The 141142-nt window shown below is 45.5% G+C and overlaps 3 protein-coding genes across 6 annotated transcripts; 2 read left to right on the forward strand and 1 right to left on the reverse strand.

Moving 5' to 3' along the window:
* Positions 1–2943: 2943 nt before the first annotated feature.
* On the forward strand, positions 2944–4839 carry LOC147646460 (uncharacterized). The gene has a single exon (XM_086873442.1). It carries the CDS (start codon positions 2944–2946, stop codon positions 4837–4839), a length of 1896 nt encoding a protein of 631 aa, XP_086729568.1.
* A 9393-nt stretch (positions 4840–14232) lies between these two features.
* Positions 14233–31765, reverse strand: LOC111945454 (uncharacterized). Of its 3 annotated transcripts, none has more exons than XM_086873450.1 (3): positions 31641–31765; positions 16594–16729; positions 14233–16368 (listed from the first exon to the last, which is right to left on the reverse strand). In XM_086873450.1, exon 3 carries the CDS (start codon positions 16252–16254, stop codon positions 15529–15531), a length of 726 nt encoding a protein of 241 aa, XP_086729576.1. In that variant the 5' UTR covers positions 16255–16368; positions 16594–16729; positions 31641–31765; the 3' UTR covers positions 14233–15528. The 3 variants fall into 3 exon arrangements, with proteins under 3 accessions (XP_086729576.1, XP_086729578.1, XP_086729577.1); XM_086873452.1 differs by having other exon boundaries at positions 14233–16275; positions 31641–31746; XM_086873451.1 differs by lacking the exon at positions 16594–16729 and having other exon boundaries at positions 31641–31749.
* A 21048-nt stretch (positions 31766–52813) lies between these two features.
* LOC147646461 (serine/threonine-protein kinase PAK 3-like) lies at positions 52814–66249 on the forward strand. 2 transcript variants are annotated; one of them, XM_086873448.1, is made up of 15 exons: positions 52814–53107; positions 54771–54808; positions 55252–55383; positions 56867–57001; positions 57274–57615; positions 58062–58151; positions 58551–58725; positions 60196–60259; positions 60957–61005; positions 61384–61496; positions 62089–62206; positions 62630–62729; positions 63188–63384; positions 64730–64937; positions 65984–66249. In XM_086873448.1, exons 1-14 carry the CDS (start codon positions 52831–52833, stop codon positions 64892–64894), a joined length of 1995 nt encoding a protein of 664 aa, XP_086729574.1. In that variant the 5' UTR covers positions 52814–52830; the 3' UTR covers positions 64895–64937; positions 65984–66249. The 2 variants fall into 2 exon arrangements, with proteins under 2 accessions (XP_086729574.1, XP_086729573.1); XM_086873447.1 differs by having other exon boundaries at positions 64730–64867.
* Positions 66250–141142: the final 74893 nt, after the last annotated feature.

The raw sequence follows: 141142 nt of genomic DNA on the forward strand, positions 1-141142 counted from the left end.
TATTGGAATTTGGTGGGGTTTTCAGAAGTTTAAGGGAATTTTGTTGGATTTTTTTGGAATGTTGTGGCAGTTTTCTTGAATTTTGTGGGAATTTGAGGAGCCTTGAAGAATTGTGTGGGATTTTTCTTAGATTGTGTGGAAATTTGTGGAGATTTTGTGGGAGATTTTCTGGAATTTGGTAGGCTTATGAGAAGATCTGGGTAATTTTGCTTTTCTTTCTGGAATTTTGTGAGATGTTTCTGGAATTTGGTGGGATTTCTTTGGAATGTTGTGGAATTGTCTGGAATTTTTTGGGATTTTGAGGAGACTTGAAGGAATTTGTGGGATGTTTCTGGAATTTTTAGGGGTTTTTTTTTAATGTTGTGGAGTTTCTGTGGAATTTTGTGGGATATTGAGGAGACTTGAAGAACTTTGAGGGATCTTTCTTAGGTTTAGTGGAAATTTGTAAAGATTGTGTGGGATGTATCTGGAAGTTGGTGGGCTTATGAGAAGATTTTGGGAACTTCGTGGGGGTTTTTTTTGTAAGTTTGTGAGGTGTTTCTGGAATTTGGTGGGATTGTTTTGGAATGTTGTGGTAATTTTCTGGAATTTGGTGGGATTTTGAGGAGCCTTGAAGAATTGTGTGGGATTTTCCTTACATTTTGTGGAAATTTGTGGAGATTTTTGTGGTGATTTTCTGGAATTTGGTGGGGTTTTCAGAAGCTTTAGGGAATTTTGTTGGATTTTTTTGGAATGTTGTGGCAGTTTTCTTGGATTTTGTGGGATTTTGAGGAGCATTGAAGAATTGTGTGGGATTTTTGTTAGAATGTGTGGAAATTAGTGGAGATTTTGTGGGATGTTTCTGGAATTTGGTAGGGTTATGAGAAGATTTTTGGAATTTGGTGGGATTGTTTTGGAATGTTGTGGTAATTTTCTGGAATTTTGTGGGATTTTGAGGAGCCTTGAAGAATTGTGTGGAATTTTTCTTCGATTTTGTGGACGTTTCTGGAGATTTTTGTGGTGATTTTATGGAATTTGGTGGGGTTTTCAGAAGCTTTAGGGAATTTTGTTGGATTTTTTTGGAATGTTGTGGCAGTTTTCTTGGATTTTGTGGGATTTTGAGGGGCCTTGAAGAATTGTGTGGGATTTTTGTTAGAATGTGTGGAAACTTGTGGAGATTTTGTGGGATGTTTCTGGAATTTGGTAGGCTTATGAGAAGATCTGGGTAATTTTGCTTTTCTTTCTGGAATTTTGTGAGATGTTTCTGGAATTTGGTGGGATTTCTTTGGAATGTTTTGGAATTGTCTGGAATTTTGTGGGATTTTGAGGAGACTTGAAGGAATTTGTGGGATGTTTCTGGAATTTTTAGGATTTTTTTTGAATGTTGTGGAGTTTCTGTGGAATTTTGTGGGATATTGAGGAGACTTGAAGAACTTGGAGGGATCTTTCTTAGGTTTAGTGGAAATTTGTAAAGATTGTGTGGGATGTATCTGGAAGTTGGTGGCCTTATGAGAAGATTTTGGGGACTTCGTGGGGGTTTTTTTTGTAAGTTTGTGAGGTGTTTCTGGAATTTGGTGGGATTGTTTTGGAATGTTGTGGTAATTTTCTGGAATTTGGTGGGATTTTGAGGAGCCTTGAAGAATTGTGTGGGATTTTTCTTAGATTGTGTGGAAATTTGTGGAGATTTTGTGGGATGTTTCTGGAATTTGGTGGGGTTTTCAGAAGATTTAGGGAATTTTGTGGATTTTTGTCTGGAATTTTGTGGGATGTTTCTGGAATTTGGTGGGATTTCTTTGGAATGTTTTGGAATTGTCTGGAATTTTGTGGGATTTTGAGGAGACCTGAGAGATTTTGTGGGTTGTTTCTAGAATTTTTGGGATTTTTTTTGAATGTTGTGGGGTTTTTGAGGAATTTTGCAGGATATTGAGGAGCCTTGAAGAATTTTGAAGGATTTTTCTAAGGTTTTGTGGAAATTTTTAAAGATTATGTGGGATGATTCTGGAATGTCGTAAGGTTTTGAGAAGATTTAGGAAATTTTGTGGGTGTTTTCTGCCATTTTTTGGGATTTTTCTGGAATTTTGAGGGATGTTTCTGGAATGTTGTGATGTTTTTGTGTAATTTGGGTGATTTTGAGGAGTCTTGAAGAATTTTGATGGCCTTTTTCTTAGATTTTGTGGAAATTAGTGGAAATTTTGTAGGGTGTTTTTGGAATTTGGTGGGTGTCCTGGGTTGACTTTATGATACTGGTATCCCCAGTCGTCCGGTTTATGTTATATATTAAGTCCTGCACCTTTAAGACTGTCTTTGAAAGCAAGAGAGGGGAAAGAAGAAGCGCGCAGTGTGTTAAGGAAAACATCACTCCCACGCACCCCGCTCCTGGACTGTGGTGTCTGCAGCACGGACAGACAGCGGGACAGAGCTTCTCTCTGACTTTTAGTTAGTTTTAGCTAGCTGAGGCAGAGGAGTTCCCTGGACCTTTGTTTTTCAATTTTCTTGGATCTGTGCAAGCCTGCTCTGGACTGAACACCCAGCCAAACCCCGGGAGCTCACGCCTGTGGCCCACCGGGGCCTGGGCCTCGGCACTTTCCAGCGCCAGAGGGACTGATAAGAACCTGAGTGAGCCGAGCTGCACCACATGAAAAAAGACTTTTCTTCCTAGACTTACCATCCCATCGAACAGCAAGAGGTTTTATTATTTAATATTACTCAATTTCTGTTAAATAAACAGCTTTTTCCACTTCTCTCCACGGAATTTTTTTTTTTTTTTTTTCCCTTTTCCCGGACCCGTTGGTGGGGAGGGGCATTTCCCTGTGGAGATCCCCATTTGGAGTTTTCCTTCCTGATTTGCCCTAAACTAGGACAAATACAGTTTTTGGCACCGAACGTGGGGCAAGAGAAAGTGTAAAAACCTGTACTGATTGTTGGTTGTATTTATTCTGTATTGGGATAAAGCAGTCTGTAGTCATGTTGTTTGGATACATAATGTCTCTTGGGGTGGAGGCCTTCATGTGGACCTGGTCCCTAAAAGTTTTTGAGGTTTTAATACCTGTCTTTGCCCTCTTTCACAGTAGAGGGGCACGGATTAGAATGGTTATTGTGCTGGGCTCGGTGATACTGATTTATAGGAAGTTTATAGAACTACTGAAGTTTCTGTCAGGTATGTTTGGCTCATGGTTTCTTCGCCCGACCCTGCCTCCCAGTCCTAGTAGCACATTTTGGGAGTTTATTGGTAATTGCACCCAGTTTGTTAGAGGAAGACCAGGGGATGAGGCGTTTCAGCCTTTTCTTTCCTTCTTCTCCTTTGAATCTGTTATGTCCCTCTTTGAGAATACCCAGTTTCCCCTGAGTGTTAAGGATACCACTTTCCTGGTAGTACAGCTGGCTCAGCTGTTAAGCTTCCTCTATATAGTCTGCAGCTTCTATAGGATGAGGGCTGAGATATCCAGAAGAGCCAACGAGACCCCTGCCCCAGAAGTAGACTCAGGTGTGGGAAATCCTGAGTGGTGTAGAGAGTGGGAGAGAATTGGCCAAACTCTGAAGGAATTTTCTGATCCCCCAGCCTGGGAATTTTCACGTGAACAAATTCAGAACCCAGATGAAGTAGGGAAATATCTGGAAGAGAATTGCTGTGATGATTCTAAAAAGAAAAATATCATTGCAATAAGCTGGGCCCTAGCGTATGCTTATCGCACGGTGCTAGATACTGTAGGGCAGGCAGATAAATCAGCAGCTACCCCAGTGACTCAGGCTAAACCAGACAGTGAGCCTAAGACAGCAGCCAAACCAGACAGTGAGCCTAAGCCAGCAGCCAAACCAGACAGTGAGCCTAAGCCAGTGTCTGTTGCTCCTGCCACGAGAGGCATGAAATTCAAAACCAAAACTGATCGGCCAGTAGATGATGATAATGGTGATGCGGGGGAAGGACCCTCAAGACCAGCAACTGACACAAAATCAGAAGGCACTGGTGAACCTTTCTCCCTGAAGGACCTTCGTGGCCTGAGAAAAGATTACACTCGACGACCTGATGAATCTATAATTAGTTGGTTAGTCCGTCTGTGGGATGCTGCAGGAGAGGCTACAGTTCTGGATGGCACTGAAGCGAGGCATCTGGGATCCCTGTCACACGACCCAGTTATTGACCAGGAGATGATGAGGGGGGCTGACCCTTATAGTCTCTGGGAACGGGTCCTAAGAAGTGTGGCACAAAGATATCTGTGTGCAGACGATCTCTATATACAGCAAACTCGTTGGAAAACCATAGAACAAGGGATTCAGCGCTTGAGAGAAATGGCAATAGTAGAGATTGTCTTTGTGAGTGACTTAGGTACTAGAAATCCAGACTTTGTGCCATGCACATCTGTGATGTGGCGAAAACTTGTTCGACTTGGGCCACAAGAATACGCTTCTGCTTTAGCAACAATGAAGCAGGATGACCGGGAAGAGACTGTGCTGGATACGGCGAAGAAGCTTCGAGCATATGCAGATACCGTGCATGGCCCCATACAGACAAAAATTGCAGCTGTGAGAGCAGATATGCAAAACTTCCACGACAAAATAGAGGAGAATCTCAAGAAACTCAGGGAAGACCTTCTTCCAGTCTCAGCAGTACAGACCAGGAGCCCTGGTACTCAACGCAGAAGTTCCCCAGATAGAGAGAAAAAGCTACGAGCTGAGCTGTGGTTTTTCCTACGTGACTGTGGAGAAAACATGAAAAGATGGGATGGAAAATCTACTGCTGCTCTGGCAAAACGGATGCTTGAACTGAAAGACAGCAAGACTCAGGGGGAATACTCCACCAAAAAGAAAGCCGCTCCAGTAGCCTGTAGTCAAACTGACAAGTATGATGATAACCAAGCTTAGAGGGGCCCTGCCTCCAGCCCGGCAGAGGCTACGGAAAACCGTGTCTTTTGGACTGTGTGGATTCCTTGGCCTGGCACATCAGAACCACGAAAATATGAGGCCTTGGTTGACACTGGTGCACAGTGTACCCTAATCCCATCAAGATATGTAGGGGCAGAATCTGTTTCTATTGCTGGTGTGACAGGGGGATCACAGGACTTTACTTTAGTGGAAGCTGATGTGAGCCTGACTGAAAATGAGTAGAAGAAGCACCCCCTTGTGACTGGCCCAGAAGCCCCCTGCATTTTAGGCATAGACTACCTCCGAAGCGGGTATTTTAAGGACCCAAAGGGGCTTAGGTGGGCATTTGGGATAGCAGCTATAGAGACAGAGAGCATCAAGCAATTGAACACTTTGCTTGGACTGTCAGAGAACCCATCTGTAGTAGGACTCCTGAAGGTGGAAGAACAGCGAGTACCAATTGCCACCTCGACGGTGCACCGCCGGCAGTATAGGACAAATCGAGATGCTGTGATCCCCATCCACAAGATGATCCGAGAACTGGAGAGCCAAGGGGTGGTCAGCAAAACTCACTCACCCTTCAACAGCCCCATCTGGCCTGTGCATAAATCTGCAGGAGAATGGAGATTGACTGTGGACTATCATGCATTGAATGAAGTGACTCCACCTCTGAGCGCTGCTGTGCCGGATATGTTGGAGCTCCAGTACGAGCTGGAGTCCAAGGCAGCGAAGTGGTACGCCACTATTGACATTGCCAATGCATTTTTCTCCATTCCCCTGGCAGCAGAATGCAGGCCTCAGTTTGCCTTCACGTGGAGGGGAGTGCAGTACACCTGGAACCGACTGCCCCAGGGGTGGAAGCACAGCCCCACCATCTGCCATGGACTGATCCAGGCTGCCCTAGAAAAGGGTGAGGCTCCAGAACATCTGCAGTACATTGATGACATCATTGTTTGGGGAAAGACGGCTGAAGAGGTCTTTGAGAAAGGAGAGAAAATCATCCAGGTTCTCCTGAAAGCCGGTTTTGCCATCAAGAAGAGCAAAGTTAAGGGACCAGCTCGTGAGATTCAGTTCCTGGGGGTAAAGTGGCAAGATGGACGGCGTCAGATTCCCACTGAGGTCATCAATAAGATCACAGCAATGTCTCCACCCACTAGCAAGAAGGAAACGCAAGCTTTCCTAGGTGCCATAGGTTTTTGGAGGATGCACATTCCTGAGTACAGCCAGATTGTGAGCCCTCTTTACCTGGTCACCCGCAAAAAGAACACTTTCCAGTGGGGCCCTGAACAACAACAAGCCTTTACTCAGATCAAACAGGAGATCGCTCATGCAGTAGCCCTTGGCCCAGTCAGAACAGAACCAGATGTGAAGAACGTGCTCTACTCTGCAGCCGGGAGCCACGGTCTGTCCTGGAGCCTTTGGCAGAAAGTGCCTGGGGAGACTCGAAGCCGACCACTGGGATTCTGGAGCCGAAGTTACAGAGGGTCTGAAGCCAACTACACTCCCACAGAGAAGGAAATTTTAGCCGCCTATGAAGGAGTTCAAGCCGCCTCAGAAGTGATTGGCACAGAAGCACAACTCCTCCTGGCACCCCGACTGCCAGTGCTGGAGTGGATGTTTAAAGGAAAGGTTCCTGCTACCCACCATGCCACTGACGCTACATAGAGCAAGTAGATCGCCCTCATCACACAGCGCGCCCGTATTGGAAACCCGAATCGCCCTGGGATTTTAGAGATAATTACAAACTGGCCAGAAAGTGAAAACTTTAGTCTCACTGATGAAGAAGAGCAGGAACAAGTGACACGGGCTGAAGAAGCTCCACCGTACAACCAACTGCCAGCAGAAGAAACACGCTACGCTTTGTTTACTGATGGTTCCTGTCGCGTCGTAGAGATGAACCGGAAGTGGAAAGCAGCCGTATGGAGCCCCACACGACAGGTCGCAGAGGCCACTGAAGGAGAAGGTGGATCAAGCCAACTTGCTGAACTCAAAGCTGTTCAACTGGCCCTGGACATTGCTGAAAGAGAAAAGTGGCCAAAGCTCTACCTCTACACGGATTCATGGATGGTAGCCAATGCTCTGTGGGGATGGCTGGAAAGGTGGAAAAGGGCCAACTGGCAACACAGAGGAAAGCCAATCTGGGCTGCTGATGAATGGAAAGACATCGCCACCAGGGTAGAGAAACTGTCTGTGAGGGTCCGTCATGTAGATGCCCATGTCCCCAAGAGCAGGGCTAATGAAGAGCACCTAAACAATGAGCAGGTAGATCAGGCTGCAAAGATAGAGGTGTCAAAGATAGACTTAGATTGGCAACACAAGGGAGAGTTGTTCCTAGCTCGATGGGCCCATGACACCTCAGGCCATCAGGGTAGAGATGCCACCTATAAGTGGGCACGAGACCGGGGGGTGGATCTAACCATGGACAGTATTTCTCAGGTTATCCATGACTGTGAGACGTGTGCCACAATCAAACAGGCCAAGCGGTTGAATCCGCTATGGTACGGTGGGCGTTGGTCCAAATATAGATATGGGGAAGCCTGGCAGATTGACTACATCACACTGCCCCAAACCCGCCAAGGCAAGCGCTACGTGCTCACAATGGTAGAAGCCACCACTGGATGGTTGGAAACCTACCCTGTGCCTCATGCTACAGCCCGTAACACCATCCTGGGACTTGAAAAGCAGGTCCTTTGGAAGCATGGTACCCCTGAGAGGATTGAGTCAGACAATGAGACTCATTTCAAGAACAGCCTTATAAACAGCTGGGCTAAGGAACATGACATTGAGTGGGTGTACCATATCCCTTACCATGCACCTGCTGCGGGAAAAGTGGAGAGGTACAATGGACTGTTAAAGACTACCTTGAAAGCGTTGGGTGGAAGATCTTTCAAAAATTGGGAGCAGCATCTAGCAAAGGCCACCTGGATAGTTATCACCCGAGGTTCCACCAATCGAGCAGGCCCAGCCCAATCCGAGCCCCTGCATAAAGTAGATGGAGACAAGGTCCCAGCAGTACATCTCAGAAGTTTGTTAAGAAAGACAGTTTAGATCAATTCTACTTCGAGTACAGACAAACCCATTCGTGGAGTTGTTTTTGCTCAAGGACCGGGTTGCACATGGTGGATAATGAGGAAAGATGGAACAACACAATGTGTACCTCAGGGAGATCTGATAGTTGGGTGAAGATTATGAATAAATGCCCTTGTCTGTATATAATGTATGTGTTGTAGGGTTAAAATATATATATATATATTAATTTTGATAATAAGTTGACAATATGGGGATAAGGGGTAGAATGTCCTGGGGTGACTTTATGATACTGGTATCCCCAGTCGTCTGGTTTATGTTATATATTAAGTCCTGCACCTTTAAGACTGTCTTTGAGAGCAAGAGAGGGGAAAGAAGAAGCGCGCAGTGTGTTAAGGAAAACATCACTCCCACGCACCCCGCTCCTGGACTGTGTTGTCTGCAGCACGGACAGACAGCGGGGCAGAGCTTCTCTCTGACTTTTAGTTAGTTTTAGCTAGCTGAGGCAGAGGAGTTCCCTGGACCTTTGTTTTTCAATTTTCTTGGATCTGTGCAAGCCTGCTCTGGACTGAACACCCAGCCAAACCCCGGGAGCTCACGCCTGTGGCCCACCGGGGCCTGGGCCTCGGCACTTTCCAGCGCCAGAGGGACTGATAAGAACCTGAACGAGCCGAGCTGCACCACATGAAAAAAGACTTTTCTTCCTAGACTTACCATCCCATCGAACAGCAAGAGGTTTTATTATTTAATATTACTCAATTTCTGTTAAATAAACAGCTTTTTCCACTTCTCTCCACAGAATTTTTTTATTTTTTTTTTCCCTTTTCCCGGACCCGTTGGTGGGGAGGGGCATTTCCCTGTGGAGATCCCCATTTGGAGTTTTCCTTCCTGATTTGCACTAAACTAGGACAGTGGGCTTATGAGAAGATTAAGGTAATTTCATGGTTTTTTCTGGAATTTTGTGGACTATTTCTGGAATTTTGTGTTATTTTGAGGAGACTTGCAGAATTTTGAGGGGTTTTTCTTAGATTGTGTGGAAATTTGTGGAGATTTTGTGGGATATTTCTGGAATTTGGTGGGCTTATGAGAAGATTCAGGAACTTTTCTGGAATTTTGAGGGAATGTATCTGGAATTTGGTGGGATTTCTTTGGAATGTTGTGGAATTGTATGGAATTTTGTGGGATTTTGAGGAGACTTGAAGGATTTTGTGGGTTGTTTCTAAAAGTGTTAGGATTTTTTTGGAATGTTTTGTGGTTTCTGTGGAATTTTGTGGGATATTGAGGAGACTTGAAGAATTTTTAAGGATCTTTCTTAGGTTTAGTGGAAATTTGTAAAGATTATGAGGGATGTTTCTAGAATTTGGTAGGGTTTTGAGAAGATTTAGGAACTTTTGTGGGTGTTTTCTGCCAGTTTTTGGAATTTTTCTGGAATTTGGTGGGATGTTTCTGGAATTTTGTGGGTTCTTTTGTAATTTGGGTGATTTTGGAGAGACTTGAAGAATTTTGAGTATATTTTTCTTAGATTGTGTGGAAATTAGTGGAGATTTTGTGGGGTGTTTCTGGAATTTGGTAGGGTTATGAAAAGATTTTTGGAATTTGGGGGGATTTTTTTGGAATTTTGTGGTAATTTTCTGGAATTTCGTGGGATTTTAAGCAGCCTTGATGAATTGTTTGGGATATTTCTTAGATTGCATGGAAATTTGGGGAGATTTTTGTGGGATATTTCTGGAATGTGGTAAGCTTATGAGAAGATTTTGGGAATTTTGTGGGGTTTTTCAGGAATTTTGTGTAATGTTTATGGAATTTTGTGGGATTTTGAGGAGACTTGAAGAATTCTGAAAGGTTTTTCTTAGATTGCGTGGAAATTTGTGGAGATTTTATGGGATATTTCTGGAATTTGTTGGGCTTATAAGAAGATCTGGGGAATTTTGTGGATTTTTTTCAGGAATTTTGTGAGGTATTTCTGGATTTCGGTGGGATTTCTTTGGAATGTTATGGAATGGTCTGGAATTTTGTGGGATTTTGAGGAGACTTGAAGGATTTTGTTGGTTGTTTCTAGAATTTTTTGGATTTTTTCGGAATGTTTGGGGTTTCTGTGGAATTTTCTGGAATATTGAGGAGCCTTGAAGAATTTTGAGGGATTTTTCTTAGGTTTAGTGGGAATTTGTAAAGATTATGAGGGATGTTTCTAGAATTTGGTAGGGTTTTGAGAAGATTTAGGGAATTTTGTGGGATTTTTTTGGAATGTTGTGGCAGTTTTCTTGGATTTTGTGTGATTTTGAGGAGCCTTGAAGAATTGTGTGGGATTTTTGTTAGAATGTGTGGAAACTTGTGGAGATTTTTTGTGATATTTCTGGAATTTGGTAGGCTTATGAGAAGATCTGGGTAATTTTGCTTTTTTTTTCTGTAATTTTGTGAGATGTTTCTGGAATTTGGTGGGATTTCTTTGGAATGTTGAGGAATTGTCTGGAATTTTGTGGGATTTTGAGGAGACTTGAAGGAATTTGTGGGATGTTTCTGGAATTTTTAGGATTTTTTTTGAATGTTGTGGAGTTTCTGTGGAATTTTGTGGGATATTGAGGAGACTTGAAGAACTTTGAGGGATCTTTCTTAGGTTTAGTGGAAATTTGTAAAGATTGTGTGGGATGTATCTGGAAGTTGGTGGGCTTATGAGAAGATTTTGGGGACTTCGTGGGGTTTTTTTTTTTTGTAAGTTTGTGAGGTGTTTCTGGAATTTGGTGGGATTGTTTTGGAATGTTGTGGTAATTTTCTGGAATTTGGTGGGATTTTGAGGAGCCTTGAAGAATTGTGTGGGATTTTTCTTAGATTGTGTGGAAATTTGTGGAGATTTTGTGGGATGTTTCAGGAATTTGGTAGGCTTATGAGAAGATTTAGGGAATTTTGTGGATTTTTGTCTGGAATTTTGTGGGATGTTTCTGGAATTTGGTGGGATTTCTTTGGAATGTTGTGGAATTGTCTGGAATTTTGTGGGATTTTGAGGAGACCTGAGAGATTTTGTGGGTTGTTTCTAGAATTGTTAGGATTTTTTTTGAATGTTGTGGGGTTTTTGAGGAATTTTGTAGGATATTGAGGAGCCTTGAAGAATTTTGAGGGATTTTTCTAAGGTTTTGTGGAAATTTTTAAAGATTATGTGGGATGATTCTGGAATGTCGTAAGGTTTTGAGAAGATTTAGGAACTTTTGTGGGTGTTTTCTGCCATTTTTTGGGATTTTTCTGGAATTTTGAGGGATGTTTCTGGAATTTTGTGATGTTTTTGTGTAATTTGGGTGATTTTGAGGAGTCTTGATTAAGGTAATTTCATGTTTTTTTTCTGGAATTTTGTGGACTATTTCTGGAATTTTGTGTTATTTTGAGGAGACTTGAAGAATTTTGAGGGGTTTTTCTTAGATTGTGTGGAAACTTGTGGAGATTTTGTGGGATATTTCTGGAATTTGGTGGGCTTATGAGAAGATTCAGGAACTTTTCTGGAATTTTGAGGGAATGTATCTGGAATTTTGTGGGATTTTGACGAGCCTATAAGAATTGTGTGGGATTTTTCTTTGTGTGGAAATTTGTGGAGATTTTTGTGGGATATTTTTTGAATTTGTTGGGCTTACGAGAAGATTTTGGGGATTTTGTGGATTTTTTACTGGAATTTTGTGAGGTTTTTCTGGAATTTTGTGAGATTTTGAGGAGTCTTGAAGAGTTTTGAGAGGTTTTTCTTAGATTGTGCAGAACATTGTGCAGATTATGTGGGATATTTCTGGAATTTGGTAGTTTTTAGAAGATTTAGGAAATTTTGTGGGTGTTTTCTGCCATTTTTTGTCATTTTTTCTAGAATTTGGAGGGATGTTTCTGAAATTTTGTGATGTGTTTGTGTAATTTGGGTGATTGTCCTGGTTTAGGGTAAATTTGGGAGAAAACCTCCAGTGGGTTCCCCCCGGGAAGCAAACCCACGTGGCCCCTTTCTCCCACCCCCCATCCAGTTCGGGAAGAGATTTCTCTGAGAGGAGTGGAAAAAACCTGTTTATTTCCCAGGCACAGCACTACCCAGCACAAAAATGAACGATATCAAATTACAAAACCTCTCGCCCTTCAGCAGAGATGAGGAACTTCAGAGGGTCTCTTTCCTGGGGGTGTTGGCTCTGTTATCAGTCCCTCTGGCGCTGGAAAATGCCGCTGCCCAGGCCGGGCTCCCGGTAGTCCAGGGGTGCTCCCGGTGCTCCCCCGAGTCCCCAGTCCAGAGCAGCTTCGATTCGTTTCAGGAAAAGGGAAAGAAAACAGTCCAGGAAGACCTCTCTGCTCCGGCTAGCTGGAAAGCCAAGGCGATCTGTGTCTTGTTGTCTGTCTGTGCTGTAGTCAAAACTCCCGATGCGGGGGGAGCAAGTGCAGTCTGATAACAGACTTGGTGCTTCTTTTCCACTCACTTTCACTCTCAGATGGAATTTTAAGAATACAGAACCTGTGTCTGGGTTAGGTGGAAGAATGGGGATACAATTTAACATCATAATCAACCCAGGACACACGCCCACTGTGCTTTCCAGCTGCTTTGCTCCAGCTCCTCCCAAATCACCACGAATTCCACTGAACTGAAACAAATCCAAATCCTCGTGGGTCGGGACAAGGGCAGGGAGAGGTCACTCAGGGATCACCATCAGGGCCACAACAGCCCGACACGGGGAAATGAACTGAATTTAGGACTGAGCAAATCAGACCAGGAGAATGAGGATTAAAATCAATCTTGAGAAACACCTCCTCCCGCTCCTGAACTTTTCTGTCCGGGCCGCTGCTCTCGGGGCACAGAGAGGGGCCCGGCCTTGTCCCTCCAAACCTCCCTGGGAATCACCCCAGAGCCCTCAGCCTTCCTTGTGCCCATCCCCGGGGCCCCTTGTCCCTCCCAGTGGCTCCCGTGGCTCTCCCAGTCCATCCCAGCCTCTCCCAGTCCATCCCAGTCACTCCCAGTGACCCCGCCTGTCCATCTCGCCCCTCCGTGTATCTCTCGCCCCTCAGCCAATCAGAGCGCGTCTCTCTGATGACTCACCTGTTGCCGGGCAGATCCACAGAGCCGAGAGCCCCGCGCTGGACTCGGCCTCTCAGTGCCGCGCACTTCATTCCCAGTCCCTCCCAGTGCCACCACAGTCCCTCCCAGTGCCACCACAGTCCCGCCCAGTGCCACCACAGTCCCTCCCAGTGCCACCACAGTCCCGCCCAGTGCCACCACAGTCCCGCCCAGTGCCACCACAGTCCCTCCCAGTGCCACCACAGTCCCTCCCATTGCCAACACAGTCCCTCCCAGTGCCACCACAGTCCCGCCCAATGCCATCACAGTCCCTCCCACTCCTTTTTAGCCATTCCCAGTCTATTCCTAATTCATTCTCACTTCACTCCCAGACCTCCACGCCCTCATCCAGTGTCCCAGTATCCACTCTCATCTCTTCCAGTGCCATCCCAGTCCCTGCCAGTCCATTCCCAGTCCCTCCCATTTCCACACCACTCCTCTCCCATCTCTCCCAGTGCCCATCCCAGCGTGTCCATCTCGCTGGTGCCCTCCAGCTCCCAGCCCGGCCCCGGCCGCCTGCTCTGCTCCCTGATGGGTTTCTCCCCTGCCCACATCCAGCTGAGCTGCTCCCAGGGCCAGCAGCAGCTCTCGGGCCACGCGCTGGCCACTGCCGTGCTCCCCAGCGGGGACTGGAGCCAGCAGCTCCTGGTGCTGCTGGAAACCGCCCCCGGCAATGCGGGCTCAGCTCCAGCTGCCAGGTGGAGCACGGCAGCCTGGAGCACCCCCTGAGCCGGCACTGGGGCACGGCCCGGCCCCCACAGCGCCGGGGGCAGCGGGGGAGGCACTGGGGGGGCCCAGAGGGGGATTGGGGTGTGCTGGGAGGAACTGGGAGGGAGTTTGAGATGGCCTGGTTTAAACTGGGGAAGGGATTGAGGTGCTTAGGATGGCTGGGAAGGGGTTTGAAGAATGTTGGGGAGGGTGGGATGGGGTTCTGGGGGTGCTGGTGGACACTGGGAGGGAGTTTGGGGGTGCTGGGTGTCACTGGGAGGGATTTGAGTGAGCTTGGAGGAGCTGGAAGGAGATTGGGGATTGGAAAGCAGGGATTGGGATGAGGTTGGTTGTGCTGGGAAGAGACTGGGAGGAGTCTTGATGAGTCCTGGTGGGGCTGGAAGGGACTGGGAGAGGGTCTGGGGGTCCAGGGGCAGAGGGGGGAAATTGGGAGGGGGCTGTGGGATCCTGAGAGGAACAGGAGGGGCTCTGCTGGGTCCTGGGGAGGCTGGGAAGAGACTGGCAGTGATTTACCAAAATAGCAATATTGATCCAGTATCAACATCAATCTGTTAATGGACAAAAAACCTCTCCAACAGTTTAAAGTTACAAAGTGGATGTTTAAATCACAGCACTGGGTAAGTGCAGGAGTCACCCCTTAATACGCACTGCAGGCTGACAAAAGATTCCAGTGTCTATTTATGTACAAAAGTCTTAAATATCCAAAATACTAATACATATTAATACCAATACATATGCATAATGCTAACACTTCCCATTCCCCACTTTGGATTAAAATGTACGGTAATGAGTTTAAAAAGTCATTCTGCCTGCGTGATGGGCGCCCCAATTTGAGGAGGAGGTCGTTTTGGCAAGGAGGAATCATCAAGTGATGAAGGAAAACCGCTCTTCCTCACTCTCACCGTTCTACCTTTACAATGGTTGACATTACAAATGACATTTGGTACAACTCCAGTTTCCTCCCTTGTGACTTGGAAATGGGTTTCCAGATGTAAGGTCTGTGATCTTCCTGAACCCGTTTATCAGTTTCTCTTTTCTCATTATAAGCACAGAAAAACAAACACACAATGAAAAGGAATTTTTTACCTAAGTCTGAGATTCATTATCTCAAATCCTGCTTCTCACTTAATCATTAACTCTTAACTACTTCCAGCAAGGCCTGTCTCTAGCTGAGATCTCCAAATTTTCTAAAATACCTAATTTTTTGAAATTAATTAGTCCAAAGGAGGTTTCAGAGGGTCCTGGGTGGGCTGTGGGAGACTGGGAGGGTCCTTGGAGGGGCTTTGGGTGTCTGTAAGAGGTTTTGGAGGGCCTTAACCCTGCAGACACCCAGGGATGCTGTGAAATGCTGCCTTCAGCAAGATGCTGACAGGGATTGGAGCCTCCGTGCTTTGTCTCTCCGTTGGGCTTTGTCTTCCTGGCACTGGGGCTCGGCTTCTGCCTGCGCAGGAAGGTGAGGGGGGATCCCGGGGGTCATGTCCTCCCTCCCCACAGAGCGTGTGTGCTCCCCTTGGGCCCCTCAAGCTTGGTATCACCTTCTTTTCTCTGCCCACAGAGCTCCTGAGGCAGCAGGAAAAGGTTCTCTAGGATTAAAAGTCAACGAATCCGTTCTCCCCAAGGAATTCCCATTGTTGTTCTGTGTCCCAATGGATGTTCCTGTCCCGGTGTTCATCCAGGTGCCCACAGGGAGCCAGGAAGATGTGGAGCCTCCCAGCCAGGTGTCTTCCCAACATGGATCACCAGGACCACGGATCACCAGGGCTCTGCCCAACGGGGGTCACTGGGGATCATCCAACGCCCATCCTCCCATGGGGGATGGAGCTGGAGCAGCGCACGAAGCTCTTCCCGCACTCGGGGCACTCGCAGGGCTTCCCTTACTGGTGCCTCCGTTGGTGTTGGGTCAAGTTAGAGCTGGTGGAGAAGCTCTTCCCACACTGGGGACACTCGTAGGGCCTCTCCCCAGTGTGGATGCGCCAGTGGACGGTGAGGGTGGAGTTGTGCTTGAAGCCCTTCCCGCAGTCGGGGCAGCGGAAGGGCCTCTCGTCTGTGTGAATCCGCTCATGTAGGAGGACATGGGAGCTGCGCTGAAACCTCTTCCCACACTGGGGACACTCGTAGGGCCTCTCCCCAGTGTGGATGAGCTGGTGTTTTCTCAGGTAGGAGCTCCACCCAAAGCTCTTCCCACATTCCAAGCAGGTGTAGGGCCGTTCCCCCGTGTGGATCACCTGGTGTATCATCAGGTTAGAGATATCTCTGAAGCTCTTCCCACATTTTCCACACTCATAGGGCTTTTCCCCAGTGTGGATCACCTGGTGCCGGATCAGGTGGCAGCTGTGGCTGAAGCTCTTCCCACATTCCCCACACTCGTAGGGCTTTTCCCCAGTGTGGATCCTCTGGTGCTGGATGAGGTGGGATCTCTTTCTGAAGCCCTTCCCACATTCCAAGCACTTGTGGGGCTTCTCCCCCAGCTCTGAGCTCCGGCTGGATCTCTGGCCGTGTTCCTGGCACTGGCGGGATCTTTCCTCCTCGCAGCTCCCTGGGCTGGGTTTGCAGCCCTTCCTTGTGTGGCACCTCCAGGACTTTTCCTCCTCCTCTTCCATTTAGACACGGTATGAAAATTCCTGATGAGGAGGAAAAAAAGACAGGAGAGAGCCTTGGACTGGGGGTTCCTCCATGCCCAAGTTCATCTCAGAAAGTCATTTGGCATCTTGTGTCTGTAACAAACCAAAACACCAAGATTCAGCCCAGACATCCTCCAAACATCAAAACTAGATCAAAAAGATCAAAAACTAATCAAACACCAAATTCAGGCAAAACCCCCTCCAGCATAGAAAGATTCAGCCCCTGCAAAAAGACAAAGCACCAACATTTAGCCCAATAAAGCTCAGAAACAACAGGATTCAGCCCAGTGAAAATCATGGATCCCCCTCTCCAGTCACCTGCTGACTGTGGGCTGGGAAACACTCCTGGGACTGCACATACAGGGAGGGAGGAACCTTGTGCTGCTTCCTCTTCCTGCTCCTCCTCCTCCTCCTCCTGTGGCCCAACTCTTGCTCACACCTCTTCCTCCTTCTTCTGTAAAACCCGAGATAGATATTTTGACCATTTTGTTCCTCAACCCTGCTTCTCCCTCCCTTCTCCTGCTGCCCCCAGGCCCAGCACCCACTGCCGCCTCCCTCTTCCCCCCCAGTCCCACAGCATCCCACCGCAGGGGCACGGATGCAGCTGGGCCAGCTCGGCCTGGGGCAGCGCTGGGCTCTCGGCCGCTTCCGCCTGCACTCGTTCCCCACTGCAGCCGCTCCCGCCACCACAGCGCGGGGGGGCCCGGCCTTGGCGCTCCCCCCTCCCACCTCCCCAAATTCCCCTCCAGGGGGGCGCCAAGGCCCGGGGGGGAGGGGCGCAGCTGGGATCCAGGTAGAACCATTGAGGGGACAATATGGAATGCTAGAAGGGCATCCTGGACAACGGGATGATGACCCCAAAATATCTCTCAAGGGTCCCTTGGGAGCATGTGGAGGTCGTTTGCACATTCTCCCAGAGCTAACTAGGGACATGGACACCCATAGGGGCAAGAAGGGAAGTCCAGAAGGGATTTAGACAACAGGGGATGCAGGGTGTTGGTGTGCTGGGAAGGGATTGGCTGAAGGGGAGTGTGCAGGAATGTGCTTAAGGCAAGAAGCAGCAGGAGTGTAATAAAGAATTGGGTAAATAAAAATTCGGAATAAGAAGTTTAAATAAAGTATGTATAATTATAACTAAATGTAAGTATGGAATAAGGAATTCTCCTCCCGGTCGAGATAGAATTCCTTTTCCAAAAACCACGAATTGCAAAAGAACCCCCCCAGATAACAGGTTTCAGCAGACTCATCAACTCGGAGGAAAAGACAGGACACAGGCCATCACAGAAACAAAAGAACCAGCCTAAAAGTCTACCTCCAGAGAAAGGCAACGCCCGGCCGATTTCGGCCGGAGACCATCAAGCAAGACAAAAGGGACGAGCCCCAGGAAGATGGTCGTTGCCAGAACCGAACACCACACCTGCCAAACCCATACTACTGAAACTCAATCAAGAAAGACAAAGAAGAGACTATTCCTCTGAGATATCCATCGGCACCAGCCCGGATCTCTCAATCCTGCTGTGATGAAATATGTTAAAATACATACAGACTCACTTTACATTTGAGGAGACTCTGCCCGGATACTTACTGACTCAATGTTCTAGGCCAGGAAATCCATTCACCCGACAATCAGGGACATTTGGTGAATGGAAACTGGTTGGAATTCTAGCCTGGGGACATAAAATCCCTATAAAAACCCAGGCCAGAGGACCCTCAGACGTGGATTTGGGAACACCTATACCTTGCGTATAGACCCTGTCCACCCAGCGCTGCGCTGTCCATTTATTGTGGTTTTTTCTCCTCACTGTTTGTTGCTTTATTAATTTATAATAAATTAATCTTTGTTAATCTTTAATTTGCCTCTGCATTTATAACAGATTGGTGCCGTGACTCGGATCGGAAGAAACTGTGGGAGAATCTCGCTGTCCAGGGGGGTACCCCCGCTGAGTTCAGCGGCCTGGGGAGCAGAGACCCTCCGCAGTTCGCTCCGATTGCCGAACCAAATTTAGGCTGAGGAAAAACCATAATAAAGAGGAACGGATCCAGAGAGCTCGGGAAGGCAGGAGCCTTCGGGAAAGCCGCGGCTTGGTAGCTCATAAAAAGTCATACGTGCACGAAGACGCCCTCGCAGGAAAATTGCTGTAAGTACTGTGAGGTTGAGCGGGTGATCGGGCGAGTTTGTGAGAGACGTGACCTGGTCACGAAGCGAGTGTGGACTTCAAGGCCGCGTTTCCATCCTCCCGCGAGGGAATTGGCCGGCCGCGAAGGAAGCGATTCTGTGTGAAAGTGTCTCTCTTTCCTTACTCGTAAAGCCTGAGGCTAAAGGGAGTCTCAGGGGACCGATCAAAGGGGGCTGAGAGAGGAAGGGACGTCCAGTCGAGCTCTGGAACTGGTAAACTCTCTCAGCCAAAAGATTTAGAAAGTCGGAACATCGAGAAAACCCCGGTACAGCTAACCGAGAGGTAAGTATTGGTGCGATCTAGGACTTTCAGACGAAGAAAAAGACGAACACAACGCAGAGCAGGTAAGAATCGTAAGAAAATGGGACAGAGAAAAAGTAAAACGCAGAAACTAGATAACGAGAAAAGCGCATCAGAGGAATCAAAGCAAATGCTAGACATCCCACCAGAGAGTCCTTTAGGGTGGATGTTGAGAAATTGGGAAATTTGTCCCGAGAGACGAGAAAAATCAAAGGCAAAAATGATTTATTACTGTGCCGAGATCTGGGGAGGACAAGAACTGAGAAAATGTCTCACTTGGCCAGTATTGGGAACATTTGATAAATGGACGTGCAGGGAATTACTCGCACACGTAGAGAAAAAGGTCTCGCCAGACGGCGAGGAGAAAGAGTATGCCAAACTCTGGTTAAATACCAGAGTGCGGCTGTTTCCAGTGAAACAGAAAAACGAACATAAGACAGAGACCTGGGAACCCCTGGATCACTTACCCCCTCCGTACCGCGGGCCAGTAGAGCCTCCGGTGATGGATCAAGTAGTACCATCAGCACCCGAGGGTTCCATGGGGCAACTAGCAGAGGCACGCTCCCCTCAACCACCGGGAGTAGTGCCAGAAACCCTCACTACCCCCCCACCTGCAGAAAACCCAGCCACCGCACCCTCTTTGGAGTCGGTGTTGACGCAAGGATGGGGCTTACCCCCTCCACAAATCCCGGTCCGGCCACCACAGCTGGGACCACCGAAAGTATCCGAAGGGAACCCTCTGAGTCACTTAGCTGCGGCAGACATCCCGCCAGCAATGAGGGAAAACCCTCCCGCAAACTCCAGTTCCCCTCCTGCAAGCAGGACTCGGTGGAAATCAAAAATAGGGAATGGAGAATGGGGAGAGACAGAAAGTGGGCACCGAATGTTCCCTCTCAGGGAAGTGCCAACCGCCCCCGGAGTAATTGGATTTGTAAACGTGCCCCTTAACTCAGGGGATGTACGAGCATTCAAAAAAGAAATGGGGCGACTGCTAGATGACCCATTTGGAGTGGCCGAAAGATTAGACGATTTTCTAGGGAGTAGTATTTACACCTACGAAGATCTCATGGCCATCCTGAGATCCCTGTTTAGCCAAGAGGAGAGAGAGATGATTAAACAGGCGGGCATCAGGGATTGGGAAAGGCGGCACCCGCAGGGAACACCCGGTGACCAAAAGTGGCCGAGCGTAAGCCCGAGTTGGAGCGCCCAGACCGAAGAAGGGAGAAGGAGCATGATGGATTTGAGGAATATCATCGTGCAAGGAATAAGAGAGGCGGTCCCCAGAGGACAGAACATTAGCAAAGTATTTGGGGAATGTCAGGGAAAAGAGGAATCCCCTACCGAATGGGTAGAAAGGCTGCGGAGAAGTCTGCAAATTTATTCCGGGACTGATCCCAGTTCTCCGGTGGGGGAGGTCCTGCTGAAAACGCAGTTTGTGGCTAAATCATGGGAGGACATTAGGAAAAAACTGGAGAGAATTGATGGATGGCAGGAGAAGAGTCTCCAAGAGCTTCTAAGGGAAGCTCAGAAGGTTTATATGAGGAGAGAAGACGAAAAACAGAAACTTCAAGCCAAAATATTAGTGGCTGCAGTAAAAGAAGTTCAAAAACACGAACAGAAACAGGGAAAGCCGATACCTAAAAAACAAAAAGGATCCCAAAAGGAGGAAACTCCTCCTCGAAAGGATCCTCCTGAGTGCTTCTACTGTAAGAAAGTAGGACACATAAAAAAGGATTGCAGGAAACGAATAAAAGATGAACAAATATTTAAAGAAGATTAGGGGGGTCTTGGGCTCTTCCAAATGGGGACAGTAACAGCAAAGGAGCCCTTGATAAAATTGAAGGTAGGTCCCCACCGCCAGGAAATGAGTTTCCTGGTTGATACCGGGGCTGAGAGAAGCACCCTGCAGAAATTGCCTATAGGGTGTGAAACGAGTAAAGAAAAAGTAATTGTAATTGGCGCAAAAGGAGATCCATTTAAAGTCTCGGTAATCAAGGAGGTGGAAATCGAATCAGAAAATAAGATATGTTTAGGAAATTTGTTGCTTGTAGAAGAAGCCGACTACAACCTATTGGGAAGAGATATGATCATAGCTTTAGGAATAAATATCATTGTGAAAAATTCAGAATTAGTAGTGAAGGTGTTGCATTTAACTTCAAAAGATGAAAAGGAAATTGACCCCCGAGTATGGCACTCAAAGGGGGAAGTGGGAAAATTAGATATTGCTCCCATCAAAATTGAAATTGAGAATCCAGAGAATCCGATAAGGATCCGACAATACCCCATCCCCGCCGAAGGGAGGAAGGGTTTGAAATTAATAATTGACGAGCTGCTTAAAGGAGGCACGCTCGAGCCCTGCATGTCCCCACATAACACCCCCATCCTGGCAGTAAAGAAAGCCGATGGGAACTTCCGATTGGTTCAGGACTTGAGAGCTGTAAATGCTAGAACCCGAACCAGGTTTCCGGTAGTAGCAAATCCTTACACTTTACTAAACAGACTCTCACCAGAGGATGTATGGTATAGTGTAATTGATTTAAAAGATGCTTTCTGGACATGTCCTCTAGATGAAGAGAGTAGGGATTTTTTCGCTTTCCAGTGGGAGGACCCAGATACCAATCGAAATCAGCAATTGCGGTGGACGGTCCTTCCACAAGGATTCGTTGAATCTCCGAACTTGTTCGGACAAGCCTTAGAGCAGCTACTCACCCAATTCACTCCAGAGGAAGGGACAAAACTATTACAATATGTAGACGATTTGCTAATCGCCGGGATCACGGAAGAGCAGGTGAAGAAATGTACCATTTCCCTGCTGAATTTTCTGGGACAAAAGGGGTTGAAAGTGTCTAAATCCAAGCTGCAATTCACCGAGCCCGAAGTAAAATATCTTGGACATTGGATATCACAAGGGAAAAAGAAATTAGATCCCGAAAGGGTGATGGGAATCCTTGAACTTCCGGCCCCACAAACCAAGAGACAAATTAGGCAATTTTTAGGGCTCATGGGATATTGCAGACAGTGGATTGAGGGATACAGTGAAAAGGTGAAATTTCTGTATGAAAGGCTAAATACAGATCGATTAAAATGGACAGGGCAAGACGAAATTAAATTTCAAGAACTAAAGAATGCCCTTGTCACTGCTCCAGTTTTAACATTACCAGACATCAGAAAAGAGTTTCAACTGTTTGTCGACATAAGTGGACAAACAGCACAAGGAGTTTTAACCCAGGAATGGGCAGAAAAGAAGAAACCTATAGGGTTTTTGTCCAAAATCCTAGATCCAGTCAGTCGGGGCTGGCCCACGTGTCTGCAAGCAATTGTGGCAGTAGCACTGTTGGTTGGGGAAGCCAAAAAGGTAACGTTTGGAGCTCCCCTGATAGTTTATACTCCACATGATGTAAGAAATATCTTACAACAAAAAGCGGAGAAATGGTTGACCGATTCAAGGCTTCTGAAATATGAAGCCATGTTAATCAGTTCGCCAGGATTGGAATTAAGGACAACCTCTGCACAAAACCCTGCGCAATTTTTGTACGGGGAGCCAACGGGAAAGCTACTGCATAATTGTATTGAAACAGTGGAATTACAAACTAAAGTAAGACCCGATCTGGAGGATCAGGAATTGGAAGGAGGAGAAAAATGGTTTATCGATGGTTCCTCGAGAATGATGGAGGGAAAACGTAAATCGGGTTATGCCATCATAAATGGTATAACAGGACAGACTGTAGAATCGGGTCCCCTAAAAGCAAATTGGTCAGCACAGGCTTGTGAACTTTTTGCTCTCCTAAAAGCCCTAAAAGGCTTGAAGGGAAAAAGGGGAACCATCTATACCGATTCAAGATATGCATTTGGGATAGTGCATACCTTCGGGAAAATTTGGGAAGAAAGGGGTCTGATCAACACTAAAGGAAAAGGATTAGTACATGAGGAAATAATTAGACAAATTTTAGAAGCGGTCAGGGAGCCACTGGAGATATCTGTGGTTCATGTAAAAGGACACCAGACCGGACGACAATTCCATACAAGGGGAAACAATTTAGCGGATAAAGAGGCGAAAAGAGCGGCATTGTTAACCGTAAGTATTTCTGAGCTAGTCCCAAGGGAACCCCCAGAGGTTTCAGTGCTTCCTTCAGAAAAGGAGCAGGAAGACTTCAAAAAGGTAGGGGGACATTTCAAAGAGGGTAAATGGTGGTTACCTGACGGGAGGGAATTGGTCCCGAAGGGAATAGCAAAAGGGATACTCAAAAGACTACATGCACAAACCCATTGGGGAACCAGGGCATTGGCTGAACAATTTTTAAAATTCTTCGGGTGTAAAGGAATCTTCGAGCTTGCAAAACAAGAGGTACAGGGATGTGTGATATGCCAAAAGGTAAACAGAGCGAATTTTCGGCAAACCAATTGGGGAGGTCGGCCCATCTCATATCGACCATTCGAAAGAATCCAAGTGGATTTCACGGAATTACCGAAAATTGGCAGAAATAAATATTTATTGGTTATAGTAGATAAATTGACACATTGGGTAGAGGCCTTTCCCAGAGCTAAGGCCACGGCTCAAACAGTGTCTAAAATTCTACTGGAGGAAATAATTCCTAGGTATGGTATTGTAGACCATATTGATTCGGATCAGGGTACACATTTCACCTCGAAAATTATCAAACAGTTGTCCGATGCGTTAGGGATCAGATGGCAATATCATACTCCTTGGCACCCTCAGAGCTCGGGGCAAGTGGAAAGAATGAATCAGACATTGAAGTCACAAATATCCAAATTGACAATTGAAACAAAAATGTCCTGGGTCAAATGTCTCCCCTTGGCATTGTTGAATATAAGAACCATGCCGAACTCAGAAACAGGACTATCCCCCTTTGAAATTTTGTATGGAATGCCATACAAGCATGGTATGCCGGTTGAACATCCTCAAACAGAGGATGTTCAACTCCAACCTTATCTCATTTCTATAAATAAAAACTTACAGGAGTTAAGGAGAAGAGGATTGATTCCTCAAAGCAGCACGTTGGGATTTCCGATCCACCAAATTCAACCAGGGGACAAGGTACTGATCAAAGTGTGGAAAGAGCAACCCCTCAGTCCCCACTGGGAAGGACCATTCCTCGTCCTCCTGACTACAGACACCGCAGTTCGCACAGCTGAAAAGGGCTGGACACACTCTTCCCGAGTGAAGAAAGTTTCGGTTCGCGACTCCCCCGAGTGGAAAATTGTAACCCCTCCGGGAGATTTGAAAATCAGGCTTCAGCGGAACAACAAATGAGCAACGAGGACAGGATAAGTTGCACCAATTTTGAATGTTATTGTTTTCCTTTTGTACATTTTAAGTGTGCATATTGTAAACAAACGTGGGTGACTCATTGTTTGGGAGGGCAAAAACCGAAAGGGTTGTGTGCCGCGTGTTACAAAGAGGAATTAGAACAGACCAACCTTTTTCTAGCACTTGCTACCCGGGTGGGTATCTTGGAACTCGACTCTCCTGAGTGGTTCCGATTTTTTCAAAAAGGATTACGAGGCCATTTGGACTGTAAGGCGGAACCTCTAATAATAGAGTGCCGCCGGAACGTAAAGGTACCGTGCAGGAGCGGCACGATCAAGGCATCTCGGTGGGCAACCTTTAAAAGGAGGTTTGCCATCAGAACGTCAAGGGCCCCTGAAGACAGTCCTTGCTGCCGAGAAGATGGTTATCCCCGCCGTATGTTCTTGTACGGGCGGAGGGAATGGCAGAGGGATGCGATTGTGGGGAATCCTGACGATCCTGAACCTAGCCATGTGCTGGACCGAGAGAACGGGCCCCGAGGCGTCTCCGGGGACGACCTCCCTGGGGAAGTGTGAGCAGTGCCCAACTGTCTCGCGAACCGAGCCATGGATTGCCTGCCCTCCGGAATTGCACGCAGGAGAATGTTGGGCAAACGGTACCCAAATGGACCTGTGTAAGCTGGAAGGAAAAATTTGGTGCTCCATCCCGGGGATAGGTACTGGAAAAAGGCAACCCCATAACACAGGGGAAAAAGAGGTCCAAGCGACCCACCTACGAAATAAGAGAGATATAGGAGGGGTTTCCCCAATCTCGGTCTGCGGGCAGTGTAATAAAACTGTCTGGATTGGAGGAAAGAAACAGTCAACGTTCATTGCGTACCACAGAGTCAACCCCTTGTGTTACAATAAAGCAAACTTAAAATATTGTGCCATGGGGGGGAAATTGTACTGGGAAGGGAAGAACCTGAAACATGAAACAAAAGTGTCATTCAGTAATGAACCGATAGTTTTAGATTTACTGAAAAATGACGATGATAGAGTGTGTCTGCAGTTTGATCAGGTGATCTGTTTCGCAAAAGACGAGGATGGTTCAGACCCCGAAAATAAAATAAAACAATTAACTCTTGAACTAAAAAGGCGGGAAATGGAAAATAAGAAAAAAAGACTCGAACAGGAGAGGTTAAACTCTCTCAGTGAACAATACGAACAACTGGAAAAACAATACGATAATTGGAAGCTACCTAGCCCTAATCAGAATCTATTCATAGATCTGATGCAGGAAATAGCTACCGAATTGGGATTGACTAACTGTTGGATATGTGGTGGCCTGAAATCAGCCGAAAGATGGCCATGGAAGGGAGAAGGATTAACCCCAGAACAATTACTTAAGTGGACAGGATTAAAATTATCCAAAACAACCCGGCGACCAGAGGGGTGGGTAATTGACAAGAGGATCATTGGAACTTTTTGTGTCAGTCGGGAAGGAAGGGAATTCACCGAGCTAGTTGGTTACACCCCGTGTGTAAAAACTCTCTCGGTAAATTCAGATAAAAAGACAAAAATTTGGCAGCCGGAATCACCCGAGGGCTATTGGAGCCAATCTCGGGAAAATAATTGCGAATGGATAGATCTAATTGGTCTATGTTGGAACAAACAGGACGGGGCAAATCCCTTCCATGCCTTTCTTGGCCTGAGGGAATATTGGGAGGACCCGGCAAAACTTAACAGAGATTGGAAGGCACCGGATGGGATTTACTGGATATGCGGGAAAAAAGCATACAGTGAATTGCCCAGAAATTGGAAAGGGTCATGCACACTCGGAATAATTCGGCCTTTCTTCTTTACACTACCTAAAGATGAAAGCAGGTCTTTAGGTGCTCCCCTCTTTGAAACCCTAGCCCGACAAAAGAGGGAATTGAAACGAGAACTACCAATAGCCGGAGGTAACCACCAGTGGAAGGGGGAGGAATGGCCCGCCGAAAGAATCATACAATATTATGGACCGGCAACATGGGCAAATGATGGCAGCTGGGGATACAGGACCCCAATCTACCTCCTTAATCGGCTCATTCGGTTACAGGCTGTGGTAGAAGTTGTTTCAAATCACACTTCAGAAGCCCTGGAACTCCTAGCAAAACAACATTCTCAGATGAGAGCTTTTGTCTACCAAAACAGACTCGCTCTCGACTATTTGCTAGCTGAGGAGGGAGGAGTGTGTGGCAGATATAACGAGTCAGAGTGTTGCATGGAGATAGATGACTTCGGAGAAACTATAAAGGGTCTAGCTGCTGAAATAAAGAAAGTAGCCCATGTACCCGTCCAGAAGTGGAATTCGATTCTCCAAGCCTCTTGGTGGGATCAAATTTTTGGGCAAGGGGCATGGTGGAAAAAGCTAGTATTCTTTATAGGATGTTCTATTGCCGGAGTCATCTTCCTACCCTGCCTGATTCCTTGTCTGATCAGACTGATACATTCTGTCGTTCAAGGAATGCAGATTGCCTCTCTCCCAATAGACCCAGAAAAGGCACAGGGAAACACTACCCTTCTTTCAAAAATCATGAAGTTAGAGGAAGAAAAAGAGAATAGAAATGCGGTTAAGGCATTGAGGGAATTTGAAAATAAACATATGTTGTCCACAGAAAATATAGAAGAATTAGACCAAGAGGAAAACGACATTATTTAACCTGATATTCCTCTGAAAAAGTATGAAAAACACAAATTTTTAATGTGTTCAAATTATTAGGTGGGGGACTGTAATAAAGAATTGGGTAAATAAAAATTCGGAATAAGAAGTTTAAATAAAGTATGTATAATTATAACTAAATGTAAGTATGGAATAAGGAATTCTCCTCCCGGTCGAGATAGAATTCCTTTTCCAAAAACCACGAATTGCAAAAGAACCCCCCCAGATAACAGGTTTCAGCAGACTCATCAACTCGGAGGAAAAGACAGGACACAGGCCATCACAGAAACAAAAGAACCAGCCTAAAAGTCTACCTCCAGAGAAAGGCAACGCCCGGCCGATTTCGGCCGGAGACCATCAAGCAAGACAAAAGGGACGAGCCCCAGGAAGATGGTCGTTGCCAGAACCGAACACCACACCTGCCAAACCCATACTACTGAAACTCAATCAAGAAAGACAAAGAAGAGACTATTCCTCTGAGATATCCATCGGCACCAGCCCGGATCTCTCAATCCTGCTGTGATGAAATATGTTAAAATACATACAGACTCACTTTACATTTGAGGAGACTCTGCCCGGATACTTACTGACTCAATGTTCTAGGCCAGGAAATCCATTCACCCGACAATCAGGGACATTTGGTGAATGGAAACTGGTTGGAATTCTAGCCTGGGGACATAAAATCCCTATAAAAACCCAGGCCAGAGGACCCTCAGACGTGGATTTGGGAACACCTATACCTTGCGTATAGACCCTGTCCACCCAGCGCTGCGCTGTCCATTTATTGTGGTTTTTTCTCCTCACTGTTTGTTGCTTTATTAATTTATAATAAATTAATCTTTGTTAATCTTTAATTTGCCTCTGCATTTATAACAGGAGGAATCCATGGGGTAAGAAAAATGATTATATAAAAGAGGAAAAAGAGAAAAATACTGAGGATTGGAAGGATTTTCAGAAGGGTCTTATCCTCAGAATTTGCCAGCTGACTCAGATCCTTTGTATCCCAGTTTTGGAGGACAGGAAAACAAGGAGGTGAGGATTTCAGGGGGTTTCTCTGAGCTGGGAGCGGCAGGAGCGGGCGCAGAGCTGCGGCACCGGGAGCACGGGCTGGGGGCCTGTGGGGAGCTGTGGGGCCGGGCCGGGGCTGTGGGGCAGCCGGGGCTCAGCGCCGGGCGCTGCCTGAGCCCAGCACCCCCCGGGCAGGGCCGGCAGTGGCCCCCGGCCCCCAGGAGGCTGCGGGACGCCCCGGCCGCTGCCCGGCCCCGTGGAGCTGCCGGCCCTGCCCGCCGGGGGGGCCGCCTTTGGACACTGCGGCAGGACAGGGACCGGCTCTGGGATACGGGCTGGGGAGGGGAGCCTCAGCACAGCCAGCACGAGGAAGGAACAGCTCACAAATGGCGATTAGACCTGCAAGGATCAAGATCAAATATCTGGCAGAGCCATGGCTGAAGTGAACCCACAAGTGTGGGCAGACCCAGAGAAATTGGCAAAATTAGATATGGAGCCTCTCCACATTTCCCTGAAGCAACCAGGACAAGAGGTGTGGAAAAGCAATCCCCTGTTCCAAGGGAGGGAAGGAAGGGCTCACAGCCTGTCTGGGAGTCCTGCTCAAGGCACGGCTTGGGGAGCCAGGGATGGCTCCCTAGAATGCTCCTATCCTGCCTGTAATAAAGAATTAGATGAATAAAAATTCGAAAGAAAAAGTTTAAATAAAGTATATGTAATTGTAAATGATGAAAATATGGAATGAGAAATCCTCCTCCAGGTCGAGGCAGGATTTCTCTTCCAAAGCAACAGATTGCAGCCAAGCACCCAGATAACAATCGCAAGCAGGCACATCAGCCCCGAAAGAATGGGCAGGACACGGGCCATCGAACGAACAAAAGAACGGGCCCGGACGAGATATCGCCGAGCCTGAGCATCTCCGCCCTGACCACCTGTGCTGGAGAAATGGAGAAACTAGACAAAAGAAGAAGAGACAGCCGAGATAGCCATCGGCTCCAGGATGGGTCCCACCACTCCACCCTAATGGCCCGGACCAAAATGATATCAAAAAGACATCCTGGACCTCTTTACATATGAGGAGCCTCTGCCCAACGTCTATTGACTCTATTCTCCAGTGCCAGGAAATCTATTCTTCGGACAATCAAGAACCTCTTAGCAAAGGGTGCCTGCTTGGAATTTGGCCTCGAGACACAAACTTCCTATAAAAACCCAGGCCAAAGGACTCTCAGGCGTGGATTTGGGAGCACCTATACCTTGCGTATAGACCCTGTCCACCCAGCGCTGCGCTGCTTATTTTATTGTGGTTTTTTCTCTTTGTTCGAATTTATTATTGTTTGATAATAAATTTTCTCTTTTATATAACCCGAAATTGCCTTTGCATTTATAACACTGCCAAACAAGAAATCCAATGGAATCCACAGAATGCTGCAGGACCCAAGAAGAAGAAATGAGATGATGAAACCGAGGCACCCCACACTCTCAGATCCTTACACCAGCCTCAACCAGGTGCCCTCCTCACACTGCTGCCATTCACAACTTGATGCAAAAGATGCTTTCTGGGGATCTGCCCACTTCCAGAGGATGCAAACACAATTCTGCCTTGGGCTGGCAACAAGAGGTAGAAGGGAAAATGCTCAAGACATGAATTTCAGAAATAACATGTCCCAGGACTAAAAAGGAGCTGGAACTATTCTTATAATTAACAGGGAATTGCAGGAGCTGGATTGAGGATTCTCTCTTCTAGCCAGAACATTGTGTGAATTTTTTACTCCCAGATAGCCTCAATGTTATGGGGTGGACATAAGAAAGAGAATAAAACTTGACAAAATGGAAAAAATAAAATGATTGATGCCCCAGCCATGGCTCTTCCACACTCAGAAATCTGAATTGCAAGGGAATATTAAACAGGCCACCCCTGAGCCTGCACTGAAGGCAACGCAGCAGCAGCCAGGGCTCCCCAGCGGGGGAAGCCCCTGCGCCTGCCCACAGATCCTCTGCTCAAATCCTCGGCCTGGCCACCCTCCTTTGCCATCTCCAGCCACTGCGGGACAATCCTTGCTCTCACTCTTGCACCTTCAGGCCTTTCTGTGCCTGCCCTCGCCACAGCTGCTGGGGAAGGCACCGGGACAATTCCACTCTGCCTCTCAATTACACTCACACTCCGCCCTGCCTGGGATGAGCTGCTGGCAAAATAGACCAACTTGAAAACGGCTTCAAATCTTATTTCTCTGCTCACACTTGGTTTGCCTTTGCCTTGGGGAAAGGAATTTTAATGTTTCTTTTCCTCCACTCAGCACAGATGAAATTAACATCTCAACAGACTGGGAATAGCCCAAAAGATTCTCCCCAAGATAACGACCATCAACAAAACATCAACACCCAGCAGCAAACATCAACCAACACCTGCCCCAGACCCTGCCCCAGGCACAGCTGGAGACACCTGGTCTGGAAAAGGCTGAGCAGGAAATCCAAGAGTGCCCACCTAATTCACATCACAGGCACAGAAATCCGGCTGCAACAGGAAACCAAATCCTAACAACTCCACACCTTCAAACCAATGAACATTAAACCAATGGATTTCTATGGGGTCAGAGTGTATGAATTTAGAAAAATCTAGTCAAACTCATGTGTCATGGAATGATTTTCTCTGCACACCCAGCCTAAGTGTGCATGAAATTATTCCTGTTGCACATTCTGGCCAGAATCAAGTAATGCCTTATTTCTCTAAAGACATTGTGGTGAGTTTTTGCTTTTCACAGTTTCAGTGAAAAGATTACACCATTAGAATACATTTTCATAATAATTTTACTTCTATATTGTGGGTTCTGTTTGGGCCAGTGGTGTGAGAATCAGTTTTTAGTCCTAGGAGAATGAAAAGAAAACACCTGATTGCTTTCTCATTTTTGTTTTATATTTGTACGTGACTCTAAGTGATGACAAAATGATGCTATGAGTTTTTTGATGTTCCCCTTTAAGCTGCACTTTGAAAACTAGAAGAGCTTTAAAGTTGGTGCTTTAACACATAAACAGTTATTAGAATATTGTTTAAAAAAAAAACCAGCAGATCTGTGGGGGGCCACGTGTGAGTCACGGGATGTCTGCCCTGGAAGAGAAGCTTTGCTCCAGGCAGCCGGAGAGGAGCTTTAGAAATGCAAATTAACACTGATGGGACAAAGCCTGCACAATGGCCCAGGGGCTTCCTGCCTGCAGGAGGAATTGGGCTGATTCCAGGAAGGAAAAAACAGATGCAATGAGTGAATCTGCTTGGAGATAGGGCCAGGGACTTGTACATAAGGCAACAAAGGGAGAAACCATCATTTTCAGAAAATGTTACTAATTGACAAGGACTGCTGCTCAGACCAAGTCCCGATACATTCCTGAACTTCCAGAAGAACAAACACTTCACAGAGCCAGGAATATCGGGTGTTATACAAAAAGGACATGCAGCAGGCGGATCGGGAAGGCTGAACCTTCCAAGCACCTCGGCCAGTGTTGGGCAAAGGGACAGGGACATGCGGCCGGGAAAATCAGGACAAAAACGAGGCCGCGTCCTCCAACACCTGGAGAGAGCGCACGGCAAATGCCCCATGGCCTCTCCCTTTGGGCAGCAATAAAGTCACTTGCACACCGCTCCTCTGGCTCCTTGGGCCACACAAACCTCTGGCGCCGGGAATTTTCCCGCCCGGCCCCGGGCCCAGCGCAGCCACCTCCGGCCTCCCGACACGAAGCGGGACGAGCCAGCGCTGCTCCGCCACCGCCTCCTGCCGAGGCCCCAGCGGCAAGGAGACCGCGGGCAGCCGCTCCCGCAGCGCCCTCAGCCCAGGGCCAACACGGGCCGGCCACGGCACAAGCCACCCGCCACAGCCCCCTGCCGCCCCCTCCCGGGCCCGCAGCGAGCCCCGAGCCCCCGCAGAACCGAGCGCGGCTCCCACCTGCGATGGCTGGGGCCACCTCCGAGCTCCGCCGCCGCCTCACCGGGCTCCGGCCGCTGCTGCCGCCGCTGCCGGGCCCGCACAGACGCTCCGGCAATGGCGGCTCTCCTGCCCCACGGCCGCCCTGGGGGCGCCAGCGGGGCCGGGCTTGTCCCCGCTCTGCCCAATCAGCGCGCGCCAGAACCACGAGTGACGGCAGAAGCAGCCAATCGCAGCCAGCGGCGGGCTCTGCACACGGCACGGCCTCGCCTGCCTTGGGCTGATCTCGGCCATTTCTCGGCCCCCTGGGCTGAGGAGCGGCCCCGGCGCTGGGCCCGGCCCGGGCAGGAGGCCAAGGAAGCGCCGCTGCGCTGAAGCGCCGGGAGCTCGGGGTGCCCGGGAGCTGAGGGCGCTGCGAGCTGGGGGCGCTGCGAGCTGGGGGTGAGTCCGGGATGGAGCAGGGCATGCCGGAGCGAGGCCAAAACTCTGTGACTCTCCTTCCTGTCCCGGGCGGGGAGCAGAACACACAAGGAAAGGCTCGGGGGTCTGGATGAGGGTGGGGACAGTTCAATCCTTGGTCACGGGCACAGCACACCTGACTTGGGGAAATTAATTGAATTTATTATTCCGACGTGTCAGAGGAAGAAAACGAGAAGCAAAGTAATTTCTAGGGAAATCCATCTTCCCCCCCAGCTGTCCCTCCTTCCCGGGCTTAACTTTGTGCCCCTCTCCGTCCCCCTCCCCGCCCAGAGGCACAGGGATGGGGGTCACAGTCAGGTCATGTCACTGCCTCCCCCTGAGGGCCAGGAATCCTTGTCCTGCTGCAGCCTGGGGTCCCTCGCAGGGGCCAGAGTCCCTCAGGACCAGGCTGCTCCAGCGGGGATGGCCAGGGGGATCCCCGAGTGCGGCCAGGAGCCACTTGCATGGCTGTGCAGGGGCTTCTGCCGGGCTCGGGGCCTCTCTCAGGCACCCCCTGCTCCGGCCCGGCCTCATTGCCCCCCTCACCCCCCATGCAGCGAGTGCCCGGGCAGGGAGATGCACGATTTTCCCGGGGCTGAATCTTGGTGTTTCTGAGCTTTATTGGGGTGAATGTTGCTGATTTTTTTTTTTTTGTGAGGGCAGAATCTTTGTATTTTGGGGGGATATCAGATTTTTGATGTTTTGGAAGTTTTTGATCCGTCTTTGTTAGCGTTCAGGAACACACATAATCACAGACTGATTGTATGCAGGTGCTTTATTTCTAGCGTGCAGGAACTGGGGGTATCAGCAACCCAAATCTAGCTCCATCGTCTTTGTCCAAAGTGCACATATTTCTACAATTTCAGCTGTAGCAGTAATCACTGTAACAACCTTACAGAATTTGCTTCATTAATATTGCTTCATTAACTTTATCTATATTGCTTCATGAGAGTTAACTCATCCTTGTATGAACATGTCCGAATCTTATCTCTGGGTGGGTATCTTGGAGACCCCAAGTACCAGTTCCCGTTACCATAAACATTTCAGTTTGCTAGTCCATCCCTTATACCCAGCATTCATGTGGCCTACCTCTGCATGATTTTAAGAAACATTTTCAGAAACATTTAACTCCATAGTGACGTAGTTCCCCTCTTTGGAAGTATTTCACTTTACTATAATAAGTGTAATGCTTTCACTATATACAGTCATTTTTTCTGTGTTTATACTTGATGTTCATCTTCGAATCCACAGTTGTCGTAAGCGTTGTTACACTCTGGAGGACTTGGAGATGACAAATGCAGATGTGGATCTCTGTCTCATGTCAGTGCCTTTATTATCTTCTGGTTCCAGGATACTCTTTTCTTTCTCTCTCCTTTCAGAACTGCACAGATTAACCAGATTGCTAAGAACACAATCAGTAGGATTATCAGTCTCTCAAGAATAGATTTGATCCCGGAGCTCACATTCCATCCTAACCCTTCAAAAATTTTATCTACCCAACTTGTGGTCAGATCTTCCCTCTCTTTCTGTGCTTCATGTTCTATTTGTTTTAATTGATTAATGTTGTGTTCTACATCTGCAGTTCCATTTGGACTGTGGATGCAGCAGTGATCAATTTGTCCTTTTAGGTACCCGCATACTCTGTGTTCTTTCAACAATAACAGATCTAAAGCCAATCTGTTTTGCAGGGTCATTTTAGTTGTGGCTTGTAATTGTACATTTAGCTCTCTAAATCCCTCTTTGGTAACTCTTGCCAATCTTTCTATCTGGCCTGTAAGTTTGTACAACATCTTTCTATTATCATAATTTGCTATTGGACCAAACAAGGATTCCAGAACCCACTCAAATTTTACACTACTGGAGGGTTCCTGCCATCTTTCTTCATCTTCAGCTTTGTTTTCCTGAACGTCTCGTCCTTATTTGCAGAAGTTCATGCTCTCCCTTGAATGGGGACCTTTTCCAAATTGGGCATAAGGTGGGGAGGCCTAAAGTAATCTCTTTTACTTTTTCACCCACAGGCAAATGTGTTGTCCAGGTGCCATCGCTTGCTGCCCATCCAAATTGGCCTGGACTCTGTATTGTACTTGTGCTCCATATTACCTTTTGGATCACTTGTCCTATCTTGTCATTTATTTCACCTTGTTTATGTTTGATTCCTCTGCAGGCACATCCAATTTGCAGAGCTACCACAAGTGGTGGCATTTGTTTTATTTCTTCATCATCAGAAGTACAGTCCTAAGTTTTGTTCCATACCCACCAATTCACTTTGTCTGCCTCCATTCTACTACTGGTTGCAGTGTACCATACCCCTGGATCTGTTTCATTTTCAGAGCCTTCCCACTTAATGCACCAAGGGCTATCTGCCATAGATTGAAATTTCTGAAGCCCACTCATTGCCCATGCACTGTCCCAAGCTTCAGCCCGATCTTTTCCTTCCTGTTCTTCACACTTCCACTTCGATACTGGAATCTTTTCTTTAATGACCTTTGCTATCTTTTCAGAACACCATCCATAATTCCCTAATCCCCCATACCAGCCTAGTTTTGGTTCATACTTTCCTCCATTTTCATGGAAATCCCTTGTAGATGAATACTTTGGCTTCACAGCATTTTCAAACACTGTCTTATTTGGGTACTCGTAATCTATATGCAGTACAAAGCTCACATTTTCATTTTTATTCTTTTGTATTTCAGGTAATTTTGATGTTATAATTCCCCAATTTATTGTGTCTCCTGCTGCCTTTGGTATTGTCAGACAGGCAGTTATTTTGCTGATGTTTTGCATGTTGGCCAAATCTTGAATTAATCCAATCATCCCATTTTCTGCCTGAATAGTATTAGAGACTTTTATCACTTGTGTTTCTGGCTGCACCCCCACATCCCTCTTCATTCTCAAATGAAGAGTTGTCAGCTGATCCTTTTGCATTTCACATCCCAAGGTAACATTGATTCCTACTGATGGCACTAAAGGCCATGAAATAATCACCATTACAGTCACTAGCAACCTAGGCATTTGAAACAATCAAACCCACTTTATCTGCAGCTTTGTTGGCCCTACAGTTTGTGCAGTCCACAGTGCAGGGGAAACCTTCTTCACCCTGGTGTAATGTATGCAGGGATCCAGTCCAGCTCCTTTGACTGCTGTCAAGGTAGTTAACAGTACCTGATAGGGTCCATTCCACCTTTCTTTTAATGGTTCTTCCTTCCAGCTTTTACCGTACACTTCATCTCCCGGGGGGATGTCATGAACTGGATTCTCAAGAGTCAGCGGCCTGTTCCACACAAGGGTGCTCCGAAGCCGAGCTCGAGCTTTTCCAAGAGACAGAACATAATTCTACACCTCTTGCTTCCCTGTAACATGTACATTTGGATTAGGTTCAGGGCATTCATATGGTTTCCCATCCAATATCTCATAAGGACTGACTGACATCCCGCTTCTAGGCTTTATCTGAATCCTCAGCAGTGCTATTGGTAAAGCTTGTGGCTACTGCAATTTAGCCTCTTGGCATCTTTTGCTGATTTGCCTCTTCAATGTCTGATTCATCCTCTCTACCTGTCCACTGGATTGGGGTCTCCATGGTGTATGGAGATGCCAAGCTATTCCCAGCAACCTACTCGCCTCCCTCACTACTGTGGCTGTGAATTGTGGGCCCCTATCTGATGATATTCCTAGAGGCACCCCAAATCTTGGAATGATTTCTTGCAGTAACCACTTGACTGTCTCCTTTGCTTGATTTGTGTGACAGGGAAGAGCTACTGGCCATCCTGAAAATGTGTCAAGCCCTACCAATAGATATTTGTATCCTCGAGTTCTTGGTAATTCTACAAAATCTACTTGCCAATAATCTCCTGGTTCTACTCCTACCCGAATTTTCCCTAATTGTGCCTGTCATCTAGCCACTGGATTGTTCTTTAAGCAAATTTCACATTTTGACATTACTGATTTTGCCATTGTTAACATCCGTACTGAAATTAAATTTTGTTTTAACAATTTCACCAATGTCTCTGTACTCCAATGACATTTGTTATGTTTAATTTGTAGAAGTTCTCTCATTATCAAGTGGGGTACCACTACTTGTCCCTGTGTAGTCACATACCACCCTTCTGAATTCTTCTGTGCATTCTGTGAGCATCCCAATTTCTCATCCTCTATTGAATATTTTGGTTCTGGGGGTAAATTGAATTGAGATACATTAGTTTTTAAAGGTATCAATGCCATTGCAGTTTGCACTTCTCGAGCAGCTTGTCGGGCTGTCCAGTCTGCTTTCCGATTTCCCTCATGAATTTTGGAGCTTCCTGATTGATGAGCTTTGCAGTGCATGATTGCTACTTGCTCGGGGTTTTGTACTGCTTTTATTAATTGCAGGACTGCATCTTGATGTTTAATGTGTGTGCCTTGAGAAGACAGCTGTCCTCTTTCTTTCCCCAGTGCTCTGTGTACATGCAGTACTCCAAAAGCATACTTTGAGCCAGTCCATATGTTTACCCTTTTCCCTTCACTTAATTCTAGTGTTCTGGTTAAGGCAACCAGTTCTGCCCTCTGGGCAGATGGATTTGGTGATAATGCTTTTGCCTCCACTGTTGTACTGACTGTTGTTGCCTGGGGGTCCCAGAGCATCTTCCTCTCTGCCTTCTTCTCCTCCATTCGTCTAATGCTTGGGCATGAGAAGTCTGGTTTGGGGGGAAAAACAAGGGGTGACCACCTAGGATTCAGGGTTCCTCCTGCCCAAGTCCATCTCTAGAAGTCTTCAGGTGTCTTGTGTCCATGAAAATCTGCAAAGCATCAGGACTGAGAGGAAAAAATCCCTCCCTGAGGTTTCCCTTTCCTGGGGTCCCCACTTTGGTGTCCCAGGGCTTCCCCCTCTGCAGGCTCATCCCTTCTCCGGGCTGCCCCTTCTCCAGGCTCCCCTCACTCCCGGCTCTCGGGGTCCCCCCTCTCCAGGCCCCCATTTCAGGCTCCGGGACTCCCGGGGCTCCCCCCTTTTCGCTGCTCCCCTCCCCCTGCCGGTACCGGGCATCTCAGCTCAGCTTTGGAGTCCTGCAAGATCCAGACATCGCTCTGCCCGGCCCGGCCCCAGAAAAAGGAACAGGGGTCCCCTAAGCTACTTCGAGTGAGCTCCAAATATCCCTTCCCCTGTAAACAAATCCTGCCAGGACGGCCCAAGAGCTTCGGGGCGAGGTTCCCGTCCCCGGTGAGCTGCGGGCTGCGGGGCCCGATGCTCCCGGCGCGAAGGGGCTGCAGATCCAGAGAGCGATGGACGCACCTGGGTGATTTGCGGAATAAAAGGAGCTCTATAACTCACAGAGTAGTTATAAGAGCAGGTATGAATTTATTCAGCGCTGAGGTGCATGGGGGATATCTCCTCCAAAAAGCATGCACACCTTTTTGATTGGGTTTTCCCTTTTTATCCTTTACAGAGCAGGTTTACACGATACGGCTAATACATATTAATTTCCTAACCCCGCCTGTCTTCACTTCATATTAAAATTAGCCCTGTGCCCCTTTCAGTCCTTTGGCCGCTTTTTTTTGGGGAAGGGGACTTCAAATCCGTTTCCTCCGGCTTAGGGTCCAGGAATCTCCTTTATCCTGTGGTGCCTTTGTCTTTGCATCTTGTTTGTGTATTCCAGCTCCTTATCTTATCTTGCAGTCTGACTCTTTTTCCTGTTCTTGTGGATTAGGGTGTCAGGGTCTGGTTTTTGTCAGACACCCCTTTTAAACGTTTCTTCTTAATTCTTAATTTCTTTGTTTCATGGGGCCTCCTCTGCTGCTCCTCTTGCAGTTCCTGCTCCTCCTCTACCCCTCCTCTTCCTCCCGCTCCTCCGCTTTCCCCTCCTTCCCCTCCTCCTCCTCCATCTCTGGGCTGCTGGCGAGGAGCTCTGGGGTGAGCGGAGCGGGGCCGGGAGCCGGTGGGAAAGGGCTGGGAGAGGGGGATGAGGGGAGCTGGGCCAGGGGGAGAGGGGTTCTCAAGGAGGGGCTGCCAGTTAAGCCCAGGAGCCCCAAATCCCCTCCGTGTCCTGCCAGCCCCTGCCCCCGGCGCTGTGGGGGCCGGGCCGTGCCCCAGTGCCGGCTCAGGGGGTGCTCCAGGCTGCCGTGCTCCACCTGGCAGCTGCAGCTGAGCCCGCATTGCCGGGGGCGGTTTCCAGCAGCACCAGGAGCTGCTGGCTCCAGTCCCCGCTGGGGAGCACGGCAGTGGCCAGCACGTGGCCCGAGAGCTGCTGCTGGCCCTGGGAGCAGCTCAGCTGGATGTGGGCAGGGGAGAAATCCACCAGGGAGCAGAGCAGGCGGCCGGGGCCGGGATGGGAGCTGGAGGGCACCAGCGAGATGGACACGCTGGGATGGGCAGGGGGCTTGGGGACCCCCCAGTGCAGATCTTCCTCCCCACAAGCCGCAGAGAATCGCTCCAGGGATCGAGTGCTGCGGGGACGGGGAACCAGGTTTCTTTCATCCCAGCCCCACCTTTTCCTCTCCTCTCCCCCTTTCTCCTCCTTCCCCCAATCCATTGCCCCCTCACACTGCAATTTGGGTTTCCCAGCACCCTCCCCCATGCTTTGGGGGGGTCCCAGCCCTCTCTTTTTCCCACTCTTTCCCCTTCCCAATCATCCCTCCAATCTTCAACCCTCTCCTCCGTGTTGGATTTGGGGGTTCCAGGCCCCTCCTGCTCCGTCTGGGGGTCCCATCCCCCCTTTCACTCAATTTGGGGAGATCCTAGCAGATTTTTTTCTGGGAGGAATCCCTGAGTTACAGGATATTTGGGGTGTGGGTTTGAAGGGGGACAGCTCTGTCTGGCATTTGTTTAACCCATGGTCTGCCAGGGAAGCACAAAAACGTTTCCCATTCCCATCCTTTCCTCATTTGGTCTGGTTCATGAGCTGCTTTCTTGTTTCCTTTGGTATCTGTTCTCATCTATTTGTCAACAGCAGTTTGAGTCATTTACTTTTCCAGAAATTCTGTCTCCTTCTGCTAAAAGGTAATCTGATCCCATCCCATAGTGAAATGTTGTGTTCCTCAATGAGTGGATTGGTTGGGGGGAAGGTCAGGAGCTGGAGCTGTGTGGTTGGTTATTATTTCAATGACATCCTGTAATCTGATTATCCCATTGAAATGAGAAATGGTTTCTCTGGTACCTGATATGAATTCATCAGAGTTCCCGGCTCTGGTCCATGGTGTTGCAGGATTTGTTCTGGTGGTCGTTCATCTTTTCCCCATTTCTGGGTGCTCCCTCCAGCCAGGGCTGCATCAATTGTCAGCTTTTCTCTCATTAAATCATCACATATTTGGATTCCCAACTGATTTCCCTGAACTTGTGGTAGCAAATAAACCCCAGTGGTCTGATACACCCTATATAACATAGACAGAGACAGCACATGTTGGAGTGGGGACAGGGATGATTCTCCCCCACTTGTTTTAGTGAAGTTTTCACAACATTCTTCCTTTTCTGTTTTCCTTTGCAGCTTAACCAATTTCTGCTGCAGAGTCAGATATCCTCACAATGGGCTGTGCCTTTAGCTGTGCAAATTCCATCTGTGCAAGCAGGCAGAGCTTGGGCTGAGGGGCAGAGGGAATCAGTCCAATTCCTCCTGCAGGCAGGAAGCCCCTGGGCCATTGTGCAGGCTTTGGGCCATCGGTGTTAATTTGCATTTCTAAAGCTCCTCTCCTGGCTGCCTGGAACAAAGCTTCTCTTCCAGGGCAGACATCCCGTGACTCACATGTGGCCCCCACAGAATCTGTTGGTTTTTTTTTTTAAACAATATTTTATTAACTGTTTATATGTTAAAGCGCCAACTTTTAAGCTCTTCTAGTTTTCAAAGTGCAGCTTAAAGGTGAACATTGAAAAACTCATACCATCATTTTGTCATCACTAAGAGTCACGTTCAAATATAAAACAAAAATGAGAAAGCAATCAAGTGTTTTCCTTCTCCTAGGACTGAAAACTGATTCTCACACCACTGGCCCAAACAGAACCAACAGTGTAGAAGTAAAATTATTATGAAAATGTATTCTAATGGTGTAATCTTTTCACTGAAACTGTGAGAAGCAAAAACTCTTCAACAATGTCTTTAGAGAAATAAGGCATTACTTGATTCTGGCCAGAATGTGCAACAGGAATAATTTCATGCACACTTAGGCTGGGTGTGCAGAGAAAATCATTCCATGACACATGAGTTTGACTAGATTTTTCTAAATTTATACATTCTGACCCCATAGAAATCCCTTGGTTTAATGTTCATTGGTTTAAAGGTGTGGAGTTGTTAGGATTTGGTTTCCTGTTGCAGCCGGATTTCTGTGCCTGTGATGGGAATTAGGTGGGCACTCCTGGATTTCCTCCTCAGCCTTTTCCAGACCAGGTGTCTCCAGCTGTGCCTGGGGCAGTGTCTGGGGCAGGTGTTGGTTGATGTTAGCTGATGGAATCTTTTGGGCTATTCCCAGTCTGTTGAGATGTTAATTTCATCTCTGCTGAGTGGTGGAAAAGAAACATTAAAATTCCTTTCCCCAAGGCAAAGGCAAACCAAGTCCATTTAGACAAATAGGATTTGAAGCCATTTTCAAGTTGGTCTATTTTGCCAGCAGCTAATCCCAGGCAGGGCAGAGTGTGAGTGGAATTGAGAGGCAGAGTGGAATTGTCCCGGTGCCTTCCCCAGCAGCTGTGGCGAGGGCAGGCACAGAAAGGCCTGAAGCTGCAAGAGTGAGAGCAAGGATTGTCCTGCAGTGGCTGGAGATGGGAAAGGAGGGTGCCCAGGCCGAGGATTTGAGCAGAGGATCTGTGGGCAGGCGCAGGGGCTTCCCCCGCTGGGGAGCCCTGGCTGCTGCTGCGTTGCCTTCAGTGCAGGCTCAGGGGTGGCCTGTTTAATATTCCCTTGCAGTTCAGATTTCTGAGTGTGGAAGAGCCATGGCTGGGGCATCAATCATTTTATTTTTTCCATTTTGTTAAGTTTTGTTCTCTTTCTTATATCTACACCATAACATTGAGACTATCTGGGGGTAAAAAATTCATGCAATGTTCTGGCTAGAAGAGAGAATCCTCAATCCAGCTCCCGCAATTCCCTGTTAATTGTAAGAATTTTTTCAGCTCCCTTTTAGTCCTGGGTAACATTATTTCTTAGATTCCTTGAACCCTCTCAGGGTCAATACAAGACAAAGCTTCAGTCAAAACAGGTCTCGAATACTTGACTATTTTCTCTACCATTTGCCCTTCCTTTTTCTTCAGATACTCAAAGCTGCTTTTTAGCCTGAAAATGAAGCCATTTCACAGAGGCTTCCACTACCACTTCTCCTTGTTTTTCTGACTGGATCAAGTCATCCACATCCTGCATTAAGCCAGTCCCTGGGGGTGAGGTCAATTCCTTTGATATTTCCTGCAAGGCTTGCCCCAATCAGGCCGGTGCTTCCGTGCATCCCTGCAGAAGGACCGTCCATGTCTTGAGCATTTTCCCTTCTACCTCTTGTTGCCAGCCCAAGGCAGAATTGTGTTTGCATCCTCTGTGAGTGGGCAGATCCCCAGAAAGCATCTTTTGCATCAAGTTGTGAATGGCAGCAGTGTGAGGAGGGCACCTGGTTCAGGCTGGTGTAAGGATCTGAGAGTGTGGGGTGCCTCGGTTTCATCATCTCATTTCTTCTTCTTGGGTCCTGCAGCATTCTGTGGATTCCATTGGATTTCTTGTTTGGCAGGATAGGAGCATTCTAGGGAGCCATCCCTGGCTCCCCAAGCCGTGCCTTGAGCAGGACTCCCAGACAGGCTGTGAGCCCTTCCTTCCCTCCCTTGGAACAGGGGATTGCTTTTGGACACCTCTTGTCCTGGTTGCTTCAGGGAAATTTGGAGAGGCTCCATATCTAATTTTGCCAATTTCCCTGGGGCTGCCCACACTTGTGGGTTCACTTCAGCCTTGGCTCTGCCAGACATTTGACACAGAGGTACAACAGAACCAGCCTCTGTATCACCTTTTGCAACATTCATTTGTATTCCCAATTTAGCCATCAAGTCCCTTCCCAATAAATTACAATCACAATTGTGAGCAAATAAAAGTTCCTGCATTTTAAACCCATCCCCCACATCTGCTAATAGTGGCTGAATAAAACACACCCACTCATCTTTCCCTCTTAGTGCCTTAATAATTTATATATTCCCTAACACCTTTAGGTGTAAGATTCCGAGTGGATGGAGAGGCCCCTGTGTCCATCAGGAAAGGTCTCCTCTGGATCCAGAGCCACCCTGGATGTTCCCAAGGGCTGCAGTGTGGTGGGTCCCTGGTGGAATGGGAGCTGTGCCACCGCTAAGAATGCGTGTCCATCAAGGGCTGGACTTGCTGGTGCTGAGGGTGCTGCTGTCTGTGCTTGCAGTGTCCTTGTGCCCTGCAGCTGGAAGGCTGATTCCTTGCCAGGGGCTGTTTGGGTGGGCTGTGCCCTGGCCAGGAGGGCAATGCCTGTGCCAGGTGCTTGTGGCCGAGGGTGTCCCCTGGGTGCTGGGGCCCCCTTGGGCGCTGGGCTTGATCCCTCAGGGGCTGTAGGAACTGTGCCATGGCCTTTGCCTTCAGCTTGGCCTTTTGCTCATCCCTTGCTGCATTCAGCTGCTGAGCCTTTGTGAGCAAGTGCTGCAGGGGCTTCTTCTGTCGCTGCTGCAGCCCCCCTCAGTGCCTGTGGGTGCTCATCGTGTGGCAGCTGCTGAGCTTTCTGCAAAACCCTTCCTTTCTCCAGGGACCCAGCAGGAAATGCTTAAAAGATCATGTGAATCCTTGCAGGTCTAGTCGCCATTTGTGAGCTGTTCCTTCCTCGTGCTGGCTGTGCTGAGGCTCCCCTCCCCAGCCCGTATCCCAGAGCCGGTCCCTGTCCTGCCGCAGTGTCCAAAGGCGGCCCCCCCGGCGGGCAGGGCCGGCAGCTCCACGGGGCCGGGCAGCGGCCGGGGCGTCCCGCAGCCTCCTGGGGGCCGGGGGCCACTGCCGGCCCTGCCCGGGGGGTGCTGGGCTCAGGCAGCGCCCGGCGCTGAGCCCCGGCTGCCCCACAGCCCCGGCCCGGCCCCACAGCTCCCCACAGGCCCCCAGCCCGTGCTCCCGGTGCCGCAGCTCTGCGCCCGCTCCTGCCGCTCCCAGCTCAGAGAAACCCCCTGAAATCCTCACCTCCTTGTTTTCCTGTCCTGAAAACTGGGATACAAAGGATCTTAGTAAGCTGGCAAATTCTGAGGATAAGACCCTTCTGAAAAACATCCCAGTACTCAGTATTTCTTTCTTCCTCTTCCATCATCATTTTTTTTACCCCATGGATTCCTCCTGCTGCTTCTTGCCTTAAGCACATTCCTGCACACTCCCCTTCAGCCAATCCCTTCCCAGCACACCAACACCCTCCATCCCCTGTTGTCTAAATCCCTTCTGGACTTCCCTTCTTCCCCCCCCCCGGGGTGTCCATGTCCTTAATTCCCTCTGGGAGAATGTGCAGACGACCTCCACATGCTCGCAAGGGACCCTTGAGAGATATTTTGGGATCCTCATCCCTTTGTCCAGGATGCCCTTCTAGCATTCCCTTTTCTCCCCTCAATGGTTCTACCTGGATCCCACCTATGCCCTCCCCGGGCCTTGGCGCCCCCCTGGAGGGGAATTTGGGGAGGTGGGAGGGGGGAGCGCCAAGGCCGGGCCCCCCCGCGCTGTGGTGGCGGGAGCGGCTGCAGTGGGGAGCGAGTGCGGGCGGAAGCGGCCGAGAGCCCAGCGCTGCCCCAGGCCGAGCTGGCCCAGCTGCATCCGTGCCCCTGCGGTGGGATGCTGTGGGACTGGGGGGGAAGAGGGAGGCGGCAGTGGGTGCTGGGCCTGGGGGCAGGAGGAGAAGGGAAGGAGAAGCAGGGTTGAAGAGCAAAATGGTCAAAGGATTCACGTGGGAGGAGAAGGTGGGATTGTGCAGGCATAGGAGGAAGAGGAGTGTGAGGAAGAGTAGGGCCACAGGAGGAGGAGGAGCAGGAAGAGGAAGCAGCACAAGGTTCCACCTTCCCTGTGTGTGCAGTTTCCAGGAGTGTTTCCCTGCGCACAGTCAGCAGGTGACTGAGGAGCGGGATCCGCAGTTTTCAGAGGTGTAAATCTTGGTGTTTCTGAGCTTTATTGGGCTAAATGTTGGTGCTTTGTCTTTTTGCAGGGGCTGAATCTTTCTCTTCTGTAGGGAGTTTTGCCTGAATTTGGTGTTTGGCTAGTTTGTCATCTTTGTTTTGATGTTTGGAGGATGTTTGGGCTGAATCTTGGTGTTTTGGTTTGTTACAGACACAAGATGCCCAGTGACTTTCTGAGATGACCTTGGGCAAGGAGGAACCCCCTGCCCAAGGCGCTCTCTTCTCTTTTTTTCTCCTAACCAGGAATTTTCATTCCCAAACTGTGTCCAGATGGAAGAGGAGGAGAAAAAGCCCCAGAGATGCTGCACGAGGAGGGGCTGGAAACCCAGTCCAGGGAGCTGCGAGGAGGAAAGATCCCCCCAGTGCCAGGAACACGGCCAGAGATCCAGCCAGAGCTCAGAGCTGGGGGAGAAGCCCCACAAGTGCTTGGAATGTGGGAAGGGATTCAGGTGGAGCTCTGAGATGCTTCGGCACCAGGTGATCCACACTGGGGAAAAGCCCTACGAGTGTGGGGAATGTGGGAAGAGCTTCAACCACGGCTCCAACCTGAGGAAACACCAGGTGATCCACACTGGGGAAAGACCCTATGAGTGTGGGAAATGTAGGAAGAGCTTCAGAGATATCTTTGACCTGATGCGACACCAGGTGATCCACACCAGGGAACGGCCCTACACCTGCTTGGAATGTGGGAAGAGCTTTGGGTAGAGCTCCGGTCTGAGGGAACACCGGCGCATCCACACTGGGGAGAGGCCCTACGAGTGTCCCCAGTGTGGGAAGAGGTTTCAGCGCAGCTCCCATGTCCTCCTACATGAGCGGATTCACACAGACGAGAGGCCCTTCCGCTGCCCCGACTGCGGGAAGGGCTTCAAGCACAACTCCCACCTCACCGTCCACCAGCGCATCCACACTGGGGAGAGGCCCTACGAGTGTCCCCAGTGTGGGAAGAGCTTCTCACGGAGCTCTCACTTGACCCAGCACCAATGTAGGCACCAGTAAGGGAAGCCCCGCGAGTGCCCCGAGTGCGGGAAGAGCTTCGTGCGCTGCTCCAGCTCCATCCCCCATGGGAGGATGGGCGTTGGATGATCCCCAGTGACCCCCGTTGGGCAGAGCCCTGGTGATCCGTGGTCCTGGTGATGCGTGTTGGGAAGACACCTGGCTGGGAGGCTCCACATCTTCCTGGCTCCCTGTGGGCACCTGGATGAAAGCAGGGGAATGAAAATTCAACAGGATACAGAATGACAGTGGGAATTGTTGACTTTAAATCCTTTTAACCTTTTGCCACTGACTTAGGAGCTCTGTGGGCAGAGAAAAGGGTGTGACACCAGACATGGGGGGCCCAAGGGGAGCACACATGCTCTGTGGGGAGGGAGGACACGACCCCCGGGACCCCCCCTCACCTTCCTGCACAGGCAGAAGCCGAGCCCCAGTGCCCGGAAGACGAAGCCCAACACGGAGACTCCAATCCCTGTCAGCATCTTGCTGTGGGCAGCATCTGACATCATCCCTGGGGGGGTTTTCAGGGGTCAGGACCCCCAAAACTTCTCACAGACACCTCAAGCCCCTTCAAGGACCCTCCCAGTCTCTCCCAGCCCATCCAGGACCCTCTGAAACCTCCTTGGGAGTTAATAATATTTAAAAATTAAGAATTTTAGAAAAATAAGAGATCTTAGCTAGAGATAGGCCTTGCTGGAAGGAGTTCGAGTTAATGATTAAGTGAGAAGCAGGATTTGAGATAATGAATCTCGGACTTAGGTAAAAAATTACTTGTCATTGTATGTTTGTTCAGCTGTGCTGATAATGAGAAACGAGAAACTGATAAACGAGTTCAGGAAGATCACAGACCTTACATCTGGAAACCCATTTCAAAGTCACAAGGGAGGAAACTGGAGTTGTACCAAATGTCATTTGTAATGTCAACCACTGTAAAGGTAGAAAGGTGAGAGTGAGGAAGAGCGGTTTTCCTTCATCTCTTGATGAACCCTCCTCACCAAAACGACACCCTCCTCAAATTAGGGAGCCAACCACACAGGTATAATGACACTTAAATTCATTATTGTGCATTTTAATGCAAAGTGGGGAATGGGAGGTGTTAGCATTGTGAATATGTATTCATATTTTGGATATTTTAAGACTTTTGTAAATAAATAGACACTGGAATCTTTTGTCAGCTTGCAGTGCGTATTAAGGGGTGACTCCTGCACTCGCCCAGTGCTGTGATTAAACATCCACTTTGTAACTTTAAACTGTTGGAGACGTTTTTTGTCCATTAACAGATTGATGTTGATATTGGATCAATATCGCTATTTTGGTAAATCACTGCCAGTCTCTTCCCAGCCTCCCCAGGACCCAGCAGAGCCCCTCCTGTTCCTCTCAGGATCCCACAGCCCCCTCCCAATTTCCCCCCACTTCCCCAGGACCCCCAAACCCTCTCCCAGTCCCTTCCCAGCCCCACCAGGATTCATCAAGACTCCTCCGAGTCTCTTCCAGCACAACAAACCTCATCCCAATCCCTGCTTTCCACTCCCCAATCTCCCTCCAGCTCCTCCAGGCTCACTCAAATCCCTCCCAGTGACACCCAGCACCCCCAAACTCCCACCCAGTGTCTACCAGCACCCCCAGAACCCCATCCCACCTTCCCCAACATCCTTTAATCCCCTTCCCAGCCATCCTAAGCACCTCAATCCCTTCCCCAGTTTAAACCAGTCTATCTCAAACTCCCTCCCAGTTCCTCCCAGCACACCCCAATGCCCCTCTGCGCCCCCCCAGTGCCTCCCCCGCTGCCCCCGGCGCTGTGGGGGCCGGGCCGTGCCCCAGTGCCGGCTCAGGGGGTGCTCCAGGCTGCCGTGCTCCACCTGGCAGCTGGAGCTGAGCCCGCATTGCCGGGGGCGGTTTCCGGCAGCACCAGGAGCTGCTGGCTCCAGTCCCCGCTGGGGAGCACGGCAGTGGCCAGCACGTGGCCCGAGAGCTGCTGCTGGCCCTGGGAGCAGCTCAGCTGGATGTGGGCAGGGGAGAAATCCATCAGGGAGCAGAGCAGGCGGCCGGGGCCGGGCTGGGAGCTGGAGGGCACCAGCGAGATGGACACGCTGGGATGGGCACTGGGGATCAGCGGGGACAGACTGGGATGAGCTTGGGGGGTAACTGGGAGAGATGGGAGAGGAGTGGTGTGGCATTGGGAGGGAAAGGGGTGGCACTAAAAGAGATGGGAGCAGATACTGGGACACTGGAAGAGAGTGTGGAGGTCTGGGAGTGAAGTGAGAATGAACTCGGAAGAAACTGGGAATGGACTAGAAAGGAGTGTGAGGGACTCTGGGGCCTCAGGGCGGGACTGTGGTGGCACTGGACGGGACTGTGGTGTCACTGGGCGGGACTGTGGTGGCACTGGGCGGGACTGTGGTGGCAGTGGGCGGGACTGTGGTGGCACTGGGCGGGACTGTGGTGGCACTGGGAGGGACTGTGGTGGCACTGGGAGGGACTGGGAATGAACCGCGCGGCACTGGGCGGCCGAGTCCAGCGCGGGGCTCTCGGCTCTGTGGATCTGCCCGGCAACTGATGAGTCATCAGAGAGACGCGCTCTGATTGGCTGAGGGGCGGCAGATCCACGGAGAGGCGAGATGGACCAGCGGGGCATAAGGAGTTACTGGGATGGACTGGGAGAGCCACGGGAGGCACTGGGAGGCCCCGGGGATGGAAGTCTGAGGGCTCTGGGGTGATTCCCAGGGAGATTTAGAGGGACTTCTCCCTGCCCTTGTCCCCACCCAAGAGGACTTGGATTTGTTTCATTTCAGTGGAATTCATGGTGATTTGGGGGGAGCTGGAGCAAAGCAGCTGGAAAGCACAGTGGGCTTGACAGGGATTGAACCAGGGCAGGAGTTGGGGCTGCCTCGAGTGAGCTCTCACAGTGTGAACCTTCATGGGGTTTTTAAGGGAATTTTGTTGAAGTCTGACATTCATTATTAAAAAGCAGGGTCACAAGTGGAGCTCTGCTTTCAGCTTGAAATGAGGGGATGGAACGTGGGCATGACTTCTGTAACCTCAAGTTGTTCCTTGATCCTGGACACTTTAGCTTTGGCAATCTGAAGCCCTTCAGCAGCAATGTCTCTGCCACCCCCTGGTTTCTGGCTCAGACCCAGCTTGCAGCTTGGACAAGTTCTGGGCTTTGTCCTCTTGAGCTTCGGGAGCCTCCCGGGAAGCACCAGCCCTCCCCAGCCCACCCTTGGTAGGACTTTTTCTTTTCTCTCTGCTGACAGTTTTATCCCCAAAACTGCCGTGGGAACGTTGTATCCAAGCACATCCTCCAGCCCTGCACTTTCCTCCTGGGAATTCCCTGTGCAGGGAATGTGTCTGTGCTTTTCCCTGCTCTGGTCACTGACAAACAAACCTGAGCCCGTGGGACTGTCAGAGCTCCTTCATGCCATGAAATCAGGTTGTGTTTCTCATGGCATGTTCTGGAGGAGCTTTTCTTGGTGTGTCTTGTGCTGCTGGAAATGACACAAGAGCCAGGAGGGAACAGAAGCTGCTGCTGCCCGTTGGCTCAGGGCCAGGGAACCAAGTTGTGCTCCCGGGCAGTTGGGCCCTGCTGGAAGCAGAGCCGCGTTTCCCTTGAGCAGCTCAAGCTTGTGACAGCTCCAAACAGGAAACCTCAGCAGAAAACTCTTCCTCCAAACTCAGCTGCTTTCCCTCCTGCAGCTGTTTGGGAAAGAGCCTCAAAGCACAGACTCTGCTGGGAGCCATTGGTGCATTTCCTCCCTCCCGGCAGCAGCAGCTCCTGAGCCCTTCACGGGCTCCTGGCCCTTCCCAAACCCTTCAGCTCCCTTGGAACTCTCAGCACTCACTAACATGTGCATTTCTTTCATATTTAAACTGCATTTAAACTTCTCCTTTTCTCTCCTCTCTATCTTTTTAATCTCCTCTTTATCTCCTTTAATCCTGTCAGCCCCAGTAGGGTGGGGATGGAGTCTTGGGGTGGGTGTGGGATGAACTGAGGATCCAGCAGAGAAGGGCAAGGCAGAGGGGAGAGGACTCAGCCAAGCCTTCTCCTGGTCTCTCCTCCCCCAGGCTCCAGCTAAAGCAAGTCAGACTGGAAAGGATCCCACAAATGCTGTGTTCTCCTCCCTCTGAGCTTGGCTGGGGATCCTCAGCTTCAGCCTGGTGCAGTGGCTGAGATTCGCAAATTTGAGTTTTTTGGCTAATGCACTAAATAATGTGGTGGGTTTAGCACTGGCTGAAATCTCCAGGGCACTTACTCATTTCTCACTGTGAGATATGGATTAGGAGAAGGGTAAAACAGGCTTAAAAGTTAGAAGGAATAAAGAAACTTTATTAACAGGACTACAAGAAATAAGAAACCTGAATAAAACCTCCAGAAACCTTTTCCCTTCCCACACAACTTTTTCCTTTCTCAGCTGACATAGTAGAGATAAAACTTGGGATGTTAATGCAGTACCAACTATACGATAGTCTTTTCATCAGTCTCTGTAGAGAGGAGAGTTTTCTCTTTTCATTCCATGGAGAGCTCTCCACAAGAAAAGAGTTTCCTCATGGCTTTTCATTTCTATGAATATCTGCCACCCAGGGCAAAACTCTGCCTCCATGCCTTCCTCCCATTTCCACACCACTCTGAGGTGTCTTCATGGGCCATGAACTCAAGGGGTATTATTTTAAGGATGAGTTATTCAAGAGTTACTCTCTTCATCTGTCTCTGTGATCATCTCTGGGAACAGAAGTTTTTTTCTTCTCTCCCTGGGGACAAAGGATCTTCATCAGCTCTCATCTCTCTCTCTCTCTCTGTTCACGCGTCTCATGGGGTCACAGCTACTCCACCACCTGCTTGGCTTCATCAATGGATACCTTTGCTCAGATTTACACTTTGAATCCTTCATTCCCCCCAATACTCTTTCATTAATGAAAGGAGTTATTTTTCAGAACGTTATTGTCCATCTCCATGGCCCTAGCAAAAGACTATTTCATCTTATTAAAGCATCTCCTCATTCTCCTTCCACCTGAGGCTTGACTCTTCCTCGTACTGACCTTGATGTTTGATGTTGTCTTTTGCGTGTCGATCACTCCCACTTTGCGCTCTCTGGAGAGGGGATGAAGGCTGCAGGTCTCATCTGTGTAGTGAAAGGGTTAAATGTGGCCCAAGGTGTGGCAGGCATTCCTGGTGTGGGATTTCAGCTCAGCAGCCCCTGGAAGGCAGGGGACGGTTTCCAGCTTGGAGCCGTCTGTGCAGGCCATGGCGGGGATGGGCGAGATGTCAGCAGCCGTGGCCCGGCCCAGCTTAGGGCCGGGGTCCCCCTGGGGAGGGCTTCAGCCACCCCACTGGAATGGGACTGGGAGGGCTTCCCGGGAGGGGCCACAGCAGAGCCCGGCCTGGCCTGGGGCCGGGGGAAGTCCCGCAGTCTCCATCCCCCCAGCCCAGAGCCACTGGGCTCCAGCCCAGCCCCTCCAGGCCACACAGGCCGCAGGCAGCGGGGCCAGCCACACCACAGCTCCAATACCTTTCCAGGCTGCAAACAAAAAGAGACAACTTCCCCAGCTGGAGCTTTTAAAAGGTGCTATTCACAAAGGTGATCTCACTTTTCAGTGCTGCAAAATGCTGTCAGTTCTCAGAACTGGCCGGCCATTGGCCTGATCTCAAGCAGAGAGAAACTCCCAGCAGCCGCTCTCAGAGAAATCACTTCTGTGGGTGTTTTCTGCTTTTATCTCTAAAATGCCAAACCACCACAGCTGGCCTGCTGGGAAGGGGTTCGGTGCCCCCTCACCGCCCCTCGGAGGGCAGAAAGAAAGAGAGCTTCCCACGTTTCTTTCCTCTCTTAAATCTGTTGTCATCAAAGTGTTTCCAGCTTTTCTAATTGGCTTAGCAATGGGCCTGTTCTCAGAGCCAGCCAGTGATTGGTTTTGCCAGGCATGGAGAAAGCTTTTAGCAGCTCCTTTTAGCAGAAATAGCATTCCCATGGCTGGCTTCTTCCCTCCTCACCAAAATTTAACCCATGCAAAACCAACAAAACTGGCCACTGGTGGTCCTGGGGCAGGGGAACCTGCAGGCTTGGAGAAAACTTGAAGAACTTGTGTGGAGCCATTCAAAAATGTAACGTGGCTTCATATCTAGACACACATCTAAAACCCAGCTATTTCTCTATTCTTTTTCTTTTCAGCTGAGAAAGGAAGTCACAGGTAATGGGGTCTCTATTCCACATCTCTTGGGTCCCTGCCTCGTAGCTCCCAATTTGGATGAAAGTTACCCATTTGATCCCTCTGGCTTCCTCCTCCCACCATCTCCTACATCTTCCCCCATTCTTCTGTGACTTTCTTCTTCTCTTTCCTTATGACCATTGCAGCCTCATCTCTGTGGCTCACAAATGTGCCCAGGGGGCTCCAGGGGTGAGGCACAGGCCCACATGCTTCTTTGAGATGCCCCAGCAGTGCTGCAGCAGGCTGATGGCTGTGCAGTTCCTTTGGTACAGGAACAGGCATTCCTGGGTTTAGTCAGAAGCATCAGTGGCCAAAATCCCGATTTCCTTTGGTTTAGTCCCATCTCAGAGCTCAGTTGTGGGGCAGGATGTGGGTGCTTGGGGCACTGCAGCCCATGAACGATGCACGGTCCCCAGGGGTGGTATATCTGGAAACATTTATTACAAGTGTACATCACTTTTGTGCTGTTTTTCCTATTGGGTTAGAATAGTGTGAGCCTGGGTAGCCAATTGTATAAATGTTCAGATGGCTGCTAACGAATAATAGCCATGATCAATTCCCTATTAGCAACATCAGTTTTATTTCCCTAGGACAAGCGCTTGTATAACAATTTCTTCTGCAAACTACTCTGCTTCTGCTACTTGTTTCATTTTAGAAACTCTGTTCCATCCATCCTGCCTTGACTGAGGAGCAATCTTTGTTCTCTTAGGACAAGTTCTCTTTGTTTTCTCTCTCCACAGGGCAGTCTTGGAGTTACTCTTGGATCTCTTGAACAACAAGGTCTGGCTCATTGTCAGGCTGTAAATAATGAGCGGTGGGACCACTGGTGCTGTGAAGTCGATTTATTGCTGAAATATATCAGAAAAGGTCTCGGTCTGAAGGCATGAGATTTTGGAGGGGTAACAAGTGGGCCATAGCTCAAAGGTAGTCACGAGTTTCTTTGTTACACAGCAATATATCACATTTTGGCCCAATGGACAGATGACATGGAGTTTATTATTACTTAATCACCTTTCACCTTTGCCAAGTTCTGCTGCACTGTGTCTGCTTTTCACCCAATACACTGCTAGCTCACGTACACACATGTGCTTCTTAGGATAATATTTAGATTCATAGCCTACTCTATAAAATCACACAATTACAGTTGAAAACTCTCCATCATCTCACTCAATACAGTTTCTTATTTACTTCTGGCATATTCTTACTTGCAGCTATAGGAACATAAGCTTATGAATTCTTGACTCAACGTCTGTGAACCTTTAGCATTGCATGAACCCAAGCTCCTTCCAAGGCTGTAAATCAAACCCTTCAGTATCTGTGGAAGTTTCTGTCATTTCCCACAGCCCAGCAAAGGATTTGTGACCCTTTGTGACAGAGGAGAAGCTCCCAGGCAATTTTGTGTTTGCTGTAGGGAAGGTTGGGTTGCTCTGCATCAGTTCCCAGAGCAGCGCAGAGCATTGGCTTTGTGATGTCAGGGCATGGATGCCACCTTGTCGTGGTGACATCCCAAGGTTGCCTTGGTGCACGGAAGGCCTCAGGGTCAGAGCAGCTCTTGGGCTTGCTCAGTGCAGGAGCATCCTCCTGCTTGAGGCGTTTGTCAGTGGGCAGCTGCACACTGACAGGAGCCTTGTTTGTTTTCGTGGTGGAGCAGAGTGTGCAAACTGGCACAGCAGTGCTACAGTGATGGAGCAGCTCGCTGTTGCCGTTTGCACCATTTATGGCATTGGCTACTCTGGCTATTACCTCACTAACCTGGCACGTAAGTAGAGGTTTTCCCTGGCTGGAACCTGAGCTGGCTTTTGTAGGTCTCCCTGCTCTTTCTTAGTGACCGGGTTGCTATTGAAACACAAAGACCATGAGGATGCCCCTGGTTTGGTAAAGCTCCTGTCAACACCTTCAGCAAAACACGGGGTGTCTGTAGCCAGGGGGCTGGGGGCAGCATTTGCAGGGCTTCTGTTCCCTCCACGGGAGAGCCTGTGGCAGCAGAGTCTGTCATTTCCTCACTTTGCTGGCTCAATCTCTTGGGGTGACTTTACTTTTAAGATAGCTCTGAGAGCTCGGGAAGTTGAAACTGCTGGAGGCTGATGGGAGTTTTTTCTCCTGACTAATTCCTGGCCATGGGTGAGAATTGGCAGCGGTTTTAACTATTGAGAAGTGAGATCAACCTGTGAACACCACCTGAAGATGTGAGGCCGGGAATTTCTTGCTCTCTTTGGTTTCTGGCTTCTGACGAGGTCACAGGGCTCTGTCTCGGCCTCCTCCCCCCCTCCAGGCCAGACAAGGCTGCAGAGGGCGGGGTGGGGGGAGAAGCGGAGCCGGCCAGCCTGACTTGGTTTGCAGTTTCTGCCACTGAACTGAAACCTGACACCATCAACATCTGCAGCTTTAGCAAGATTTTAACTCTTTTACTGCCTGCATGAGACATGCAGATTAATCCTTTTTTTCCAGAGAGAGAGGGAGAGGGAGTGATCAACCATCAACCCATCAAAGAGAGTGAAGAAACAAATTAAATTTAGAGGGGGAAGAGAAATAAGGAGATGCTTTATTAAGCTGAAATATTTTTCTGTTAAGCTATGGAGATGGACAGTAGTGTTCTGAAAAAACCGCCTTTAATTCATGACAGAGTATATTGGGAGGAATGGAGTGTTTCCAAGTGTGGATTTTGAGCAAATAATGAAGTAGTTGTGACACTGTGAGATGCTGGAACAGAGCGGGAGAAGTAAGAGTTGAAAATTTGTGGCTTTTAAGAAGCAAAAAGAGAAAACTTCTGTTTCCAGGAGGGCTCAGAAAAACAGATAAAGAGAACTTTTGTCTTTGAATAACTCATTCATAAAAATGACATCCCTAGACTCATGACCCATAACACACCTCAGAGTGATGGGAAATGGGAGGAGACAACTGATGGCAGATTTCTGGGCAGCTGGCATCAGAGAAATAGAAAGCTATGAAGAAAAATCGTTTTCTTGTGAGAAACTCCATAGATAGCAGAAGAAGACTTTTGTTTCTCTACAAAGACTGATGAAAAGACTCTAGCAGGAATTGGGACTGTTGTAAACACCAAAGTTCCAAAGTTTTTTGTCTCTATGTTGTCATGTAAACAAGGGAATGATTGGGTAGTGGGGGAGAAAAGGGTTGTTCTGGAAGTTTTATTCTGGTTTCTTATTCTTGTAGTTTTTGTTAATAAACTTTCTTTATTCCATTTAAGTTTTAAGCCTGTTTTGCTCTTGTTCTAATCCATATCTCACTGCAAGAAATAAGTAAGTTTTCTAGTGATTTTTTAGTTGCTGCTTTAAACCACACCAGTCAAGCAGGACACCTTTGAAAATGCAGACTGGGAGATCTTCTCAGATGCTGCTCTAAACAGGCCACGGTTCTCTCCAGTTTTCTCAAAGAATTTGGTTCATTTTCCTTGCCCACTGCAGGTCATCTGAGCCGTGTGTTCAGAGGTGCCGATCCTGAGGTGAGTCAGAAAGGAACATTTGATGTTCCTGGTGTTTCAGAATTGTGCAGGGAACTGTGAGCTTGGCCTGTGGCAGTAGAGTGCAGAGGGCCAGCTGGGTGGGCTGAAAGAAGATCCATTTCCATGTTTACAACAGCAATAGCAAAGGCATTGTTGGCTATTTCCTAATTTTCCATTGCAGAGCTTTAAAAGAACTCAAAGCTCAGATTTGCAGAGAGAACGTTGCTTGCTGATAGTAGCCAGGGTGAACTCTCTAATTCAGAACTATTTTCTGCCTGGCTGAATTAACCCATTTTAATTTAGTTGGAGAGACTTAGAATCCCATTGCTATCAAAGCTGATGATTTGTGCTTGGTAGAGCTGGTTGTAGAAATCGAGCTGAAGAGAAATAAGGTTCTAAATGATAGGGAGCTGCCTGTCCCTAACTGCACCATCTGTCCACAGAGCCCAGAAGCAAGAGCAGACTCTGCTGGGGCTCCCTCTGCTCCTGGAGAAGAGGCCAAAGAGGAGCAAAATGAGCAAAAGGAGCACGAGCCTCCAGCTGTGGTCACAGCCCAGCCTGACCATGCCCAGACAGTAAGTGCCAGTGCTGGGTGCTGCTGTCTTTAGTGCAAGGCAGAGCTGCAAGTTTCTGAGCAGCCAGCACTTGCTGTTGCTGGCTGAGGATGCTGAGTGCTGGAGTCCTGCCAGCACCCAGCCATTCCCCCATCCCGTGGCAGCTGGAAATTGGGCTTTGAGCCGTCGTGCTGAGGCCCCAAAGCGCTGCTGCCTGCGGGTGAGCAGCTGGCTGCTTGGCTCAGGGAAGCTCTGTCTCTTGGCTTCTGCCAAGCCATGGCCAAGGGCTCACACGGCATTGCTGGGGCTCACAGAGCTTGCTTTGTTTGCTTTCCCTTTTTGGAAACCTCTGCATGACCTGGAGAAGTGTTCTGCAGTTTTCTGGAGTAATTCTTCACTTCTGCAGAGTCTTTTAGGCCACCTGTCTTTTGGCTTTTGATAAGCTGCAAGGAGATGATTGTGTTGTCCATGAAGCTGTGGCCGGCCATTCTTGTCCTGTGTGGCCAAAGAAACAAACTGTGTAGTTCTGAACCCTTCTTCTGAGGCAAAATCCACAAGTGGCCAGTTTCTCTTGATACGTTTTGTGGTGAAGTCTGCAGCTTTGGAAACTGCATTGGAGCCTAGTGTGGGGGCAAAGCTGCAAGTCCTTGAGTGCTGTCTTGTGTTGCTAAGAACCCCTTTAGAGATGGTTGTTTTTTTCTCCTCAGAGCTGTTTTCCTCCTCCTGCCTCTTCTGTCCTGACACTCCCTGTTTAACCTATAAATTTCTGCCTGTCCTAGTGAGGTGGGACAATTCCATGGTTTAGGTGGTTTTTGCTGACTTTGGTCATACATGCATTACATGACCCATGGCTTCCTTCATTGGCATCCCGAGGGGTGCGTCAATTAATTTGTTGGTGGGGCCTTTTGAGGATCTCTGTCAGTGCCACTCAGAATTCTCAGCTGACAAAAGAGGGAGGAGAAACACCTTGGTCCTCTTCCATATCCTGAGGTGGCCATAGAGGCTCTCTGACCTGCAGCAGAGGATCCAATTGCACACATCCTTGTCCCCTGAATGAGCAGGATTTCTAACAAGAGTGTAGATGTCAGAGGGGCAGGAGTGGCAGTGCAGGCCTGAAAAGAACATGAACTCCAGCAGTGTCTCTCCCAAGGGCTGAGCTCACCCAGGAAGCCCCTGCAGAGCCAGGATGGAGCTGTGGGACAGGGCTGGCTGTCAGTCACTAGGGAGAGACAAGCAGGACACAGCAGAAGGGGAGGGAGGCCCTTGAGAAATGCCCCACATTTCCTGTCAGCTGCCCAAGAGTCTGTTGGAGATTCAGTGCCAGATGGGCCCTGATTGCACTGCCAGGGTCACTTTGGAACCTGTGCTTCCCCATGGGCAGAGAACAAGGCAGGAGAGCAGCAGCACAGAGCTTTGGGAACGTGGGAGCCCATCAGCCTTTGAGTCTTGGCCCACAAATGTTGGATGAGAAGTTGAAGCCCATCTTCTCTTGCTTTCTCTGCAGGTCCATCCAGAGAAAGAGCAGGAGCAGATTGTTTTATCAGGACGGCCGTGCCAGCCTGAGGGAGAGCTGTTCCCAGCCCAAGAGCAGGAAGAGCAGCTGGGGCAGCAGGTGGAAGAGCCACTGGAGAATGGCCAGGTAAGGCTGACTCAGCAGGGGACAGAGTGAAGGGCAGGAAGAGGGGCATAAAACGCAGCCCTTGGGACTGAGCAGGCCACGAGTGCCAGAGGCCCTGAAAGCAAAGAGCCTCTGCAGAGATCAGCAGCGGGACAGGAGGTTACAGTGGAAGCAGAGGTGGGTAGGGAAGCAGAAAGAAGTGACTGAATGAGTGTGATTTTGAGGCTGAAACTGAGGAAGAAGCTGAGCCTGATGGCAGCTCCCAGGCACTTGCTCTCCATTTGTGTGTACAGAACATCGAGGCAGAGCCCCAGGCAGAGATGCCCGAAGCTCCGAGGGCCATCATGGCAGTGAAGAGGAGGCCTGAGGAAGACAGAAGCATCCAAGAGGAGATGAATCTCCCCTGGCAGAGAGGAAATCAACAGAACCAGGTGAGTGACAGAGTGGCAGACACTCCACTCATGGAAATTCCTCTCTGTCCTTCTTCACAGGCCTCCGATGAGGAGCTTCTGGCAGAGCTGCAGGAAACTGAGGCTAGGATCAGGGCAAGGGAGAACAGGCTGGAGGAAGAAAGGAGAATCATCCAAGAGAAATTCCATCTCCTCGCTCAGCAGCAAGAGGCTCTAGAAAATCGAGTGAGTGAAAGAGCGATAGGCACAGCAGTCACTGCAGTCTGGTGCTTTCTGCCCTTCTTGCCTTTCCTCTGCAGAGCAGCAGGGGGCTGGGCTGATGCCTCTCAGTGCCATCCTGCTGTAGTGTCTATCCCAGCTGCTTGGAAGGACATTTCCTGCTGTGCTCAATCTCAGCTGCTGCCCTGGACAGTGGCACCAGTCATTTGCCCCTTTTGCCAGCACTCATCTCAAGGGATTCCTGCTGGCCTGCTCCTGCTCTCCTTGTTTCTTCAGGGCTTTTTGCAAGTGAACACAGTCCCCCAGACAGATTTGGAATACAAGCTGCAAGCTGTCTGTATCCCTTGGTGAATCTGCTGCTGTCCTGCTCTTTCCCTTTGCTCACAGTCAATGAGCCTTGGCACACAGGGACAAGCTGTGGTCTCTGACTGCTTTGTTCTCTTTGACTTGAGGTGGACGTGTTGATATCTCACCTGGCAGCCTGCGAAGGCTTCCAGCAAATGCCGGCTGATGAAGAGCCCCAAGGTCGGCGGCAGGCACAGGTACTGTCCCAAGCACAAGTGCTGCAGGCTGAGCACCTTCTGAAGATGGTGCAGGAAAAGAGGACTGAGGGGGAGGAGCTCCAACATTAGAACAAGGAGCTGCAAATGTGTCTGCAGCCCTTGGAGGGGGAAAGGGATCCTTGGGAGGAAGTGCAATGGTCGTTGTTGCAGTCATCCTTCAGAAAATCCAGGAAAATTGAATATGAAACTGGCCATCAACTTGATTAAAACCAACCTTGGGTTTTGACCATATGGTTCCAGAAGTGGGCATCCAAAAAATCCAGTTGATGAGCTTTGCATGTGGCTAACAGCAACTTCCTAAGGGCTTGCATTTGAAAAGGGAACTCGGGGTAATCTCTGCCAGCCAGCTTCCTGACACAAACTCATTTCTTCTCGCAGATCTACACAGGCTCTTCCATTCAATCTGCTGCAGCAGCAGCAGCAGCAGCAGCATCTAAAGGAGCCTTTGTTGCCCAAGCTGAGCAGTGGAGCCGGGGCAGTTTGTCCATTTCCAGCAGTGACACATCTGCTGCTCAGCTCCAGGAGAGCCAGGGAGACTTCGTGGAGCAACTGAGTACGTCTGGTGTATTTCTTGTCTGAGGGACAGTGTATTGTGTGCACGTGCCAGCAGAGCTGTAGCAAAAGATCCTCCTCACTTTGGTGTCCCAGAGACATTTAGGACTCCCCACAGGAACTGCTGTGCTCTGAGGCAGCGAGAGAGCGCTCTGGCTGTTCCTGCTGCCTCTGAGGGCAGCTTGGACTGGCTCGGCTTTGCCTGGCATTCCCTTGACACTAAAGGCAGAAGCAGGAATTGTTCTTGGATCAGCAGAAGGCTGTGGCCCAGCAAATGATCTATGCAAGTTCTGTGTGCTAGTGGCCAAACTGAACAGAGTATTTGATTCCTAGATTCTCCTTAGACTCCAGACTTCCCACCGCTTGTCAGAACCACAAGACTTCAGAGATATTGATTGGTTTTGGGATTTTGTCTTTTTGTTGCGGTTCCGTTTTCAGTTTTCAGTTTTTATCCTTGTTTGGTTTTGCATTTAGGGGTTTTTGCTTTTTCTCCATCCTGAAAGAGCTGTTCTGCCCCATGTGTCTTACTGGTGTCATTTTTAGGACTGTTTTTATTGCCTCTACTACATCTACAAGGTTTTTGTGAGGATGCTGTATTTTTGTCAGTGAGGACTCCTTTGAAACTACATCAGGTGACAGCAGAAACAGAGAGCAAGAGATGTTTTCATTGGGCCCACAATGAAGAAACAGATACTTGTGCCACAATCTGTAATTAATATCCTAGTTTTATTTTTCTAAAGATGTGTCCAAGAGACACATCCACGTGGTGTGATCAGATAAAACAGCACTGCAGGCGTTTCTCAGGAGCGAGCCTGCAGCCCCTGTGCTGTGTATTCCTCAGATCCATGGCACTTTTTCATCCCTGATTCCCAGCCATTCCCATGACTCTTAGAATCCTACCTATTGGCCCAAGCCCTGCTCAGATCAGTCTCTGGGAAAACACATCAAGCCCTTTGTGATTCTGCAGCACAACCCATTTAATCTGCTTCTTGCCCATAACAGCTGCCAGTGCTGTGCTCTCAGAAAAGACCTGGTGGGGTTGAGGAAAGATCCCAGCTGATTTGGTGTCTACCTTCACCTGCTGGGGCACAAAAGGGCCTTGATCTGCACCTGGCTGTGTCTGATCTCCAAGGCAATGCTGTTGTGTCCTGAACGGGGGCCACAGCTTGTCAGGGGCTCAGGCTGGCTGTGTCTTCTTGCCATTGCTTGTCAGTGCTCATGTTTGGCCTTTGCCAGCCTTGTGCTGTGCCCTGCTGTGCTCTCTGCGCTTCATTTCCTTCCAAGGACTGGACAAAATCAGTCTCTCTGCTGCCCATTTGTACTGCACAACTGCCTGTCTTGTTGCTGCTGTGCTTGCTGCCCAGCTGACCACAGAGGGTTCAGAGCCCCAGACAGCGGGGCTGCCTTTGGCATCTCCTGCAAGTTGGGATCTCTGCCTGAAAGTCAGCATCTTGCATTTTGTTTCCCTCAGGGAGGATGGTGAACAAGGAAAATCCCGTCACAAAATACATCGAACTGGAAAGTCTTGGCAGCGGGTGAGTCCAACCACAGTCACTTCTACACAGCCATGGGCCAGGTGTTTCCCTGGGGGAATATCCATCAAGTGGGAAGTCAGACAAGTTGTCCACATGTTTAGACAGCGGGCTTAGTCTGCCCCATCTCTCAGTACTGGCCAGAATTTGTCAAGTGTGCTCAGAAGGCATTGTCAAAGACATCTCCATGCTGCCAAGGTCTTGCCTGCAGCAAGGAACAGAACCTGGGAAATCTGCTTGTCTCTCAAGTGTGGGACAGCTCAGGATTCATTTTCTTCGCATTTTTGGATGTCTCCAAATCATCTGGCCACACTAATGAAAGGAGAAGAATCTTGCTTGCCTGAAAGCACAACCTACCCCCAATGAGAGCTGTCAGATAACAGTTCTCAGGAACATTTCTCTCCAAGAGTTTGCTAAAGGAAGTACTCCGTGCTCAGGATTAGAATTGCACAGTTTAGAAGCTGATAGCCGAGATGAAGGAATAAAGCTGCCTTTTGGAGCTGAGGCAGTAAAGCCCAAGGCTTCAGGAACAGGCCCAGTGCCCAGGCACTTGAGGGGAAAATGCATCATCTGCCTTCTGGCAGACCCCTCCTGCAACCTGCAGCTTTTAGGCATTTACAGCAGAGCTCTCCTGTCTGGACTGGCTTCCACTGCAAGATCTAAATGGCTTCTCCTTTCTTTGCTGCTGTTTTGTTTCTAGGGGTTTTGGAGAGGTTTCCAGAGCACTTGACATTGCAACAGGAGGAGAGGTAAATGTCAACAGCCCCTGCAGCCTCTGCTGCTCTCCAGACCTTTCCCCACTGCTGACAGCTGTGGCTGGAGCTTTGAGTAGAGCTGTGCTGAAAAGGCACAAGAAGCACAGACTGAAGCCAGCCTGCAAATTGCACTTGGAACAGGCTTTGTGGACAAGGCAAATCCTCAGTGGCCACATGTCCTGTAACTGACCCCCAAGGGAGCAGAGAAATGGGCTGTTGGAATATCACTTCCTAATTACTCCAGTGATGAGGTCTAATCACAAGGCACTTTGGCACAGCTTGGCTGTGCCATTCCAAAATCACTTGCTCCATGTGTGTTGTGGTCTCATGCTACCAATTTTCTCAAATTACTCCTTTTCAATGTCATTTGAGGTGGCCATAAAGAAAATAAATGTGCAAGGAATGAGTAGGAAGATACTAACCATGAATGAAATCAGGATCATGGAGAGTAATAGGAGTCCCAGGATCGTGAATTACTTAGCCAGGTGAGTGGTCACGGTCCTATCCCTTGAATGTTTGTTTACATACTACAAGCATGAGAGCTTAAAATCCCACTTTGGTCAGTGGCAGGAAATAGAGCTGTTAATGATTATTTCTCTACTTATCTCCAATGGATGGGAAGAGACTGCATTTTGTCTGCATGAATCCACCCTGGCAAATGCAGACTGAAAATTGTTCAAAACCCTGCATCAGCCCTATCTTAAGAATTCAATGCCTTCTAAGTTCATTGCCTCCACAGTTCTTTGGGCTTGAGTTTTTCAAGTTTCTTAAATGCTGATGAACCATCCAAGAGAGGATTGCCCTTGCATTGTTGCCCCTCTTTTCCATTGCTGTGCATGTCAGGAAGACTAGGTGCTTATTTCCAGAAATGCCATGCGTGACAGGTTTTTTATCTGGGCTCTTCCTAAACTGCCTTTCTCCTTGAGACAGCACAGACTGCAAACACTGCACAGCCTAGAGGCAATGTCTATGCCTTTACTTCTGCCCTTGTCTCCAAGGGACCCAGAAACAAGACTCAAGCGAAAAACCAACCTAGGCGTGCATGTTCACCTGCATGGCCTTGTTTCCTTTTTTCAGCTACCTTGTGCATGAGGAACTCTGGCTGGTGATGGAGTACATGGACGGAGGCACTCTGAGAGATCTCATCGACGAGATTCAAATGTCTGAAGGAGAGATTGCAGCTGTCAGTCGGGAGGTCAGGGATCCCATCTGTGCTTCCAAGGCCTTGAGCTGTATTGTCTGGGAAACAGGGGCTCAGAACGGGAGGGATTTCATGGGCCAGGCTTGGTTTCTTTGCGGCTGCTAGGCTATGGGCAAGCAAGAGCATCTCAAGGGAACTGTCTGCCAGTGTCCCTACACTCACTGGACTCACTTCCTGTACTCTTATCCCCTGCTCTTGTATTCTATCTCTGTCTCTTGCATTGGCATTTGCAGTTCTCCACTGAGAAAGGTGCTGCTCTGCTACTGTGGGAGCAGCAGGCTCTTGCTCTCAATGGCGCTGTGTTCTGCCATTCCTCCCCATTCCCCTGCAAAGGGAACCTTCCACAGCTGTTTCCTTGCTTGTGCGATGAACTCACAGCACTACTTTTTGCCCCCCTGGTTCTCTTTTCTCTCTCAGTGCCTGCAAGGACTGGATTTTCTTCACTCCAACCACGTGATCCATCGAGATGTCAAGAGCAACAACATCCTTCTCAGAACCGACGGCTCTGTCAAGCTGGGTCAGTGTATTCTTGCTCAGCTTCAGCCTTCCAGGAATGGGGGCTGTGGGGCTGCTTTCAGTGACTGCCAGCTCCCCAAAAATGCTGCTGCTGGCAGTGCAGGGGTCCCCCCTGCTGTGGGCTGAAGGCACAGTTGCAGTGTGCACACAGCTATGACAAGGAACCACAAGCAGCCCAGAGTGCTATTGCTCTGTGTGTGTCTGTGTGTGTTCCTTCCAGAGGGAGGGAGCTGCAATCTAAACCTTCAGGGGAACAAAAGGCACTGCTGGAGGAAATGTAAAAAATGGGGGGATGTTTGAAGTAGCCAATTGCCTTGGCTAAAGCCCCAAGGAAACAGAGCAGGGAGTATTGTCCAGGAAATTCAACTGCACATTCTCAAACTTCTACCGGGGAATTCTTTGGCTTGGTTTCCTAATTGAGAGTATTAAAATTAAAAGAGTATTTTGCTTTCTCCTCAGCTGATTTTGGCCTTTCTGCTCAGCTCACCCCTGAGCAAAATCAGCGGTGCTCGGTGACCGGGACTCCTTGGTGGATGGCACCTGAAGTGGTGAAGCGTCAACCATATGGCCCCAAAGTGGACGTGTGGTCTTTTGGAATTGTGGCAATTGAAATGGCCGAACAAAAAACTCCTTATGACAGTTTCACTGCTCGATCGGTAAGGAGCAAATACTCTCTGATCCCGCTGTCTTTCTCACCTGTCCCGTGTTCTCTGCTCACTGCACAAAATCCCATGGCCATCTGCTGGAAGTACTTCCACCAAGGCCCCTTCTACAAATGGCCCTGCAGCACATCAGCATCTGCTGGAGCTTTGGTTGCAGCACTGGGGGAACTCAAGCCTTACCTCGCCCAAACCATCTCCATTCTCAGGCAGCATTTTGCTTTGCCTTAGAAGTCGTTCCAGCTCTTTTGGCTGTGTAGATGGCCCCAAGAATAGGAAACAAGCATCTCAGAGCTGGTGTTATCTTTCCAGAAATGAAGCAAAGAAACTCAAAGCAAACCAAGTTTCTAAAACAGTGCTTTTGAGAGAAGAAGTGCAGCCCCATTCTTCTCACAGGGAAACTTGCCTGAAACCCGGAGATGAGGCTGTAAAGCCAGAGTCTCTTCTGCTTCTTGTGCAGTGCTGCTGAGACACTCAGTGACCACCTTCTTTCCTAACCCAAGCCACTTTCTCCATATCACCAAGCTGGAGCCTGGTGACGGGGAGAGCCTGCCAAAACCTCCTGTTTGTTTCCTGGCACTTTCTGGGATGGGCACAGCGTTAATGCATTGACTTGAGAATCCAATGAGCACAGGCTTACCACAGGGATGACACTTCTGATTTCACCATGAATATTTTCCTTTTGCCACATAAGGGAACCTGAAATTTTCAGAGTGCTGAGAGACAGAGCTGCAGGTGGCTCCTGTGTGCCCAAACAGGCATTTTCAACCCAATACATTTGTGGAGGCATCTTAATGTGTCTGTGTTGAAAATGAGATTCCAAAGGTTTGTTTCCTTCCCTGAGGAACACCTGCTGCATTTCCTTTCTTTTCTTCCAATTACCATCATTTTCAAGAACAGGACAAAAAGCCTGATGAGTTTTGTTTTATGGCAGCTGTGCTTAAGGGACCAACAAGCACTGCAGAGATTCTTTTCATATAAGAATCCTTGGAATAGTAGAGTTAGAATAGCAAAATCCCTCTTCCAAAAAGGCTGCCAAGCTGCTGGGAATCCTCCGAGAAGGAAACATGTATTTGCTGATGTAGTTGCCACTAAGTAGATCAGGCAATGAAATCAGCTGCCAAGGCAAGATCTGCTGGATGTTGGCAAAGCTGTGGCTTTGGGGCTTGGGTTTTTTCATGATACAGGAAAGTCGTCATCCAAATGCTACAGGAAAGTCATGTCTGCCTCTCTGCCAGGGCAAAAACTGCCACTGCAGAGTGGAGCTGAAAGAATGGGCTCTGGGAGAGCAGTTCCAGATGGGAAAGAAGCAGGTGGAGCCTTGTGTTTCCTTTTTCTCCAGGCTAAATTCCACATAGCCACAGAAGGGAGCCCACAGCTGCGGCAGCCCGAGCAATTCTCGCCTTTGCTGCGTGACTTCCTGAGCTGCTGCCTGCAGAAAGGCGAGGCGCAGCGCTGGTCTGCCAAGGAGCTGCTGCAGGTAAAATGCCAAAAGGGCTGCAGGTGAAACAGTGTCCCAGGGATGGGCTCCTCCTCCACTGAAATCCAAGGCATCAGATGAGCCCCCATCCTCCTCCCTTCCAACCTTGGTGCTGTTCAGCTGACAGTGGGGAGGAATCCTAGACTGGGCTGGGCTGGCAGGGAGTGCTGGGTTTCAGCACTGGCTAAAATCACCAGGGCACTTACTCATTTCTTGCTGGGAGCTCTGGATTCGGAGAAGGGCAAAACAGGCTTCAAACTTCAAAGGAATAACAAATTTTATTAGCAGGCCCACAAGAATAAGAAAGGTCTCATCTGTGCAGTGAAAGGGTTCAATCTTACCCAGGTCATGGCAGTCACGGTGTTGGATTTCAGGCTGTGCTGGGCCCCTCTCTCTGCCCGGGAGCCGCTGGGAGGGGAGGCTCGGCCTGGAGCCGTCGCTGCACGCCGGGGAGAGGGTTTAGTGTGGGCAAGATGTCAGCAGCCGTGGCCTGGCCCAGCCTGGGGCCGGGGTCCCGCAGCCTCCATCCCCCGCCCGGGAGCCGCTGGGCTCTGGCCCGGCCTCCCCCAGGAGCACAGGCCGTGGGCGAGCAGGGCCGGCCTCACCAGAGCTCCGTTACCTTTGGGCTCCGGAAGCAAAGAGGGCCAGTGCCCGGGCTGGTGGTTTTCAAAATGTGCATCATCACAGAGGCGCATCTCATTTCTAAATGGTGCAAAATGTTGTCAGTTCTCAGAACTAGCCAGCCATTGGCCTGTCTCAGGCACAGAGGAAGCTCCCAGCAGCTTCTCTCAAAGAAATCACTTCCGTGCGGGGTTTCTTACTTCTTTCCCTAAATGTCAATTCATCTCAAACTAACACACAGGGACATGGAAAGGTCATCTAGTCTGTGTCCTGCAATGAGCAGGGACATCTTTCAAGAGATCAGGATACTCACACCTCAGATATTTCCAGGGGTGGGCCACCTACCAGCTCTTGGGGCAACCTGTGCCACTCTTGCCCCATGCTCCTGACCTACTCTGACTCAATCCCCTTTCCATTTAAAAACTATTCCCCTGCCTTTGAAGCTCTTAGCTTGGAAAATCATGCTTTCTTGTTGTTTTCTTTTCCTTTCTGCAGCATCAATTTATAACATCGGCCATGCCTGGGTCCAGCCTGGCACCTCTCATCGTTGCAGTAAAGAAGTGGAAGGAGGAGGCAGGAATGCAACAATTAATTTAGAACTGTCTTCTCCATGACCAACTTAGAGTAGGATTATAGAGTAGGATTGCAGAGTAGGATTGTAGAGTAGGATTATAGAGTAGGATTGTAGTGCAGGATGGTAGTGTAGGTTTGTAGTGTAGGATTGTAGAGTAGGATTTTAAATAAAATTTCTAAAATCTCAACTCCTTTGGAACATTTCTTTCCTTCTGACCCTGTGAGAAAGCTCAACATTTCCTCCTGAATTGTCAGTTTTTTCTTAGAGGTGGAAAGTGACATTGACGGCTTCTTTGGTACAGTTTGTAAGGGGGGAAGGCTCCTCTTCATTTATCCTCTCCAGACCACACTGCCTTTAAAATATGGCCAACTGGACAAGTTTTGCCAGAATGCTGTGGCATTTCTATTTGAGGCAGAAACAGCAATGGCATTTGCAGGAAAAACCAAAGGAGGAGCGGTGCAACACAAACATCCTGTGCAGATGCAGGTTGTGCAGATTTGAGAGTATTTGGGTTCCTGCCACTTGGATTTGTATCCCGAAGAGAAATCTCTTTGGCTGGAGGAGAGTCTGGCTGAAGAGAGAAAGCAGAAAGAGCAGTGAGGGTGCTGTGCAAGGTCTCCTGTGGTGCAGAGCTATCAGCGACTGTGAGGTGAGAGCGGGCCCGGCCTTGGCCAGGCTGGAGCCCCAGCAGAGCCCTGGCAGAGCCCGGAGAAGCCTGAGCCTCGGCACAGGCAGGCTGGAAGGAGGCCCTTGGAGCTGCAAGAGGCAGCAGCCTGGCCCTGGCTGCCTCTTGCTGGCACCAGGCAAATCCTCCGCTCTCAGAGCCAAGCTGGCAGCTGGCTGCTCCTGAGGGGAAGCGGCGCTGTGCTGGGCACAGCACACACTGGTGCCATGGGCTGTCTGGAGTCTGCACAGGAGGAGAGAAAGGCAAAGAGCAGCCCAGGGCTGCTGCCCTGCCTGACCATTGCTGCTCTTCTGCCGCCTGCCCTGGAACTCCTGGCAATGGTCAGCAGTGTGTGCAGCACTCTGGGCACAGGGGGAGGGAGCCGGGCTGCTCCACAGGCTCCAGCACAGGGCAGTGTCCTTCAGGCACGGCATTTCTGCCAGGGGAACCGAGGCCAGCGTGAGGCAGTGACAGCAAGTCAGGGCACATCTGCACGAGCCAGTGCCTCACACAGCTCTGGGACCAAGCACCTGCAATCCTGGAGCTCTGCACTGAGCCACAGCAAAGCTGTGAAATGCAGAGGGTTTTGCAGAAATATTCAGGGGCACCAGGCCAGCCTGCTTGGTGCTCTCTGGGGCACAGCAAGCACTGTGCAATGCAGCTTGGAGCTGCTGGCAGAGAGGGACTACGGGCATGTGCCTGAGGCTTCTTCTTGAGTAGTGATTTGGGAGGGAGCAGAAGGGTCTCAGTAGGCAATTGGTGTCTTCTTCATTAATTGCTTAATGAAAGATACAATGTGGCCTCACACAGCAAGAGAACTTGTAGAACTTACTGACTATAAGTTTGTGTTGAATTCCCAGAAAAGGGAAGTGTTGAAGTGTAACAAAAAGGCCTTTTGAATTCAGTTAGCCCCTGAGCCTTCATCCAAAACAACCACCAAGAGGCTGACAACTACCTCATGCAGAGCCCTGCTGCAAGGGCTTCCATAATCATGGAATTAGAAAATATGAAGCTTAGGAAAGTAGAATGTGCCCATTAAGTTTAAAAAGTTTAAAAGCTTGTCCTGTGCAAAGAATGGACAAGTGAGTTTGTGGTGGAGCTTCCCCCTCACTCCTGGTGTTGAATAAACGAATCCCTGCTCTGCAGGCCCTACACTATGGAGTACTGTTTTCTTGACTATTATTTGTGCATCATAATCATGCTATGCTTTTCATTGTCTTCTTAGAACCTTCCAGGCATAAAGTGAGTAAGACAGTGAGTTGTGTATTGATAGGGCTGAAGAAACATTTCCAAATGCCATCCTGGGAAAGGAAAGGACGAGAAACAGCGCTGGGGAAGAGCGTCCCTCGCACAGCCCTCAGAGCTGCCACCATGCACAAGATGGCGGCCGGGGCTGAGGCTGTGCCACCGTGCACAAGATGCCGGCCGGGGCTGAGGCTGTGCCACCATGCACAAGATGGCGGCCGGGGCTGAGGCTGTGCCACCATGCACAAGATGCCGGCCGGGGCTGAGGCTGTGCCACCGTGCACAAGATGCCGGCCGGGGCTGAGGCTGTGCCACCGTGCACAAGATGCCGGCCGGGGCTGAGGCTGTGCCTCTCAGAGCGCTCTGCAGCCTCTGCCAGCCCAGCCCCGGAGCCCCGGAGCAGCGCAGGGCGGGCAGAGCCCCCTTCCAGCCGTCTGCTTCAATGGACATTGACAGACACCCGGGCCACGCACACAGGCTGACACCTTTGCTCTGTGCACACAAACACGTACCAGACACTTGGGAACCTCGGCTGGCAGCATTTTCAGGTGGAAATACAAAGAAACTCCAGGGTTTGAAGGTTTTCAAATAGAATATTTCATTTGCCAATAAAAGGACCAAAAGCAGAAAGGGGCATCCCAGCCTGTTTCTTCCATGCAGGAATAGTGTCACAGTGACTGTGAGCTGATGAAGACGGAGATGGGATTTAATCCAAAGCAGATTGTGCACTGGGTGCTCACCTGTGATATGTATCCCTCACAGTACCTATTTATTTGGAACACTAGGAAGATTATGAGGCTGGGCAAGATATTAACCCTTTCAATACAGACATGAGACCTACAAACCTTGCTCATCTCTCCAGGGACAGAAAAGGACAGAGTAATAACACACAAAAAAACAACATAAAAACATCAAAGTCAGTAAAAAAAAAGGCCAAACCTCAGATAGAAAAGAAATGAAAAAATGGCAGCTGAAACTAAAATAATCATTTAGTAAGGCCATAGAGATAATCATTGATATACTAAAATATCTCATTTAATTCATGAAAAAAAGTATAAAATAAAGTATTAAAACTATAAATCTAAACAAAAGCATCCATTAATGAAACAAATGTTAAAATAACTGTAATCCCATGAAAAGCCTGAACAGAAAATAAATAAAAACAATGACATGCCCATTGCACCCAGGGAGAGAAGTAGAAAACTTCCATTTCCAAAGATGATCACAAAAAAAAATGAAGAAAACTTTTGCCTTCAAACAACTCATCCTTAAAATAACACCCTATGAATTCATAACCCATAGACACACCTCTAGGAGGGCTGTAAAAATGAGAAAAATGTCACAATAGAAAATTTTTTTCCCAGATGTCTGCTATTTGTAAAAATGAAAAACCACAAAAAACCTGTTTCTTGTAAAAAAGTCTTCATGATACAATAAGAAAAAAGTCCTCTCCCTATAAAAAATAATAAAAAACTCTTGTGTAATTAATACCGTTTTAACATCCCAAGTTCTATCTCTATGCTGTCAGTTTGAAAAAAACAAAAACAAAAGTTATTCAGGAGAGGAAAGGCGTTCTGTAAGTTTTATTCTGGTTTCTCATTCTTGTAGTCCTGTTAATAAAGTTTTTTATTCCTTCTAAGTTTAAAGCCTGGTTTTCCCTTCTCCTAATCCATATCTCACAGTGAGAAATGAGTAAGTGCCCTGGAGATTTCAGCCAGCGCTAAACCCACCACATTATTTAGTGCATTAGCCAAAAAACTCAAATTAGCGAATCTCAGCCACTGCACCAGGCTGAAGCTGAGGATCCCCAGCCAAGCTCAGAGGGAGGAGAACACAGCATTTGTGGGATCCTTTCCAGTCTGACTTGCTTTAGCTGGAGCCTGGGGGAGGAGAGACCAGGAGAAGGGTTGGCTGAGTCCTCTCCCCTCTGCCTTGCCCTTCTCTGCTGGATCCTCAGTTCATCCCACACACACCCCAAGACTCCATCCCCATCCTACTGGTGCTGACGGGATTAAAGGAGATAAAGAGGAGATAAAAAAGATAGAGAGGAGAGAAAAAGAGAAGTTTAAATGCAGTTTAAATATGAAAGAAATGCATATGTTAGTGAGTGCTGAGAGTTCCAAGGGAGCTGAAGGGTTTGGGAAGGGCCAGGAGCCTGTGAAGGGCTCAGGAGCTGCTGCTGCTGGGAGGGAGGAAATGCACCAATGGCTCCCAGCAGAGTCTGTGCTTTGAGGCTCTTTCCCAAACAGCTGCAGGAGGGAAAGCAGCTGAGTTTGGAGGAAGAGTTTTCTGCTGAGGTTTCCTGTTTGGAGCTGTCACAAGCTTGAGCTGCTCAAGGGAAACGCGGCTCTGCTTCCAGCAGGGCCCAACTGCCCGGGAGCACAACTTGGTTCCCTGGCCCTGAGCCAACGGGCAGCAGCAGCTTCTGTTCCCTCCTGGCTCTTGTGTCATTTCCAGCAGCACAAGACACACCAAGAAAAGCTCCTCCAGAACATGCCATGAGAAACACAACCTGATTTCATGGCATGAAGGAGCTCTGACAGTCCCATGGGCTCAGGTTTGTTTGTCAGTGAACAGAGCAGGGAAAAGCACAGACACATTCCCTGCACAGGGAATTCCCAGGAGGAAAGTGCAGCGCTGGAGGATGTGCTTGGATACAACGTTCCCACGGCAGTTTTGGGGATAAAATTGTCAGCAGAGAGAAAAGAAAAAGTGCTCCCAAGGGTGGGCTGGGGAGGGCTGGTGCTTCCCGGGAGGCTCCCGAAGCTCAACAGTGTGAAAGAGTGGCTAGCTAACAAAGGTCGTGTTCCCATGCAGCAATTAGCTGAGAAAGAATTAAACAACAGTAGAGTGTAGTTGGTATGAGATGTTGCAATGTCAGAAAGACCTTAGTGATAACTGTGAACTGAGAACAGGACACTGTGATCAGAAGAATGTGGATCCAGCACAGATGAACGACCACAAGAATGTGGAACTAGGTGGAGTTGTCCTTAAACAAAATACCCAATAATGAGCTTGCTTTTGCACTAGGTGTGAGCCTAATTATTGATGTTATATAGGGAGTTTGGAGTTGCCAATAAATGAGACTTGCTGATCATTCATATTGAGTGCTGCTTGTCTCCCGCCGAACTCATCAAATGGCGCCCGAACAAATGGGACCCTTGGGACCTTTGGGACCTTTGGGACATTAAAAAGCGAAGGCCACGGGAGTCGGCGACAGGGGACGGGTCCTCCGCAGCAAGGACGGCGAAAAGCAACGGTGCCGCGCCCCAGGCGACCTCAGAGGAGAGTCCTGGCCGTAACGTGCTGCCGAACCTTGTAGGGCTGCAACAGCGCTGACGGTAAGATGGAAAGGCAAGCAGCACATGATTTATTTACCTGCTTTTTAGAAAAGCCACAGCTTAAGGGTTTTGATTTGCGCAAGGAGCTCCCTGGACTTCTTGCTTATGGGTATGCTCATTCCTTTACCTCCCACTGCTGGGCAAACACTCCTATCTGTGCTGCCCATGGAAAGAGGGAGGGAGAGTCAGAGAGAAGGAAATAATAAGAAAGAAATTCCAGAGCAAACACTGAAACAACGAACAGAATCTGTTCAGTTACGGCAGGATGTGATATATCCTGAACTATTTGCTTCACTTTTGGAGTCACTCTTAACACTACAATCTTATTTAAGTTCCAACTTTGCTACCCTGGAGGAAAAGAATCCAAATTTAGATTGGTTTCCACCTGAACCAGGGGGACATGGGGGAGCACTGAGGTGTGCGCAGAGAGCAGGGGCACCCCCGGGGCAGAAGCAGTGCAGAAAAAGTTCCAAGGCCACTCTGAACAATTACAGAAACAGCTGAGCAGGAACAGGTGGCTCAGACAGCTTCAAAAAGAGACAAAATAGCCAAAATTCACAAACTATATGGTACCTAGTTCGAAATTCATCACTGTAATTAGAAGTTGATAAGCTGCAATGGTCACCGTTGTTACCACCTGGTCCTAAGAGACTTTTGTGTCTTTGCCTCGCCTGCTTTTGTAAAAATTGTGCCCCTTTTTTCCTCTATCAGTGAACAAGAGAGATTGAGAGAAACAACTGTATGTGTTAAACTTAACTTTGTGAGGTGTTTTTTTGTTGTTTTTTTTCTGCAAGAGCATGTGGAGAATGTGAAGAAAGATAACAGCAGCAGAGAGCAGCAGCAGGGCGGGCAGTCCACCCCCCCCTCCCTCTCTAAGAAAAAGCACCGGGATAGTACCCAGTTTGTTAAAAAGTCATGGTTCATGGGTTTTTTAAATGTTTTTATATACCCTGTTAGAGTTAATTTTGTGTTTTAAGTAATTATGAGTTTATGCAGTTGCAGTTTTTTAGAGTTTTCCTGGAGAAATTATTGTGATTCTTTGAAAGTTTAAAAAGGCCCCTTTTCAAGAAAAAAGGTGTTTAAGGTGAATATTAACAGAAGTTACCTTGCAATAATTAGCCTTAAAACCTAAGGTTAAAATATGGTATAATTTACAGCTACTAAGAAAACCTTCCAATTGATGTTATCTACAAAAGATATTTATGGTTTGAAAAAATTAATTAGTTAAGAGAACTTTACTGTACAAGACAAAGTTAAGTTAAAGTATATATTACCCATTTGCTTGTTTTTTCCACAATTCTAATAAGGTAATTTCAATGTGAGTCCTTTTGTTATATAAAACACATATAACTGCATATATACCAATTTGGATTTTGGATTTTAGTTTAAGAATTAGACTTAATGTTTCTGAAAAGTGCTACAAAAGCTGAATGGCAACTTGCCAAATCCTGTGTTGTGGTTTTTCTCTAGAAAATCTGCACTTTAAAATCCTAACCAATTTGAACAAATACTAGGCAAATTCCTGTTTTGAATGAGTATTTTTAGTACCATTTGCAGTTATTGTGGGTTATTCTCAAAGCTAGATGACATAGAATTGTGATATACTTGTTACATTTTTATAATCTTCATAGTGAATCCATGTTACTATTATATTGTGTTTAAAAGGTATATATCAAACTTTTAGTTGCCTTTTTGTAGTAACAGAATAAGATTAAGTTATGTTTTTATTTAATATAGATTAAGTGTTAATAGAATTAAGAAAAGTCAAGTTTTATTATGTTTAGGCTTGAATGTTTTTAAGTTAAGTTTTATAACTTAGATATTCTTTTAAGGTTAAGTTTTGTTATTTCCTTTTGTTATAATTAATTTTATTAATTTTAAATACTGTTTAATTTAAATTGTTTATGTTTTATTGGAGACACTTGTCTAAACTGCAAAGTATAGTTATTTTCCTAGAGAGATGAAGATAGCCACATCTGAAACAGCTGTGACAAAACGCTGATGAACACCTGCTTGTGGATAGAAGGGAATGCAGTCTGTGACACCCTTGACTTCATCAGGAGTTCTATTGGTTGTTACAATCTCTGCAGTTTTGTTTGTTATAGTTTTCTTATTTTTCAGTGTTTCCAGAATTTTAAGAAGATGTACCATTGCTGAGGATCAGCTGCCATGGGAGAGGCTTCAGATTAAACCAACTGCTGAATGGTTTAATTGGTCTGGTACCTGAGGCTTCTGATCATTTGCTTTGTACAAATGCATTTTAACAGTTTGCTGTGCTGTGAGCATCTCCTAGCTGCTACTATTGAGAACCTTGTTTTAGAAATGAGTTAAGAGGCATCTTTCCAGTTTAAAGCCAGGCCCTGGCCAAGCCTTAACTTTACCTGGACAGAATGTTTGCCAGCAGATCCAGATGTTTTCTGTACCAAATCAGTATTTGAGTCACTTTTTGACTCAGCAATTTGACCCTATTAATATGGCAGCTGGATCAATTTTGAAGTGGGCTTGGAGAATCATTTCCGGAGGTGGTTATCCAATCCTTCACTGATGATTTTTTGTTTCTGTTTGTTTGCTAACTATGGGATGCTGGTGCAGTGTTTTAGTAATTAATAGTAGTTTTATATTACATATCTTATTAATAATGTTTATGATTTAATTGATTTTTTAACTGCTATAGGTTCTTAATCCTTGTATATATGGGTTTGTGTTGATGTTGATGTTTATAACAGAAGTACATCTCATTTTTATTTTTTTTTAAGAAAATGGGGAAAATTGATATCCTAAAAGCATTTTGATTAGTGTAATTCATTAACTTCAAGGGGAGAAGTGTCTGTGTTTTGTTGGCAGGTTCAAAAAGGTCACCTGTTCATCTGACCAGACTGTCTGCCTCTGAACACATGAGATCCAGTGAACAGAGATGTCATCACACAGCCTTGGTACTCCAGACATGGATCAGAAGTGGAGCTGTCAGGACACAGTTGTGTCTGAGCACTACACAGACAGTTGCCAACAGAAATTTTATGTTGTTATTATGATGTTGTGTCTCTACCAATTTTTCAGTTTTCTTTTGTTTTAAGGTTTAGAAGGATGGGAAGAACAACCTGAACATCAAAGCCCTCAGTCACTGATCAGCTGCCATCTGACATCAAGGGAGCAGTGAACGTTCCAAGACTGAATTGTGTTAAATCATAGTCTGTTTGTGAAGGAAATTCTGTAAAAGATCTAAGAAAAGTGTAGAGACTCCATCTAATTGTATATAAAGCAAATTGTAGTTGTGTGTTTACCCTTTCAGCAAATTGCTTCCACACTTAGACTACATATATACCAGAGCATGTGTGTTAAAAGTAGTTAGATAATAGTTTAAGAGTTTAGCCTGTGTAGTAATTGTTATGTTAGTATAAAGTATAAGCATTTCCCCCTTCAAGAGGTAGTGTAAGCATCTTTGAAAGTCCATTTAACGTTCAAGTTTAGCTGTGAGTTTGCAAGTTTGGTGTCATTTACATGCAACAGACTGCTTATGGTAATTGTGTTGTGTATAGTCCTGACCAACTGTCTGCTAACTAACATCCAAAAGTGACAGAACATATGGGTCACCCTGGCACACTGAACTGGCCAAAGGTCAATGTGTTTGAGCCTAGCCACACCTGGAGATCCTTTTCACACCTGTCTCATAGGAGTCCCTGAATGGGATCCTCCAGCATTTAAAGGTTTAATTAGTAATGAGACTCGACTGAATCAATTGGCAATGTTGCAAGAGTGCAATTGCACTGTTGGCTTCACATTAAGACAACTTGAAGCCTGCTGGCAAGCAAAAATTACCAAAGTTCTCAATATTACTATGCAGCCCTCAGAAGAATTAGATTTGTTAGGTTCCACCAATACCTCAGGTGGATGGATAATGTTTGAACCCCCAACAAAAAGTCATTCTAACAAAGTAATGCAGCACTGGGCTGCAGACAACCCTATAGCTGATCTCGTTACTCACACTGAGAGTAAAGCCTTTATTAGTGGCGCAATCTCACAGAACAAATACCAAAGTGATTACCTAGTTCCATATTCCTAATCTGTGGAGTTAGAGCATGGAATTAGATTCCTGCTAATCCACATAGAAAACCCTGTTATTTTGGGAAACTTACTTTGTTTCCATCCAAGCTTACATCAATTGTAGAATGTAGCTGATAAAATAAAAAACATCAGTCAAAGTGAAGCCTGAATGAATTAAAGCTTAGCAACTCTAAAAAGCCTCGCTTGTTAGACTAATAAAAAATTGAATTTAATATCCACAATGTTAAGTGAACTTTCAGCTGATGTGAGTAGTGTACGTCATGCAGTATTACAAAATCGAGCCACAATTGACTTTTTGCTCTTAGCACAAGGACATGGTTGTGGGGAGTTTGAAGGCATGTGCTGCTTGAATCTTACTGATCATTCAGTTTCCATCCATGGGCAACTGCAACAGCTACAGGATGGGTTACATGCCCTGAAAGAAGATAGTGACCCCATTGGAGGTTGGTTCTCCAGCTGGGGCATCACTGGATGGTTGAGGTCTCTTGTGCTGGAGGGGGGATGGACTTTACTTATAATGTTAATGGGGATGAAAGTCTAAATTGTGTGTTATCTTGTCTTCATAAGAGTATAGAATGAGTCACATCCAAAGCCTGGTTTGTGCAAAAAGTGAAAGGGGGAATTGTTGCTATATTTTATATATTAGTAAAGGCCTGTCTGCACAAACCAGTCTTTGAAATAAGTCGTGATATTAAAGGCTAAAGTCCTTGAAACCCTCCTGCAGAAGAGAGAGTAAAGCAAAACAAAATCCTTGTGTCCAGGAGAAAAAATGTAAACCTGTGTGTGTTAGCCAATAGTAACTTGCTCTGCCCGCGGGCCCTGTAGAACCCTATAAAAGGTGTGCTAAAGATAGAAATAAACGGCATTCACGTTTACTTCTGTGAAGAGCGGTGAGTCGCTGGTGGTTCTCCAATAAAGTTCTACAAATGAAACATAACAAATGTCATTGGGGTGCAGAGGCATTGGTGAAATTGATGAAACAAAAATTAATCTCGGTACGGATGCTAACAATGGCAAAATCAGTAATGTCAAAATGTGAAATCTGCTTAAAAAACAACTCAGTGACTAGACGCAGGCATAGCTAGGGAAGATTAGAATAGGAACAGAATCAGGATGACACTTGGAAAAACCCTCTAGTAGAGTGAAATTTGGGTGGACCCTAGAGTCTTTGATTGGTCCTATAGCAAACTATCAGAAGAGAGAAATGTTGTACAAACTTACAGGTCCGGCAGATAAATTAGCAAGAGTGACCTGAGAAAGATTTAAAGAACTAAACGTACAATTACAATTTACTACTCCTGAAAGAGCATGGAGTGTGTGAGTTTTTTAAAGGGATGGATTGATCATTGCTGCATCCACACCGCAAATGTAACTGCACATGTAGAATATGACATCAATCAATTGCAACAAATAGAGCACAAAGCACAGGAAGAGCAAAAGGATTTGTCTCCAAGGTGGTTAGGCAAAATCTTCAAAGGGTTAGGGTGGAATGTGAGTTCATGGAGTAAATCTGTCATTGAGAGTGTGATCTTACTAACTGTATTCTTAGCAATTTGGTTAGTTGACAGCATCTTCAAGGGAGAAATACAGAAGAAAACGTCCTGGAACCAGAAAATAATAAAGGCACTGATGTGAGATCCTCACCCACCATCTTCTGGTTCTCCAGTTCATGACAACATCCAGGACAACGCTTACATCAATAAAGGATTTGAAGAACATCAAGTATAAACTCAGAAACAAAGGACTGTATCAAGTGAAAACATTTGCACTTATAGTAAAGTGAAAATGCTTTCAAAGGGGGGAATGATAGTAAAAGGCTTTGAAATCATAGAAAATTCGGGGACTTAGAAATAAAGTTAGGTTTGGCAAGCCTGGGAAAAGTAGGCTCTGGGAAATGTTAGGCCTTGTGCTTGCTAAAGATCAGGTGAAACTGCACCTGTGTAGTCAGTAGATGATAAATGATACAATTGTTAGATGTGATTAGATATAATTATTGTTTAAAGAACATGAAGAACAATGTTAGGGGGCTGGGGGGGATCACGAGAAATCCATGTAACATCAATGTATACAATAGAACAATGTAAGTTTAACAATTAATATGTAAGTTATATAACGATAGAGTACAAAAACATGTTCAACTCAAAACCAAGTCGGGTCAGATTTGGGTATGTGTACCCATAAATCCCAAATCTCTACAATAAAGCACCTTCATATAATCATTCCGTGATTGTCTGTGTTCTTGAACGATAACAATTTCATCAGATTTTACTGGAATTTTGTGGGATTTTCTGTAAAATTTTGTGGGATATTGAGGAGATTTAGGGAATTTTGTGGAAATTTTTCTGGAATCTTGTGTATTTTTTTGGAATTTTGTGCAACTTTGTGGTGATTTTGTGGGATGTTTCAGGAATTTGGTGACATTTTTAAGAATTTTGTGGAATTTTTGTGGAATTTGGTCAGGTTTTGAGAAGTTTTAAAGAATTTTTTGGGTGTTTTCTGCCATTTTATGGAATTTTTCTGGAATGTTGTGGGATATTGATAAGAATTGAAAAATGTTGAAGGATATTTCTGGAATTGTGTGGAAATTGGAGGAGATTTTATGGGATGTTTCTGGAATTTGGTAACATTTTTAAGAATTTTGTGGAATTTTTGTGGAAATTTTTGGAATTTTGAGGATACTTGAAGAATTTTGTGGGATTTTTCTTAGATTGTGTGGAAATTTGTGGAGATTTTGTGGGATGTTTCTGGAATTTGGTAGGGTTTTGAGAAGTTTTAGGGAATTTGGTGGGAGTTTTCTGCCATTTTGTGGGATTGTTCCTTAAATTTTGTGGGATGTTTCTGGAATTACGTGGGGGTTTTGTGGAATTTTGAGAGATATTGAGGAGACAAGAAGAATTTTGAGTCAATTATCTAAGATTCTGTGGAACTTGGTAAAGATTTTGTGGGATATTTCAAATATTTGATATGGTTTTGAGAAGATTTAAGGATTTTTTTGTGACTTTTCTGCAATTTTGTGGGATTTGGCTGCAATTTTGTGGGATTCTTTCTGAATGTTGTGGGATTTTTCTGGCATGTTGTGGGATATTGATGAGACTTGAAGAATTTTGAAGGATATTTCTGGAATTGTGTGGAAATTGGAGGAGGTTTTGTGGGATGTTTCTGGAATTTGGTGACAAGTTTAAGAATTTTGTGGAATTTTTGTGGAATTTTGTGGGGTATTGAGGAGAGTTGAAGAATTTTTTTTGATTTTTCTTAGATTGTGTGGAAATTTGTGGAGATTTTGTTGGATTGTTTCTGGAATTTGTTCGGGTATAGAGACAATTTTTAGGGAATTTTGTGAAAGTTTATTGCCATTTTGTTGGATTGTTCCTTAAATTTTGTGGGATATTTCTGGAATTACATGGGGGTTTTGTAGAATTTCAAGGGATGTTGATAAGACTTGAAGAATTTTGAAGGATATTTCTGGAATTTTGTGGGAATTGGAGGAGATTTTGTGGGATGTTTCTTAAATTTGGTGACATTTTTAAGAATTTTGTGGAATTTTTTTTGAATTTTGTGGAATTCTGAGGAGACTTGAAGAATTTTTTTGGATTTTTCTTAGATTGTGTGGAAATTTGTGGCGATTTTTTGGGATTGTTCCTTGAATTTGTTCGTGTATAGAGACGATTTAGGGAATTTTATGGAAGTTTATTGCCATTTTGTTGGATTGTTCCTTAAATTTTGTGGGATATTTCTGGAATTACATGGGGGTTTTGTGGAATTTTGAGGGATATTGAGGAGACTTGAAGAATTTTGAAGGATATTTCTGGAATTTTGAGGAAATTGGAGGAAATTTTTTGGGATGTTTCTGGAATTTGGTAACATTTTTAAGAATTTTGTAGAATTTTGGTGGAATTTTTTTAGAATTTTGAGGGATTCTGAGGAGACCTGAAGAATTTTGTGGGATTTTTCTTAGATTGTGTGGAATTTTGTAGAGATTTTGTGGGATGTTTCAGGAATTTGGTAGAGTTTTGAGAAGTTTTAGGGAATTTGGTGGGAGTTTTCTGCCATTTTGTGGGATTGTTCCTTAAATTTTGTGGGCTGTTTCTGGAATTACGTGGGGGTTTTGTGGAATTTTGAGAGATATTGAGGAGACAAGAAGAATTTTGAGTCAATTATCTTAGATTCTGTGGAACTTGGTAAAGATTTTGTGGGATATTTCAAATATTTGATATGGTTTTGAGAAGATTTAAGGATTTTTTTGTGACTTTTCTGCAATTTTGTGGGATTTGGCTGCAATTTTGTGGGATTTTTTCTGAATGTTGTGGGATTTTTCTGGAATTTTGAGAAATGTTGATGAGACTTGAAGAATTTTGAAGGATATTTCTGGAATTGTGTGGAAATTGGAGGAGGTTTTGTGGGATGTTTCTGGAATTTGGTGACAAGTTTAAAAATTCTGTGGAATTTTTGTGGAATTTTGTGGAATTATGAGGAGAGTTGAAGAATTTTTTTTGATTTTTCTTAGATTGTGTGGAAATTTGTGGAGATTTTGTTGGATTGTTTCTGGAATTTGTTCGGGTATAGAGACAATTTTTAGGGAATTTTGTGGAAGTTTATTGCCATTTTGTTGGATTGTTCCTTAAATTTTGTGGGATATTTCTGGAATTACATGGGGGTTTTGTGGAATTTTGAGGGATATTGAGGAGACTTGAAGAATTTTGAAGGATATTTCTGGAATTTTGAGGAAATTGGAGGAAATTTTTTGGGATGTTTCTGGAATTTGGTAACATTTTTAAGAATTTTGTAGAATTTTGGTGGAATTTTTTTAGAATTTTGAGGGATTCTGAGGAGACCTGAAGAATTTTGTGGGATTTTTCTTAGATTGTGTGGAATTTTGTAGAGATTTTGTGGGATGTTTCAGGAATTTGGTAGAGTTTTGAGAAGTTTTAGGGAATTTGGTGGGAGTTTTCTGCCATTTTGTGGGATTGTTCCTTAAATTTTGTGGGCTGTTTCTGGAATTACGTGGGGGTTTTGTGGAATTTTGAGAGATATTGAGGAGACAAGAAGAATTTTGAGTCAATTATCTAAGATTCTGTGGAACTTGGTAAAGATTTTGTGGGATATTTCAAATATTTGATATGGTTTTGAGAAGATTTAAGGATTTTTTTGTGACTTTTCTGCAATTTTGTGGGATTTGGCTGCAATTTTGTGGGATTTTTTCTGAATGTTGTGGGATTTTTCTGGAATTTTGAGGGATGTTGATGAGACTTGAAGAATTTTGAAGGATATTTCTGGAATTGTGTGGAAATTGGAGGAGGTTTTGTGGGATGTTTCTGGAATTTGGTGACAAGTTTAAAAATTCTGTGGAATTTTTGTGGAATTTTGTGGAATTATGAGGAGAGTTGAAGAATTTTGTGGGATTTTTCTTAGATTGTGTGGAAATTTGTGGAGATTTTGTGGGATTGTTTCTGGAATTTGTTCGGGTATAGAAACAATTTTTAGGGAATTTTGTGGAAGTTTTTTGCCATTTTGTTGGATTGTTCCTTAAATTTTGTGGGATATTTCTGGAATTACGTGGGGGTTTTGTGGAATTTTGAGGGATATTGATGAGACTTGAAGAATTTTGAAGGATATTTGTGGAATTTTGTGGGAATTGGAGGTGATTTTTTGGGATGTTTCTGGAATTTGGTGACATTTTTAAGAATTTTGTGGAATTTTTTTGGAATTTTGTAAGATTCTGAGGAGACTTGAAGATTTTTGTGGGATCTTCTCAGATTGTGTGGAAATTTGTGGAGATTTTGTGGGATGTTTCAGGAATTTGGTAGGGTTTTGAGAAGTTTTAGGGAATTTGGTGGGAGTTTTCTGCCATTTTGTGGGATTGTTCCTTAAATTCTGTGGGCTGTTTCTGGAATTACGTGGGGGTTTTGTGGAATTTTGAGAGATATTGAGGAGACAAGAAGAATTTTGAGTCAATTATCTTAGATTCTGTGGAACTTGGTAAAGATTTTGTGGGATATTTCAAATATTTGATATGGTTTTGAGAAGATTTAAGGATTTTTTTGTGACTTTTCTGCAATTTTGTGGGATTTGGCTGCAATTCTGTGGGATTCTTTCTGAATGTTGTGGGATTTTTCTGGCATGTTGTGGGATATTGATGAGACTTGAAGAATTTTGAAGGATATTTCTGGAATTGTGTGGAAATTGGAGGAGGTTTTGTGGGATGTTTCTGGAATTTGGTGACAAGTTTAAGAATTTTGTGGAATTTTTGTGGAATTTTGTGGGGTATTGAGGAGAGTTGAAGAATTTTTTTTGATTTTTCTTAGATTGTGTGGAAATTTGTGGAGATTTTGTTGGATTGTTTCTGGAATTTGTTCGGGTATAGAGACAATTTTTAGGGAATTTTGTGGAAGTTTATTGCCATTTTGTTGGATTGTTCCTTAAATTTTGTGGGATATTTCTGGAATTACATGGGGGTTTTGTAGAATTTCAAGGGATGTTGATAAGACTTGAAGAATTTTGAAGGATATTTCTGGAATTTTGTGGGAATTGGAGGAGATTTTGTGGGATGTTTCTTAAATTTGGTGACATTTTTAAGAATTTTGTGGAATTTTTTTTGAATTTTGTGGAATTCTGAGGCGACTTCAAGAATTTTTTTGGATTTTTCTTAGATTGTGTGGAAATTTGTGGCGATTTTTTGGGATTGTTCCTTGAATTTGTTCGTGTATAGAGACGATTTAGGGAATTTTATGGAATTTTATTGCCATTTTGTTGGATTGTTCCTTAAATTTTGTGGGATATTTCTGGAATTACATGGGGGTTTTGTGGAATTTTGAGGGATATTGAGGAGACTTGAAGAATTTTGAAGGATATTTCTGGAATTTTGAGGAAATTGGAGGAAATTTTTTGGGATGTTTCTGGAATTTGGTAACATTTTTAAGAATTTTGTAGAATTTTGGTGGAATTTTTTTAGAATTTTGAGGGATTCTGAGGAGACCTGAAGAATTTTGTGGGATCTTCTTAGATTGTGTGGAATTTTGTAGAGATTTTGTGGGATGTTTCAGGAATTTGGTGGAGTTTTGAGAAGTTTTAGGGAATTTGGTGGGAGTTTTCTGCCATTTTGTGGGATTGTTCCTTAAATTTTGTGGGCTGTTTCTGGAATTACGTGGGGGTTTTGTGGAATTTTGAGAGATATTGAGGAGACAAGAAGAATTTTGAGTCAATTATCTTAGATTCTGTGGAACTTGGTAAAGATTTTGTGGGATATTTCAAATATTTGATATGGTTTTGAGAAGATTTAAGGATTTTTTTGTGACTTTTCTGCAATTTTGTGGGATTTGGCTGCAATTCTGTGGGATTCTTTCTGAATGTTGTGGGATTTTTCTGTTATTTTGAGGGATGTTGATGAGACTTGAAGAATTTTGAAGGATATTTGTGGAATTGTGTGGAAATTGGAGGAGGTTTTGTGGGATGTTTCTGGAATTTGGTGACAAGTTTAAAAATTCTGTGGAATTTTTGTGGAATTTTGTGGAATTATGAGGAGAGTTGAAGAATTTTGTGTGATTTTTCTTAGATTGTGTGGAAATCTGTGGAGATTTTGTGGGATTGTTTCTGGAATTTGTTCGGGTATAGAAACAATTTTTAGGGAATTTTGTGGAAGTTTATTGCCATTTTGTTGGATTGTTCCTTAAATTTTGTGGGATATTTCTGGAATTACATGGGGGTTTTGTGGAATTTTGAGGGATATTGATGAGACTTGAAGAATTTTGAAGGATATTTGTGGAATTTTGTGGGAATTGGATGTGATTTTTTGGGATGTTTCTGGAATTTGGTAACATTTTTAAGAATTTTGTGGAATTTTTGTGGAATTTTGTAAGATTCTGAGGAGACTTGAAGAATTTTGTGGGATCTTCTCAGATTGTGTGGAAATTTGTGGAGATTTTGTGGGATGTTTCAGGAATTTGGTAGGGTTTTGAGAAGTTTTAGGGAATTTGGTGGGAGTTTTCTGCCATTTTGTGGAATTGTTCCTTATTTTGTGGGCTGTTTCTGGAATTACGTGGGGGTTTTGTGGAATTTTGAGAGATATTGAGGAGACAAGAAGAATTTTGAGTCAATTATCTAAGATTCTGTGGAACTTGGTAAAGATTTTGTGGGATATTTCAAATATTTGATATGGTTTTGAGAAGATTTAAGGATTTTTTTGTGACTTTTCTGCAATTTTGTGGGATTTGGCTGCAATTTTGTGGGATTCTTTCTGAATGTTGTGGGATTTTTCTGGCATGTTGTGGGATATTGATGAGACTTGAAGAATTTTGAAGGATATTTCTGGAATTGTGTGGAAATTGGAGGAGGTTTTGTGGGATGTTTCTGGAATTTGGTGACAAGTTTAAGAATTTTGTGGAATTTTTGTGGAATTTTGTGGGGTATTGAGGAGAGTTGAAGAATTTTGTGGGATTTTTCTTAGATTGTGTGGAAATTTGTGGAGATTTCGTGAGATGTTTCTGGAATTTGGTAAGGTTTTGAGAAGTTTTAGGGAATTTTGTGGGAGTTTTCTGCCATTTTATGGGATTTTTGCATCTATTTTGTGGGATGTTTCTGGAATTACGTGTGGGTTTGGTGGAATTATGAGGGATATTGAGGAGACTTGAAGAATTTTGAAGGATATTCCTGGAATTTTGAGGAAATTGGAGGAGATTTTTTGGGATGTTTCTGGAATTTGGTAACATTTTTAAGAATTTTGTAGAATTTTGGTGGAATTTTTTTAGAATTTTGAGGGATTTTGAGGAGACCTGAAGAATTTTGTGGGATTTTTCTTAGATTGTGTGGAATTTTGTGGAGATTTTGTGGGATGTTTCAGGAATTTGGTAGGGTTTTGAGAAGTTTTAGGGAATTTGGTGGGAGTTTTCTGCCATTTTGTGGGATTGTTCCTTAAATTTTGTGGGCTGTTTCTGGAATTACGTGGGGGTTTTGTGGAATTTTGAGAGATATTGAGGAGACAAGAAGAATTTTGAGTCAATTATCTTAAATTCTGTGGAACTTGGTAAAGATTTTGTGGGATATTTCAAATATTTGATATGGTTTTGAAAAGATTTAAGGATTTTTTTGTGACTTTTCTGCAATTTTGTGGGATTTGGCTGCAATTTTGTGGGATTTTTTCTGAATGTTGTGGGATTTTTCTGGAATTTTGAGGGATGTTGAGGAGACTTGAAGAATTTTGAAGGATATTTCTGGAATTGTGTGGAAATTGGAGGAGGTTTTGTGGGATGTTTCTGGAATTTGGTGACAAGTTTAAGAATTTTGTGGAATTTTTGTGGAATTTTGTGGGGTATTGATGAGAGTTGAAGAATTTTTTTTTATTTTTCTTAGATTGTGTGGAAATTTGTGGAGATTTTGTGGGATTGTTTCTGGAATTTGTTCGGGTATAGAGACAATTTTTAGGGAATTTTGTGGAAGTTTATTGCCATTTTGTTGGATTGTTCCTTAAATTTTGTGGGATATTTCTGGAATTACATGGGGGTTTTGTGGAATTTTGAGGGATATTGATGAGACTTGAAGAATTTTGAAGGATATTTCTGGAATTTTGTGGGAATTGGAGGTGATTTTTTGGGATGTTTCTGGAATTTGGTGACATTTTTAAGAATTTTGTGGAATTTTTTTGGAATTTTGCGGGATTCTGAGGAGACTTGAAGAATTTTGTGGAATTTTCTTAGATTGTGTGGAAATGTGTGGAGATTTTGTGGGATGTTTCTGGAATTTGGTAGGGTTTTGAGAAGGTGTAGGGAATTTGGTGGGAGTTTTCTGCCATTTTATGGGGTTTTCCTTTAATTTTGTGGGATATTGAAGAGATTTTGTGGGATGTTTCTTTAATTTGGTTATATTTTTAAGAATTTTGTTGAATTTTTGTGTAATTTTGTGGGATTCTGAGGAGACTTGAAGAATTTTGTGGGATCTTCTCCGATTGTGTGGAGATTTGTGGAGATTTTGTGGGATGTTTCTGGAATCTGGTAGGGTTTTGGGAAGATGTAGGGAATTTTGTGGGAGTTTTCTGCCATTTTATGGAATTTTTCTGGTATGTTGTGGGATATTGATAAGAATTGAAAAATGTTGAAGGATATTTCTGGAATTGTGTGGAAATTGGAGGTGATTTTTTGGGATGTTTCTGGAATTCCGTGACATTTTTAAAAGTTTTGTGGAATTTTTGTGGAAATTTTTGGAATTTTGAGGATACTTGAAGAATTTTGTGGGATTTTTCTTAGATTGTGTGGAAATTTGTGGAGATTTTGTTGGATGTTTCAGGACTTTGGTAGGGTTTTGAGAAGTTTTAGGGAATTTGGTGGGAGTTTTCTGCCATTTTGTGGGATTGTTCCTTAAATTTTGTGGGCTGTTTCTGGAATTACGTGGGGGTTTTGTGGAATTTGGAGGGATATTGAGGAGACAGGAAGAATTTTGAGTGAATTATCTTAGATTCTGTGGAACTTGGTAAAGATTTTGTGGGATATTTCAAATATTTGATATGGTTTTGAGAAGATTTAAGGATTTTTTTGTGACTTTTCTGCAATTTTGTGGGATTTGGCTGCAATTTTGTGGGATTTTTTCTGAATGTTGTGGGATTTTTCTGGAATTTTGAGGGATGTTGAGGAGACTTGAAGAATTTTGAAGGATATTTCTGGAATTGTGTGGAAATTGGAGGAGATTTTGTGGGATGTTTCTGGAATTTGGTAGAGTTTTGAGAAGTTTTAGGGAATTTTGTGGGAGTTATCTGCCATTTTGTGGCATTTTTCTGCAATTTTGTGGGATTTTTTCGGAATGTTGTGGGATATTGATGAGACGTGAAGAATTTGGAAGGATATTTCTGAAATTGTGTGGATATTGGAGGAGATCTGTTGCCGCCTGTTAGTTTACTTTCATTAAGTATGTTTTTTCACATTCTTTGAGTTTAGAGTTGGTTTGTCCCAGTTACTCCCCCACTATCCCGATATGGTTTGTTCCCAGTTGCCTGTCATTGTAAACCTCTCCCCTCTTTCCAGATTGTTCCCCATCCATCACTTTGGTCCTACCCCCAAGCCCTATCAATCTATGTACACCACACCTTTTGTTCTGGTTCCTTCCCTGCTCATCATCCCTTACTCGATGCCCTATTGGTTGTATGGCTATCCTCCCTCCCCCAAGTCCCTACCATTGGATTTGACTATTGTAACCCCTTCCCACAACACCTCCCCTGCTGCCATATTATTGGTTGTTGTATGAGCCGCCCACGGGCTTTAAAACCTGGCGCACAGAGGTGCCCAGGGTCTCGGCTCGGACTTTCTCCTCGAGATCCCAGCCCCGTCCCTCATCGCCTTCTCCCTGCACCTGCTGGAATAAACTTGTTCCTGGGAAATTGGAGAACTCCGAGCACTCTCTCTCCCTTTACTGCACCTCGTGTCGCCCTGCACACTATAGAGCCCGAGCCCAAAGGAGCTCTAGAGGTTCCAGGTCGAGCCACACAGTGCTCACCTGGTTCCCCACTCCTGTCGCTGACGCTTGGCACGAGCTAGCCGGGGCGTGAAGGGCCGAGCGGGCAGCGACAGCTGGCGCCCAACGTGGGGCCTCTCGCGAGGCGTAGAGATCCCAGGAGAGGTTGGTGGACCTATTTCACAAAGACCGTGAGCGGCAGCTGCTCTGGTAGTAGCAAACTTGTTTTTGCCGAGTTGCGCTCCCAGAGGTCGAGGCGGCAGCCGTCAGACGTGCAGACGGTCGCCTCGTGAGATGTGGACGTCGCCTGCAACAACTGTCCGGACTTGGGTGAGTGGTCCCTGTGTGTGGGAAAAGGGGGCGCCCAGTGTGTGAAAACTCCCTCGGGGGGAGTGTGTGTGTAGCCCGGTCCAGACCCGTATTTTTATTTTAGTTGATTTGTTGTTTGGTTGCAGAGGGCGGTGGGATTGCTGTGCCAGGGTTGACAAGATGGGAGCACGTCTTTCGGCACAGCAAAAGAGAGTTTTTTACCAAGTTGTGGGTACCCTTGAGGGGGGGAATAAGAAGTTTTCTCGTGGGAGGGTAAAGAAGTTTGTGAGATGGCTGTTCCTGCATTTCCCAAATGTAACCCCAGACAAAGCAAATTCTGTAGAATTCTGGAATGCGGTTGGGTCCAAATTAACGGAAATAGTTAATGGAGGTGGTAATTCAGTGGAAAAATTTGTAACATTATTTATTTTACTTCGGTCTGCTGTAATAGAGGAAAAGAAAATGCAGAAACAGCCGCCACACAATTCCTCAGTTTCCCCAGTTTCCCTATCCCCATGTTCCTCTCCCCCTGATCCCGAGTTGAGGGAGACCTGCAGAGCGACCTGCAGGGCAAGTTGTCCTGTTCAGGGATCCCCCAAGGGTAACAGGATCCCTGGCTCCCCATGTCTCTCCCAGAACCCTTGCCCTGGCAGCCCTGGGCAAGCTGCCAGAGTGTCTTCCCATTCCTCAGTTTCCCCAGTTATCAGCCCTCAGTTAAACGTTTCCCAGGTTACAAGTCCCCAGTTTTTACCCTCAGACCCCCATGCCTCAGTTTCCCCCAGTCTCCAAGGCTCCTCCATGTTCCCTGATTCCTCTTCTAACCCCCGTGCCTCAGTTTCCCCCAGTTTCCAATGCTCCCCTATATTCCCTCACCCCTCTCCTAACCCTCAAAATGGCCTCCAAAGGGCACAAGATGGCGGGGACCGCATGGTCGGACCCCCCCCTTGTGCTCCTTCTTCCAAGAACCCCTTTCTTCCCTCAATGACCAACCCCTTCCTCCCTAGCCCCTCCCTCCCATCCTACCCTGACTCCTCCCATTTCCCCTTGGGTGGTTCCTCCTCCTCGGGGGCGTGTCTCCAAAGTGTGACCTCCCAAAACCCCACCCCTTCCGGCCGCTGCTCCTCCCTTCAGCCCTCCTCCTCAGTCGGTCCTCCAGCCCCGCCTCTTCCGGCTTCTGGTTCCCACGCCCCTCCTTCCGGTTCCCACGCCCCTCCTCCCGGTTCCCACGCCCCTCCTCCTGGTTCCCACGTCCCTCCTCCCAGCTCCCACACTGTCCCATCCGGTTCCCACGCTTCGGGGACAGGAAGTGACAGGCCTGAAGACCAGAACCCGGAACAGGTAGTGATTCCCTTTGCCGCACCGGTCAGTTTTAGGGGAAGGGGAGGGAGGTACCAAGAATGGGAACCCTTCTCCTTCCAGACAAAGAGGGAGCTGTGCAAAGCCCAGAAAGAGTTCGGCAGGAGAAGTGAATACTTTAAGGGTTTATTAAAAGCCACCTTCTCCGCGAACGAGATGGTCCCCCACGACTTAAAAGAGTTGTTTGCCTGCCTCCTTTCCCCAGCTGATTATAGGCTGTGGAAACAGAGGTGGAAGAAGTCGTTAGAGGCCATCCTTCCTGAGCTGTTGCGCAGCGAGGAGTCCGCGGTTGACGCGGATGAAAACCCCCTCTCGATAGATCACTTGTGCGGTGAAGGGAATTGGGGGAAGCCGGAAGAACAGGCAAGGGTTTTACCACAGCCTGTCTTAGCTAAGATCACGGAGGCCGCAGAGAAGGTATTTAACATCCTGCCGGGGGGGAACCCCTGACCAACTTCTCAAATATTAAACAGTTCCCCGATGAGCCATTTACCGTGTTTATTAACCGTTTACAGGAGCAAATAGAAAGACAAGTTGATAAACCTGAGCTACAAGAGCAGCTTGTCTTAGAAATGGCTAAGGCAAACTATAATGACATCTGCAAACAGGTTATATTTAGTTTGCCCATGTATCCACCGCCAACCTTGGACGTCCTCATTGATGCATGTGAGAAGAAAGTTCCGTTAGTGGGGGCGTCCAGGGTACCACCACCACCACAGGTGGCCAGGAGAACACCAACAGCGGCAGTGACCCAACACCCGTCGGGCCAGTTCATCCTTCCACCAGCAAGAACTACTCAGTATTACCGATGTGGACAACTGGGTCACATGGCGAGGGACTGTCCCACCGCCCACCCACGCCAGGGGCTCGTGGGAAATGGATCTGGGGAGAGGGTACTGGAGGGAACAGCTAATAAAAAACAAAAAAACTGAGAGCGCGGCGCGAACCTGCCCCGCGCGATGCAAAGAATGGGGCAGGTATCGCGGAGGTGGGGGGAAAGAAACATCGGACGTGGCAAATTTACCGGACGCGACACCTCATCACCGTCAAAGACATCCTCTTCCGGTCCCAGCACTGGACGGTGGTAGCTGTGGACCCACTGGAGGAGAACCAGCCAGGGAATGGACGTGACTGTAAGTTCATCGCCATCGGGGACACAAGACACACACCCCCAGAGATTGAGATCTCCCCGATCACCTTCCCGGGTGGTCCGGAAGATCTCATCCTCTTAGCGCGCTGCATTCACCCACCATATTTTCTCCCAAAAGGGCAAATCATAGCTCAGTACATTCCTGTCCCAGAGGGAGTCCCGGTAGACGACCACGCACCAGGCGTCTACTGTGCAGAGGTGGTGGGTGAAAATAAACCCATCATCGACTGCAGCATCAAGCAGGGTGCGGAATCTGTCAACTTGAGGGGTCTGCTTGATACAGGGGCAGATGTGACAATCATCCCCCAAAGGAGATGGCCGTCACATTGGGAGTTGCAACCCGTGGCGGGGAAGGTTCAGGGTATAGGGGGTACTCAATTGGTGCAGGTATCTAAGAGCGTAGTACAAATTAAGAGACCGGATGGGCAATTGGCAAATTTACGCCCATTTGTTGTGGATTTTCAGGTTCCCTTGTGGGGGAGGGACCTTATGTCACAATGGGGGGTAAAGATTGAAATCCCGAAAACCCCTCGGGATTTTTAATAGCGGCCACTGTAGAGCGCCCCTTCCAGAAGCTCGATTGGACCACTGATGAAGCAATCTGGATTGATCAGTGGCCGCTTCGAAAAGACAAATTAAGGGCGCTCAACAAGCTCATGGAGGAGCAGTTGTATAAGGGTAACATAGTAGAAACTACCAGCCCTTGGAATTCCCCGGTGTTTGTTATCCGAAAGCCGGGGAAAGACAAGTGGTGACTCCTCCACGACCTTCGTGCCATCAACAAAATCATTGTTGACATGGGGCCCCTTCAACCAGGGATGCCTACCCCGACTATGCTCCCCCAAAATTGGAATCTGGCCATAATCGACATCAAGGACTGTTTCTTTTAAATTCCCCTACATCCTGACGACGCCCCACGGTTTGCCTTCTCGGTGCCAACCCTCAACCGAGAAGCCCCAATGAGGAGGTTCCACTGGCGGGTTTTGCCACAAGGCATGAAGAATTCACCCACCATCTGCCAGTGGTACGTCTCCTCGTTGCTGTCTCCTGTGCGCAAAGAGATGGGGGAGGTCATCATCCATCACTATATGGATGATGTCCTAGTGTGCGCCCCCCATGACGATCTACTTACCCGATCACTTGACCGAGTGGTTAAGGTTTTAACATCTGCAGGCTTTCAACTCCAGGAGGATAAAGTTCAATGGATGCCACCCTGGAAGTATCTGGGTCTGCGGATTGCTGAGAGGACTGTTGTGCCTCAAAAATTGGCAATAAACAGCAATCCGAAAACCTTAGCGGACCTTCACTCGCTGTGTGGGACCTTAAACTGGGTCAGGCCTTGGCTGGGCCTTTCCACGGAAGACCTAGCCCCCCTCTTCACACTTTTGAAGGGGGAGAAGGAGCTGAGTTCTCCCAGGACTCTGACCCCAGAGGCAAGGAAAGCCCTAGAGAAAGTGGAGGATGCGCTTGTCGAAAGGCAAGCACATCGGTACGAACCGACCCTGCCTTTTGAATTCATCATACTCGGGAGAATGCCACACCTCAGTGGGCTGATTTTTCAGTGGGACCAGGGCTCTAAGGATCCCCTCTTAATCATAGAGTGGGTTTTCTTGAGCCATCAAAGGTCCAAAAGTATCACCCGGCCACAGGAGCTGATGGCTCAGCTCATCGGGAGAGCTCGAGCTCGGCTTCGGGAGATGGCTGGATGTGATTTTGCATGCGTTCGAGTACCAGTCAGCTTGTCTCGGGACAAAGCGTCTCCAGATAGGCTGACAAAAGAAATGTTTAATCAACTACTTCGGGAGAATGAGACACTCCAGATTGCTTTAGATAGTTTTGAAGGCCAAGTTTCGGTCCATGCCCCTGCCCACAAATTTTTCAATTCTAAATTTGAACCGATTCCAAAAGAAATGCGGAGCAGAAAGCCCCTCAAAGCTTTGACTGTGTTCACAGACGCATCCGGGGCATCTCACAAGTCTGTAGTGACTTGGCGAGATCCCGAAACTCAGCAGTGGGAAGCAGATATTCAATATGTGGAAGGGTCTCCACAAGTTGCTGAGTTGGATGCAGTCGTCAGAGCCTTTGAGACGTTTCCTGAACCTTTCAATTTAATCACTGATTCGGCCTATGTTGCAGGGGTAGTTGCCAGAGCAGAGCACGCTGCTCTGAAGGAGGTCTCAAACCCGAAATTGTTTGAGTTGCTTTCTAAGCTAATACATGCTGTTTCCCACAGAAAGCAACCATTTTTTGTAATGCATGTAAGGTCACATACGGATCTCCCTGGCCCGGTAGCCGAGGGAAACCAGGTAGCTGATTCCCTCGCTGCCCCTGTTTCCATGGCTCAGCTCCCAGATCTGTTCCAACAAGCTAAGCTGAGCCATCAGATGTTCCATCAAAATGTGCCTGGTCTGGTCCGCCAATTCCACCTGCGGCGAGATCAGGCTAGAGCCATTGTGGCCACATGCTCGCACTGCCAATCCACCGCAATGCCCTCCTTGGGATCGGGGGTCAACCCTCGAGGTCTGGGGAGCTGCGAAGTGTGGCAGATGGACGTAACACACGTCCCTGAGTTTGGCAGGTTTCGGTTCGTACACCTTTCCATCGATACCTTCTCAGGTGCTGTCTTTGCTTCTGCCCACACAGGAGAGAAAGCCGAGCATGTCTGTAAGCACCTAATGCAGGCTTTTTCTGTACTGGGGGTCCCCAAAGAAATAAAAACAGACAATGGCCCAGCATACACCTCCAGGAAACTGGAGGAATTCCTGCAGGAGTGGGGAGTGGAACATAAGAGAGGCATCCCACACTCCCCCACCGGTCAATCGATCGTTGAGCGAGCCCATCAGTCGCTCAAGCGTGTCCTTTCTCATCAAAGGGAGACTGTGAAGGGCTGCACGCCACAAGAGCGGTTGTGCAAAGCCCTTTACACGCTAAACTTTCTCAATTGTTCCGAACAGGACCCTAACCCTCCAGTGGCCCGGCATTTCAAGACCAACAAGAACTACCAGTTGCAGCAGCGCCCTCCAGTGCTGGTCCGGGACCCTGAGACCCAGAAGATCTTGGGTCCTTTCGATCTGGTGACCTGGGGGCGGGGGTACGCTTGCATATCCTCGCCCCAGGGACTAAGGTGGATCCCACAAAGATGGGTGAAACCTTATGTCCCCAGACATCCAAGCAGGCCACCAGATAGGGTCGAGGATGTCAATGACGTCGTGTCCGGATGAGCCATCCCCCATCCCGAGGAGGAGGAGGAAACAACCCAAGCCCCTTTTTGTTATGTCAACCTACCTTTCTTTTCAGTTAAAGTTATGTTTTTCGTATGTTTTGTTTTCAGAAAGAGCCATTGGAAAGATGACCACCCCGATCGTTGCACCAACCACTGCACTCCTGATGATGCTGGTGACCCAGATCAACATGTGGATCGTGCCTCAACCCAAACAAAATGTTTGGGTCATGTTGGCAAAGTCCCTCCAACGGGATGAGCTATGCCTATCCACAGGAGCAGCAGGAAATCCGATGACCACTTGCCTGGTGGGGATCCCGTTAAAGCCTAATGAATACCCGGATTCCCTGTTGAGTTTGTTCAGCGAAGCTAATAAAGGGAGGCCAGCTCAGCGAGTGGCCCGCTCTGCACTCACCTACAAGATTAAGAGGCCTGTCCAGAACCCTCTCCTACTATGGAGAGACTGGCTGGTCTTCTTGGAAAGGGCAACCGCTGAGCCCCAAGAATTTGATTTGTTAAACTCCTCCCCTGCACCCTATTGTATCCATTTCCGTTACTACCCCTCAGATCCTATTCCTTATTCTAATTTAATGCAGGACAACAAACAGTTTCAAGCAGCCTCCTGGTGCAAGAACATCGCCCATGTTAAGATGCCCTCAACCCTCAGTTCCTACCCTCTTAAGTTGCCTAAGGGCATATTTTTAGTTTGTGGGGACCGAGCGTGGGCTGGCATCCCCTCTCGCCTTCTCGGAGGGCTGTGCACTTTAGGCCGGTTGTCTTTGTTTGCGCCCAATACATCTCAAATTGAAAATTGGGAACGAAAGAATAATTCGGTCATTAAGAAGCGCAGTCTCGAAGATCTTGACCCTGATTGCGACTCTGAAATTTTTCATTGGAATAAACCAAAACGGGTTGCTGTGTCAGTATTTCTGCCATGGTTGGCTGCGGCACAAGCCCTCGGAGAATTAGGCCAATTAGAGTGTTGGGTGGTCAAGCAAGCCAATTTAACGTCAACCGCGCTGAGTGACCTCCTCGAAGACGAGGAGATAACCAGGCGAGCAACACTACAAAATCGCGCTGCTATTGATTTCCTACTGCTCCTCCATAATCATGATTGTAAAGAATTTGAGGGACTTTGCTGCATGAATCTGACCACCAGGAGCACAGACATCAAGAAAACCATCACAGAAATGAAGGGCATGATCCACCAAATACGCCAAGAGACTAATGACTGGTTTTTTCGGGATGGGGGGTCTCCGGATGGCTCTCATCCATTTTAAAGACTGCTTTATGGATTGTTTTCGTGTTTTCATCGTTTTAATAGCGTTTGCAGTTTTAAGAAGATGTTTAGTTCAATCAGTTTTACATCTTGTATCCCCCTCCCCTCAAGTCAATTTTGTTAGCGCTCCTTCTCCTCCCTCTTCACCTCCTCCTTCTCCCGTACCCCAAGACTGGTTTGTTGAACCCTCTGCACCTCCTGCCGATGCAACATCCTCTTTCTAAAAAAGAAAGGGGGAGATGTTGCCGCCTGTTAGTTTACCTTCATTAAGTATGTTTGTTCACCTTCGTTGAGTTTAGAGTTGGTTTGCCCCAGTTACTCCCCACTATCCCGATATGGTTTGTTCCCAGTTGCCTGTCATTGTAAACCTCTCCCCTCTTTCCAGATTGTTCCCCATCCATCACTTTGGTCCTACCCCCAAGCCCTATCAGTCTATGTACACCACACCTTTTGTTCTGGTTCCTTCCCTGTTCATCACCCCTTACTCGATGCCCTATTGGTTGTATAGCTATCCTCCCTCCCCCAAGTCCCTACCATTGGATTTGTGTATTGTAACCCCTTCCCACAACACCTCCCCTGCTGCCATATTATTGGTTGTTGTATGAGCCGCCCACGGGCTTTAAAACCTGGCGCACAGAGGTGCCCAGGGTCTCGGCTCGGACTTTCTCCTCGAGATCCCAGCCCTGTCCCTCATCGCCTTCTCCCTGCGCCTGCTGGAATAAACTTGTTCCTGGGAAATTGGAGGACTCCGAGCACTCTCTCTCCCTTTACTGCACCTCGTGTCGCCCTGCATACTATAGAGCCCGAGCCCAAAGGAGCTCTAGAGGTTCCAGGTCGAGCCACACAGTGCTCACCTGGTTCCCCACTCCTGCCGCTGACGCTTGGCACAAGCTAGCCGGGGCGTGAAGGGCTGAGCGGGCAGCGACACAGCAATCCTGAGATATTCAGAATTCATGCTTTTACGTCTGAGCCTGATTCCCAGCAGGCTCGGGCTGGGTGGAGCAGGGTATGCTGAGGGGACCATGACTCCAGTGCTGTTTGGGAATTCCTGTTCAACCCTGCCAGCCTGGCCTGAAGCTGCACACCCCAGTCCTCACATGCTGAAATGAATCAAAATTGTTTAGTCTGCTTGAGTAACCAGCATTCCTGGGGTCAAATAAAAATTCTCTGTGAAGCTGATGGAGCAGTTCAGCCCTAATTGAACAGCTTGCTACAGGTTTCCACAGCTCACTTTTTTGTGCAACATCAGCTTTTGAAAAGTCAGAAAGAGAAAAGAAATAAAAAGATAATAACTAGATGAATAAAAAATCAGCACACTGAAATAACACAATTTTATTCCTGAAAAGTTTATTAAGGATCTGCTGGAGCTTCAGCTGTTTTTCTAGTTAGTCCTACAGAGGATGTGTCCAGTCCTTAACTACGTTAATCTCCTGAAAGAGTGACACAGGGTTTTTCCTGTTTTTAGGACCTGGAAGACTTTGAGGTTTATAAATATATGGGGGAGTAATTGCAAGGCACTGTACTGTATTTATATTGGTCTTTTAATAAGTCATAAAATTACAGATGGACCATGATAGGAAAATAACTTGCTGCAGGAAAAATTCCTCAGGATACCTGGTTATTCCCAGTATCTACTGCTGTCATTTAGCAGGGGAAGACGGACAACAAGCCATGTCTGAATAACAACATGCTAATGTGCTCTCTTCCTGAGTCTGCTCTGAAAAGATCTGTGATTGATAAAGATGAAGGAATTTGAAGAGTTATTTTGGTTATTTCAGAGAAAGTTTAAAATGGAGAAAGGATTGGGGTGACTAGGAGGCTGTCATTAGCTATCACTTTCAGTGCTGTGTATTGTAGCAAAAATGATAAATGTGCCCTTTAGGTGTTCTGCTGGTGTTTAGATTTTCTGAGTCCCTCAGCTGTGAGTTGGGTTTCCATGCTGGTGGAACTGTCCTGCCTGTTGCTTGCTGGGTGCACTGGAACAAAGAGCTGAGCAGTTTATGAGAATTACCACAAACGAGTTTGTGTGGCTCAGAGTGAAAGAGAGGAAATTCATGTTTAATGTAGAAAATCTTCCCTGTGAGGGTGGTGAGGTCCTGGCACAGGTTGCCCAGAGAAGCATAGTAAATAAAGTTTCAGAATCTTTCATTTCTGCCCCATTCTTTTTCCATAAGTTCCGGTTTGGTTTTCAGAGTGCCACCTTCTCAGCTGGTTGCCATTTGTGTCCTCCTTTCTCTCCTGCCTTCCTTTGCTCTTTTTCCCTCCCAGTGTCCCTCTTTTCCTGTGGCAGTTCCCAGCCAAAGACCCTCTCCTGATTTTTGTTTTTCCCCAATCCAGGAGGTAAAGCAGCCCTGGATGAAGTTATGGAGGCTGGCAGTGGAATGTCATTGTAAGATCTTGCTCCACTTGGGTCTCTGCCCTTTGAGAACTTGGCCTTGAAGGGCAGGAACATCTTTTCCTTGCTGGAAGCTGGAATGCCAGCCCATTGCAGTGTGTGCCATGGACCCCAGAGGGCAATTCCCGAGGCTGCCAGGGTGCTGCTCCTGCTGTGCCTCCCAAGGGAGCTGGGCAGGGTCCAGCAGCTGGCTGGGCTCCCAGAGCAGACAGCAAAGGTTGCTTTGCTGCACATTCTCCAGCTGGCAGCGGAGGGAAGAAGGGAAGGGAGTCCTGACAGAATCCTGGAGTGTTCATGACTGGAAGGGACCCTACCCATGGTTCCACCCAGGGTTAGGATGCCATGAAGGAGAGGTGCCTCTGCCCCAGTGAAGGTGCAAATGAGACCATAGGAGGACAACAAGCAGATTTTATTGAACGTGGGTTTTATTGAGAAAGAAATGGGTGCCAGGGACATAGAAATAGGGAGGAGGTCTCAGAGGCAGAGAGTGCTCAGAAGACGATCAGGTGGAAGTAGGTGCTTTTTAAAGTCCTTCCCTGCATTCTGGGATCCCAGATGTGTATTTTAATTTGATGATCTTCTTCTTCTTCTTCTTCCTATTTACTATTTCTTCATCTAAATCGTCTTCTTCTTTCCCTTCTTCTTCTTCTTCTTCTTTCCCTTCTTAATTGCTACTACTATTTTTTCTTCTTCGTCTTACTCTTATTCTTCTTATTCCTAATTTTTATTCCTATTTACTACTACTATTTCTTCTTCATCCTATTCTTCTTATTCTAATTAATCTTATTCACTTGTTACGCTTACTGTAATTCCTATTCTTCTTATATTAATGACTATCTTCTTATTCCTATTCATCTTCTTATTCCTATTCCTATTCTTATTCCTAGCTACTACTATTTCCTAAGCTCAACGTTGATTTTTTTGGAAGAATGGTACGAGTCAGAGTTCTGCAGTCACGTCAGTGGAGCAGCACCTCTGGTCTGTGCCCATTCTTCATGGATATAATCCCAAAGGACTGGCGTGGGATCCTTTCATGAGAGGAAATGTCCCGTGATTCCACCAGGGCAAGTTCAGACTCAATATCAGAAGCAGTTTTTCTCTGACAGAGGCGTGAGGCATTAGAAGAAGTTGCCCGGGGAGGTGGTGGAGTGGCTGTCTCTGGAGTGTCGAAGAGTTGTGGCCCTTGGGGATGTGGTTTTGCGGTGATGGCGGTGCTGCCAGGAGGCCAGTGGCACTGGGTGACTGTCGGGGTCTCTTCCCACCTTGATGACTCTGGGATTCACTGCTGAGCGCCCTGGCACCAATGTGCCCCATGGCTGCTGTTTGGGGTTGGCCACAGCGGTGACTCTGGGTGTTGGGGAGATGCCCCTGGCACAGTCCACAGTAGCCATGGCAGCTGAGGCTGCAGGGCCATGTCCAGGGCAAGGTGTGGCTCCCTGGGGCCCTGGGCCAGCTGCCTTCTGTAAGCCTGGCACCGGCGCTACTCCTGTGGCTGTGGTGCCCAGCAGGGCCAGCGGAACAGCGCCCGCAGCGCCCGCCGTGCCCGCCTGAGGAAGCCGGGCCGTTTGCTAGAGGGAGACGGCTGCTGCCTGAGGGCCTCGGGGACCTCGAGGCTGTGCAGGGCAGGCCCCAGGCTCTGAGGCCCTGCCTCAGGCCCCTGCTGGGCCATGGAGGCTTGGCCGTGCAGGGAGGAAAGTGAGGCACGGAGTGACTCCGGTGCCTGGACCTCAAGCCAGGCCTCCCGAGGGACAGGCACTGGCAGCCCGTCTGCCGCAAGAGCTGCCAGGCTTTGGGCCCTGCTTTCTGCTTCACACAGCTCGAGGACGCTGACTTTGTCCAAGCTGTCCTCCTCCTGTGGCAGGGGGGTGATCCCAAAGCTGAGGATGCTCACATATTCATAGCTGTCCTGTGTGCTGCTGTTGTCTTCCTCGGTGGAATCGTCTAGGCTGCTGGAGTCCCCGTCCAGGAAGTCTCCATGGCCCAGTTCGCTGCACTCTTCCGAGTCGTACCAGTCCTGGCAGCTGCTGACCTCTTCCTGGGACAGCTCTGGCTCTGCTTGGCACTCCTGGGAAGACTCACTCTGGGTGTATTGTTCCCAGTCTTCATCATACTCAGCTGGGGTCCCCTCCTCACTCCCTTCCTCTGCTAGGAGTGACCTCCCCTCAGCGACAGCCTGCTGCTCACTGGGGCTCTGGGCTCCCGGCAGGCTGGGGGAGCAGCAGGTGCTGTGAGGGGCAGGGCCTGAGCTCTGTACCCCTGCTGATGGCATCTCCTCACTGGGGGCAGGAGAATGTGTCTGCTTCTCCTGGCTGTTCGCACTTCCTTCCCCTTGCTGGGACAGCTTTAGGTCACTCACCTCCTTCTCCCCTTGGGGCAGCTCCTTGACTGTCACCCTTTGTTGCCACTGGTAGAGGTGTTGCTGTGCCACATCTCCCCAGGGCACTCTCACAGCCACCTTCCCCTGGTGCAACTCTTGGCGACTCCCTGCTCCGTAGAGGCGAGGCTCTTGGGCCCGAAGGTCTCCCCACTGGGAAGGCTCGTCATCCACGTCAGGGTTCTTCTCTTCCGTGATGACCAAGGGCCCCTCCTTCTCCTCAGTGCCTGACTGTGGCCAGGCTGAGCCACCCACTGCCCCCACCAAGTGCCCGCTGAGGGCCTGGTCTTGCCCCCAGCTGGGCAGGGGGCTGGGTGGCTGGGAGCATTTGGGTTTTGCCTTGTTCTCCTCCATCTCTGAGATCCTGAAGCGCGAATGGATCCCGGGAGCTGCTTCCTTCTGCAAGAGTGGCTCTCAGGGGACTGGGCACCTCAGGGTTCTGCGCCGCTTACACACCCTGAGTCGTGGTGGGGCTCTCTGATGTCACAGGGGTCTCTTAGCACCGCTGAGTCACAACGGGCCACACCCAGTACCCCTGCAGGTAGCAGCTGAGCCCACTGGAATCTTCATGGCTGGTGCTTCCCGGGAGGCTCCCGAAGCTCAACAGTGTGGAAGAGTGGCTAGCTAACAAAGGTCGTGTTCCCATGCAGCAATTAGCTGAGAAAGAATTAAACAACAGTGGAGTGTAGTTGGTATGAGATGTTGCAATGCCAGAAAGACCTTAGTGATAACTGTGAACTGAGAACAGGACACTGTGATCAGAAGAATGTGGATTCAGCACAGATGAATGACCACAAGAAGGTGGAACTAGATGGAGTTGTCCTTAAATGAAATATCCAGTCATGAGCTTGCTTTTGCACTATGTGTGAGCCTAATTACTGATGTTATATAGGGAGTTTGGAGTTGCCAGTAAATGAGACTTGCTGATCATTCATATTGAGTGCTGCTTGTCTCCTGCCGAACTCATCAAATGGCGCCCGAACAAATGGGACCCTTGGGACCTTTGGGACCTTTGGGACATTAAAAAGCGAAGGCCACGGGAGTCGGCGACAGGGGACGGGTCCTCCGCAGCAAGGACGGCGAAAAGCAACGGTGCCGCGCCCCAGGCGACCTCAGAGGAGAGTCCTGGCCGTAACGTGCTGCCGAACCTTGTAGGGCTGCAACAGCGCTGACGGTAAGATGGAAAGGCAAGCAGCACATGATTTATTTACCTGCTTTTTAGAAAAGCCACAGCTTAAGGGTTTTGATTTGCGCAAGGAGCTCCCTGGACTTCTTGCTTACGGGTATGCTCACGCCTTTGCCTCCCACTGCTGGGCAAACACTCCTATCTATGCTGCCCATGGAAAGAGGGAGGGAGAGTCAGAGAGAAGGAAATAATAAGAAAGAAATTCCAGAGCAAACGCTGAAACAACGAACAGAATCTGTTCAGTTATGGCAGGATGTGATATATCCTGAACTATTTTCTTCACTTATGGAGTCACTCTTAACATTACAATCTTATTTAAGTTCCAACTTTGCTACCCTGGAAGAAAAGAATCCAAATTTAGATTGGTTTCCACCCGAACCAGGGGGACATGGGGGAGCACTGAGGTGTGCGCAGAGAGCGGGGGCACCCCCGGGGCAGAAGCAATGCAGAAAAACTTCCAAGGCCATGCTGAACAATTACAGAAACAGCTGAGCAGGAACAGGTGGCTCAGACAGCTTCAAAAAGAGACAAAATAGCCAAAAAATCACAAACTATATGGTACCTAGTTCGAAATTCATCACTGTAATTAGAAGCTGATAAGCTGCAATGGTCACCATTGTTAGCACCTGACCGTGAGAGACTTTTTGTGTAACATCGCCTGCTTTTGTAAAAATTGAGCCCCTTTTTTCCTCTATCAGTGAACAAGAGAGATTGAGAGAAGTAACTGTATGTGTTAAAGTTAACTTTGTGAGCTGTTTTTTTGGTTTTTTTTTCTGGGAGAGTATGTGGAGAATGTGAAGAAAGATAACAGCAGCAGAGAGCAGCAGCAGGGCGGGCAGTCCACCCCCCACTCCCTCTCTAAGAAAGAGCACCAGGATAGTACCCAGTTTGTTAAAAAGTCATTGTTCATTGGTTTTTAAAAATGTTTTTATATACCCTGTTAGAGTTAATTTTGTGTTTTAAGTAATAATGAATTTATGCAGTTGCAGTTTTTTAGAGTTTTCCTGGAGAAATTATTGTGATTCTTTGAAAGTTTAAAAAGGCCCCTTTTCAAAAAAAAAGGTGTTTAAGGTGAATATTAGCAGAAGTTACCTTGCAATAATTAGTTTTAAAACCTAAGGTTAAAATATGGTATGATTTACATCTTCTAAGAAAACCTTCCAATTAATGTTATCTACAAATGAGATTTGTGGTTTAAAAAAAAAATAATTAGTTAAGCGAACTTTACTGTACAAGACAAAGTTAAGTTAAAGTATATATTACCCATTTGCTTGTTTTTCCCACAATTTTAATAAGGTAATTTCAATGTGAGTCCTTTTGTTATATAAAACACATATAACTGCATATATACCAATTTGGATTTTGGATTTTAGTTTAAGAATTAGACTTAATGTTTCTGAAAAGTGCTAAAAAGCTGAATGGCAACTTGCCAAATCCTGTGTTGTTGTGGTTTTTCTCTAGAAAAACTGCACTTTAAAATCCTAACCAATTTAAGCAAGGCAAATTCCTTTTATGAATAAGTATTTTTAGTACCATTTGCAGTTATTGTGAGTTATTCTCAAAGCTAGATGACATAGTATTGTGATGGATTTGTTATGTTTTTATAATCTTTATAGTGAATCTATGTTACTGTTATATTGTGTTTAAAAGGTATATATCAAACCTTTAGTTGCCTCTTTGTAGTAACAGAATAAGATTAAGTTATGTTTTTATTTAATATAGATTAAGTGTTAATAGAATTAAAATAGTCAAGTTTTATTATATTTAGGCTTGAATGTTTTTAAGTTAAGTTTTATAACTTAGATATTCTTTTAAGGTTAAGTTTGTTACTTCCTTTTGTCATAAATCATTATTGTTAGGTTTAAATATTGTTTAATTTAAATTGTTTATGTTTTATTGGACACACTTGTCTAAACTGCAAAGTATAGTTATTTTCCTAGAGAGATGAAGATAGCCACAACTGAAACAGCTGTGACAGAACGCTGATGAACACCTGCTTGTGGATAGAAGGGAATGCAGTCTGTGACACCCTTGACTTCATCGGGAGTTCTATTGGTTGTTGCAATCTCTGCAGCTTTTGTTTGTTATAGCTTTCTTATTTTTCAGTGTTTCCAGAATTTTAAGAAGATGTACCATTGCTGAGGATCAGCTGCCATGGGAGAGGCTTCAGATTAAACCAACTGCTGCATGGTTTAATTGGTCTGGTACCTGAGGCTTCTGATCATTTGCTTTGTACAAATGCATTTTAACAGTTTGCTGTGCTGTAAGCATCTCCTAGCTGCTGCTATTGAGAACCTTGTTTTAGAAATGAGTTAAGAGGCATCTTTCCAGTTTAAAGCCAGGCCCTGGCCAAGCCTTGACTTTACCTGGACAGAATGTTTGCCAGCAGATCCAGATGTTTTCTGTACCATATCAGTATTTGAGTCACTTTTTGACTCAGCAATTTGACCCTATTAATATGACAGCTGGATCAATTTTGAAGTGGGCTTGGAGAATCATTTCCAGAGGTGGTGATCCAATCCTTCACTGATGATTTTTTGTTTCTGTTTGCTTGCTAACTATGGGATGCTGGTGCAGTGTTTTAGTAATTAATAGTAGTTTTATATTACATATCTTATTAATAATGTTTATGATTTATTGATTTTTAACTGCTATAGGTTCTTACTGATTGTATATGGTTTTGTGTTAATGTTGATGTTTATAACAGAAGTACATCTCATTTTATTTTTTTTTTTAAAAAAAACGGGGGAAATTGATGCTCTAAAAGCATTTGATTAGTGTAATTTATTAACTTCAAGGGGAGAAGTGTCTGTGTTTTGTTGGCAGGTTCAAAAAGGTCACCTGTCCATCTGACCAGACTGTCTGCCTCTGAACACACGAGATCCAGTGAACAGAGAAGTCACCACACAGCCTTGGTACTCCAGACATGGATCAGAAGTGGAGCTGTCAGGACACAGTTGTGTCTGAGCACTACACAGACAGTTTACCAACAGAAATTTTATGTTGTTATTATGATGTTGTGTCTCTACCAATTTTTCAGTTATCCTTTGTTTTAAGATTTAGAAGGATGTGAAGAACAACCTGAACATCAAAGCCCTCAGTCACCGATCAGCTGCCAGCTGACATCATGGGAGCAGTGAACGTTCCAAGACTGAATCTTGTTAAATCATAGTCTGTTTGTGAAGGAAATTCTGTAGAAGATCTAAGAAAAGTGTAGAGACTCCATCTAACTGTATATAAAGCAAATTGTAGTTGTGTGTTTACCCTTTCAGCAAATTGCTTCCACGCTTAGACTACATATATACCAGAGCACCTGTGTTAAAAGTAGTTAGATAATAGTTTAAGATAAAGAGTTTAGACTGTGTAGTAATTGTTATATTAGTATAAAGTATAAGCATTTCCCCCTTCAAGAGATAGTGTAAGCATCTTTGAAAGTTCATTTAACGTTAAAGTTTAGCTGTGAGTTTGCAAGTATGGTGTCATTTACATGGAACAAACTGCTTATGGTAATTGTGTTGTGTATAGTCCTGACCAACTGTCTGCTAACTAACATCCAAAAGCTACAGAACATATGGGTCACTCTGGCACACTGAACTGGCCAAAGGTCAATGTGTTTGAGCCTAGCCACACCTGGAGATCCTTTCACACCTGTCTCATAGGAGTCCCTGAATGGGATCCTCCAGCATTTAAAGGTTTAATTAGTAATGAGACTTGACTGAATCAATTTGCAATGTTGCATGAGTGCAATTGCACTGTTGGCTTCACATTAAGACAACTTGAAGCCTGCTGGCAAGCAAAAATTACCAAAGTTCTCAATGTTACTATGCAGCCCTCAGAAGAATTAGATTTGTTAGGTTCCACCAATACCTCAGGTGGATGGATAATGTTTGAACCCCCAACAAAAAGTCATTCCAACAAAGTAATGCAGCACTGGGCTGCAGACAACCCTATAGCTGATCTTGTTACTACACAGAGTAAAGCCTTTATTAGTGGTGCAATCTCACAGGACAATTACCAAAGCGATTAATTAGTTCCATATTCCTAATCTGTGGAGATAGAGCATGGAATTAGATTCCTGCTAATCCACATAGAAAACCCTGTTATTTTTGGAAACTTACTTTGTTTCCATCCAAGCTTACACCAATTGCTGAATGTAGTTGATAAAATAAAAAACATCAGTTAAAGTGAAGCCTGAATGAATTAAAGCTTAGCAACTCTAAAAAGGCTCGCTTGTTAGACTAAGAAAGAATTGAATTTAACATCCACAATGTTAAGTGAACTTTCAGCCGATGTGAGTAGTGTACGTCATGCAGTATTATAAAATCGAGCCGCAATTGACTTTTTGCTCTTAGCACAAGGACATGGTTGTGAGGAGTTTGAAGGCATGTGCTGTCTGAATCTTACTGATCATTCAGTTTCCATCCATGGGCAACTGCAGCAGCTATAGGATGGGTTACGTGCCCTGAAAGAAGATAGTGACCCCACTGGAGGTTGGTTCTCCAGCTGGGGCATCACTGGATGGTTGAGGTCTCTTGTGCTAGAAGGGGGACGGACTTTATTTATAATGTTAATTGGGATGAAAGTCTAAGTTTTGTGTTATCTTGTCTTCATAAGAGTATAGAATGAGTCACATCCAAAGCCTGGTTTGTGCAAAAAGAGAAAGGGGGAATGGTTGCTATATTTAATATATTAGTAAAGGCCTGTCTGCACAAACCAGTCTTTGAAATAAGTCGTGATATTAAAGGCTAAAGTCCTTGAAACCTTCCTGCAGAAGAGAGAGTAAAGCAAAACAGTATCTTTGTGTGTAGGAGAAAAAATGTAAACCTGTGTGTGTTAGCCAATAGTAACTTGCTCTGCCCGCGGGCCCTGTAGAACCCTATAAAAGGTGTGCTAAAGATAGAAATAAACGGCGTTCACATTTACTTCTGTGAAGAGCGGTGGGTTGCTGGCGGTCCTCCAATAAAGTTCTACAAATGAAACATAACAAATGTCATTGGGGTGCAGAGGCATTGGTGAAATTGATGAAACAAAAATTAATCTCGGTACGGATGCTAACAATGGCAAAATCAGTAATGTCAAAATGTGAAATCTGCTTAAAAAACAACTCAGTGGCTATACACAGGCATAGCTAGGGAAGATTAGGATAGGAACAGAATCAGGGTGACACTTGGCAAGAAGCCTCTAGTAGAGTGAAATTTGGGTGGACCCTAGAGTCTTTACTTGGTCCTATAGCAAACTATCAGAAGAGAGAAATGTTGTACAAACTTACAGGTCCGGCAGATAAATTAGCAAGAGTGACCAGAGAAAGATTTAAAGAACTAAATGTACAATTACAATTTACTACTCCTGAAAGAGCATGGAGTGTGTGAGTTTTTTAAAGGGATGGATTGATCATTGCTGCATCCACACCGCAAATGTAACTGCACATGTAGAATATGACATCAATCAATTGCAACAAATAGAGCACGAAGCATAGGAAGAGCAAAAGGATTTGTCTACAAGTTGGTTAGGCAAAATCTTCAAAGGGTTAGGGTGGAATGTGAGTTCATGGATTAAATCTATCATTGAGAGTGTGATCATCTTACTAACTGTATTCTTAGCAATTTGGTTAGTTGACAGCATCTTCAAGGGAGAAATACAGAAGAAAATGTCCTGGAACCAGAAAATAATAAAGGCACTGATGTGAGATCCACACCCACCATCTTCTGGTTCTCCAATTTGTGACAACATCCAGGACAAAGCTTACATCACTCAAAGATTCGAAGAACATCAAGTATAAACTCAGAAACAAAGGATTGTATCAAGTGAAAACATTTGCACTTCTAGTGAAATAAAAATGCTTTCAAAGGGGGGAATAATAGTAAAAGGTCTTAAAATCTTAGAAAATTCAGGGACTTAGAAATAAAGTTAGGTTTGGCAAGGCTGGGAAAAGTAGGCTCTGGGAAATGTTAGGCCTTGTCCTTGCTAAAGATCAGGTGAAACTGCACCTGTGTTAGCAGTATATAATAAATGATACAATTGTTAGATGTGATTAGATATTATTATTGTTTAAAGAACATGAGGAACAATGTTAGGGGTCTGAGGGGGATCATGACAAATCCATGCTTGGGTAACATCAATGTATACAATAGAATGATGTAAGTTTAATAATTAATATATAAGTTATATAACGATAGAGTAGAAAAACATGTTCAACTCAAAACCAAGTCGGGTCAGATTTGGGTATGTGTACCCCTGACACCCAGATCTCTTAATAAAGCACCTGCATATAATCATTCGTGATTGTCTGTGCTCCTGAACGCTAACAATTTAATCAGATTTTACTGGAATTTTGTGAGAAATTTGTGGAATTTTGTGTGATATTATGTAAAATTTTGTGAGATATTGAGGAGATTTAGGGAATTTTGTGGGAAATTTTCTGGAATTTTGAGAATTTTTCTAGAATTTTGTGGGATTCTGAGAAGACTTGAAGAGTTTTTTGGTATTTTTCTGGAATTTTGTGGAACACTGTGGAGATTTTGTGGATGTTTCTGGAATTTGGTAGGGTTTTGTGAAGATTTAGGGAATTTTGTGGGATTTTTCTGGAATTTGGTGGGATTTTTCTTGAATTTTCTGGGGCTTTTCAAGAATTTTGTGATTTTTTTTCTGGAATTCTGTGTAAATAGGAGGAGATTCTGTGGGCTGTTTCTGGAAATTGGTATGGTTTTGATAAGATTGAGAGGTTTTTTTATTTTTCTGCAATTTTATGGGATTTTTCTGGAATTTTGTAGAAATTTATGAAGATACTTTGGGATGTTTCTGGAAATGTGTAGGGTTTTGAGAAGTTTTAGGAAATTTTGTGGGTGCTTTCTGCCATTTTGTGGGATTTTAAGGAGACTTGAAATATTTTGTGGGAGGTTTATAGAATTATTAGGATTTTTATGGAATATTGTGGGGTTTTTGTGGAATTTTGTGGGATTTTGAGGAGACTTCAAAATTTTGAGGAGGTTTCAGGGATTTTTGTGGGATTTTTCTGGAATTTCGTGGGATTTTTCTGAGCTTTTGTGGGATTTTGATAAAATTTAAATACTTTTGTGGGATTTTTTTGGAATTTTGTGGGATTTTTTTTGAATGTTGTGAAATTTTGTGGGATTTTGAGAAGTCTTGAAGAATTTTTGGGGGATTTTTCTGGAATATTGTGGGATTGTTCCTTAAATTTTGTGTGATGCTTCTGGAGTTTCGTGGGGGTTTTATGGAATTTTGAGGGATATTGAGGAGACATGAAGAATTTTCAGGCATCTTTCTTAGATTTTGTGGGAATTTGTGGAGATTTTGTGGGATGTTTCAAAAATTTGATTCAGTTTTGAGAAGATTTAAGGACTTATTTTATTTTTTTCTGCAATTTTGAGGGATTTATATGCTATTTTTTGGGATTTTTTTTTTAATTTTGTGGGATTTTTCTGGAATGTTGTGGGATAATGAAGAGACTTGAAGAATTTTGAGGGATATTTCTGGAATTTTGTTGAAAGTGGAAGAGATCTGTGTGGATGTTTCTGGAATTTTGAGGAAATATTTTGGAATGTTGTGGAAATTTGAAGAGATTTTTTTTATGTTTCTGGAATTTGGTGGCATTTTGAAGAATTTTATGGCACTTTTGTGGAATTTTTGTAGAATTTTGTGGGATTTTGAGAAGACTTGAACAATTTTGTGGGGTTTTTCTTCGATTGTGTGGAAATTTGTGGAGATTTTGTGGGATATTTCCAGAATTTGGAGGGGGTATTGTAGAATTTTGAGGGCTATTGAGGAAACATGTAGAATTCCGCGGGATTTTTCTTAGATTTTGTGGAACTTTGTGGAGATTTTGTGGGATGTTTCAAAAATTTGGTAGGGTTATGAGAAGATTTAAGGATCTTTTTGGGATTTTGCTGCAATTTTGTAGGATTTTTCTGGAATTTTGTGATATATTGAGGAAACTTGATGAATTTTGAGGGATATTTCTAATATTTTCTGGAAATTTGTGCAGATTTTGTGAGATGTTTCTGGAATTTGGTGAAGGGAGAAAATTTAGGTAATTTTGTGGTATTTTTTTCAAATGTCAAACTTCTCTTAAATTTTGTGGAATTTTCTCAAATTTTGAGGGATTTTTGTAGAATTTTGTGGAAATTGTGGAGATTTTGTGGGATGTTTCTGGAATTCAGTAAAGTTTTGAGAAGATTTAGGGAATTTTGTGGTATTTTTTTCTTTAATGTTGTGTGATTTTTTTTAAAATTTTGTGGGATATTGAAGAGATTTTTGTGGAATTTTCTTGAATTTTGTGAGATTTTTTCCGAATTTTGAAACATTTTGAAGACTCATGAAAATTTTTTTAGGCATTTTTCTTAGATTGTGTGGAAATTTGTGGAGAATTTTGTGGGATATATCTGGAATTTCGTGAGCCTGTGAGAAGATTTAAGGAATTTCTTGCTTTTTTTCTAGAATTTTGTGGGATGTTTCAAGAATTTTTGGGATTTTTTTTTTGAATGTTTTGGGGTATTGTGGATCATTGTGGGATATTGAGGGGACTTGAAGAATTTTGAGGGATTTTTCTAAGGTTTTGTGGAAATTTGTAAAGATTATGTGGGATGATTATGGAATGTCGTAAGGTTTTGAGAAGATTTAGGAAATTTTGTGGGTGTTTTCTGCCATTTTTGGGGATTTTTCTGGAATTTTGAGGGATGTTTCTGGAATTTTGTGATGTTTTTGTGTAATTTGGGTGATTTTGAGGAGACTTGAAGAATATGGATGGCCTTTTTCTTAGATTTTGTGGAAATTAGTGGAGATTTTGTAGGGTGTTTTTGGAATTTGGTGGGCTTATGAGAAGATTAAGGTAATTTCATGGTTTTTTTCTGGAATTTTGTGGACCATTTCTGGAATTTTGTGTTATTTTGAGGAGACTTGAAGAATTTTGAGGGGTTTTTCTTAGATTGTGTGGAAATTTGTGGAGATTTTGTGGGATATTTCTGGAATTTGGTGGGCTTATGAGAAGATTCAGGAACTTTTCTGGAATTTTGAGGGAATGTATCTGGAATTTGGTGGGATTTTTTTGGAATGTTGTGGAATTGTATGGAATTTTGTGGGATTTTTAGGAGACTTGAAGGATTTTGTGGGGTGTTTCTAGAAGTGTTAGTATTTTTCTTGAATGTTTTGTGGTTTCTGTGGAATTTTGTGGGATATTGAGGAGCCTTGAAGAAATTTTAAGGATTTTTCTTAGGTTTAGTGGAAATTTGTAAAGATTATGAGGGATGTTTCTAGAATTTGGTAGGGTTTTGAGAAGATGTAGGAACTTTTGTGGGTGTTTTCTGCCATTTTTTGGAATTTTTCTGGAATTTGGTGGGATGTTTCTGGAATTTTGTGGGGTTTTTTGTAATTTGGGTGATTTTGTAGAGACTTGAAGAATTTTGAGTATATTTTTCTTAGATTCTGTGGAAATTAGTGGAGATTTTGTGGGGATATTTCAAGAATTTGGTAGGGTTTTCAGAAGTTTAAGGGAATTTTGTGGGATTTTTTTGAAAGTTGTGGTAATTTTCTGGAATTTTGTGGGATTTTAAGCAGCCTTGATGAATTGTGTGGGATTTTTCTTAGATTGCATGGAAATTTGGGGAGATTTTTGTGGGAAATTTCTGGAATGTGGTAAGCTTATGAGAAGATTTTGGGAATTTTGTGGGGTTTTTTCAGGAATTTTTGTGTAATGTTTATGGAATTTTGTGGGATTTTGAGGAGACTTGAAGAATTCTGAAAGGTTTTTCTTAGATTGTGTGGAAATTTGTGGAGATTTTATGGGATATTTCTGGAATTTGGTGGGCTTATAAGAAGATCTGGGGAATTTTGTGGATTTTTTTCAGGAATTTTGTGAGGTATTTCTGGATTTCGGTGGGATTTCTTTGGAATGTTATGGAATGGTCTGGAATTTTTTGGGATTTTGAGGAGACTTGAAGGATTTTGTGGGATGTTTCTAGAATTTTTTGGATTTTTTTGGAATGTTGTGGAGTTTCTGTGGAATTTTGTGGGATATAGAGGAGCCCTGAAGAGTTGTGTGGGATTTTTGTTAGAATGTGTGGAAACTTGTGGAGATTTTTTGGGATATTTCTGGAATTTGGTGGGCTTATGAGAAGATTTTGGGAATTTTGTGGATTTTTTTCTAGAATTTTTGAGGTGTTTCTGGAATTTGGTGGGATTGTTTTGGAATGATGTGGAATTGTCTGGAATTTTGTGGGATTCTGAGGAGACTTGAAGAACTTTGAGTATATTTTTCTTAGATTTTGTGGAAATTAGTGGAGATTTTGTGGGATGTTTCTTGAATTTGGTAGGCTTATGAGAAGATTTTTGGAATTTGGTGGGATTTTTTTGGAATGTTGTGGTAATTTTCTGGAATTTTGTGAGGTTTTCAGAAGATTTAGGGAATTTTGTTGGCTTTTTTTGGAATGTTGTGACAGTTTTCTTGGATTTTGTGGGATTTTGAGGAGCCTTGAAGAATTGTGTGGGATTTTTGTTAGAATGTGTGGAAACTTGTGGAGATTTTTTGGGATATTTCTGGAATTTGGTAGGCTTATGAGAAGATCTGGGTAATTTTGCTTATTTTTTCTGGAATTTTGTGAGATGTTTCTGGAATTTGGTGGGATTTCTTTGGAATGTTGAGGAATTGTCTGGAATTTTGTGGGATTTTGAGGAGACTTGAAGGAATTTGTGGGATGTTTCTGGAATTTTTAGGATTTTTTTGGAATGTTGTGGAGTTTCTGTGGAATTTTGTGGGATATTGAGGAGACTTGAAGAACTTTGAGGGATCTTTCTTAGGTTTAGTGGAAATTTGTAAAGATTGTGTGGGATGTTTCTAGAATTTGGTAGGGTTTTGAGAAGATTTAGGGAATTTTGTTGGCTTTTTTTGGAATGTTGTGGTAATTTTCTTGAATTTTGTGGGATTTTGAGGAGCCTTGATGAATCGTGTGGGATTTTTCTTAGATTGTGTGGAAATTTCGGGGGATTTTGTGGGATTTCTGGAATTTGGTAGGCTTATGAGAAGATTTTGGCAATTTTGTGGATTTTTTTTCTGGAATTTTGTGGGATGTTTCTGGAATTTGGTGGGATTTCTTTGGAATGTTTTAGAATTGCCTGGAATTTTGTGGGATTCTGAGGAGAGTTGAAGAATTTTGAGTACATTTTTCTTAGATTGTGTGGAAATTAGTGGAGAATTTGTGGGATATTTCTGGAATTTGGTGGGCTTTTCAGAAGTTTAAGGGAATTTTCTGGAATTTTCTTGTAAAGTTGTGGTAATTTTCTTGGATTTTGTGGGGTTTTGAGGAGCCTTGAAGAATTGTGTGGGATTTTTGTTAGAATGTGTGGAAACTTGTGGAGATTTTGTGGGAGATTTTCTGGAATTTGGTAGGCGTGTGAGAAGATCTGGGTAATTTTGCTTATTTTTTCTGGAATTTTGTGAGATGTTTCTGGAATTTGGTGGGATTTCTTTGGAATGTTGAGGAATTGTCTGGAATTTTGTGGGATTTTGAGGAGACTTGAAGGAATTTGTGGGATGTTTCTGGAATTTTTAGGATTTTTTTGGAATGTTGTGGAGTTTCTGTGGAATTTGGTGGAATTTTGAGGAGACTTAAAGAACTTTGAGGGATCTTTCTTAGGTTTAGTGGAAATTTGTAAAGATTGTGTGGGATGTATCTGGAAGTTGGTGGGCTTATGAGAAGATTTTGTGAACTTTGTGGGGGTTTTTTTTGTAAGTTTGTGAGGTGTTTCTGGAATTTGGTGGGATTGTTTTGGAATGTTGTGGTAATTTTCTGGAATTTGGTGGGATTTTGAGGAGCCTTGAAGAATTGTGTGGGATTTTCCTTAGATTGTGCGGAAATTAGTGGAGATTTTTGTGGTGATTTTCTGGAATTTGGTGGGTTTTTGAGAAGATTTAGGGAATTTTGTTGGATTTTTTTGGAATGTTGTGGCAGTTTTCTTGGATTTTGTGGGATTTTGAGGAGCCTTGAAGAATTGTGTGGGATTTTTCTTAGATTGTGTGGAAATTTGAGGCGATTTTGTGGGATATTTCTGGAATTTGGTGGGCTTATGAGAAGATATTGTGGGTTTTGTGGATTTTTTTCTGGAATTTTGTGGGATGTTTCTGGAATTTGGTGGGATTTCTTTGGAATGTTTTGGAATTGCCTGGAATTTTGTGGGATTCTGAGGAGACTTGAAGAACTTTGAGTATATTTTTCTTAGATTTTGTGGAAATTAGTGGAGATTTTGTGGGATGTTTCTTGAATTTGGTAGGCTTATGAGAAGATTTTTGGAATTTGGTGGGATTTTTTTGGAATGTTGTGGTAATTTTCTGGAATTTTGTGAGGTTTTCAGAAGATTTAGGGAATTTTGTTGGCTTTTTTTGGAATGTTGTGACAGTTTTCTTGGATTTTGTGGGATTTTGAGGAGCCTTGAAGAATTGTGTGGGATTTTTGTTAGAATGTGTGGAAACTTGTGGAGATTTTTTGGGATATTTCTGGAATTTGGTAGGCTTATGAGAAGATCTGGGTAATTTTGCTTATTTTTTCTGGAATTTTGTGAGATGTTTCTGGAATTTGGTGGGATTTCTTTGGAATGTTGAGGAATTGTCTGGAATTTTGTGGGATTTTGAGGAGACTTGAAGGAATTTGTGGGATGTTTCTGGAATTTTTAGGATTTTTTTGGAATGTTGTGGAGTTTCTGTGGAATTTTGTGGGATATTGAGGAGACTTGAAGAACTTTGAGGGATCTTTCTTAGGTTTAGTGGAAATTTGTAAAGATTGTGTGGGATGTTTCTAGAATTTGGTAGGGTTTTGAGAAGATTTAGGGAATTTTGTTGGCTTTTTTTGGAATGTTGTGGTAATTTTCTTGAATTTTGTGGGATTTTGAGGAGCCTTGATGAATCGTGTGGGATTTTTCTTAGATTGTGTGGAAATTTCGGGGGATTTTGTGGGATTTCTGGAATTTGGTAGGCTTATGAGAAGATTTTGGCAATTTTGTGGATTTTTTTTCTGGAATTTTGTGGGATGTTTCTGGAATTTGGTGGGATTTCTTTGGAATGTTTTGGAATTGCCTGGAATTTTGTGGGATTCTGAGGAGAGTTGAAGAATTTTGAGTACATTTTTCTTAGATTGTGTGGAAATTAGTGGAGAATTTGTGGGATATTTCTGGAATTTGGTGGGCTTTTCAGAAGTTTAAGGGAATTTTCTGGAATTTTCTTGTAAAGTTGTGGTAATTTTCTTGGATTTTGTGGGGTTTTGAGGAGCCTTGAAGAATTGTGTGGGATTTTTGTTAGAATGTGTGGAAACTTGTGGAGATTTTGTGGGAGATTTTCTGGAATTTGGTAGGCGTGTGAGAAGATCTGGGTAATTTTGCTTATTTTTTCTGGAATTTTGTGAGATGTTTCTGGAATTTGGTGGGATTTCTTTGGAATGTTGAGGAATTGTCTGGAATTTTGTGGGATTTTGAGGAGACTTGAAGGAATTTGTGGGATGTTTCTGGAATTTTTAGGATTTTTTTGGAATGTTGTGGAGTTTCTGTGGAATTTGGTGGAATTTTGAGGAGACTTAAAGAACTTTGAGGGATCTTTCTTAGGTTTAGTGGAAATTTGTAAAGATTGTGTGGGATGTATCTGGAAGTTGGTGGGCTTATGAGAAGATTTTGTGAACTTTGTGGGGTTTTTTTTTGTAAGTTTGTGAGGTGTTTCTGGAATTTGGTGGGATTGTTTTGGAATGTTGTGGTAATTTTCTGGAATTTGGTGGGATTTTGAGGAGCCTTGAAGAATTGTGTGGGATTTTCCTTAGATTGTGCGGAAATTAGTGGAGATTTTTGTGGTGATTTTCTGGAATTTGGTGGGCTTTTGAGAAGATTTAGGGAATTTTGTTGGATTTTTTTGGAATGTTGTGGCAGTTTTCTTGGATTTTGTGGGATTTTGAGGAGCCTTGAAGAATTGTGTGGGATTTTTCTTAGATTGTGTGGAAATTTGAGGCGATTTTGTGGGATATTTCTGGAATTTGGTGGGCTTATGAGAAGATATTGTGGGTTTTGTGGATTTTTTTCTGGAATTTTGTGGGATGTTTCTGGAATTTGGTGGGATTTCTTTGGAATGTTATGGAATGGTCTGGAATTTTTTGGGATTTTGAGGAGACTTGAAGGATTTTGTGGGATGTTTCTAGAATTTTTTGGATTTTTTTGGAATGTTGTGGAGTTTCTGTGGAATTTTGTGGGATATAGAGGAGCCCTGAAGAGTTGTGTGGGATTTTTGTTAGAATGTGTGGAAACTTGTGGAGATTTTTTGGGATATTTCTGGAATTTGGTGGGCTTATGAGAAGATTTTGGGAATTTTGTGGATTTTTTTCTAGAATTTTTGAGGTGTTTCTGGAATTTGGTGGGATTGTTTTGGAATGTTGTGGAATTGTCTGGAATTTTGTGGGATTCTGAGGAGACTTGAAGAACTTTGAGTATATTTTTCTTAGATTTTGTGGAAATTAGTGGAGATTTTGTGGGATGTTTCTTGAATTTGGTAGGCTTATGAGAAGATTTTTGGAATTTGGTGGGATTTTTTTGGAATGTTGTGGTAATTTTCTGGAATTTTGTGAGGTTTTCAGAAGATTTAGGGAATTTTGTTGGCTTTTTTTGGAATGTTGTGACAGTTTTCTTGGATTTTGTGGGATTTTGAGGAGCCTTGAAGAATTGTGTGGGATTTTTGTTAGAATGTGTGGAAACTTGTGGAGATTTTTTGGGATATTTCTGGAATTTGGTAGGCTTATGAGAAGATCTGGGTAATTTTGCTTATTTTTTCTGGAATTTTGTGAGATGTTTCTGGAATTTGGTGGGATTTCTTTGGAATGTTGAGGAATTGTCTGGAATTTTGTGGGATTTTGAGGAGACTTGAAGGAATTTGTGGGATGTTTCTGGAATTTTTAGGATTTTTTTGGAATGTTGTGGAGTTTCTGTGGAATTTTGTGGGATATTGAGGAGACTTGAAGAACTTTGAGGGATCTTTCTTAGGTTTAGTGGAAATTTGTAAAGATTGTGTGGGATGTTTCTAGAATTTGGTAGGGTTTTGAGAAGATTTAGGGAATTTTGTTGGCTTTTTTTGGAATGTTGTGGTAATTTTCTTGAATTTTGTGGGATTTTGAGGAGCCTTGATGAATCGTGTGGGATTTTTCTTAGATTGTGTGGAAATTTCGGGGGATTTTGTGGGATTTCTGGAATTTGGTAGGCTTATGAGAAGATTTTGGCAATTTTGTGGATTTTTTTTCTGGAATTTTGTGGGATGTTTCTGGAATTTGGTGGGATTTCTTTGGAATGTTTTGGAATTGCCTGGAATTTTGTGGGATTCTGAGGAGAGTTGAAGAATTTTGAGTACATTTTTCTTAGATTGTGTGGAAATTAGTGGAGAATTTGTGGGATATTTCTGGAATTTGGTGGGCTTTTCAGAAGTTTAAGGGAATTTTCTGGAATTTTCTTGTAAAGTTGTGGTAATTTTCTTGGATTTTGTGGGGTTTTGAGGAGCCTTGAAGAATTGTGTGGGATTTTTGTTAGAATGTGTGGAAACTTGTGGAGATTTTGTGGGAGATTTTCTGGAATTTGGTAGGCGTGTGAGAAGATCTGGGTAATTTTGCTTATTTTTTCTGGAATTTTGTGAGATGTTTCTGGAATTTGGTGGGATTTCTTTGGAATGTTGAGGAATTGTCTGGAATTTTGTGGGATTTTGAGGAGACTTGAAGGAATTTGTGGGATGTTTCTGGAATTTTTAGGATTTTTTTGGAATGTTGTGGAGTTTCTGTGGAATTTGGTGGAATTTTGAGGAGACTTAAAGAACTTTGAGGGATCTTTCTTAGGTTTAGTGGAAATTTGTAAAGATTGTGTGGGATGTATCTGGAAGTTGGTGGGCTTATGAGAAGATTTTGTGAACTTTGTGGGGTTTTTTTTTGTAAGTTTGTGAGGTGTTTCTGGAATTTGGTGGGATTGTTTTGGAATGTTGTGGTAATTTTCTGGAATTTGGTGGGATTTTGAGGAGCCTTGAAGAATTGTGTGGGATTTTCCTTAGATTGTGCGGAAATTAGTGGAGATTTTTGTGGTGATTTTCTGGAATTTGGTGGGCTTTTGAGAAGATTTAGGGAATTTTGTTGGATTTTTTTGGAATGTTGTGGCAGTTTTCTTGGATTTTGTGGGATTTTGAGGAGCCTTGAAGAATTGTGTGGGATTTTTCTTAGATTGTGTGGAAATTTGAGGCGATTTTGTGGGATATTTCTGGAATTTGGTGGGCTTATGAGAAGATATTGTGGGTTTTGTGGATTTTTTTCTGGAATTTTGTGGGATGTTTCTGGAATTTGGTGGGATTTCTTTGGAATGTTATGGAATGGTCTGGAATTTTTTGGGATTTTGAGGAGACTTGAAGGATTTTGTGGGATGTTTCTAGAATTTTTTGGATTTTTTTGGAATGTTGTGGAGTTTCTGTGGAATTTTGTGGGATATAGAGGAGCCCTGAAGAGTTGTGTGGGATTTTTGTTAGAATGTGTGGAAACTTGTGGAGATTTTTTGGGATATTTCTGGAATTTGGTGGGCTTATGAGAAGATTTTGGGAATTTTGTGGATTTTTTTCTAGAATTTTTGAGGTGTTTCTGGAATTTGGTGGGATTGTTTTGGAATGTTGTGGAATTGTCTGGAATTTTGTGGGATTCTGAGGAGACTTGAAGAACTTTGAGTATATTTTTCTTAGATTTTGTGGAAATTAGTGGAGATTTTGTGGGATGTTTCTTGAATTTGGTAGGCTTATGAGAAGATTTTTGGAATTTGGTGGGATTTTTTTGGAATGTTGTGGTAATTTTCTGGAATTTTGTGAGGTTTTCAGAAGATTTAGGGAATTTTGTTGGCTTTTTTTGGAATGTTGTGACAGTTTTCTTGGATTTTGTGGGATTTTGAGGAGCCTTGAAGAATTGTGTGGGATTTTTGTTAGAATGTGTGGAAACTTGTGGAGATTTTTTGGGATATTTCTGGAATTTGGTAGGCTTATGAGAAGATCTGGGTAATTTTGCTTATTTTTTCTGGAATTTTGTGAGATGTTTCTGGAATTTGGTGGGATTTCTTTGGAATGTTGAGGAATTGTCTGGAATTTTGTGGGATTTTGAGGAGACTTGAAGGAATTTGTGGGATGTTTCTGGAATTTTTAGGATTTTTTTGGAATGTTGTGGAGTTTCTGTGGAATTTTGTGGGATATTGAGGAGACTTGAAGAACTTTGAGGGATCTTTCTTAGGTTTAGTGGAAATTTGTAAAGATTGTGTGGGATGTTTCTAGAATTTGGTAGGGTTTTGAGAAGATTTAGGGAATTTTGTTGGCTTTTTTTGGAATGTTGTGGTAATTTTCTTGAATTTTGTGGGATTTTGAGGAGCCTTGATGAATCGTGTGGGATTTTTCTTAGATTGTGTGGAAATTTCGGGGGATTTTGTGGGATTTCTGGAATTTGGTAGGCTTATGAGAAGATTTTGGCAATTTTGTGGATTTTTTTTCTGGAATTTTGTGGGATGTTTCTGGAATTTGGTGGGATTTCTTTGGAATGTTTTGGAATTGCCTGGAATTTTGTGGGATTCTGAGGAGAGTTGAAGAATTTTGAGTACATTTTTCTTAGATTGTGTGGAAATTAGTGGAGAATTTGTGGGATATTTCTGGAATTTGGTGGGCTTTTCAGAAGTTTAAGGGAATTTTCTGGAATTTTCTTGTAAAGTTGTGGTAATTTTCTTGGATTTTGTGGGGTTTTGAGGAGCCTTGAAGAATTGTGTGGGATTTTTGTTAGAATGTGTGGAAACTTGTGGAGATTTTGTGGGAGATTTTCTGGAATTTGGTAGGCGTGTGAGAAGATCTGGGTAATTTTGCTTATTTTTTCTGGAATTTTGTGAGATGTTTCTGGAATTTGGTGGGATTTCTTTGGAATGTTGAGGAATTGTCTGGAATTTTGTGGGATTTTGAGGAGACTTGAAGGAATTTGTGGGATGTTTCTGGAATTTTTAGGATTTTTTTGGAATGTTGTGGAGTTTCTGTGGAATTTGGTGGAATTTTGAGGAGACTTAAAGAACTTTGAGGGATCTTTCTTAGGTTTAGTGGAAATTTGTAAAGATTGTGTGGGATGTATCTGGAAGTTGGTGGGCTTATGAGAAGATTTTGTGAACTTTGTGGGGGTTTTTTTTGTAAGTTTGTGAGGTGTTTCTGGAATTTGGTGGGATTGTTTTGGAATGTTGTGGTAATTTTCTGGAATTTGGTGGGATTTTGAGGAGCCTTGAAGAATTGTGTGGGATTTTCCTTAGATTGTGCGGAAATTAGTGGAGATTTTTGTGGTGATTTTCTGGAATTTGGTGGGCTTTTGAGAAGATTTAGGGAATTTTGTTGGATTTTTTTGGAATGTTGTGGCAGTTTTCTTGGATTTTGTGGGATTTTGAGGAGCCTTGAAGAATTGTGTGGGATTTTTCTTAGATTGTGTGGAAATTTGAGGCGATTTTGTGGGATATTTCTGGAATTTGGTGGGCTTATGAGAAGATATTGTGGGTTTTGTGGATTTTTTTCTGGAATTTTGTGGGATGTTTCTGGAATTTGGTGGGATTTCTTTGGAATGTTTTGGAATTGCCTGGAATTTTGTGGGATTCTGAGGAGAGTTGATGAATTTTGAGGGCCTTTTTCTTAGATTGTGTGGAAATTAGTGGAGATTTTGTAGGGTGTTTCTGGAATTTGGTGGGCTTTTCAGAAGTTTAAGGGAATTTTCTGGAATTTTCTTGTAAAGTTGTGGTAATTTTCTTGGATTTTGTGGGGTTTTGAGGAGCCTTGAAGAATTGTGTGGGATTTTTGTTAGAATGTTTGGAAACTTGTGGAGATTTTGTGGGAGATTTTCTGGAATTTGGTGGGGTTTTGAGAAGATTTTGGGAAATTCGTGCGGGTTTTTTTGCAAGTTTGTGGGGTGTTTCTGGAATTTTGTGGGATTTTGAGGAGCCTTGAAGAATTGTGTGGGATTTTTCTTTGTGCGGAAATTTGTGGAGATTTTGTGGGATATTTCTGGAATTTGGTAGGCTTATGAGAAGATTTAGGGAATTTTGTGGATTTTTTTCTGGAATTTTGTGAGGTGTTTCTGGAATTTGGTGGGATTTTGAGGAGACTTGAGGAATTGTGTGGGATTTTTCTTAGATTGCGTGGAAATTTGTGGAGATTTTGTGGGAGATTTTCTGGAATTTGGTAGGCTTATGAGAAGATCTGTGTAATTTTGCTTTTCTTTCTGGAATTTTGTGAGATGTTTCTGGAATTTGGTGGGATTTCTTTGGAATGTTGTGGAATTGTCTGAAATTTTGTGGGATTCTGAGGAGACTTGAAGAACTTTGAGTACATTTTTCTTAGATTGTGTGGAAATGCGTGGAGATTTTGTGGGATATTTCTGGAATTTGCTAGGCTTATGAGAAGATTTTTGGAATTTGGTGGGATTTTTTTGGAATGTTGTGGTAATTTTCTGGAATTTTGTGGGATTTTGAGGAGCCTTGAAGAATTGTGTGGGATTTTTGTTAGAATGTTTGGAAACTTGTGTGTTGGGAAGGTAGAATTAGAAAGAAATTATAAATATGATTTTGTAGCCAGAAAGGCTAAGGAAGAAATACAAATGATAGCACGGTTTGAATAATTCAAAGAAACCAACCGGGCTGGTATGCCAGAACACATTCTTTCCTGCAATAAAACCAAGCTGAGACCCCTCATCCCAGCCTTATAAGGAAAGGTCTGAAGGACCCTGAGATAACTAAAAATATGCAAAAATAGCGATTTCTATAGGTTGTACACAAATGTTACTATATTAGTATACTTAGAAAGATTGGTTAGTTAAGGAATAGAATATTCAAAGGTATAGGTTATATAAGTAGTGGTATAGAAGAGCTCGGTCTCTTTTTTCTCTTGCTTGCTCTTTTTTTCCGTCTCTCTTGCCCTCTCTCTTGCCCTCTCTTGCTCTCTCTCTCTACCTCTCTACCCCACGCCCTGAAATAAACTTCTAACACTTAACTCGATTATAGAGGTCTTTACCGTGTCAGTCACCGTCCCCAGAAAGCGTCTCCTACACTTGTGGAGATTTTGTGGGAGATTTTCTGGAATTTGGTGGGGTTTTGAGAAGATTTTGGGAAATTCGTGCGGGTTTTTTTGCAGGTTTGTGGGGTGTTTCTGGAATTTTGTGGGATTTTGAAGAGCCTTGAAGAATTGTGTGGGATTTTTCTTTGTGCGGAAATTTGTGGAGATTTTTGTGGGATATTTCTGGAATTTGGTAGGCTTATGAGAAGATTTAGGGAATTTTGTGGATTTTTTTCTGGAATTTTGTGAGGTGTTTCTGGAATTTGGTGGGATTTTGAGGAGACTTGAGGAATTGTGTGGGATTTTTCTTAGATTGCGTGGAAATTTGTGGAGATTTTGTGGGAGATTTTCTGGAATTTGGTAGGCTTATGAGAAGATCTGGGTAATTTTGCTTTTCTCTCTGGAATTTTGTGAGATGTTTCTGGAATTTGGTGGGATTTCTTTGGAATGTTGTGGAATTGTCTGAAATTTTGTGGGATTCTGAGGAGACTTGAAGAACTTTGAGTACATTTTTCTTAGATTGTGTGGAAATTTGTGGAGATTTTCTGGGATATTTCTGGAATTTGGTAGGCTTAGGAGAAGATCTGGGTAATTTTGCTTTTCTTTCTGGAATTTTGTGAGATGTTTCTGGAATTTGGTGGGATTTTTTTGGAATGTTGTGGAATTGTCTGAAATTTTGTGGGATTCTGAGGAGACTTGAAGAACTTTGAGTACATTTTTCTTAGATTGTGTGGAAATTAGTGGAGATTTTGTGGGATATTTCTGGAATTTGGTAGGCTTATGAGAAGATTTTTGGAATTTGATGGGATTTTTTTGGAATGTTGTGGCAGTTTTCTTGGATTTTGTGGGATTTTGAGGAGCCTTGAAGAATTGTGTAGGATTTTTCTTCAATTTTGTGGAAATTTGTTGAGATTTTGTGGAATTTGGTGGGCTTTTGAGAAGATTTAGGGAATTTTGTTGGCTTTTTTTGGAATGTTGTGGCAGTTTTCTTGGATTTTGTGGGATTTTGAGGAGCCTTGGAGAATTGTGTGGGATTTTTGTTAGAATGTGTGGAAACTTGTGGAGATTTTGTGGGAGATTTTCTGGAATTTGGTAGGCGTGTGAGAAGATCTGGGTAATTTTGCTTATTTTTTCTGGAATTTTGTGAGATGTTTCTGGAATTTGGTGGGATTTCTTTGGAATGTTGAGGAATTGTCTGGAATTTTGTGGGATTTTGAGGAGACTTGAAGGAATTTGTGGGATGTTTCTGGAATTTTTAGGATTTTTTTGGAATGTTGTGGAGTTTCTGTGGAATTTTGTGGGATTTTGAGGAGACTTGAAGGAATTTGTGGGATGTTTCTGGAATTTTTAGGATTTTTTTGGAATGTTGTGGAGTTTCTGTGGAATTTTGTGGGATATTGAGGAGACTTGAAGAGCTTTGAGGGATCTTTCTTAGGTTTAGTGGAAATTTGTAAAGATTGTGTGGGATGTATCTGGAAGTTGGTGGGCTTATGAGAAGATTTTGGGGACATCGTGGGGTATTTTTTTGTAAGTTTGTGAGGTGTTCCTGGAATTTGGTGGGATTGTTTTGGAATGTTGTGGTAATTTTCTTGAATTTTGTGGGATTTTGAGGAGCCTTGAAGAATTGTGTGGGATTTTCCTTAGATTGTGTGGAAATGAGTGGAGATTTTGTGGCATGTTTCTGGAATTTTGTGGGATTTTGAGGAGCCTTGAAGAATTGTGTGGGATTTTTCTTTGTGCGGAAATTTGTGGAGATTTTTGTGGGATATTTCTGGAATTTGGTAGGCTTATGAGAAGATTTAGGGAATTTTGTGGATTTTTTTCTGGAATTTTGTGAGGTGTTTCTGGAATTTGGTGGGATTTTGAGGAGACTTGAGGAATTGTGTGGGATTTTTCTTAGATTGCGTGGAAATTTGTGGAGATTTTGTGGGAGATTTTCTGGAATTTGGTAGGCTTATGAGAAGATCTGTGTAATTTTGCTTTTCTTTCTGGAATTTTGTGAGATGTTTCTGGAATTTGGTGGGATTTCTTTGGAATGTTGTGGAATTGTCTGAAATTTTGTGGGATTCTGAGGAGACTTGAAGAACTTTGAGTACATTTTTCTTAGATTGTGTGGAAATGAGTGGAGATTTTGTGGGATATTTCTGGAATTTGGTAGGCTTATGAGAAGATTTTTGGAATTTGGTGGGATTTTTTTGGAATGTTGTGGTAATTTTCTGGAATTTTGTGGGATTTTGAGGAGCCTTGAAGAATTGTGTGGGATTTTCCTTAGATTGTGCAGAAATTAGTGGAGATTTTTGTGGTGATTTTCTGGAATTTGGTGGGCTTTTGAGAAGATTTAGGGAATTTTGTTGGCTTTTTTTGGAATGTTGTGGCAGTTTTCTTGGATTTTGTGGGATTTTGAGGAGCCTTGAAGAATTGTGTGGGATTTTTCTTAGATTGTGTGGAAATTTGATTCGATTTTGTGGGATATTTCTGGAATTTGGTGGGCTTATGAGAAGATATTGGGGGTTTTGTGGATTTTTTCAGGAATTTTGTGGGATGTTTCTGGAATTTGGTGGGATTTCTTTGGAATGTTGTGGAATTGTCTGGAATTTTGTGGGATTCTGAGGAGAGTTGAGGAATTTTGAGGGCCTTTTTCTTAGATTGCGTGGAAATTAGTGGAGATTTCGTAGGGTGTTTCTGGAATTTGGTGGGGTTTTCAGACTTTTAAGGGAATTTTCTGGAATTTTCTTGTAAAGTTGTGGTAATTTTCTTGAATTTTGTGGGATTTTGAGGAGCCTTGAAGAATTGCGTGGGATTTTTCTTAGATTGTGTGGAAATTAGTGGAGATTTTGTGGGATGTTTCTGGAATTTGGTGGGCTTTTGAGAAGATTTTGCAAATTTGTGTCGGTTTTTTTGCAAGTTTGTGGGGTGTTTCTGGAATTTTGTGGGATTTTGAGGAGCCTTGAAGAATTGTGTGGGATTTTTCTTTGTGCTGAAACTTGTGGAGATTTTTGTGGGATATTTCTTGAATTTGTTCTGCTTATGAGAAGATTTATGGAATTTTGTGGATTTTTTCAGGAATTTTTTGAGGTGTTTCTGGAATTTTGTGGGATTTTGAGGAGTCTTGAAGAGTTTTGAGGGGTTTTTCTTAGATTGTGCGGAAATTTGTGGAGATTTTTGTGGGATATTTCTGGAATTTGGTAGGCTTATGAGAAGATTTAGGGAATTTTGTGGATTTTTTTTCTGGAATTTTGTGAGGTGTTTCTGGAATTTGGTGGGATTTTGAGGAGACTTGAGGAATTGTGTGGGATTTTTCTTAGATTGTGTGGAAATTTGAGGCGATTTTGTGGGATATTTCTGGAATTTGGTGGGCTGATGAGAAGATATTGGGGTTTTGTGGATTTTTTTCTGGAATTTTGTGGGATGTTTCTGGAATTTGGTGGTATTTCTTTGGCATGTTTTGGAATTGTCTGGAATTTTGTGGGATTCTGAGGAGACTTGAAGAACTTTGAGTACATTTTACTTAGATTGTGTGGAAATTAGTGGAGAATTTGTGGGATATTTCTGGAATTTGGTAGGGTTATGAGAAGATTTTTGGAATTTGGTGTGATTTTTTTGGAATGTTGTGGTAATTTTCTGGAATTTTGTGGGATTTTGAGGAGCCTTGAAGAATTGTGTAGGATTTTTCTTCAATTTTGTGGAAATTTGTTGAGATTTTGTGGAATTTGGTGGGCTTTTGAGAAGATTTAGGGAATTTTGTTGGCTTTTTTTGGAATGTTGTGGCAGTTTTCTTGGATTTTGTGGGATTTTGAGGAGCCTTGGAGAATTGTGTGGGATTTTTGTTAGAATGTGTGGAAACTTGTGGAGATTTTGTGGGAGATTTTCTGGAATTTGGTAGGCGTGTGAGAAGATCTGGGTAATTTTGCTTATTTTTTCTGGAATTTTGTGAGATGTTTCTGGAATTTGGTGGGATTTCTTTGGAATGTTGAGGAATTGTCTGGAATTTTGTGGGATTTTGAGGAGACTTGAAGGAATTTGTGGGATGTTTCTGGAATTTTTAGGATTTTTTTGGAATGTTGTGGAGTTTCTGTGGAATTTTGTGGGATTTTGAGGAGACTTGAAGGAATTTGTGGGATGTTTCTGGAATTTTTAGGATTTTTTTGGAATGTTGTGGAGTTTCTGTGGAATTTTGTGGGATATTGAGGAGACTTGAAGAGCTTTGAGGGATCTTTCTTAGGTTTAGTGGAAATTTGTAAAGATTGTGTGGGATGTATCTGGAAGTTGGTGGGCTTATGAGAAGATTTTGGGGACATCGTGGGGTATTTTTTTGTAAGTTTGTGAGGTGTTCCTGGAATTTGGTGGGATTGTTTTGGAATGTTGTGGTAATTTTCTTGAATTTTGTGGGATTTTGAGGAGCCTTGAAGAATTGTGTGGGATTTTCCTTAGATTGTGTGGAAATGAGTGGAGATTTTGTGGCATGTTTCTGGAATTTTGTGGGATTTTGAGGAGCCTTGAAGAATTGTGTGGGATTTTTCTTTGTGCGGAAATTTGTGGAGATTTTTGTGGGATATTTCTGGAATTTGGTAGGCTTATGAGAAGATTTAGGGAATTTTGTGGATTTTTTTCTGGAATTTTGTGAGGTGTTTCTGGAATTTGGTGGGATTTTGAGGAGACTTGAGGAATTGTGTGGGATTTTTCTTAGATTGCGTGGAAATTTGTGGAGATTTTGTGGGAGATTTTCTGGAATTTGGTAGGCTTATGAGAAGATCTGTGTAATTTTGCTTTTCTTTCTGGAATTTTGTGAGATGTTTCTGGAATTTGGTGGGATTTCTTTGGAATGTTGTGGAATTGTCTGAAATTTTGTGGGATTCTGAGGAGACTTGAAGAACTTTGAGTACATTTTTCTTAGATTGTGTGGAAATGAGTGGAGATTTTGTGGGATATTTCTGGAATTTGGTAGGCTTATGAGAAGATTTTTGGAATTTGGTGGGATTTTTTTGGAATGTTGTGGTAATTTTCTGGAATTTTGTGGGATTTTGAGGAGCCTTGAAGAATTGTGTGGGATTTTCCTTAGATTGTGCAGAAATTAGTGGAGATTTTTGTGGTGATTTTCTGGAATTTGGTGGGCTTTTGAGAAGATTTAGGGAATTTTGTTGGCTTTTTTTGGAATGTTGTGGCAGTTTTCTTGGATTTTGTGGGATTTTGAGGAGCCTTGAAGAATTGTGTGGGATTTTTCTTAGATTGTGTGGAAATTTGATTCGATTTTGTGGGATATTTCTGGAATTTGGTGGGCTTATGAGAAGATATTGGGGGTTTTGTGGATTTTTTCAGGAATTTTGTGGGATGTTTCTGGAATTTGGTGGGATTTCTTTGGAATGTTGTGGAATTGTCTGGAATTTTGTGGGATTCTGAGGAGAGTTGAGGAATTTTGAGGGCCTTTTTCTTAGATTGCGTGGAAATTAGTGGAGATTTCGTAGGGTGTTTCTGGAATTTGGTGGGGTTTTCAGACTTTTAAGGGAATTTTCTGGAATTTTCTTGTAAAGTTGTGGTAATTTTCTTGAATTTTGTGGGATTTTGAGGAGCCTTGAAGAATTGCGTGGGATTTTTCTTAGATTGTGTGGAAATTAGTGGAGATTTTGTGGGATGTTTCTGGAATTTGGTGGGCTTTTGAGAAGATTTTGCAAATTTGTGCGGGTTTTTTTGCAAGTTTGTGGGGTGTTTCTGGAATTTTGTGGGATTTTGAGGAGCCTTGAAGAATTGTGTGGGATTTTTCTTTGTGCTGAAACTTGTGGAGATTTTTGTGGGATATTTCTTGAATTTGTTCTGCTTATGAGAAGATTTATGGAATTTTGTGGATTTTTTCAGGAATTTTTTGAGGTGTTTCTGGAATTTTGTGGGATTTTGAGGAGTCTTGAAGAGTTTTGAGGGGTTTTTCTTAGATTGTGCGGAAATTTGTGGAGATTTTTGTGGGATATTTCTGGAATTTGGTAGGCTTATGAGAAGATTTAGGGAATTTTGTGGATTTTTTTTCTGGAATTTTGTGAGGTGTTTCTGGAATTTGGTGGGATTTTGAGGAGACTTGAGGAATTGTGTGGGATTTTTCTTAGATTGTGTGGAAATTTGAGGCGATTTTGTGGGATATTTCTGGAATTTGGTGGGCTGATGAGAAGATATTGGGGTTTTGTGGATTTTTTTCTGGAATTTTGTGGGATGTTTCTGGAATTTGGTGGTATTTCTTTGGCATGTTTTGGAATTGTCTGGAATTTTGTGGGATTCTGAGGAGACTTGAAGAACTTTGAGTACATTTTACTTAGATTGTGTGGAAATTAGTGGAGAATTTGTGGGATATTTCTGGAATTTGGTAGGGTTATGAGAAGATTTTTGGAATTTGGTGTGATTTTTTTGGAATGTTGTGGTAATTTTCTGGAATTTTGTGGGATTTTGAGGAGCCTTGAAGAATTGTGTGGGGTTTTTCTTCTATTTTGTGGAGATTTTTGTGGTGATTTTCTGGAATTTGGTGGGGTTTTCATAAGATTTAGGGAATTTTGTTGGCTTTTTTTGGAATGTTGTGGCAGTTTTCTTGGATTTTGTGGGATTTTGAGGAGCCTTGGAGAATTGTGTGGGATTTTTGTTAGAATGTGTGGAAACTTGTGGAGATTTTGTGGGAGATTTTCTGGAATTTGGTAGGCGTGTGAGAAGATCTGGGTAATTTTGCTTATTTTTTCTGGAATTTTGTGAGATGTTTCTGGAATTTGGTGGGATTTCTTTGGAATGTTGAGGAATTGTCTGGAATTTTGTGGGATTTTGAGGAGACTTGAAGGAATTTGTGGGATGTTTCTGGAATTTTTAGGATTTTTTTGGAATGTTGTGGAGTTTCTGTGGAATTTTGTGGGTTATTGAGGAGACTTGATGAGCTTTGAGGGATCTTTCTTAGGTTTAGTGGAAATTTGTAAAGATTGTGTGGGATGTATCTGGAAGTTGGTGGGCTTATGAGAAGATTTTGTGAACTTTGTGGGGGTTTTTTTTGTAAGTTTGTGAGGTGTTTCTGGAATTTGGTGGGAATGTTTTGGAATGTTGTGGTAATTTTCTTGAATTTTGTGGGATTTTGAGGAGCCTTGAAGAATTGTGTGGGATTTTCCTTAGATTGTGCGGAAATTAGTGGAGATTTTTGTGGTGATTTTCTGTAATTTGGTGGGCTTTTGAGAAGATTTAGGGAATTTTGTTGGCTTTTTTTGGAATGTTGTGGCAGTTTTCTTGGATTTTGTGGGATTTTGAGGAGCCTTGAAGAATCGTGTGGGATTTGTCTTAGATTGTGTGGAAATTTGAGGCGATTTTGTGGGATATTTCTGGAATTTGGTGGGCTTATGAGAAGATATTGTGGGTTTTGTGGATTTTTTTCTGGAATTTTGTGGGATGTTTCTGGAATTTGGTGGGATTTCTTTGGAATGTTTTGGAATTGCCTGGAATTTTGTGGGATTCTGAGGAGAGCTGATGAATTTTGAGGGCCTTTTTCTTAGATTGTGTGGAAATTAGTGGAGATTTTGTAGGGTGTTTCTGGAATTTGGTGGGCTTTTCAGAAGTTTAAGGGAATTTTCTGGAATTTTCTTGTAAAGTTGTGGTAATTTTCTTGGATTTTGTGGGGTTTTGAGGAGCCTTGAAGAATTGTGTGGGATTTTTGTTAGAATGTTTGGAAACTTGTGGAGATTTTGTGGGAGATTTTCTGGAATTTGGTGGGGTTTTGAGAAGATTTTGGGAAATTCGTGCGGGTTTTTTTGCAGGTTTGTGGGGTGTTTCTGGAATTTTGTGGGATTTTGAGGAGCCTTGAAGAATTTTGTGGGATTTTTCTTTGTGCGGAAATTTGTGGAGATTTTTGTGGGATATTTCTGGAATTTGGTAGGCTTATGGGAAGATTTAGGGAATTTTGTGGGTTTTTTTCTGGAATTTTGTTCAATGTTTCTGGAATTTTGTGGGATTCTGAGGAGACTTGGAGAATTGTGTGGGATTTTTCTTAGATTGCCTGGAAACTTGTGGAGATTTTGTGGGATATTTCTGGAATTTGGTAGGCTTATGAGAAGATTTTGGCAATTTTGTGGATTTTTTTCTGGAATTTTGTGAGGTGTTTCTGGAATTTGGTGGGATTTTTCTGGAATGCTGTGGTAATTTTCTGGGATTTGGTGGGATTTTGAGGAGCCTTGAAGAATTGTGTGGGATTTTCCTTAGATTGTGCGGAAATTAGTGGAGATTTTTGTGGTGATTTTCTGGAATTTGGTGGGCTTTTGAGAAGATTTAGGGAATTTTGTTGGATTTTTTTGGAATGTTGTGGCAGTTTTCTTGGATTTTGTGGGATTTTGAGGAGCCTTGAAGAATTGTGTGGGATTTTTCTTAGATTGTGTGGAAATTTGAGGCGATTTTGTGGGATATTTCTGGAATTTGGTGGGCTGATGAGAAGATATTGGGGTTTTGTGGATTTTTTTTCTGGAATTTTGTGGGATGTTTCTGGAATTTGGTGGTATTTCTTTGGCATGTTTTGGAATTGTCTGGAATTTTGTGGGATTCTGAGGAGACTTGAAGAACTTTGAGTACATTTTTCTTAGATTGTGTGGAAATTAGTGGAGAATTTGTGGGATATTTCTGGAATTTGGTAGGGTTAGGAGAAGATTTTTGGAATTTGGTGTGATTTTTTTGGAATGTTCTGGTAATTTTCTGGAATTTTGTGGGATTTTGAGGAGCCTTGAAGAATTGTTTGGGATTTTTCTTCGATTTTGTGGAGATTTTTGTGGTGATTTTCTGGAATTTGGTGGGGTTTTCATAAGATTTAGGGAATTTTGTTGGCTTTTTTTGGAATGTTGTGGCAGTTTTCTGGGATTTTGTGGGATTTTGAGGAGCCTTGAAGAATTGTGTGGGATTTTTGTTAGAATGTGTAGAAACTTGTGGAGATTTTGTGGGAGATTTTCTGGAATTTGGTAGGCTTATGAGAAGATCTGGGTAATTTTGCTTATTTTTTCTGGAATTTTGTGAGATGTTTCTGGAATTTGGTGGGATTTCTTTGGAATGTTGAGGAATTGTCTGGAATTTTGTGGGATTTTGAGGAGACTTGAAGAATTGTGTGGGATTTTTCTTTGTGCTGAAACTTGTGGAGATTTTTGTGGGATATTTCTTGAATTTGTTCTGCTTATGAGAAGATTTATGGAATTTTGTGGATTTTTTCAGGAATTTTTTGAGGTGTTTCTGGAATTTTGTGGGATTTTGAGGAGTCTTGAAGAGTTTTGAGGGGTTTTTCTTAGATTGTGCGGAAATTTTTGGAGATTATGTGGGATTCTTCTGGAATTTTGTAGGGTTTAGAGAAGATTTAGGAAATTTTGTGGGTGCTTTCTGCCATTTTTTGTGGTTTTTTGGAATTTTGAGGGATGTTTCTGGAATTTTGTGATGTGTTTGTGTAATTTGGGTGATTGTCCTGGTTTTGGGCAAATTTGGGAGAAAACCTCCAGTGGGTTCCCCCCGGGAAGCAAACCCACGTGGCCCCTTTCTCCCACCCCCCATCCAGTTCGGGAAGAGATTTCTCTGAGAGGAGTGGAAAAAACCTGTTTATTTCCCAGGCACAGCACTACCCAGCACAAAAATGAACGATATCAAATTACAAAACCTCTCGCCCTTCAGCAGAGATGAGGAACTTCAGAGGGTCTCTTTCCTGGGGGTGTTGGCTCTGTTATCAGTCCCTCTGGCGCTGGAAAATGCCGCTGCCCAGGCCGGGCTCCCGGTAGTCCAGGGGTGCTCCCGGTGCTCCCCCGAGTCCCCAGTCCAGAGCAGCTTCGATTCGTTTCAGGAAAAGGGAAAGAAAACAGTCCAGGAAGACCTCTCTGCTCCGGCTAGCTGGAAAGCCAAGGCGATCTGTGTCTTGTTGTCTGTCTGTGCTGTAGTCAAAACTCCCGATGCGGGGGGAGCAAGTGCAGTCTGATAACAGACTTGGTGCTTCTTTTCCACTCACTTTTACTCTCAGATGGAATTTTAAGAATACAGAACCTGTGTCGGGGTTAGGTGGACGAATGGGGATACAATTTAACATCATAATCAACCCAGGACACACGCCCACTGTGCTTTCCAGCTGCTTTGCTCCAGCTCCCCCCAAATCACCACGAATTCCACTGAACTGAAACAAATCCAAATCCTCGTGGGTCGGGACAAGGGCAGGGAGAGGTCACTCAGGGATCACCATCAGGGCCACAACAGCCCGACACGGGGAAATGAACTGAGCTTAGGACTGAGCAAATCAGACCAGGAGAATGAGGATTAAAATCAATCTTGAGAAACACCTCCTCCCGCTCCTGAACTTTTCTGTCCGGGCCGCTGCTCTCGGGGCACAGAGAGGGGCCCGGCCGTGTCCCTCCAAACCTCCCTGGGAATCACCCCAGAGCCCTCAGCCTTCCGTGTGCCCATCCCCGGGGCCCCTTGTCCCTCCCAATGGCTCCCGTGGCTCTCCCAGTCCATCCCAGCCTCTCCCAGTCCATCCCAGTCACTCCCAGTGACCCCGCCTGTCCATCTCGCCCCTCCGTGCATCTCTCGCCCCTCAGCCAATCAGAGCGCGTCTCTCTGATGACTCATCAGTTGCCGGGCAGATCCACAGAGCCGAGAGCCCCGCGCTGGACTCGGCCGCCCAGCGCCGCGCACTTCATTCCCAGTCCCTCCCAGTGCCACCACAGTCCCTCCCAGTGCCACCACAGTCCCTCCCAGTGCCCCAACAGTCCCACCCAGTGCCATCCCAGTCCCTCCCAGTGCCACCACAGTCCCGCCCAGTGCCACCACAGTCCCTCTCAGTGCCACCATAGTCCCTTCCAGTGCCACCACAGTCCCGCCCAGTGCCACCACGGTCCCGCCCTGAGGACCCAGAGTCCCTTCCACTCCTTTTTAGCCTATTCCCAGTCTACTCCGAGTTCATTCCTACTTCACTCCCAGACCTCCACACTTACTTCCAGTGTCCCAGTATCCACTCTCATCTCTTTCAGTGCCACCCCAGTCCCTGCCAGTCCATTCCCAGTCCCTCCCAATGCCACACCACTCCACTCTCTCCCAGTGCCCATCCCAGCGTGTCCATCTCGCTGGTGCCCTCCAGCTCCCAGCCCGGCCCCGGCCGCCTGCTCTGCTCCCTGATGGATTTCTCCCCTGCCCACATCCAGCTGAGCTGCTCCCAGGGCCAGCAGCAGCTCTCGGGCCACGTGCTGGCCACTGCCGTGCTCCCCAGCGGGGACTGGAGCCAGCAGCTCCTGGTGCTGCTGGAAACCGCCCCCGGCAATGCGGGCTCAGCTCCAGCTGCCAGGTGCAGCACGGCAGCCTGGAGCACCCCCTGAGCCGGCACTGGGGCACGGCCCGGCCCCCACAGCGCCGGGGGCAGCGGGGGAGGCACTGGGGGGGCCCAGAGGGGGATTGGGGTGTGCTGGGAGGAACTGGGAGGGAGTTTGAGATAGACTGGTTTAAACTGGGGAAGGGATTGAGGTGCTTAGGATGGCTGTGAAGGGGTTTGAAGGATGTTGGGGAGGGTGGGATGGGGTTCTGGGGGTCTTGCTGGACCCTGGGAGGGAGTTTGGGGGTGCTGGGTGTCACAGGGAGGGATTTGAGTGAGCCTGGAGGGGCTGGAAGGAGATTGGGGATTGGAAAGCAGGGATTGGGATGAGGTTGGTTGTGCTGGAAAGAGACTGGGAGGAGTCTTGATGAGTCCTGGTGGGGCTGGGAAGGGACTGGGAGAGGGTTTGGGGGTCCAGGGGCAGTGGGGGGAAATTGGGAGGGGGCTGTGGGATCCTGAGAGGAACAGGAGGGGCTCTGGTGGGTCCTGGGGAGGCTGGGAAGAGACTGGCAGTGATTTACCAAAATAGCAATATTGATCCAGTATCAACATCAATCTGTTAATGGACAAAAAACCTCTCCAACAGTTTAAAGTTACAAAGTGGATGTTTAATCACAGCACTGGGCGAGTGCAGGAGTCACCCCTTAATACGCACTGCAAGTTGACAAAATATTCCAGTGTGAATTTATTTACAAAAGTCTTAAAATATCCAAAATACTAATACATATTAATACTAATGCATATGCATAATGCTAGCACCTCCCATGTTCCTCTTCGGATTAGAATTCATGGTAATGATTTTAATGTCATTATGCCTGCATGGTTGGCTCCCTAATTTGAGGAGGGTGTCGTTTTGGTGAGGAGGGTTCATCAGGAGATGAAGGAAAACCGCTCTTCTTCACTCCCACCTTTCTACCTTTACAATGGTTGACATTACAAATGACATTTGGTACAACTCCAGTTTCCTCCCTTGTGACTTTGAAATGGGTTTCCAGATGTAAGGTCTGTGATCTTCCTGAACCCATTTATCAGTTTCTCTTTTCTCATTATAAGCACAGCTAAACAAACATACAATGAAAAGTAATTTTTTATCTAAGTCCGAGATTCATTATCTCAAATCCTGCTTTTCCCTTCATCATTAACTCTAACTAGTTCCAGCAAGGCCTATCTCTAGCCAAGACCCCTAATTTTTCTAAAATTCTTAATTGTTTAAAATTAGTGACTCCAAAGGAGGTTTCAGAGGGTCTTGGGTGGGCTGGGAGAGACTGGGAGGGTCCTTGGAGGGGCTTGGGGTGTCTGACAGAGGTTTTGGGGGTCCTGACCTTTGCAGATGCCCCAGGGATGCCATGAAACACCACACATAGCAAGATGCTGACGGGGATTGGAATCTCCGTGTTGGGCTTCGTCTTCTTGGCACTGGGGCTCGGCTTCTGCCTGCGCAGGAAGGTGAGGGAGGGTTCTGGGGTCGTGTCTCCCTCACCAGGAGCGTTTGTGCTCCCCTCTGGGCCCCCAAGCCCGGTGTCACCCCCTTTTCTCTGCCCACACAGCTCCTGAGGCAAAAGCTTCTCGAGGATTTAAAGTCAACAATTCCCACTGTCATTCTGTATCCTGTTGAATTTTCATTCCCCTGCTTTCATCCAGGTGCCCACAGGGAGCCAGGAAGATGTGGAGCCTCCCAGCCAGGTGTCTTCCCAACACGCATCACCAGGACCACGGATCACCAGGGCTCTGCCCAACGGGGGTCACTGGGGATCATCCAACGCCCATCCTCCCATGGGGGATGGAGCTGGAGCAGTGCACGAAGCTCTTCCCGCACTCGGGGCACTCGCAGGGCTTCCCTTACTGGTGCCTACGTTGGTGTCGGGTCAAGGTTGAGCTGGTGGAGAAGCTCTTCCCACACTGGGGACACTCGTAGGGCCTCTCTCCAGTGTGGATGCGCCGGTGGACGGTGAGGGTGGAGTTGCGGTTGAAGCCCTTCCCGCAGTCGGGGCAGCGGAAGGGCCTCTCGTCTGTGTGAATCCGCTCATGTACGAGGACACTGGAGCTGGTCTGAAACCTCTTCCCACACTGGGGACACTCGTAGGGCCTCTCCCCAGTGTGGATGAGCTGGTGTGCCCTCAGACTGGAGCTCCACCCAAAGCTCTTCCCACATTCCAAGCAGGTGTAGGGCCGTTCCCCCGTGTGCATCACCTGGTGTGTCATCAGCTCAGAGACATCTCTGAAGCTCTTCCCACATTTCCCACACTCAAAGGGCCGTTCCCCCATGTGGATCCTCTGGTGTTTCCTCAGGCTGTAGCTCTGGCTGAAGCTCTTCCCACATTCCCCACACCCGTAGGGCTTTCCCCCAGTGTGGATCACCTGGTGCTGGATCAGCTGGGATCTCTTTCTGAAGCCCTTCCCACATTCCAAGCACTTGTGGGGCTTCTCCTCCAGCTCTGAGCTCCGGCTGGATCTCTGGCCGTGTTCCTGGCACTGGGGGCATCTTTCCTCCTCGCAGCTCCCTGGACTGGGTTTGCAGCCCCTCCTCGTGCGGCATCTCCAGGGCTTTTCCTCCTCCTCTTCCATCTGGAAAAAATTTGGGAATGAAAATTCCTGGTTAGGAGGAAAGAAAGAGAGGAGAGTGCCTTGGGCTGGGGGTGCCTCTGTTGGGAAGGCAGAATTAGAAAGAAATTATAAATATGTCTCTTTAGCCAGAAAGGCTAAGGAAGAAATACAAATGAAAGCACAGTTTGAATAATTCAAAGAAACCAAGCTGACGTGCCAGAGCACGTTCTTTTCCCCAGTAAAACTAAGCTGAGACCCCTCTTCCCAGCCTTATAAGGAAAGGTCTGAAGAACCCCGAGATAACTAAAAATATGCAAAACCAGCGATTTCTACAGGTCGCACACAAATGTTACTGTATTAGGATACTTAGAAAGATTGGTTAGTAAAGGAATAGAATATTCAATGTATAGGTTATATATGTAATTGTAAAAGAGAGTTCTCTTGGTTCTCTTAGTCTCTCTTAACTCTTGGCTCTCTTGCTACTCTCTCTTGGCTCTCTCTTAGCTCTCTTGTTTCTCTTAGCCTTCTTGCCTCATACTTTCGACACTCTTGCTGGTCTCTTTTTCCTGCTCTTTCCTGCTCTTCTTTATCCTCTTTTTCTTGGCTCTCTCACTTCTGTTCTGTTATTCTCTTCCTTAGCAATCTTAAAGTCTTGAACTCATGTATTCATATTTTACCCCCTTTTGTATTGTTCTCTCCAAGCCTGCTTTGCGCTCTATCTGTCGGCTCATGGCAGGCTCTCCCTCTCTCTCTCTCCCACGCCCTGAAATAAACAACTAACATCTAACTCGACTATAGAGGTCTCTGCCGAGTCTCAGACCGTCCACCCCCGATGTGTCTCCTACATGCCTCCTTGCCCAGGTTCGTCTCAGAAAGACATTGGGCATCTTGTGTCTGTAAGAACCTCAAAAACAACAAGATTCAGCCCAAACAACAAAACACAGATCACAAACTAACCAAACAACAAGATTCAGCCAAAACCCCCTGCACAATAGAAAGGTTCAGCCCCTGCAAGAAACTAAAGCACCAACGTTTACCACAGTAAGGCTCAGAAACACCAAGATTCAGCCCCATAAAAATCGTGGATCGCCCACTGTGGTCACCCGCTGCATGTGGGGAGGCAACGCTCCTGGGGCTGGGGGAGCTGCAGATACAGGGATGAACTTCGTGCTGCTTCCTCTCCCTGCTCCTCCTCCTCCTCCTGTGGCCCTACTCTTCCTCACACTCCTCCTCCTCCTTCTGCACAACCCCAGGTACATATATTTTAACCGTTTTTTTCCTCAACCCCGCTTCTCCTTCCCTTCCCCTCCTGCCCCCAGGCCCAGCACCCACTGCCTCCTCCCTCTTCCCCCCCAGTCCCACAGCATCCCACCGCAGGGGCACGGATGCAGCTGGGCCAGCTCGGCCTGGGGCAGCGCTGGGCTCTCGGCCGCTTCCGCCCGCACTCGCTCCCCACTGCAGCCGCTCCCGCCACCACAGCGCGGGGGGGCCCGGCCTTGGCGCTCCCCCCTCCCACCTCCCCAAATTCCCCTCAAGGGGGGCGCCAAGGCCCGGGGGGGAGGGGCGCAGCTGGGCTCCAGCTGGGGAACGCTGGCAGCTGCGGCTCTGCCTGGACACTGATGAGTCATCAGCGCCGCGCGCTCTGATTGGCTCAGCCCTGCCTGAGCCCTGCGCCTGCACCAAGGGGGGACACCCTGCTCCAGGGGGGATGGCCCCAAAACGGGGCAACCCCAGCAAAGAACAACAACAAAGCCTCTTTACAAACTGATCCCCTCAACCTCATTGCACATAGGGCCAGGGACGTGGACATAAGGAAGTGACAGGAGGAGCCAGCAGCTGCAGAAAATGTTATTAATTGATGACACAGACTGCTGCTCAGCCAAGGTCCTGCTAAATTCATCAACTTCCAGAAGAACAACAAAGACACAACCATCAACATCGTTAGCTATACAAAAGTGGGGTGCATATTAAGGGGGTATGTAGGAGGTGCATTGGGAAGTCTGTACCTCTCCAGGACTTCAGCCAATGGGGAAAGGGAGAGGGAGATGTGACCAAGAAAATTAGGATGAAAAGGAGGCTGTGTATGCCAAAAACAGGAGAGACACCATGGGAAATGTCCCATGGGCACACCCTTTTTTATGAATACAATTACTTTTACAGGACTCCTCTGTCTTCCTTGTGGACAGAAACCTCTGGGGATGTCAATTTTTCCACACACCTTGGGGCTCCTCCACAATTCCTTCCACCGTCCGGGCCGGCGGGCAGTGAGTGCAGCTGAAGGGGCCTCACCCAGTTTGGGGGATCGGCTCCCTCGGCTGGCGGCGGCACCGGGGATTGATTGGGTACCCGAGAGTGAGCAGGAGACAGACGAGTGACGGATCAGGGCGGCTCTCAAGAGTCGGCAGGGAGAGAGCACTGAAAATCTCAGCAGTGACTACAGTGGCATCTTCGGGGAGTGAACATGGCAGGGCACCCAGGGAGGGGACAAAAGGGAAAGCCACAATGGGGTCCCCGCCAAAGGGATGAGGATCCCAAAATATCTCTCAAGGGTCCCTTGGGAGCATGTGGAGGTCGTTTGCACATTCTCCCAGAGGGAATTAAGGACATGGACACCCAGGGGGGCAATAAGGGAAGTCCAGAAGGGATTTAGACAACAGGGGATGGATGGTGTTGGTGTGCTGGGAAGGGATTGGCTGAAGGGGAGTGTGCAGGTATGTGCTTAAGGCAAGAAGCAGCAGGAGAAATCCATGGGATAAGAAAAAGGATAATGGAAAAGAGGAAGAGAAAAATACTGAGGATTGGGATGTGTTTCAGAAGGGTCTCATCCTCCAAATTTGCTTGCTTACTCAGATCCTTTGTATCCCAGTTTTGGAGGACAGGAAAACAAGGAGGTGAGGATTTCAGGGGGTTTCTCTGAGCTGGGAGCGGCAGGAGCGGGCGCAGAGCTGCGGCACCGGGAGCACGGGCTGGGGGCCTGTGGGGAGCTGTGGGGCCGGGCCGGGGCTGTGGGGCAGCCGGGGCTCAGCGCCGGGCGCTGCCTGAGCCCAGCACCCCCCGGGCAGGGCCGGCAGTGGCCCCCGGCCCCCAGGAGGCTGCGGGACGCCCCGGCCGCTGCCCGGCCCCGTGGAGCTGCCGGCCCTGCCCGCCGGGGGGGCCGCCTTTGGACACTGCGGCAGGACAGGGACCGGCTCTGGGATACGGGCTGGGGAGGGGAGCCTCAGCACAGCCAGCACGAGGAAGGAACAGCTCACAAATGGCGATTAGACCTGCAAGGATCCACATGATCTTTTAAGCATTTCCTGCTGGGTCCCTGGAGAAAGGAAGGATTTTGCAGAAAGCTCAGCAGCTGCCACACGATGAGCACCCACAGGCACTGAGGGGGGCTGCAGCAGCGACAGAAGAAGCCCCTGCAGCACTTGCTCACAAAGGCTCAGCAGCTGAATGCAGCAAGGAATAAGCAAAAGGCCAAGCTGAAGGCAAAGGCCATGGCACACTTCCTACAGCCCCTGAGGGATCAAGCCCAGGGCCCAAGGGGGCCCCAGCACCCAGGGGACACCCTCGGCCACAAGCACCTGGCACAGGCATTGCCCTCCTGGCCAGGGCACAGCCCACCCAAACAGCCCCTGGCAAGGAATCAGCCTTCCAGCTGCAGGGCACAAGGACACTGCAAGCACAGACAGCAGCACCCTCAGCACCAGCAAGTCCAGCCCTTGATGGACACGCATTCTTAGCGGTGGCACAGCTCCCATTCCACCAGGGACCCACCACACTGCAGCCCTTGGGAACATCCAGGGTGGCTCTGGATCCAGAGGAGACCTTTCCTGATGGACACAGGGGCCTCTCCATCCACTCGGAATCTTACACCTAAGGGGAGTAAATAGTTAAGGAATATTTTAATAATTAAGGCACTAAGTGGGAAAGATGAGTGGGTGTGTTTTATTCAGCCACTATTAACAAATGTGGGGGATGGGTTTAAAATGCAAGAATTTTTATTTGCTCACAATTCTGATTGTAACTTAGTGGGAAGGGATTTGATGGCTAAATGGGGAATGCAAATTAATGTTGCAAAAGGTGATACAGAGGCTGGTTCTGTTGTACCTCTGTGTCAAATGTCTGGCAGAGCCTAGGCTGAAGTGAACCCACAAGTGTGGGCAGCCCCAGGGAAATTGGCAAAATTAGATATGGAGCCTCTCCAAATCTCCCTGAAGCAACCAGGACAAGAGGTGTCCAAAAGCAATCCCCTGTTCCAAGGGAGGGAAGGAAGGGCTCACAGCCTGTCTGGGAGTCCTGCTCAAGGCACGGCTTGGGGAGCCAGGGATGGCTCCCTAGAATGCTCCTATCCTGCCAAACAAGAAATCCAATGGAATCCACAGAATGCTGCAGGACCCAAGAAGAAGAAATGAGATGATGAAACCGAGGCACCCCACACTCTCAGATCCTTACACCAGCCTCAACCAGGTGCCCTCCTCACACTGCTGCCATTCAGAACTTGATGCAAAAGATGCTTTCTGGGGATCTGCCCACTTCCAGAGGATGCAAACACAATTCTGCCTTGGGCTGGCAACAAGAGCTAGAAGGGAAAATGCTCAAGACATGGACGGTCCTTCTGCAGGGATGCACGGAAGCACCGGCCTGATTGGGGCAAGCCTTGCAGGAAATATCAAAGGAATTGACCTCACCCCCAGGGACTGGCTTAATGCAGGATGTGGATGACTTGATCCAGTCAGAAAAACAAGGAGAAGAGGTAGAGGAAGCCTCTGTGAAATGGCTTCATTTTTAGGCTAAAAAGCAGCTTTGAGTAGCTGAAAAAAAAGGGCAAACATTACAGAAAATGTTGAAATATTTTGAGACCCATTTTGACTGAAGGCTTGTGGTGTATTGACTCTGAGAGGGTCCAGTGAATCTGAGAAGTAATGTTACTCAGGACTAAAATGGAGCTTGAACAATTCTTAGGACTAACAGGGAATTGTAGGAGCTGGACTGAGGATTCTATCTTTTAGCCAGAACATTCTGTGACTTCTTTAGCCCCAGATAGTCTCAATGTTATGGGGTGGACATAAGAAAGAAAACAAAACTTAACAAAATGAAAAAAATAAAATGATTGATGCCCCAGCCATGGCTCTTCCAGACTCAGAAATCTGAATTGCAAGGGAATATTAAACAGGCCACCCCTGAGCCTGCACTGAAGGCAACGCAGCAGCAGCCAGGGCTCCCCAGCGGGGGAAGCCCCTGCGCCTGCCCACAGATCCTCTGCTCAAATCCTCGGCCTGGCCACCCTCCTTTGCCATCTCCAGCCACTGCGGGACAATCCTTGCTCTCACTCTTGCACCTTCAGGCCTTTCTGTGCCTGCCCTCGCCACAGCTGCTGGGGAAGGCACCGGGACAATTCCACTCTGCCTCTCAATTGCACTCACACTCTGCCCTGCCTGGGATTAGCTGCTGGCAAAATAGACCAACTTGAAAATGGCTTCAAATCTTATTTCTCTAAAGGGACTTGGTTTGCCTTTGCCTTGGGGAAAGGAAATTTAAAGGTTTTTTTAAGGGATGTTCCACCACTCAGCAGAGATGAAATTAACATCTCAACAGACTGGGAATAGCCCAAAAGATTCCCCCCAAGATAACGACCATCAACAAAACATCAACACCCAGCAGCAAACATCAACCAACATCTTACCCCAGACACTGCCCCAGGCACAGCTGGAGACACCTGGTCTGGAAAAGGCTGAGCAGAAAATCCAGGAGTGCCCACCTAATTCCCATCACAGGCACAGAAATCCGGCTGCAACAGGAAACCAAATCCTAACAACTCCACACTTGAAACCAATGAACAATAAAGCAAGGGATTTCTATGGTGTCAGAGTGTATAAATTTAGAAAAATCTAGTCAAACTCGTGTGTCATGGAATGATTTTCTCTGCACACCCAGCCTAAGTGTGCATGAAATTATTCCTGTTGCACATTCTGGCCAGAATCAAGTAATGCCTTATTTTTCTAAAGACATTGTTGAATAGTTTTTGCTTTTCTCAGTTTCAGTGAAAGGATTACACCGTTAGAGTAATTTTTTGTAATAATTTTACTTCTCTATTGTCGGTTCTGTTTGGGCCAGTGGTGTGAGAATCAGTTTTAGTCCTAGGAAAATGAAAACACTTGATTGCTTTCTCATTTTTGTTTTATATTTGTACTTGACTCTTAGTCATGACAAAATGATGGTATGAGTTTTTTGATGTTCCCCTTTAAACTGAACTTTCAAAACTAGAAGAGCTTTAAAGTTGGTGCTTTAACACATAAACAATTATTAGAATATTGTTTAAAAAAAAAAAAATAGCAGATCTGTGGGGGGCCACGTGTGAGTCAGGGGATGTCTGCCCTGGAAGAGAAGCTTTGCTCCAGGCAGCCAGGAGAGGAGCTTTAGAAATGCAAATTAACACTGATGGCCCAAAGCCTGCACAATGGACCAGGGGCTTCCTGCCTGCAGGAGGAATTGGGCTGATTCCAGGAAGAAAAAACAGAGGCAATGAGTGAATCTGCTTGGAGATAGGGCCAGGGACTTGTACATAAGGCAACAAAGGGAGAAACCATCATTTTCAGAAAATGTTACTAATTGACAAGGACTGCTGCTCAGACCAAGTCCCGATACATTCCTGAACTTCCAGAAGAACAAACACTTCACAGAGCCAGGAATATCGGGTGTTATACAAAAAGGACATGCAGCAGGCGGATCGGGAAGGCTGAACCTTCCAAGCACCTCGGCCAGTGTTGGGCAAAGGGACAGGGACATGCGGCCGGGAAAATGAGGACAAAAACGAGGCCGCGTCCTCCAACACCTGGAGAGAGCGCACGGCAAATGCCCCATGGCCTCTCCCTTTGGGCAGCAATAAAGTCACTTGCACACCGCTCCTCTGGCTCCTTGGGCCACACAAACCTCTGGCGCCGGGAATTTTCCCGCCCGGCCCCGGGCCCAGCGCAGCCACCTCCGGCCTCCCGACACGAAGCGGGACGAGCCAGCGCTGCTCCGCCACCGCCTCCTGCCGAGGCCCCAGCGGCAAGGAGACCGCGGGCAGCCGCTCCCGCAGCGCCCTCAGCCCAGGGCCAACACGGGCCGGCCACG

Source organism: Cyanistes caeruleus, unplaced genomic scaffold, assembly GCF_971803275.1.
Source record: "Cyanistes caeruleus unplaced genomic scaffold, bCyaCae1.hap1.1 HAP1_SCAFFOLD_98, whole genome shotgun sequence".
NCBI classification, from domain to species: Eukaryota; Metazoa; Chordata; class Aves; order Passeriformes; family Paridae; genus Cyanistes; species Cyanistes caeruleus.

Bases quoted from the DNA above. Each gene is read 5' to 3' on its own strand.
- LOC147646460 (XM_086873442.1), top strand. From the start codon at position 2,944: ATGTTGTTTGGATACATAATGTCTCTTGGGGTGGAGGCCTTCATGTGG.
- LOC111945454 (XM_086873450.1), bottom strand. From the start codon at position 16,254: ATGGAAGAGGAGGAGGAAAAGTCCTGGAGGTGCCACACAAGGAAGGGC.
- LOC147646461 (XM_086873447.1), top strand. From the start codon at position 52,831: ATGCCACCTTGTCGTGGTGACATCCCAAGGTTGCCTTGGTGCACGGAA. The intron at 58,726-60,195 runs GTACGTCTGGTG...TGTTTCCCTCAG, and splicing joins AGACTTCGTGGAGCAACTGA to GGAGGATGGTGAACAAGGAA. The intron at 64,868-65,983 runs GTAAAATGCCAA...TCCTTTCTGCAG, and splicing joins CTGCCAAGGAGCTGCTGCAG to CATCAATTTATAACATCGGC.